Genomic DNA, 144,179 nt, shown 5'->3' with positions numbered 1-144,179 from the left:
TTCCAGATTTCTTAGTATCGTTCACACCTTCTGGGAAGATCACAAATTTCTTTCAACTCCTGTTAACTTATTAGAATGAAAATTGAATTTGTGACAGTGATTTTTGGGCGAGTTCGCGATGCCCGATAGTCCTCAAAAGAGCGCAAAAAACGCACGCGCTTGGCAATCAAGTGACGGATCCTTGACTATTACCTGTGTGTGCTGCTGAGAACAGAGTATAAAACAATATCTGTGCGTCTGACAATAACGATAGCTGTACCTAACGTCATACCTGGCCGTCACCTGTATGGGCCGTGTGCAAAGAACAAAAACAATGTTAAATGGCAGCGCACACCGAGTTGGGACACGTACACGAAACACCAAAAAAGGACGACACAAGCGCTGAACTTCAATTGATCTTTATTGATGACCACATTTGCTTAAATAGCATCTTTTTGCGCACGCGTGTTGCATATGGCTAGAGCATATTCCCAAGACACTCTCAAGAGCGACAAAAACCCAGGAGCCGCAATCAAAACACAATTCATGTGGGGGTACCCGATGGCCCTTCTGGCGTCGGTGGCGGAAGCACGGCTAAAAAGCTCCAGGGGCGATTCTGCTGCAGCCTCTGGCGGCAACAACGCTCGCATCCGCTCAGGAAAGGTTCTTGTAATTCCCAACGTCCACAACGTGTCGCACAACCTTAGGAAACTTGACCGAAAGGTCGGCTTGGATGTGGTGTTCTCTGCGCCTGCGCGGCTGTCCGCCCTTTGCAATAAAGCCAGTTCGCAGAGGAAACAGAGGGACGCTTGCTCGATAAAGCACAGGAAGCCTAACGTCACCTGCACCGAATGTGCTGTATATTCGATACCGCTGACGTGTAATAAGGTGTATGTTGGTCAAACGGGTAGATGCCTCAACACGAGGGTCACAGAGCACAATTATCACTGCTCCAAGAAGGATGCAGGCCACCTCGCCATACACTGCAGGGACTGCGGCTGCGCACCCATGTTGGGCAAAACGAAGGAGGTGTGTAAGGAAAAAGGAAAAATCGCACGTGAAATTGTAGAAGCGGCAGAAATTTTCGAGAGGAGGAAAGACTGCATTAGCTGCCCATAGGTCGCTCTATCTTCAAAAGATAGGAGGTTTTTAGGTATTACCACGTTATGTGGTTTTGGTTTTTTTTGCTATCTTGAATCCTTTTGCTCTTGCATTGTGTTTGGATTGCGGCTCTTGGCTTTTTGTTGCTCTTGAGATTGTCTTGGGAATATGCTCTAGCCATATGCAACACGCATGCGCAAAAATATGCTGTTTAAGCAAATGTGGTCATCAATAAAGATCAGTTGAAGTTCAGCGCTTCTGTCGTCCTTTTTTCGTGTTTCGTGTACGTTTCCCAACTCGGTGTGCGCTGCCATTTATTGTAAATATGACCAACCAACTAGCTCACAAGTACATTTTAAGAAAAAAAAAAAGAATGACAATGCAAAAGACGACCCGCTCACGCAATTTATAGCTATTCGTGCAATCTGTGTGGCCCCAATTATTTATCGCGTAATCAGGATCTGCATTGCAATGGTAGTATTTTTTGTACAGAACGAACAATGGAGCGGACGCGCGCACACAGACACACACCTACACCCCCACAGAGGTATTCGGAGCTTTGACGTTCAAGCGAAAATTCTGTGCGAAGATATGGTTTTGTAAGCAGAAATGTTTACGCCTGGTGCTAATATACTGGGTATTCCGTTTACGCTTTAACGCCGAGACGAATGTTTAGTGTCCGGTTTCAGATGTGTATTCGCGTGCTAAAGCTCACGTCAGACACATGAACAGTTCATTGCTGCGAAGCTGTGTAGATACCGCTAGTAACAAGCGTTCGTAGACGTGTTGATGTTGACAAAAGAGTCATCAGCAGCATGCCTGTAGTGCTGCATCGTCCAGACCTCGAAGCTGGACCAATGACATGGGTGACCTACCGTTGGCGTAGTTAAAACATGGTGTTTTTTATGAGAGAAATCTTTTAGGAAACCATCTGCCTGGCGGAAAACGCGCCAAGCATCTCGCTCTGTGCCCGGTCAAGCACTTTGTACAGGTGATTAACAAGAGAAGCTGAAACCTGTGGCCCCTAATCGATGTTTTCCGCCCGTGTATCTCTTTCATTTATAGCGGATAGTGCGGTGAGTAGTAGGATTTCGCCAATTTCTGGGGCACAAGCGTGCTCTAGAAGAGAGCAAGCTATGAATGTACAGCATAGTATAGCGAGGGGTGGGAAAGAGACAGGTGAGAGGGTAAAATATTAGCCGACCTAGGACCAGATAGATGGCCGCCAGCTCTTTTCTGACCCAGCCTTGCATGAATTAGTTCAAGCTACGCTAACTATTTCTCTCTCGCCTTTTCTTCCTTTTAAACAGCGAAGCTGTTTAAGCTACCGTACTTTGTGCGGCCTATCCAAAGACTATCATCATCACGAACGGATATGTTTCACAGAAATTGGGGAAATCTCACAAGTCACACCTGGTCCATAAAAATTAAGACAACCATTAGCCCGAGAAATGGCTATCATCACGGCTACCGGGCTATGTACCACAGTAATTGTTCCAATCCCAGTGTTCGCCGCTGGTTCACTAAGAAAGAAAGCGAGAGAAATCTATAGAAAGAACGAGAAAGAGAGAGAGACAAAAATCCTGAGAAACAATGGGAACAAATATATAAAAAATAGAAAGGCACTGAAAGATATAGAAAGCGAGAGAAAAAGAAAGGAAGAGAAACACCGAAAGGGAGAGAAATAATCAAAAATAGAAAGAGATGGAAAACAATGAAAAGATTGTATGACATCTGAATTCGCGAAAAGTCATCACTTTTCTGGAAGAGATGCCTAACACAAATAAATTCTTTTCGCTGGATGCATTCTGCTCTAACTGCCGCCCATGCAATATCTCTGCTCATAAGAGTACTCTACGTGGAAAATTTTATTGTACGGCATATGTCGCGTGCTGGTACTACGCTGACGCTTTGTAAAGCGTTTATGTTGAATCTGAAAGACTGTTTACGAAATATGTCTCTCCCGAGAAAATGTAACACCTGACTTAATTGGGTTCAGCGCTTCAGTTCGGGAATTCTAAAATGAAAGTCATCAACACTCCACCTGCGATTCACACTCTACATATAAATCAAAATACGAAGTACCTAGCAAAGATAGACCGGCGAGGACCCGTCCTGACAGTTGTACAACAAATGCGGACAGAACTATTAGGACCAATGCGCTTTTTGGCTAGCATCTGCTCCAATACAAAAAGTACATTTTGGGTGAGACGCAGGTCTCTTAAAAGATCTACAGTTTAGTGAATGCAAGTAAAACAAACAATGATATACTTCACGCAATAGCATAAATAAATTAACCAGCATACTTGATTACAAAGATAGTACTTAGATTTAGGTGCACGTTAAAGAACCCCAGGTGGTCGAAATTTCTGGAGCCCTCCACTACGGCGTCCCTCATTATCATCTCATGGTTTTGGGACGTTAAGCCCCAGATAATAATTGATTACAAAGATAAAAGTGGTTGCATGCGAGATCAAGGTAAGTCATTTCGGTGAACTTCAGGAAACCAATGCCATATGCACAGCGGCAGCAGGCATTTTTAATATTGATACTCCAGGTTCATTTCTTCCAAGGTGAGATCAGCGTAGTTGTGCTACGGAAGGTTTGTTAAAAAGCCAATTGAAGCTATTACAATAGTAAATTCAAGTCGTCTAAGAAACCGCATGTACCCTCCCCCTCCAAACAAAAGTCACAGTTTCACCGCAACTGCGAAGGAATGAATGCGATAGAAACAAATTGGAATATAACTCGAAGAACGGAAAGCAGCTCGAAATTTTCAACGCGTCGCTCAAGTGCAAAGGACGCACGAAAAGAACACACACAGGGCGAGCGCCAACTATGAAGTGTCACAGTTGTTACTTATTTCTGTTTGAACAGCGTGCTCGCTTCGCAAACGTGGCCGCTGCAACGCGCGAAATTGCCTTTGTACGCTATGTAACATCAGCGCGAACATCGCGGTGAAAGCACAAGACATACAAGCCCCCCGCTCCCCCCACGAGGCGCACGCAGGCGACCACGTCCCGTAGGGCAAAGTGCACCGAGGCGCGCTCGCGCAACGCTACTTGCAGGGCGATGACCTTTAGAGCGCGCCCTTCACGCACTTCGCACCATCTCGTTGGTGACTAAGAAAGCACGATGAAGTAAATGGTGTACATAAATAGCTCGCCGTTAGCATGCTGGAAGACGGTACTCTTCGTGGCCTAGCCGTCTAACGCCGCGCGCTGCGGAGCGAGAGGTCGGCCGTTCGATTCCGCGCGTCGGAAAGTATTTCTGAATTATTTGTCTTTGTGGCTTATATATATATATATATATATATATATATATATATATATATATATATATATATATACCGTGCATGGCGGCGGATACGGCGACGGTAACAACCAGCCGAGACTGTCCATATAGCTGCTCTCGCAATAAAAACGAAAAAAACATATACATCAGGTAGCATCATACAAATAAATCGTTACTTAAAGGGACACTAAAGTCAAATAACAATTTATGTCAGAGTGAAAGCTCCATGTATGAAAACGTTTAAAACGGCAATATTGTCAACAACAGTGCCCTACTTACCGAGAAATTACGCTAAATGTATCACACGTTGAGCGCCATGAGCAGCACATTTGGGAAATGATCCCGATGACGTGAGAGAGTTCACCTACAATTAATCACTCGTAATCAAACTAGCTGCAGTAAAAAAGGACATTCCGTGCATCAACAGACGTAATAAAATGTTGCTTGTTCGTTTCTGTTTGATTCATGGAACAAAGAACCTCTTTGGCGTTGCCAAGGAGAACGGCGCGCGTGGTTCAAAGGTTCCGTTTTCGCCGCACATCGCTTCGCCCGGCACCCTACTTCGCTCACGCGGTCGCGTCTCAGTGGTAGTTTGGGTATCGCGGCGTGCAATGGCGCACGCCGCCATTGCACGCCGCTGCGCAGTAAATGCGGGCAACGTTGGGCATGGCAGCAGTGACGCGAGAAACACCGCTTTCAGGCGGGTAATTTGAAGTGCGCTAACACGATGCGAACCACTAAAACCTAATTTTATTTCAAAATGAGCACTTCCTTCGCAGAAAAGTAGCACTACGAGGTTTCTGGACCGTTATTTCAACAATCAACGTCGACTTATTATTTGCCTTTAGTGTACCATTAAGAACGCTCTGTAAGGCAGCCCTATTTATTATTTTTGTACAAATGGTTGTGATTCTGAATCACCTACTGTAGTACTACTTCTTATATATTTCCTTAGAAATCACACTGATGTGTGCACTTGTATTTTTGAAGAAAGTATTGCTGAAAGTTTTTTGAGCATCTTTTCACATACAGGTAAACTAGGAGGAAGCGTTCAATCAAGGTGGTGGCTATAATCGAGGTCAGCAATGTCTTTAAAGCTCTAGTTCATGCCACAGTGCGCCGTATCGCCAATACTATTGTCAATTCTCGAGTGTGCTCCCTCGTTTGCCATCGTTTGGGACCATGGTTTATTGAAAGACCGTCCTTGATGTATTCCAGTGCAGAATGCGATTTGCGGAGGTGTTTTTCATGCTACTTCGTCTGACTGTCGTCATCTTCATTCCTATCACAAGAACGTTTATCAGCAATATTCGACCCATTGGTTCGTCCGCGAGAATGGTATATTACACTCTAGGCTGGCTTCTGTCGTTCCCATTAATGCATATTTTGTTTTTTAGCACACTTTCTTAATCACACTTTGTTTTACTGCTACTAGCTTGAATACAAGAAGATGCAAAGAAAACGTGGCGCCATTGCATTTCACGTGCATTGGAATAGACATGTTGATATTTTAGAGGCCCTTCTTTCCCAGGAGTCTTTTTATGAGAAATGTTTTATTACGACCTAAAGCGGAAGCACTCGTTTGATTAAGATGAAAATTACAGTAAAGATCGACTTCTTCGTAGCTATATTAGAATGCAGCAGTGACTCATATCATCAATACTGTTGTCATCTTATGGCTGCGTCACGTCCGTCACTTTCATTTGCGAGCTCGAGTGATCAGAAATCTGCGTAAAAACTATCTGTAGAGCAGCCATGTTTATTAACTTGTTAACGACTTTGCATTTCATAACCTAATATTTTCTGACATATCGTTTAACAATCGAATGGACGAATGTCCTGTAACGGTTCTGAAGACAGGCTTTTCGAGAAGGGTATATGGCAAGTTCGTTTCATAACGTGCTAAGACGGAAGCACACGTTCTATCAAGGCACAAAATGCAATATAAATCAACTTCTGCTTTCTAGCTATGTTACAATTCAGTATTGACTCGCATCATCAATACTCTTGTCATTTCTTGGCTATGCTCCGTCCTGCGCTATCCCATGTGAAGAACTCTATGATTTATCAAAATTAGGCACATGAAATACCCTGGCAAAGAATGCTGCCTTGGTAGCTAGATTTCAAGCTACAAAATACGTGTAACTGCCGTTGAGTCATGAATACCATAACAGCTTTTCTCATCAATTACGGTTATACTTTCTTGCCAGTGACGGTGGTTGGTGCCGCAGTAGTGTAACTTTGTGGCACTTGACATTTGCACTGGTGGTGGCTGCTTTTTAAATGCGAAGCATTTCTTAGCGAACCTTTGCCACGTTAAGCGTTTCTATCTATCTATCTATCTATCTATCTATCTATCTATCTATCTATCTATCTATCTATCTATCTATCTATCTATCTATCTATCTATCTATCTATCTATCTATCTATCTATCTATCTATCTATCTATCTATCTATCTATCTATCTATCTATCTATCTATCTATCTATCTATCTATCTATCTATCTATCTATCTATCTATCTATCTATCTATCTATCTATCTATCTGTCTGTCTGTCTGTCTGTCTGTCTGTCTATCTATTTATCTATTTATCTATCTATCTATCTATCTATCTATCTATCTATCTATCTATCTATCTATCTATCTATCTATCTATCTATCTATCTATCTGTCTGTCTGTCTGTCTGTCTGTCTGTCTGTCTGTCTGTCTGTCTGTCTGTCTGTCTGTCTGTCTGTCTGTCTGTCTGTCTGTCTGTCTGGCCGCCTACGCCTGGGTGCTCTCATGATCGCCTCCTTAGCTTGGTGTACACCAAAATTGGCATGAGAGCGTAACAGGATTTGACATATTTGACTGTCTGGTCATGACATGAATAACGTTAAATTCTTGTCGCGTACGTCGTCACATTCTTTCCTCTAGACACATGTAGCACATAACCGATCACCACGGGCCACGGTGTATGGGTGTGCGCCACAGATGATGACAGTTTATATATATCCAAGAACGGCGAGAACAGATATTGGTAACTTAAATTCGAGGGCGTTAAGGATAAGCGATATCGACAGCGTTGACCCGACGAATGAAAAGAATGATAATTAGGATCCCAGCAGGAATCGAACACAAGCATTCTGCGTGGCAATCAGGTGTTCTAACACAGAGCTACGCCAGGTCTATAAACTATAAACTGCTTTCGAAAAACAGCCTATGCAGGCGTAATATTGGTGCAACGTCAGTTGTGGTTTGGTGGAGGCTATCTAATTTTACAAGAAAGGAATAAACGCTACATATGTACTCCTACTATACAGACGTCATATCAGATCAACATCTGTGGTTCCAGTGTTGGCTCCGCGTTTATAGTAGTCTGATTAATATTACATTTGTATTCCTATGATTCAGCGCGCTATATTGAAGCATTGCGCGACCCCGGTGGAATACACTGACAAAAGTTACGTATGATATTCATGTGATTGCACCATAAAGTGCACTTAGTCCGCCAGAACGATGCAGTGTCCTCTCAATTTCTTACAAGGCTGGGTGATATCCTCAAGCTCACTGATGATGATGCCAGATTTATGGACAGCCGCTTTGTAGACTACGCTACGTAGGCCACATACGCCCAGGTAGTCCACGAATACGACAAGTGCCATCCACTGATGTTGGTCTACGTAGCCCTATCCAGGCTTACCAGCCTCGACGGCCTATAACTCACCAACGCGAAGGCTAACTTCAGGTTCCGACATGTCGCCGGCTCTATCGACAGACAATTTGTCGACGAAATGACCGAGGCATCCACGATTTCCAACAGCTGTACTATACCTCATAATTCACTACACATGAATCGCTCGTCACCGCGATCACGACGGAATCCGACAACAAGTCATGACCACCAACTGCTGGTGCTGACCTATCACGGCGATAATGACATTGTTCAAGAACTGCCAAGAACCTCTTCCACACATGCACACGGGTTCGTGAAACGTGCGTGCGTTCTTCATCATGAGGGACAAGTATAAGGACTACATGTCAGCTTACAGCTTCTGGTGTTGGTAATACCCACATTGCCGTTGGCAGCGCTACCCAAATGTAAACAACTGCTTATACAACATATATGCGGCTCTTCAACATATACGTGTGCGTATCAAATTTATACAAATTTTTCGCGTCACTTTGTTTCACTCAGTAAATAAATTACCCCACAGCCACCTTCCTGCCGCATGCTTCGCATAACATCATCTCCCACGTACGTGGAATCTGCCGAATTTTTTAAATTCCCTGCCTCAAAACATTATGAAGTAAGATTTAATAGATTACGGGGAAACAGCGCCGTAATCTAAGAATGCACAAAGCGGGGCGTTCTTCTCTTTCTTCTTTCAGCCCCGTCCTCCGTGTGGCTTCGCCATAATGTACGTAAACCAAGTAGCCTACCTAGAAACTCTCGAATTTCAACTTAGGACGTTGTAGTGTGACCTCGACGTCGTTACATATGATTTTAGACGTTAATAAACTGCGCAAATAGACTTGCACACGAGTAAGGAGCACAGAGAACACCACGAGCGCAGGCCGCCAACTGTTTATTTCTGTTGACCCAATAATGCCCAGTGTCCTACATATAGGACGCTTCTTTGATGCACTCTAACATCGCTATTTCTTTAGCTGATGACTAGCGCCGCCTACCACACATTGATGTGCTGTAAGTGGCGCTACTCATCAGCTAAAGAAATAGCGATGTACTGGGGAGTGCATCAAAGAAGCGTCCTAAATGTAGGACACTGGGCACATACGGGTTAAGCAAGGAACAGATACTTCACTCGGGAACCTGGACCCGCATTCCATGGGCTGTGACATACGGGTATGTATCACACGTGATTGAAAGAAAGGGTTTCATGACGTACGCGACAAGTATCTCACGCTATTCATCTAATGACCTGTTCTTCGTCTCGGCATAGACCAATGCCCTCCATTATCAACTTTGCTATGCGCCAAGTTATGGAGACTGGGCGAGGGCGCCCAGACGTAGGCGGTTAGATTGCCCCTGCAGTCACTATATATGATTCACTTTCTGCAAATGCGCCAAATTCGCATGGCATAATTCGAAGGCACTCAGTATACATTCCAAGAAAGAAAATGAATGAATGTGGTGTTTTGTGTGAGCTTCAGTATTAATGTTAATTAGCGTGCAGCTAATTATATAATTATTCTTCCATCATTCTTGCCTCTTCGCCGCCTCGCGGGCTCGACGTCCCCACGTGGGAGGCCTAGGCCAAGGAACTTAAATTGCTGGTTGTTAAAAAAGTTTATTCCTCCTCCTCCATCGCTCTGCTTTAATACTTGCATGAAAAAGAATCAACTATTAGGCCCGAATTGCATGCACAGTTTGTTTTTTGGTTGTATTCGTTTCAAGTGCAGAAAAACAATACTTTTGACGTTGGTCCTGGAACGTGGCACGTCGAACGATCGTCTAACATGGTAGTGTCTCCAGCAAAGTGATCCTCTGCAGAAATACCAGCAGAGTGAAGTTAAATGATCGCTATTTGTCCCCTCATGAAGCCTGTACGAATATGCACGCTGTGTTTCAGGCCGTCTGAAAGAACACGCGGCGTGTGACGCGCCTCTGAATTTCGCGTACACAAATGTGTACACCGTGACTGAAGGGAGAGAGATAATAATCTTTAATGAAATTCCCGGAGAGATTGGCCTGGTTAGTCGCCTGGCTTGCTACTCCAGGCGCCGTGTGATGAATATAGTATAACAACGATCACATATACACACAAATGGTACGTACAGTCACAAACGCACATATATACACAAAATAGTCATTGACAAACTTCGGTTAAGTCGAGTGTTCCTCAAGAACATCAACATCACTTTTGTCTTAGGTAGGTACACAGACAGAAACGGTCAAAGTGCCTTTGGTTCGCTAGGAAATGATTCGAATATACAACGTCGGGACCCAGCGCTGTCTATCAAATGGAATATTTATGTAAAAACGTGTTCTTGTAAGAAAGGCCAAACTTCCGCACATGCGCATGGTAATCCAATATACCTGCTGCAAAAAGTACGTATATTCCTTCCCGAAGTTCGCGGCGACATCATGTGGACAGAATACCACACTTACCCGACAGATTCTGATAACGATGAAAAAGTTGGCAAATGCGGGAGCCATAAAAACAACATGTTTATTCATTGCAGCCACGGCGATCGTTTAGTCGTGGATGAAATGGGGAATTTTTATTTCGTACTTCTCACCCACGGAGTTCACCGATACAGCAAGCATTTTTCACACTGTTCAGCAGGACAAGCCAAGGTCTCCTCAATAGTAATCATAAACAGGTTGTCTCACACCACTAGTAGCCATGGCTATCATCGCAGAACTCGTTGCTATATCTGTGAAAGACATCATTTAATCAGCCTTTATTTTGTCCCTTTTTGAATGAGTTTGTACGCAAATAATAAGCATTAAAATAATGGGGGTCTTGCATTCCTTATTGCTCTCCTAAAGGTACAGGTACGAACCGGCGCATGAAAAGAGAATGTGCTATAAAGATTTTCTGAAAAGGCATAAGGCCCTAGGGCAGCCGGAGGACCGTTGTTCTTCCTCAGACAACCTTATTGCTGTCTTGTAATAGGCTGGCGCAGCGATAGTCGAAGCTAACATCTTTTCATTCGAAAGCCTGCCCTTAGGCATGTTAATTCGCGGTATCGAAAACACACATGCAAATTTGCTTCGTGCGTAAGGTCTAACAGCTAACTGTGTTAAACTCCAACACTATAACCACAGACGTTAACCTGATATGACGCCTGTATCGTAGGGGTACATATATAGTTTTTATTGCTTTCTTGTAAAATTAGATAGCCAGCATCACAAACACAATTCACGTTGCACCTACATTACGCCTCCATAGGCTGTTTTTCCAAACCAGTTTATAGACCTGACGTGGCCCTGTCGTAGAGCACCTCATTGCCACGTAGAATGCTTGTGTTCGATTCCTGCTGGGACGCAATTTTTTTTTCTTTCTATTCTTCGGGTCAACGCTGCCGATGTCAGTTTTTTTAACGCTCTCACATTTAAATTTTCAATGTCTGTTTTCGCCGTTCCTGGGTAGATATAAACTGTCAGTTACCTGTGGCGCATAGCCGTACACCGCGGCCCATGGTAAAACGGTACGTGCCACACCTGTCTGCAGGAATGTTTTCACGACGTACGCGACATGATTTTCACGTTATTCATGTTATGACCCGACAGTCATATTCTTCAAATTTTTTACCCTGTCTTGCCAATTTTGCTCTACACCAAGTTAACGAGGTGATTATGACAGCAGCCAGACGTAGGCGGCTAGATAGATGGATAGAGCAGCAACTTTGAACTTTGAATCTAAGGGCCGGTCGCGATCGCTGACGCACGCGCTATCTCGACAGCCATCGCAGCTGGCGGCTCGTACACCCTGCTACGTGCTGCGCTCTCAGCGGTGTTATGATCGACCTTCCTGACATGGCGCCGCTTAGACGTGAGACGGTTGCTGGACAGCGCTCCCAGAGGTGAACCCAAAAGCGACAACAAAGCAAGCCGTACTTGGAATTTTGCGGCGCAGCCACCTCTACTCGTAGAACGCTTGGAACTCGCCCGACCGACTGGCGACCTATGAAAGGCTGTTTACAGTCAAAACGGCTTAAAAAGGGTGGTTATCTCAGTACGTCTTTGTTCGTCGAAATGCCGCGGACAATGAGCCAAGCGACTGAGAACAGTCTGGGGAGGCATTTCCCACGTTCTCCGTGGTGCCTAATACCGCTGTTTCCACAAGCCGTGGTTTTCCTGGCGCCGTTGACTCCTCATTGAAACGGATTACGGAATTGATTTCTACGTAGAACCCAACATCTTCGCGCTGCGCTGTGTCATGCGCCTGGTGCAGTGTTTGTGCAGTGTTTTCTCCCTCGCCATGGTACGAACTGGGCGTGCCTCTTCCGCCTTCCCTGGGTTTGGAAGAAGGCGGTGTTTCCGCCTCCCATATCGAGGGCGGAGGTGAAGAGCACATTTTGATTGGACAATCCTGGGTTCCATTGTTTCCCCAGCAAGGGATCCTGGGAAGACGTGGACTTTAAAACACGAGCGCAGAGACGCTCGAGGGATGCTACCAGAAACATTGAAGTAGCACGCTACCTTGAACCTGTATAAAATGTAAATAAACACTCCTGTCAACCGCACCGGCTCCTCTCCTCGACATCTCCCCGGGACTTTGGCTGGCTCCGGTCTTATGGGCAGACCCCCGACTACATCAACTGGTGGCAGCGGTGGGATATCTTGACTCGGGCTTCAGCGATGGTGAGTGCTTGACTTTCATTGAGATTTGCCAGGTTTTAGCTTTTGTGTTTTCTAAACCTGCAGTCATGTTCCCGTGCGTCTAGGCTTCGCTTGTTCGCTTCCTAACGTCACGGCTTGTAAGAAAGTCCTCGCTCGTGAAAACCATGGATTTGGTGGCCAAACTAAAGAAACTAGACCTCTTGTTACTTTGTGAAGAGCTGGGAATTGAGGTGGGGGAAAGTCAGAGAGAGCCGCAGCTGATTAGGGCAATTCAGGAATGCGGTGCGGATGAGGACGAAATTGAGGAGTGCTGGGAAGAAGTAGAAAAAAGGCAAAAAGAGGCCGAGAGAACCAAAAAGTGGGCCGAGGAAAACGAAAAAAGGGCCGCGGAAGTACGTAGGAGGGTGTCGGTAAAGGCGGTAGACCTTTTGCAGCCGTTCGAAGTCGGCTTGGACATCGCACTTTTTCTTATTAATTTTGAGTGGGCATGCGAGTATGCCGGAATCCCCCTCGAAAGTTGGCCACGAGAACTGCTAGCACTTCTCCCGCGCGAGGCCGCCGCTGTAATAGCTAGACTCAGCAGAAAGGACGCTGAAGCGTATGAGAAGGTCAAAGAGGCGCTGTGTGGCAATCGTCACTTGTCACCAAAAGCATTCCGACAGCGTTTAAGGCATACGCGCAAAGCTAGGGAATCAGACGAGACCACAGCCGTAGCGAGTAGCTCAAAAGAAAAAGAGAAGCAGAAGGCGCTTGAGGCTAGAAAGCAGGGGCGTAGCCAAGGGGGGGTTGAGGGGGTTCAAACCCTCCCCCCCCCCCTCCGAAATTTTTCAGTTTTGCTTGCGTATATAGGCACGCACACATACAAACGCACGCACGACATACCAAAGTATGGTTGAACCCCCCCCCCCCCCCCCCGAAAAAAATTTCTGGCTACGCCCCTGCTAGAAAGCCAGTCGTCTGCCGCCGTTGCCAGGAGCCTGGTCACCTTTCGTTCGCTTGCCGAAAGCCCAGGAACGTTCTCTCTTTGGTGGACAGCAGCGAAATTAAAGGAGCAGAGAGCGCTAAAGATCCACAGGTCGATAGCCAGATAGAGATTGTGGGATCGTTCGGACTACCCGTTACTGAGGCTGCCGGGTCACAAAACCTGCCCAAGCATTATCCCTCTTCGAATGACTCGGATATGCTTCTGAGAAAGGGCCTTTGTTTTGGTGACCATACGGCTGACTCTCCAACGAGTCCCACAGCTTGTAAGTCTGCTCCGGAGATGAAGAGCAGCGAGGTTCAGGAAGCCGTAAATGCTGCTGATCCACGGGTTGAAAGCCACAAACAACGCGCGAGTGGCGAGAAAGAAACGATAGTTGAAGAGCAAAGTGTGCGTTTTCCGGTAGCCCGCGTGGAGGTTGAGGGAGCGTTCGGACTGCTCGAAACGAAAGCTTCCGCGTCACAAAACCTGCCTAAGCATTGTCCGTATTTGACTTCGAGTCACTCGGAGATGCTTTTGAGTAAGGGCCTTTGTTTTGGTGACCAGTCGGTAGAAGCTCTGACGCGTCCGACAGTATATAGGTTCGCTCCTGAGATGTCACGTGGCGCGACTCCGGAAGTGTTAAACGCTGCTAATCCACAGGTTGATAGCCGCGTGGAGATTGCGGGACCATTCGAGCTACCCGTGACTGAAGCTGCCGGGTCACAAAACCTGCCCAAGTGTTATCTCTATTTGACCTCGAGTCACTCGGAGAGGCTTTTGAGTAAGGGCCTTTGTTTTGTTGACCACACGGTGACAGCTTTGACGCGTCCGACAGCTCGTAAGTCCGCTCCTGAAATGAAGCACAGCGCGATTCAGGAAGGGTTAAACGCTGCTAATCCTGAAGTTGATAGCCGCGTCGAGAGTGAGGGACCCTTCGGACAGCTCGAAACGGAGGTTGCCGTGTCACTAAACCTACCCAAGCATTGTCTATATTTGACTTCGGGTCACTCAGAGAGACTTCTGAGTAAGGGTCTTTGTTTTGTTGACCACAGGGTTGCAGCTTTGATGCGTCCGAGAGGCCAGAAGGAAAGGAAAAGCGCAGCACATTGTACGCGGAATCGGTCGGGGGATGGATTGATGCGCAATCATCGAGACAGTAAGCGCGATACAGCTAATACAGCTGACGTGCGGGTTGATGCTGATGAGCATCGCAGGCGGACGAAGGGCTCCAGAGTTTGCACCAAGAAGCGGGCAAAAAGGAGAAAGCGTCCGAAAGGCAGAAATGCAGCGAAGATGCAGCGTTTGAGAAAGTGCTTCAAACGTCGGCGCAAAAAGGCGAGAAAGGTGCGATTGTCACCATTGACAGGTTTCTACGGCATGCGTCCGAGCCGTCGAAAGAAAAAGAAAAGAGAAGCGCATGGTTCGCAGAGGGGGTCGGAGGGCAAAGGAGCTTCCCATTGTCCCTTTCGCGGAACGTTGAAACAGGTGCGACACCGCGATAACCGCGAGGTCGGCGACCTTCGCGACGTGGCAGGAGGCGACAAAGACAAGTTCGCTTCAGGGAAAGTAGTGAGGCTCGACGAGGGGGTGATTAACGTTCATGCGTATCGTACACCCCGCTTGACGAGAAAAGCCTTTTGTGCGCGACCACCGCGAGTGCGCCTGAAAAGTTGTTGAGGACAACTGTTAACTTTTCATGGAATGTCGGCTCAGGATTTGCGGAAAGATTTTTTTATTTGTTGATTTTAGTTAGGAATTAATTTTCCTTGTAGCGCTCGCGACTCTTGACGGTTTAGTTCAGCTAGTATTGAACATTGTTTTCTTTAGCGCTCTGTGGTTTTTTTTTTTTTGTTAGCCGATATGCATTCTGCAGTTAGCTATCCAAAGGTTAGTGACACGCATCCGAGCGAGTTAAGGGCGAGACAGACGGTACGATTTTTCATGCGATTCGACGTCCGACACGGCAAAGGGGAAACCGGAATGGTGACCTTTCATAGCATCGTACAGCCACCATTCCCTCTCCCCCACCGCCGCGTTGGCCGTCGGATCGCATGGAAAATCGGACCGTCTGTCCCCCGCTTTAAGGGCTTAAGAGATGGGTGCCCTGAATAGGATTATGACAGCTGACTTAAAAAGTGCTGGTGGCATTTCCGTTGCGTGTCATGTGTGGACGCAGTGTGTCCCACGTGTTGGATGGCGGAACCTTAGGTAAGCTCGAAGCTTGCGAGAAGGATAGGCGAGGATAGGCTTTGTGCGAGTTTTAAGTGCGAATGCACTTTATAAGCGACCCTGAATCCGCCGTCCCATAGCAACGGCGCGAGGAGCGGAGAGTAGCGTCTGTAGCAACGGAGCAGCGACGTCACGCCCCACGTGACTGCGCGCGCTCCGCCCTCCGCTCCGTGGCTGCGCGCGCCCCGCGCATTGCCTGTGGTGATGAAGGCCGGCGGCGAGACGCCGAACGAAAGCGTGCGATGCGAGCCGAGCACTCCGAAGCCGATCTGGCGCGGGGACGCGCGATGCGTGAGCGAGCGCGGGCCCTCGAATTCGATCGGCCGGACGCGCGCTTCAAGCGAGACTTCCTGGACCGCAGCTTCGGATATAGCTGCGCGGTGTGCGATCGACTGTGGTTCGACAACAACCTGAGCCCCATCTCGGGCGTGCGCAACGCCGCCAACAAGTTGAACGCGTTGCGGGTTCTTTGGAACGAGTTCGGAAGACAGATCATCATCATCAGTAAAAGTTCTTTGCACTTAAAAACGGCCAGACCTCCGTGGGTCGGCTGGCGCGTGCTCTCTCGCTGCCGTCTCCTTCGCTCGGCTCTGCAGTTTAGTCGCGCGCGCCCCCTCATAACATCACCCCGTGCTTTTTGCAGAGCCGCGCGAAAATTAGTTTTGTTTGTTTATTGTTCTTTCCGCGCGCGTTCTGTGTAGGAGCGAATAGGGAAAAATTATCGCGAGAGCTGCTTTATTTGTAAGAATTGCCGCAAAAGCTGAGGTTTGTTGTTTGGACCACGATGTTGGGCAAGTGTCAGTAACGCTGTTGACCCAGCCGTGCCTTTCCAGTTTAACACCAAAGCTTTAGACACTCTTTTATTTGTGTTTTGAGTTCAGGACATGTAACTAGTGTATTGTGTAAATCACTCCCTTTCGTTATTGTATCGCCCGTAGCACCTGCGTGCCTTAGAGGATGTGGCTTTCTCTGGAAACGATACAAAACGTTAGGCTATTGATTTTGTTCATGTTTAGCATGTCTGTGTTTCTTATGGTTTTGTTAATTGATCTGTGACTTTCACGAGCGAGTAAATTTTGAGGGAATTTTTATATGAGAATATAACCTGGCATTTCTCGAGGTCAGTCGAGTGCTCTCCGTTTGTTGTACCTCGGGTTTTGCTTGGTTCATTTCCGGCGCTTGCAAGCCTTTGTCCAGGTCCAAAGATGGGGTTCCGCCTACGTCAACGAATTCAAAGGAGGAAGCCTACGGTCTCTGCGGAGTGCTTTGGTGCTGCATCCCCTTCGAGACCTCCAGGGGCGGTGGACGGGCTTCCTGACATGGCGCCGCTTAGACGTGAGACGGTTGCTGGACAGCGCTCCCAGAGGTGAACCCAAAAGCGACAACAAAGCAAGCCGTACTTGGAATTTTGCGGCGCAGCCACCTCTACTCGTAGAACGCTTGGAACTCGCCCGACCGACTGGCGACCTATGAAAGGCTGTTTACAGTCAAAACGGCTTAAAAAGGGTGGTTATCTCAGTACGTCTTTGTTCGTCGAAATGCCGCGGACAATGAGCCAAGCGACTGAGAACAGTCTGGGGAGGCATTTCCCACGTTCTCCATGGTGCCTAACTAATACCGCTGTTTCCACAAGCCGTGGTTTTCCTGGCGCCGTTGACTCCTCATTGAAACGGATTACGGAATTTATTTCTACGTAGAACCCAACATCTTCGCGCTGCGCTGTGTCATGCGCCTGGTGCAGTGTTTGTGCAGTGTTTTTCCTTCGCCATGGTACGAACTGGGCGTGCCTCTTCCGCCTTCCCTGGGTTTGGAAGAAGGCGGTGTTTCCGCCTCCCATATCGAGGGCGGAGGTGAAGAGCACATTTTGATTGGACAATCCTGGGTTCCATTGTTTCCCCAGCAAGGGATCCTGGGAAGACGTGGACTTTAAAACACGAGCACAGAGACGCTCGAGGGATGCTACCAGAAACATTGAAGTAGCACGCTACCTTGAACCTGTATAAAATGTAAATAAACACTCCTGTCAACCGCACCGGCTCCTCTCCTCGACATCTCCCCGGGACTTTGGCTGGCTCCGGTCTTCTGGGCAGAACCCCGATTACATCAGTAGTCACTAGAAAAACTTGGTTTTCTATGAACGAAAGAGGAATGGGTCGATGGGCCCGGTTCTTTCTTTGTTAGACATGACCTAGTGAAGTGAACAGGTAATGAAGCCAAGAAAAACACATGGGGCGTTATTTGTGGTTTTTAATTGAGGGGCAGTAATTATTTGACGCACAAAGGAAATGAATTAATGTGGGTGAAGAAGCAGCATGCCGCCGGTGGGAACCGAACCCTCATACTTCGAGGCGTTTCCTTCCTTCCGCCAACCTTCGCGGCACAAAATTTGGTGGTAGCCAGTGATTTCTGACGCTTTCTTTTTAGCTTAGCGTTTGTGGGATCCGAGGCGCGTCCGAAACCTCTGCGCGGGCATTTCGCCGTTCTACTAATCCCTTCCCTCTCACGTTCTCCCGCGACGGCAAGTTGCGACATCTTTCGCAATGCGCCGGTAGAGTCACTCTAGCGCCGGTTCTCGTGGTTAGGGCTAGCCACCCTGTCGTGGTGGCGCTGCGCGCGGTCTCGGAGCCGCGAGATTCGGCGTGAACCGAGAAGCGCGCGCGCTCTAGTTGTAGGGGTTTTTGCTGTCTTTAAGGGATTATTTGCCGTCTTTTTTGTAAAATCTAGGGATTTTTGTGGGGCTTCGTAAATGTTGCGTTATGTGGCCTAGCAATAGACTCTACTGCATTACCACGTCTATTCAACAAAGAAGACTAAAACAATAGTTATTGCAACTTTCTGTTTTTTATTTGAAAGCGTGTCGTTGTTCTGCTTGGCAGAGACGTGGCGACAGCTGCTGCAGTTCCGTAACGTGATATTCTAGTATGCTGCACTCTTGGAGTAAAAACGAAACTTTGCCTTTGCGAGTTTTTAGCGGGACGCGTCTGTTATCTTGGGCGCCGAGAGTCATTCCTGCTTTTGAAACAGTGCAATTTTGCCGTATAATGCATTAAAAACGTGCCAAGCTCACCGTGCAACGTTTCTCCATATCAAATGGCAACTTCTGAACCAGAAGACTGAGCAAGGTCAACCAAGCATAAAGAAAGCAAAAGTATGTGTCTAAAACACTTGGTCAACTGTGAGGCTGATCCAAAGTACAAAGGATGATTATCATATTTACCGGCAGCGCAACCACACACACGGACAGAGAAAAGAAGCGAAGCGAAAAAACAGCGCCGACACTCACAACTAAACTTTTTATTGCAGAAACAACATTTATATGATCAACCCCCCTAAGTTCCCCGCATGCGCAAACTGAGAGAACACGTAGAGCTTGCCAGGGGCGTAGGCAGAAATTTTTTTAGGGGGGGGGAGAGGTTCAACCATACTTTATGATGTTCGTGCGTGCGTTTGTATGTGTGCTTGTATATATACGCAAGCAACATTGAAAATTTTCGGGGGGGGGGGGTCCCCCTTTGGCTACGCCCCTGAAGCTTGCGTACGGATAGAGGCAAGAAGCGAGCCGAGCCCAACAACAATATACATGAAAGTTACACGCGCTGGTCTAAAAATTCAAACTCACATTCATATAACGTCACCGATGGTTTGCTGATACAAGAACCCCTCCTCCCCCCCCCCCTCGTTGTTTCCTAATGTTTCCTAATGACTATCAGCCAGTAAAAGAGGGTCCCTGTGTTTGTGATGCAAATCATGCAACGCTGAATCCCTCGGCCACCGCAAAAGGCCGCCACATGCACGCGCGCTCGCTCGTGATCTGAAAGTAAGCCGCGCGTTCTAAGAAAAAAAAAGTGCTCAAGGTCAAGACGCGCGCGTAACGTAACTTCTTTCCCGCCTGCCATCCCTCCCTGATTTGTCTGTAGGACGCTCGTCGGGACGAGAGGAAAGATGCTGGAATTGCAGCGTGCGCCAAATCTCTTCAATCCCACTCGCACTTCACGGATTCTAAAAATTTTTGCGGCGGTCGATTCGTGAGATAGTAAACTCCATGAATGAAGTCCTTCGATGGTTACTTGGAAAAGTGTTGCAGGGCCCCTTTAAGTAGTGCAGAGTTTCCGTGCGAAACGCATTTGATAGGTTTCGCGGTCATCGAATACTCGCCATTGACCACAGAGTAATATTGCAATAATTTTATGTCATTGACCTTACATCTCTGGCGCCATCTATTGACTATTTATGTGCAGTTACTCCACAATGATTATGAGAGACGCCGTAGTTAAGCCACCCTACCGTAGTCCAGGGCTCGGGAAATTTCGACCACCTGGTGTTCTGTACCTAAATCGAAGCACGCCGTGGCCGGGATTCGATCCCGCTACATTCAGATCAGCAGGGTGTGTCCAGATAAGATCGAACACGAGGTCCCGGTCACCATTCCCGATTTTGATGAAATTTACTGTAGGTCTAGGCATTACACCCAGAACAATGGTATCGCAGTTAGTTTTGCGGGGAAAAAAATGTGTTCGCCTGAAAAAAATATACAAATTTTGGCCGCAAAATTTCTATATACAAATTTTGGCCGCAAAATTTGTATAAAACACCCAGCAGTCAAGCGCCATGACCATTAGACCACCGCGCCGGCAAATGTAAAAAAAAATGAGTTGCAATAGTTGCTAATAAGCAGTTTTTACCTTGTTTATTTTACAAGATTGAGAACAAACGGACGAAAGAACGAACTGCGTGGAGGCTTTGTTAAAGCTGTAATGCCCAATCAGTGACAAATAAAATTATCTAGGGAAATTTTATTGCCAAGTTAATGACAAGAAAATAATCTATATTTAGGTGCGAGAAAACCAACGAAACTCAAAACCAAGGACGAGAGAATAAGGCACATTCAAGCACACACACCATGTGCCCTCTTCCTTCGCCCTTGTTTTTGAGTTTTGCTGGTTTTTCTCGCACCTAAACATGAACCAACTGGCCCAGCTCCTCACGCTTCTGAAAATAATCTAGGGATTTTTTATGTAATCTAGGGTTTTTTCGTGACCAATCTAGGGATAAAACGTTGACTGACGTTGGCATCACTGCCGGGATCTCTCTCTCTCTCCTCGGGCGGCGCTAGGCAGGAACTTTTTCAAGAGGGGAGGGGGGGGCACCTCCTTGATCTGAAGAGGGGGCCGGGCAGGCAGATGTCGTCGAGTGTCATTTTGGGCTCTGTATGCCATGGCAAAAAAAAAAAAAAAAAAAAAAAATCGGGGGGGAGGGGGGGGGGGACACGGTCCCAGTGTGCCACCCCCCTGGCTACGCCATTGGTAAGCACGCGTTTCTTCTTGTCCGACATCCCCTTTGGGAATCGCCGGGCTGTAGCCTGCCTGGGTGCCTTGGCCCCATCGGCGGGCGCGTTTACCTCGTTGCTAGATCCAGTTCCGTACGCTAAGCCGAAGAGCGGCGCCTAGTGCTCGTGCGTGGTCGTACTACTAGTAAGGGACCATAGTACTACTCTGAGCCGCCCTTGCCGGATGCCCACGCGTACGGAAATTTGCCCTAGCTCTCGTGACCAGGTCGAGTGGTCATCGCGAGAGTGAGCAGCATAGCCTCGAGGGACCTTTTCCCGAGCGGGGTGTCGCCATTGCCAGCAGCGACGTTGTCGCGGGTGTATACCGTCCGCGTGCGGAAGCCCTTTGTTTCCCCGCGTCCCAGCAATGGACGTCAGGGGCGTAGCCACGTTAGGGCACACCTGGGCCCGTGCCCCCCCCCCCCGAATTTTTTTTTTTGCCATAGCATACAGAGCAGAAAATGACACTCGACCACATCTGCCTGCTCGTCCCCACTACAGATCAAGGAGGTGCCCCCCCCCCCCCCGAAAAAAATTTCTGCCTACGCCCCTGATGGACGTTGTGCTGTGTGTTGCAAATAAAGGCAAATAAAGTGTTTGTTGTGTTAGATCGAACACTTTTGCCGAGCGGCGCTCAATTAGATGAGCGCGCGCGGAGCGGTGCGCTGCACGTGAGCAGCGACAGGGGACGCGTCCCTTTGGCTCGCTAATCCTGAACCCGCGGTGGTCTCAACACCGGTCGACGCTACCACAAGTTGTGTCTCTTTTCTTTCAGTTCGTTTTCCGTACTTCAAAAGCCTTTAGGATGCCTCGATCTCGTCTCGCCCTCCCTTTTCCTTTTTCTTGCTTTTACACAAACCCGTGAAAATCCACAAGCGGCGCGCTGAAAAACAGTAGGCAGTTTAGAATAGGGTACGCAAAGCTTTGCGTTTGTCACCACTGCGCATGCGTTAAACGTTATCTGAGTACCCACGTTACGAAAATAGCGTATCGTACCCAAATAATGCTAACGCTGTGAAGCCTATCATAAAGCTATGTATAGTGATATGAGGTTAATAATAATAATATCTGGGGTTTAACGTCCCAAAACCAAGATATGATTATGAGAGACGCCGTAGTGGAGGGCTCCGGAAATTTTGACCACCTGGGGTTCTTTAACGTGCACCTAAATCTAAGTACACGGGCCTCAGACATTTTCGCCTCCACCGAAAATGCAGCCGCCGCGGTCGGGATTCGATCCCGCGACCTTCGGGTCAGCAGTCGAGCGCCATAACCACTAGACCACCGTGGCGGGGCCAGTGATATGAGGTTAGGAAAGACGCTTATACACCTGGTCTGGCTTGCTATTCTGGACATTGTAAAATCCCGCCATTGGTCAAGTCTCATTGGCCCGGAGGTCTGCTACGGCTTTTCCGATTGGCTTAAAATGCCACCATTACGAAGTTTGACAAGATGGCGGAATTTGAGTGTTCAGGTTAGCACCGATAGCACTCCTGCCGACCCCTGCAGACTATCGCACATGCAAGCGTATACGTCTGCGCGCCGCGGCGATCGGGTGGCACCGCGACGCGCGAACTAGGCTTCGTTTCGCACGCACCGCTCTCTGACGTCCACCGCTGGGACGCGCAGTGTTTGCAGGATACACGCCTCGACACCACCCCTTTAACAGTTTCCCGGCTGCGTGTTTCCGTACCCTAAACCGTGCAACAGCCGAACTACCGGTTGATTATATATATATATATATATATATATATATATATATATATATATATATATATATATATATATATATATATAACAGCAATGCTGTGAACACATCAAGTACTGTTAACACTGACTTGCAAAAAAAAAGAAGACATCGGTGAAGACAAGTCTCACTAAAGTTCAACTTGTCTTCACAGAAGTGGTCGCTTGTTTATTAACATCTGGGGTTTAACGTCCCAAAACCACTATATGATTATGAGAGACGCCGTAGTGGAGGGCTCCGGAAATTTCGACCACCTGGGGTTCCTTAACGTGCACCTAAATATAAGTACACGGGCCTCAAAGATTTTCGCCTCTATCGAAATGCAGCCGCCGCGGCCGGGATTCGATCCCGCGACCTTCGGGTCAGCAGTCGAGCGCTATAACCACTAGACCACCGTGGCGGGGCGTTGCTTGTTTATTGCATATTGATATACGAGAGCCGCACAATGAGTATCAATCAGTCAATCAATCAATCAATCAATGCAAAAACGAAAACATTTGCGGTGAAAAAACGTGGCTGGGAAAAAGCTGTCCAATGACAGCTTGACAAAGCCCCAGCAACCCACGGGCGGTGACACGACATGATTGATGTGTTAGCTGTAGCACCGTTTAACGTGGACGCACCGACGTTGACGCCCGGTGGCGCATCTTCATATCGACGACTAACATCCACGATCATGATTAAACCTTTGTGGTAGCTGAAGTAGTTAACATACACCTGGACACAGTATATGGTGAATCCCGCGCGCACTTATTCAAAGCGTCGTCGTTTGACGAGGAAAACGCCAAGGGGAGCCCCACAGCACTTCAGGAACGCGAGAGGCAGAACTCGTAGCTTGAGCCGTGAACGCGCGAATGCGTTCCACATTATAGCGTCTGTCTCGCAGAGGTGTGAGATATATCAGGTTTTAAAGCCTCGTGCATATGTGTCGGTAGCGCATTGGCCTCCCAACACGGCGCTCGACACACGTGCGCGAGACTTTACAAAAAAAAGAAAGAAAAAACGCCAGGCCTGCGCTGAAACCGCAGCACAGTCACAGCGAAAGCTGGAAGAGCGGCGTTTTTAGAGCCCGTTGTAAGCTCTCTTGGGGCTACAATACAAGTAGACTAGAAAGGTACCCACTACGCCATACATCACAATTTTTGTGAAGTTGGGAAGCACCTGCTAAGCCATTATTCGTCATTCTGCGGAGAAGCGAGGCACCAGCTACACGTCTGTAAGCCATTATGCGCACTTTGTTGATGATGATGACGGTAGGTTTTAGTGGCGCAAGGGCAACTCAAGCCAAAGAGCGCCAAACACAGGGTTACTGGTCGACTCAAGTAAAAAGTGTGGTACTCAAGGTGACGAATAAAATAAAACTGTGGTGTATAGGGCCTAAAATAATTGAAGGAAATGATTGTGCACTTTGTTGACGCGACGACTGATGACGATGAAGAGTTATGGCTCAGTCCTTTGTAATGGGTTGGAAGTTTTTTAACGGACCACCAGTTATGTAATTTGCATTGGGTGACGCCCGGTCGCTATTTCCCTCTCCCGCTATGCTGTATAACATACGTTGACGTGGGAGAGAGGGGGGGTGGGCGAAGAACTTTACTGAGACCCCGAGGAAATGGATCATGCGCTTGTGGGCTTCCTTGGCAACCAATACAAGTGCACTTGCGAGGAAGCCACTACGCTATAAATCATTGTAATTTTACTGATACCCCGAGTAAATGGATCATGCGCTTATGGGCTTCCTTGGCAACCAATACAAGTGCACTTGCGAGGAACCCACTACGCTATAAATAATTGTAATTTTACTGAGACCCCAAGGAAATGGATCATGCGCTTATGGGCTTCCTTGGCAACCAATACAAGTGCACTTGCGAGGAACCCACTACGCTATAAATCATTGTAATTTTTGAGAAGTAGGGTAGCAGGCACTGTGCCATTTTTCGTCATTCTACGGAGAGCCGTGGTACCTGCTAAACGCATGTAAGGCATTATGCGCACTTTGTTGATGCTGTGTCTGATGACGATGAAGAATTATGGCGGAGCCCTTTGTAATGGGTTGGAAGCATTCAACAACCTACTCGTTGCGCGATTCGCATTGTGTGACGCCTGGTTACAGAATTCGCGCTGTGCGACGCTTGGTGCTTATTTTACTCTTCTACCACGTACGCTATATTGCATATGTTAATGTGGTTCCTTCCCGACATGAAGCCTGTATAGGGTCTTTTTGCAAAGCAGTTTCAAGCACCGGCATGGCTGTGTCCGTTTGTCGGTTAATGTTTAAAAAAGCACTCGGCCAAGACGTTCTAAAACGAGTTAAAAACATGTGGATACCGCCTAACGTAAAGACCTTCTTCTTCAAGCTTCATACAGGAACCTTGCCAGTGAAAACGTGGCTGGAGGATAGAGTGATTTATGTACCATGGGGAAGCATGTGTTTCCTGTGTAATAGGCCTGAAACTATTGAACATGTATTCATTGATTGTAATAATGCCATATTCTTTTGGGATATATTACAGAGGACCTTAAAGATAGAACTACCTCTTAATCCACACGGAATTCGCTTTTTGCCCTTTGAATGTTCTGTACTGCATTTGGATGTTATCTTTTTACTGGGTCTCCATTCGGTTTGGCGCAGCTTGTTAGCGTATAGACACTGTGATGTTAAAGTTCCATCTGTACATGAGTGTTTCGTGGAAATTGTTGTCAAAGTTCGTGAGGTGTATAAGACGACTGACTGTGATGAAGATGTGATAGCTTTGTTTGATGCATTAACGCGCATGAAACGGATATGATGTGTGATTGTTAGACGATCTTGACCTGTAGTCAAGAAGGCAATAAAGAAAAAAAAAACCGGCATGGCTCAGAGGTTGAATATGGGCTCCCACGCAGAGGGCCCAGGTTCGAACCTCGTTCCATCCTGGAATTTTTTTCTTATTCCGTTTTTTTTTTTCTTATTTCGAGCGATAGTGGTTACGGACACCGGCGGCGGTGCCAAAACGGCCGCTGAAATGATCTCATAACAGCTTTCGCTGTAAAAGAAAGAAAAAAGTCGGTAGCGCAGTGGAGTGTCCGGCACCTATCTCCGCTGGCCGAGAGGTCGCGGGTTCGACTCCCAGGTTATCCGCGCCAATGTAACTTTTTCTTCTTTTTTTTTGCCATCTGTTCATGTGCTTTTTACCAAAAGTCTTTTTCGTGACGGAAATGACACCAGTGAAGTCTTGGTGGACCCCGGCCTAAAACACTTTGTGTTAAAAAGAAAGCATCCCTGTTTTATAACAAAGGATGCGACAAACAAAGCCTTACGATTTGTCAATGTTGCGGCGCTCAAGAAACGCAGCGACATGAACGGGAGAGATGGAATCAGTGTCAAAGATAGAATAAGGTCCCTGCGAGGAGCTGCCTGTGCCGCATAGTTTAGCTTTGAACAAAGTGTTACGAGGCGGATCCGCGTCTTTGTGCAAGTATAGTTGTTTGCACGACGCGGACTTGCCAGGCGCGTACATACGTCGACTACATTGTGTTATCCATAGGGTAGCTTATAGTCCGACGTTACGCCGGCACTCACGCTGGAGCATAGGCGTCAGTTTTATCGATAATAGATGCACGGTATACGGTCCACAGATGTGCAATCGCAGGCCGCTTTTATTAGCGTATTCCTGCGAGGTCGAGCTTGACTATTTGAACTCCAGAAAGCGCTGTATGTGCTGGCAACACTGCTCAACTAAACAAAGATTGCTACGACAGAGGCCCGATACATGCTATCATGCTATATATAATGGTATGCATACGTCTTCACTGCAGACAACATAAAACGGAGCAGGTCAGCGCAGTGTAATGGTAAGGAAAGATAGACAATCGACAAGGTTTCTGCTGATTTCTGATTCAGGCATCTCATGAATGCGGTATTTTTTCGAGCAGTCAAACCGATCAAATATCAGCGATGTATGTTGGAAATTTCTGCGCTGGACAATTGATTTTCTTAAAACAAGCACACAGGAAGTGGTAGGCAGATGTTTTATAGGCTCATTTTATCTGATTGGAAGAAAAAGTAATTTGCGAGCGCCGATTTACACTTGAACAAACAAAACAAATTGGTCCGTTCACTGGGACTGAGGGACCTCTGAAGGGCTGCTTGCCACACGGAGATACATGTTAATTTATTTTTTCAGACTGAAAAGTTCATTGTTTCATGCATTATTGCCTACAATACATATAGTATATTGTCATTGTGTGGGAAATGTCTGCTGTTTGCGTTAAGTCTTTTTTCCTTATGCAGACCAGTCGACTGATTGGGAGAGCAGGGAGGCGCCGTCTCCTACCGCGAAGTTCCCGAGTGAATTCCCGAAAAGTATCGGCGCACACGCGTATACAGATGCGTCGTCGTTAGAGCGGGGCAGACAACGGGTCACGCGCGATGTGATCGATCCCCGAAAAACGATCGACTCCCACTGCGCCACCGCTGCTCCGACGTGACTGCTGAACTCTGATGGAGTGGAAATGCAAATGCTGCCGCCTCTATAAAGAAATGAAAAAAAAAAAGCACTTCATCCTGATGATTTTTAATGAGACTACTCAGCTAAATAGCTGCGCGTTTCCCAAGTTTCGTATAGAGCTTAGAGCTACGAGGTGACCTATTATGTACACGCTAACAATAAATAAATAAATATATATAATTGTCACTCTTCTTGGTGAGTCATATATATATATATATATATATATATATATATATATATATATATATATGCTGAATACAGAGATTTTCTCAAAAAAAGTGATATTCGTAATTTTTTTTCAGACAATTTGCTACACCTTCAGCGACTAAATTATTTTTCTTTTGTAGTATGTCGAACAAGCTTCCAGTATATCATTAATTTCTACCCTTTGAGTTTGCCTTGTTTCTGTAAAAAAATATCAAACTTTGCAACTTTATTCAATTTCGCTCGTGCGAAAAGCCCTCGAAGAATCGATATACATAAATAAGTCATTATTTTTACAGTTACATCACTTCATTAGCTTGCCGGAAATACCATTTTATTGAGTGCATCCTATAAACGCCCTTTGAAAAAAATTGTTTGATGCCCTTTAGCTCAGTCGGCGCAAAACTACAGACTCTCACAAACAGGCGGGAAAATTATTGGCAACAGAAATAAACGAGCAGAACGAGTTTTGAACTTCAAGAAAAGCGTGGAAATTTTTTCAGCCATATTTGTGATGGTCGGAAAAACGCTGGGTGATTTGGCATGGAATGACCCATATTATATATATATATATATATATATATATATATATATATATATATATATATATATATGTATATATATATATATATGTATATATATATATATATATATATATATATATATATATATATATATATATATATATACATATATATATATATATATACATATATATATATATATATATATATATATATACATATATATATATATATATATATATATATATATATATATATATATATATATATATATATATATATATATATATATATATATATATATATATATATATATATATATATATATATATATATATATATATATATAGTTCTCTTTAAAGATACGCGTTATCTATCTTTTTGAGATCATTAACCTCTCTTCGGAGAGTCGTCGTGTGAGGCGTGACTCTCCTGAGGAGGATTAACGTGTATCTTTAAAGAGAGTCATATGTGTGGCAAATCCGGACTCGCCAAGAAGAGTTACGAGTAATCTTTTTTTTTTTTTTTCTTTCTTAGCGTGTTGCAGAGTAAGCACAGGGAAGCAGTTTGGATATAATTGAATAAGTGTCATTATAAGATGAAATATATTGAAAGTGGACACACGTGGCTAACACTGTCGTCGTTACACAAACATTAATAACCAAGAAACTGATAGGGGGACAGGCCGTATACCAAAACTAGTACAGTGCACCGCACTCGTGAGCTGCGGGTTCATATCCCACCGGCGGATAGTTGTTTTCTTTTTTTTGTCCATTGTCAGGTCCCTTTAACTTATAATTACTACAGTGCAACTAAAAACTACTAATTACTTATCTTATGTCCTCCTTGTAATCATTGTGCGTTGGCTTCATAAGTTAATGTGGTTGTGTATATCAAGAACTGGCCCCCAGATTGATTCTCTTCTCGTTCCTGTAAGGCTTAATAATAATAATAATATCTTGCGTTTAACGTCCCAAAACCACCATATGAATATGAGAGACGCCGTAGTGGAGGGCTCCGGAAATTTCGACCACCTGGGGATCTTTAACGTGCACCTAAATCTAAGTACACGGGCCTGTTCCTGTAAGGCGTAAGACCCGGTCACGTGGGACACCAAGTCGACATGACTTCGGCGAGCATCGTTACAGGCGGCGGGGCTTCTATTTGCGAAACTTCTCACATGTATGGGTTTGCTCATTAGTTGGTGCTCGGGCGCTGCGCGACTCAAGGTAACGATCGGCGTCGTAACGAGACGAAGGCTCTACCGAAGGGCGATCGCGAACTGTCTGTAAGTATATAAGGAGCTTTGGGAAGGCGTATCTCGGCTTATTATTGAGAGCAGTGCTTTTTGGAACTTTGTTCGACAAGGACGTTTTAACCGCTTAAGATTTACTAAGGAACCCCATCCGGTGTACACCGCATACCATTTTAACGTTATTATAGCGCCTCACCCATTTGGAAGCCGTATCAAGAGTTCCTAGAAATGTACCTCGAACAACTCCAGAACCGCGAAACAAGGTTCATTCATTCTGACTACTCCTTCAATCATCCTTGAAAACCGAAAGCAAATAAATCATTTCTTTCTTGTCGTCGGTGTGTTGCTCACCCATGCCTTTTCCATCAGTCTTTCTACGACTCACTGCATTAGGCACCTTACATTATTTGTCGAACAGGCACCCCTTCAAGTTTCATTCTTACATTCGCGCATTACTATTGTTTTAGCTTCATTTTTCTTTCCTGCAGCGTCAGACCGGAACGGCCTTTCCTGCTAAGTCGCATATTTAAGTTCTCTATCGAGATTTCTACTAATCTGACAGAACATGTATTTGATTAATACAGAAACGTACAGCGTCGCCCCTCATGCAACAAGAAAATGAACTGAACTAATTTTTTACCTAAAATAACGAAAGACCCATAGCAGCAGCGTTATGACAGCTAAAGTATTTCTAGCAGCCGCGACTACTTCTATGGTTATATGCAGATGGCAAGCGCATGCACACAGGGGCGTAGCCAGGTTGTCGCGCACAGGGTGCGAGCCCGCTCCCCAAAATTTCTGTCCACCACAGGATACCTTATCGCATAAAACGACGCAAGACAACACTCGCTTGTCCGTAACCCACAGCCCAGTCGAGCCGTTCCTCTTCCCCATTCCCGAAAAAAAAAATTCCTGGCTACGGAACTGCGTTCAGCTGGCGATTCGTGTGCAGCACGACGGAAATAAGTGTTCCAGTATTCTGTTCAATCAATACCAACTTCGATAGTACGGTTTGTCATGATGCCTTGCTCGTTTTCCGTCACATCAGTCTGCGCGGACAACGTAGTTTGCCGCATGTATCTTGTCGACTGTGGCTTCTTACAATTCTTGTATATACATTTGACCTTCGTAAATGGCGTCAAAAAACAGCGTACCTCGTACGTATTTTCGAACTCTATAAAAAACGCGTCATAACAAAGTGGTTCTATGCTTTCTAGTAAAATAAATCGCTGTGCGGAGTTGATTGCAGAAGGTCTGACAGGTTTCGTGTACGGTCACACCAGAAAGCGTGACATCAGTCAGTGGCGTAAGCAGAAATTTGGTTCGGAGGGGGGGGGGGACGCCCATGATCCGACGTGGGGTTGAGGTAAGTGTGGTCGAGTGTCATTTTGTGCTCTGTATACCATAGCAGAAAAAAATTTCGGGAGAAAGGGGGGGGGGGGGCATAGGCCCGGTGTGCCATCCCCTGGCTACGCCACTGCATCAGGTTGGGGGCGCTTAAATAAATGCTTCCCTTAAAGAAACGCCCTCTAAGAAATTCAGCGTTTCATAAAGGGCGTTTCGCCTGCAGCATCGCTAACCGGCTGTGAAGACGATGACTGGCTAGTTTACTGCCACCACTGGTGTAGCCAGGGGGGAGGGGGGTTCAACCCCCCCCCCCCCCCACCGAAAATTTTTAATTTTGCATGTTTGTATATATACGCACACATACAAACGCTCGCACGCACACGCATACAGTATAGTATAACCCCCCCCCCCCCTCGAAAAAAATTTCTGGCTGCGCTACTGACTACCACATATGAGTCCCTAATGAAATTGTTTAAATCTCGCACCTCGAGAGCATGCCGAATAATAAAAGAGCGAACCCGCTACCCCGAGTAGAGCGCTTATCCGCCGGCCATGTGACATTCCCCGGTCTATCCGCACCAGTCTCTCGAGTCACGGGGATAAACCCCCAGCGAGTTTCCCTCCTGCACGGGCACATCACGAGCCCGCAAGGCCGGTGGGTCACCACCGTCCGCAGAACATAAGCCCATTCCCCACCGGCACTTTCCATCCGCGGAGGACATCCCTCCCGGAATTCATTGCTGCCACCGCCTGGACACCTAATGGATAGTTCATCCTCCCTCCCCTATCAGATCCCACTTAGATCGACAACCCAACCCTGGTGGCTGAGTGGGCCTACCAAACTCCAGGAACGCTCCGCCACGCTGGTCTAGTCGTTATGGCGCTCGACTGCTGACACGAAGGTCGCGGGATCGAATACCGGCCGCGGTGGCTGCATTTTCGGTGGAGGCGAAAATGCTTGAGGCCCGTGTACTTAGATTTAGGTGCACATTAAAGAACCCCAGGTGGTAGAAATTTCCGGAGCCCTCCACTACGGCGTCTCTCATAATCGTATCGTGGTTTGTGGACGTTAAAACCCAGATATTATTATTATTATTATTATTATTATTATTATTATTATTATTATTATTATTATTATTATTATTATTATTATTATTATTATTACACTACAGGAACAACTTCTGTGCTATGGAAAGGTGGAACAAGAATGCGGGCACGCACAAGCACTACTAATTATGCATCCACGTGTTCAGTCGTCAAGTTTATGGCAAAGAATTTTCAGAGCGTTTCAGCTAACTTGCGCCACTTTTTAATTTCGCGCACTCTAAGAAAAGCTGAAAAAAAATTAAACAGGGCAGCTATCTTAACATAGATGAAATGATCCGACGTTGCTAAACAAGCGTTACAGCTTTTCTATTGAATATTTTTCGTTAGAGTTACTATTTTAAAGGTTAATAAAGTAATCATAGGCCTGCGCACAGGGTGGGGGGGGGGGGCGCAAAATCTGCCCCGTACATTGACCCTTCTAGTCACCTAAGAGGGAGGGGGCGCGAAATGTGCCCCACACATTGACTTAGTAGGGTGGGGAGGGGGGGCGCTGCGATGAACCTTTGCCCCCCCCCCTCCTGATGAGGAACCCTGCGCACGCCTGTGAAAGTAATCTCTTTGAATTACTCAGCTTACCAAATTGGCAGTTATCCTAGCATAGATGAAACATTCCGACGTTTCAAAACAAGTGGTACAACTTCTGCATCGAAGATTTTTCGCTAAGTTACTAAGATCTTAATTAAGCCATCTTTGTTAATTACTCAGCTTGGCGGCTTGGAAAAAATATCCTGACGTGCTGCTTACGGCTCAGGACAATACTGGGCGTTTCTTTTTGTAATACTAGGCGCAAGTTAGCTGAAAGACCCTGTAGTCGTACGCTGTAAGATCAGACCTAAACTGAGGCTTCATCAGCTATCACTGACCATTTCCTACCTGAGAGAAGTCTGAGTAAGCAATATGGGGCGCCACTACCTCTGTCGTCGTGGCGCCTCTGATATGGCTGAGCCACAGCCATGCAACCATAGCTAGAAAAGTTTTCTGTTGGCACTCTTGTATACTGACGATCACAGGTTGGAAGCATTCTCAATCCTATAAATACCTATCTGAAATTCAGCGAGTCAAATGTTACACAACACAGCATGCAGCATGTGTCGGTTGGCGGTCCGCTTTACGGGGCTGGTACTCGCTTTATTTGTGTTCGAAGAACGTATCCGAATTTCTTGGCTCACACGTAAACAGTAGCCACAAAATTAACACGACGGACACAATAATGTTGGCACTATATAAACCGTACTATATAAGAATGTTGTAACGTTTGTGGTTTCCTCGCTTGTGTCGGTCGTGTTAACAATGAACCGCACTTGGCTTTACCATTATTATTATTATTATTTGGTTTGAATACATAGAAAACACGAAGACACAGAGGAAATAGGGAGGGAACAGGCTGACAACTGCCACCTAAAGGGGCACAACGCCTGCCTGCTCATTTGGGAAAGGGGAAACATTGGGGAAAGGAAGATAGGGGGGAAAGAAAAAGGAAAGAAAATAGGTAAGAAAAAAAAACAAATAACACAGACGTAAACACGAATAAGTGGTCACAAGGAAAAATGTCTATACGAGCGAGGCCAAATCGGTATTTTTTAAGAAAGTAAGTAGGGCTCGATGGGCCTGGTCACGCCGAGCAGCACAACCCCTCGGGAACAGGCAATCATCAAGGTTCGTACACTTGAGATTCGAACATCCGACAAAGCCGTTCATCAGAACAGTGGCGCCAAGTGCGCTTCTACAAAGACTGCCTTTGCGCTGCGCGAAATACAACCACGTGCATATCTAAAGAGCCCTCAGCGGACGTCACGAGAACTCACGAGCACATGCATTACGCAAGTGATCACACGTGCACTCCCGCCACACGCGCAATATTGGTTTTCCGGCACAGCGTTATAAGCATCAACAACGTCAATAAATCCACGGCGAAACTTGCAGCGCACAAGAAAGACACGGTCGAAGAAAGTGACGACAGGGCGATGCGCTTACCTCCAACAGAATGTTTATTGAGCAGAGCTGAAACAAACATGTATATGTTGACCAGTTGCGCGCAGGCGCGGAGAGTCCTGGCTGGGCTCTCGGCGCCTCCGCGCAACTGGTCCTTCAAAACAGCGACGGGTTTCACAGTCACTATTCAATTACCTATAAGCAATCGGCCTAGTCAGAAAGCTTTAATGATTGACTATTTCATATTTTCACGTGGTCGTGACGTCGACGAAGGCAGCAGTCCGCGTGTCGAAGATGAGACTTTATTTGGCCGAACTTGTGGCCAGGAAACGGAAAGTCAAACTGCAGCAATACACACTGTACACTGATAGCATCGAACTGACAAGCGGTAAAGCGCGTCGGCATATATACATGTGCCGTCGAATATTCCAGCGCTATCGCTGGTTGTCGCGCAAGCTCTAGAATAAGCTCGAGTGTTCGCGTCTTGCGCGCATTGCGAATCTTCTCGAACAATGAGGCGTGGTTTGCGCTGAGCGTTGATGACAGTCTTTCTGGGCGAAAACCGAATACAGCAAAAGTGATAATAAGAAACGCACGTGGCAATATAGAAAAGTCTCAAATTACCTGATATCCTTGTTGTAAATATTTTTAGCGAAATCACTTGCACAGTTAGTATTTGTTTATATTCTTTCTTTTTTATTATTATTTTCTTCCCTCTCTTTTAGAATCTTTCATTCCAATTCCCCATCCCTATACAGAGTAGCTTGCCAGCGGTCATACAGACGCCGGCAAAAAGCTCTCTTTTTCCAATAAAGAGTATCTCTCTATATTGGAAGTAAGCGCATCGTCCTCTCGTCACTTTGTTCGCCCGTGCCTCTTTCTGTGCGCTACAAGTTGCGCGATGTATCAATATACCAACAGGGCCATTCTCACATCCTTACAAGTTAATAAATCGCTGGGATGCCAAAGAAATGACGAGTGGTAGCACCATGCTAAAACTGACTAATCAAGTCACACAATATGTAGAGCGTTCGAACACATCGGTGCCGCTGCGGCGGTACAGTGTTTACTGTTCTTGGCTGCTGACCCGAAAGTCGCGGGTTGGATCCCGGTCGCGGTGGTCGCATTTCGATGGAGGCGAAATGTTGGAGGCCCGCGTACTTATAAATTTAGGTACACGTTAAAGAACCCCAGGTGGCTTAAATTTCCGGAGCCCTCCACTATAGTATGCCTCATAATAAAATGTTGTTTTGGCACGTATAACCCCAGAAATGATTAAACAGAGCGTTGCTGTTTAGCACTTATATTTCGATATAACATAACCATCGGATGTCACTTGCGTATGCGTGTCCAGGATTGGCTAGCGCTCTGTGAAGACAGCGCAAAGGGTCGTGAGCAACAACAGAATGACTGTGACGCTAAGCTAATCGTTATCTTATTCGCCCACGCCAGTGGTAGCTTTCGCCGCACTGCACAGTTCTAGAGAAACAGGGATCAATTCCAGCACATGACATCCGCGTGGAGCCGGCTTGAAGCGCTCCGTTGACTCTCGAGACCATCTCGGCCCATTAGGATGTGTGCAGAGGGCGTCAGCTAATGGACCGCACAATCCGAAAGGACCATGTGAAATGACCCGACTAGCTCGCTGTTTGCTCTTGGCCACTTGTGTGCACCGCCCCCCTTCCAGTTCCCACAGGAGGGAGGAATTCACAGTGAGAGGAGCGCCCTCCGAAGCACTGCTGAAACAACGAGTTGCAAATGCTGAAGGCGACTCGTAAGCCTTAGACGTTGCATTCAAGTGGGGCGAAGCATAAAGATTAATTAAAAAGACACCGAAGAGAACAAATCATCCGCGTTTAAGTGATTAGCACACGTTGTGGCACAACAGCGGCGTAACAAGAAATTTTTTTTCGGTGGAGGGTGTGGGGGGGGGGGGGGGGGGGGGGTTCAGCCATAAATTATTCATGTTCGTGCGTGCGTTTGTATGTGTGCGTGTATGTGTACACAAGCAAAATTGGAAATTACGGGGGGGGGGGGGGTTGGACCTCCCAGGCTTCGAGGCTACGCCAGTGTGGCATAGGATAGCTATGGCGTTTTCTTCATGATTACGGGGTCGCAGGTTCGATTCCCGTCCATGGCGGTCAAGTGCCAATGGAGGCTGATTGCAAAAACATTCGTTACACCGTGCACTTGAACAAATCGTTAAGGAATCTCACTTTGTCAAAATCAATGCGGAGATCTTTATATCATAACCCACTGTGCAGTTTCGATAGCTCAAGTCGCACAATTTAGTACACAATCTAAACTATGTTCATTAGGTCGTCGCAGCTTTGGTTCGTGGAAAACATAACTTATTACAGCAGAGCTGTTATGGTTGAGGTTTGCCATGTGTCTAAGATAGAAAATTATCATCATCATGAACCGACACGCGCTGAGTCACAGCCCAAGCACTCTGTACGGATGGTTAACAAGAGAAGCTGAAACGTACGGCCATCCAAGCACGCTTGCAGAGCAGAGCATAGCCTTGAATATATTATAGTATTGCAAGGGAGTGGGAAAGGGATGTGTGTATAGGAGGAGGAGGGGAGAACGAGTACAAAGAGGGAGAGAGAAAGTGAGAAATAGATAGAAAGAAAAGGAAAACAGAGTGATAAGATAGAAGGCGTGAGAACGACTACAGAGAGAGAGGGAGAAAGAAGGACATAGAAAGAAAGAGGAAAAAAGTGAGAAAGAAAGGGAAAGACGACACAGAAATAAATGACATAGAGAGAAAGAGATAGAAAGACACAAACTAAAAAAAGGATAAAAAGAGCTAGCACAGCCATGTATATAGCATAGAATATCAAGTGGTGCGAAAGAGACAGGCGGGAGTGTAAAAGCCTAGCCAAGCCAGGACCAGTTAGGTACCCACCATGCAGCTCTGCTGTGATCCAGCCTTGCACGACTTAGTGCAAGCTGCGCTAATTTCTTTAAAAAAAATAACTGCAGCTGAAGGTCAGCGTTAATAATCCCTATGGAGTAAAATTCCTGATTAACAACCAGTGTTGTAAATGACGCGGAGAGTAGCAGCAAGCGAAATAGCTGAGAAACAAAAAATAACTAGCTAAAATAAAGTACGTCATATCTGCCAGCTCCGCACTTTGTTACTGTTAATTCAGGGCAGATACACATGAGATCAGAAAAGGAGCGGAGTCTGCCACCCTGGACAGCGACGAACAAGCGATCACCGATAGACACGGAGATGACACGTGACACACAGGCACCAAGTGATAGCGAGGGAGCCGTTAAAGAAATGCGTTCCGTTATCTTCTAGCTTCCTCTGTCTGAGATATTGGGCATCCGCATTTGCACTACAGTAATATGTCATCTTAGAATGACTTCACCCTTTTTCTTTAACCTTCCTGATTGGGTGATTCTGTCCGATGGCTGTTGCATACACGCACGCGGTTACATCTTGACAACGCGGTCTGCTTCGAAGCAGCCAGTGCAATCAGCAAATGGCCCAGTACCAGGAAAGGGGGCTGGATCGAAGCAGGAAGGACGTCGCTTCGTATGTACGCCGAAAGAAACGCAAGATGGAGCAGTCGGGAGTGACGATGGACGGATGTGGCAGGTGATGCGCCGTCTGATACAGCGCCGAAGGACGTCCCTTCCACATGACGGCACCGGCCGATTAAATGTGGTCATTCCTATATATACTCAAACGCGCCTCGGTGGCTTCTACAGCCATTGCGTTGCGCATCTGTGGAAGAAGTAGGGGGTTCGATTCTCAGCCGCAACGGCCGCATATCGATGGACGCGGAACGCAGAAAACCTTTGTACCGTGCTACATTGGGAGACACCGTTAAAACCAATCCGCGGCCCCCTAGTGCGTTATAATCATATTGCGTTTCTTGCATGTGAAACTCCAGAATTTAATAAAATTTAACGATTAATCACGAACTGCAATGCTTGACTGCGACATTTAAAGCACATTGCAGCACATATTACGTGACCCATAGCAGCTCTCATGCACTTTCGACGTCAGCGCTCACGGACAGAGTGATTATCGGCATTCTGAAGGCACAATTTAGCCTAAAGTCATCTTTAGTGTCTCTTAAAGTATACCCGAACTTCATCCAAAGGTCTAATGGTAGGAAGACGAGCTGACCATCTAGCTTGCGCTATTTCCTTTTGTTGAAACCAATTTGCCGTTGCGCTACTAAGCAGAAAGTTGCAAGAATAAATCCCGGCTGTGGCGGCTCAATGAAAAAAAAGAAAGAAAGAGAGGAAAAGAAAAGACCCGTACACCGTGAATTGGGACTCCATCCAATTTGTCCAATGTCCTCCCCTAAAGGCTTGCTTTTTAATCAGTCATAGACATCCCTTGTTGGCCGATATTTCATTTACCGGTAGAAATATTTTTAATGCGTTTTACCTAGCGAACTTCGTACGCGTATTGCTTGGTGGGCTACTGCGTCAGATAACACTGCGCTTATTAAAGCAAAGCTGAAGTGTATACTTCGTGTGTTAACAAGGACCGACATTATTGTCGACGATGTAGTAATTTTTTCCGCGGTTGTAGAAGTAGGCGCTTCAGAATACACGACACAAAAGTTTGTCTTGCTCCGCCCACGCGAGTGCGCCGAAAGTTGGGGCGAGGAAACGAACAAACCAGAACCACGTCATCTTCAGTTCCTTTGGCGGAGCCGCGCTGCACTCCGACGGAAAGTTCCCGCCACTCATCGATATGAACTGACCTTGGGAGCGCTGTTTATGTATACCGGAGGCTCAAGTAAGTATAGAGACACTGAAAGTTCTGCAGCTGGATTACAATATCTGCAAGAACGACAAGCAGCCCAGCGCAATGTGAACAAGCGTCTCTCGCATCTTCAACCGTGGCCTCTGTGATTTACTACGGAGCAAATCGCGGAGGACACGCTTCATCAATAATGCTGCTGCATACGAAACGGCATACCGATGACATCATCGCGTTCGCTCAGATTCTTAAGACGCCCGGCTGCCGCAGCCGCTGTTTTTTGCCAAAAAATGCCATTTGCTGAGACACCGAACTGAGCAGTTAAGGAACTGTGTTTACACATTCCAAAGTATTTTTTTTTTCAAAAAGTGCTTCAGTTTCCCTTTAAGGCGAAAACCTTATATAAGCCATTTTATTGGTATTCTTAATGTGATCATATTATGTCAATATATTGATATATTTACATTGGCTGTAATACTTCCACACCTATAGGCGCGCCCTTGCTGTATGGTAAAATAATTACAAGAAACCAAAAAACTAAATTATCAATCAAACAATTATATACGTCATGTTCCTCGTCGCAAAGCTACACTCTCGATGAAGGGTGAAGCCACCCGAGCAAAGCTGTTGACTATAGTGTATCTGAACTTCCACGTTTCTCTAAATGTGTGCTTTCGCGAATGAATGTAAACAGACGCTTATTAAGTCCACACTTGTTCTGCCGCACTATGTCTCCGTTGTTGTCAACTTCTGAAGGCGCTCCTGTTTATGGACATCATATCCAAAGCGAAAAAAATGCATTTCGAGAGGCTGTTTTATTTTTGTTCTTCATCAAAGCCCGTGAATGAATAAAGCTTCACTGACATTTGTGTGTGTAGGTGGGTGGAAAGGGAACAGGAGATGGCAAGCGTGATATTGAAATGCAAAGGTTGGCGACAGAGGGAGGCTGACATATTTCCCGAATGTTCTCAACAAAAAAAAAAAAAAGAAGAAGAAAAGGAACACCCAGCGGAAGAGTGCGTCCGACTGCGTCTTCTTTTTCTCTCATATTGCGTGTTTCGCTTGCTGCGCGCGAGAGGCGCCCACAATATTTTATTTTATTTTATTTTATGACATTTTATTTTATTTTTATGATCGTCTAGTTCGGAAATGATGCCATAACAGAAGACGCAGCTCTTCGCGAATGCGGTTTTATGCGGCACGCCGTTCCTAGCAGCTGCCGTATCTCTGAAGCGGTACTCTGGACTGACAGGAAATATATATGCGAAGACACACAGATGCTTCAAGCTCGCACTGGTGCTTGACTTTCGAAGGTTCCTAGGAGTGTTTAAATAATGCTTGCTTTGTGCATGTGAGTGCAATTCTAATGTGATGAATTGTGTTGTGAATAACTGACAAGAATTATAATTCCGCGCATTAAAGAAAAAAAAAATGGGTGCGTGGCTCCCAGTACTTGAGACACTAACCTTCGGAGCGTGAGGCCTGAATTCAAACCCCAGCACCGGCAAGAAAGTTTATTTTGTTTTATACATTTATTCCTTTATAGCAACGGTCGTCTTACGTGACGTACCGACGTGCATACAGCTTCTTCGTTGAGTCGGCTTAGAAATGCGTACGTGTTTAAAACCATTTGCGACATTTACAGTCGTACAAGCGCGCAAAAGTATCGCTTCACGGGCTGCATCCGATTCTTGTCGTCGCCATCTCGTCCGTTTCTAACTCTTCAAGACCTGACACTCGTTGGATAATGATGGTATGATGATGACCTCAAGAACTGTGGCGTATACTCACTGTGGAGGATCGGCCGAACATCGCTAGACGTGAGGAGAGAGACGAATATTTCAAAGAAAGCTTTAAAGAAAGAAAGAAAAAATGAATTGAAAGTAGCCGGACTGGTATGATTGGACGAAATACAATAAATCGAGTAAGCAGACGAAGGGCAGAAAAAAGCTTCAGCCGATGGCCAACTTTTGTATTGGAGTGTAAGTATTTTTGTGACTGTAACCAAGAACAAAGACACCAAATAAAAACCGCGGAAACTCTGAAATCCGTCGTCTTAGACATAAAAACCTTTGGCATGATAACTTACAAAAGCATTTATTGCTTCGGGTTCATCACAGAATGAGTACGAAGAGTTCCCCTCTGACAAGATCAGTCCAGATTGGTGCTTATAAAAATCTAGATTGGTAGCGTGGCTACAAAGATTGTTACTTCAACATGTCGTGCCCAAGGAATTCAAGGCTCCGAAGGAATAATGCGCATTGACAGTCGGCCACAGGGGTAAGCCCTGATTTTGGTTACTCTTTGATAACTGTGCCACTCAGTGGCTGCTGATTACCACCACTCAATTAATCTCATTCTTAGATAGATAGATAGATAGATAGATAGATAGATAGATAGATAGATAGATAGATAGATAGATAGATAGATAGATAGATAGATAGATAGATAGATAGATAGATAGATAGATAGATAGATAGATAGATAGATAGATAGATAGATAGATAGATAGATAGATAGATAGATAGATAGATAGATAGATAGATAGATAGATAGATAGATAGATAGATAGATAGATAGATAGATAGATAGATAGTCTACTGTACAAGAGCAGGAGATGGTAGAGAAAGAGCCTAGAAAAGTAGGGCAGAAGAATTGGAATATACACCCATGGCACATGGGAAGAAGTAACACTGCACGTTTTACAACCGGCCGTAGCGAGTCTAAAAATATTGTGGCACTGATAGCCTCGCAGTCTTTACGCTGTTCCGCAACAATGCTGTCTTGGAATGGGAGCTACGAAGCGTGCCATAGATTGCGCTCGAGATTGCGCTTGAGAGTGAGGAAAACTATCTTTATTTAGGATAACGTTTTGGTGGCCTAAGCAGGGGACATCGTTACAGTGACGGGGATCGTAAAAGAAAAGGAACAAACAAGCAATAAATTACTAACGCGTCTTACAGCGCGAATCAACTAGGAACTGGTTAAACAAGGGAAGCACAACACGTGCTTCGACTGTTGTTGGCTGTGTTCGAAGCAAGTCTTCACAAGCTCGCGCACGACGAAATCTTGCTTCCAGTTACGCCAAAGCTAGCCTCTCCGCGAATTCTCGTAAAACGTTCGTATAGATCACAGGGAATTATTATAATGGTAGTACTCGTTCTAGGGATCAAGTAACGTGACGCCACGTTAGTTTGCTTTCTACTTATAGTGTAAACAACTTAGACTGTTACGTTAAGCTGAATTAGCAAACCATATGCTTCTCAAATAGTAATGTGGTCACTTTTAAGATGAGAGGAACCTCGATAACAGAAAATAGACATAAATTAATTAAGCAGGCGGGTTGCAGTGCTGCCCTGTCGTTACCTCACTATGTCGCCGTGACGTCATCGTGGAGTTTATCAGCGTCTGTTGACTCCTGTTGTCATTTATCGGCCAAGAAACACTGCAAAAAGCCCTAACCTAGCAAGCCTCAGTAACTCATCTTGCACCCTGGTTATCAGAGTAGGAAAATATACTTCACACGAAACAAATAATTATTATCCACATGAAAGCAGCTCGAACTTGCAACTACAAGAATTATTACAGCAAGGAAAAGCTAAAAAGAAAACCTGCTAGAGTTTTACAGTCAAGTACCATATTTAAAAAATAAGTTAACCCTGGCACGGCAGTGAAAACATGGGACACTACCAGGTTGCTTTGCCAGCTGAGGCTAGCAGAGTGAAGCGCGAGTTAGAATAATCGGTAACATCAAATACAGCATTGCACTCATACAGTGGGGTCCGATGATCTCGTTTGGATCAAATGCTTGCTGTGGCGTCTCTCGTAGCCCATGAGTAGCTCTGTTAGGTTACGCAACGTAAGTCAACCAATTACAGGGCACTCCTGCACTCTGCAACATGCCAGCACTCTGGAACAAGAGCGACTTGACTACCAACTTGAATTGTGTGTAGGAAATTAGCGAAATTAATACGAGCGTTTAGTGATGTTGCAAAAGGTGTATGGTTAACGTGGATTTCCTGGACGGCTCCATCGAACGCGGCAGTGCGCATACACGAAAATGCCAGTCACCATTGCACTCCTGAGCTGAAACTGAAATGGTCTGCTCCTCGTATGAAGTTTTGAGGGTGGACCCGCTGCGCCATACATTCCTATCTACACGAGGGGGCCGCACTCGCTCGTCAAACGGAAGGAAGAAGTGTTATCCAATAAGGAAAGGGGGGGGGGGGGGCAAGTTTGACCCCAGCGCCTTCCCGCTGTTGGTCGGTCCCGAGCGAAAACAAATGCTCCGCAATGGAGGCAAAAATGGAAATGAAGTGATGACGTGCTTCTCACAAAGTCCTGCCATTGGTTCCCGGCTTTTCGGGGTAAAGGTGGGAAGTAAACTGGTCATTGAATGCAACACCAGGGGTCCTTGGTCACTATTATCATCAAATAGCACGCGCAGCCATAACCCTGCGCATTAAAAAATGACGGGAAAGGGCCGACTGAGTAAAGGTATGTTGCAGAGTTGCCCAACCACCCCCTTTCCCTAGTTGCTGACTCGCCGCTCTCCACAGCCATCCCCGAGTATGCTCGACCGTATAAATTACGTCGATCGTCTTTTGCGGGAACACACATGCAGTGCTCTTGGCGTCGGCTCCTTGGGGCTCATCTGGCGACGCGCGAACACGCCTCCGAGGCAGAATTATCGCGCTGACCCCGACATTAGCGCACGATTACGAGCCCATTTCATGCTTGACGCTATGGCACGAACGCTGAGTCATTCTTTTTTTGTTTCCTCCCGATCACCTAATCGATGCCGCCACGTGCACTTGCCGGCAACATCTTGCTTCGAACGAGGCTTCTTCGGTCGGGGCGCACTCTTGCAATCAACTCTGAACACTGCTCGTCTGGCGCGATCCCTCGGAAGTACGGGTCGTCGCTAAACGAGCTTCCCGCCCTTCGCACATTCCGTCGTTTCCTAACCTCGCTTCTTTGAAGTCTTCGTGTGCCTCCTGCTCAGGTGCTTAACAACGGCGGCGCGAACTTGATATGAACGAGAGTGTGTATAAATCCTTTCGAACTAATTAGGTAGGTGACCTTCTGTTCTATCGCAATTAGACTCTGAATTTCAAAGTAGAACAACATCATTAGCCGCAGCTGAGAACAGCCCCTTAAGTCCGTATTTTGCTTTGTGCCATTTTCGTTCTATTGCCGACAGAAAGTTATATCCAGCACTGCCTAATGAAGTCCGCTCACTCGTGATAGGCATTTAAACGTATGAAAAATCCAAATGCTCGCGCCCTTACTGACTTTAAATTGCGGTGAAAAAAGTCTTTGTGTAACGCAGGTTTCCTCACAGACGCTATCTAAAAGCGCACATGAATCAAGAACCGACTCGGTAGCTCTTATTACTGCAAGGAAGACGATGCGAGAAATGCGAAAGCACGCGTATCTTGCTTCAGGTCGTAAAAATTTAAATTGAGAAGAAGTAGTAATAAGGGTATACGATCTTTTCGAAACCTTTGAAACAAAGATAACAACTTGTAAGGTATAACAGCTCAACACGGTGCGCCGTGTATGAGAGTACATGGTTTATTGAAGCGGATGCTTTAGCCTTCTGTTCTTCCCTTTATATATCTTACATTTTTGAACTTTCCTTATGTGGGGCTATTGATTAGTGTGCAAAGTTTTCGATGAGGAAGGCGGTTCGGGAAAAACGCCTTATCAGTAACTCCCTAAAAGTATCAACATAATATATATGTTTCTCTTTCAAAGGAGCTGTGAAAACAACTTTATTAAGGTGAATGGTTGATCTACTATATAATCGGCAGTGACAGTTCTGTTGTCGCAGATAATGACAGAGTTGTTTAGTACCTCGGTAGGAATACATTCTCATGAACAAACAATATGAGACACGCCATCGGAGTTACTTCTGACACGTTATCATTTCCTGCGGGAAGGTGAAAGGTGTTATTTCTGTGTGTCTTGAGTACTTAATTGATTGACTACAAATTGCGTTCGTCCAGTCAGGAGTCTATTCGTGTGCCAGGACAGGGGCAATTGACGCCCTTGTGCGACTTATACACGCGGGACGTAAGTGCTCCTCTCAATGCAAAGATCCATACCGACCTGTGGCGGCGGGAGGCGCAGGAGGAGGATGCTGGGCGCGCAACCTCCGGCCGCGCCGCGGCGTCTCTGGCGTCGCGGTACGCGCGCAGGCGCTGCGCCCTGCGCCAGTCGGGGCAGCGCGCATGGCGCGGGTCGTGCTGCTTGCGCCGGTGCTGCTGCTGCTGCTGGTGCGGCCGCCGCCTCCCGCTGAGTGCGCGGTGGCGGCGGTGGCTTCGGCGGCTTCGGCGGCGGGCGTCCCCGTGTGGCCCGTGAAACGCGCCGTCGTCGTCGAGGGCGACGTGATGCTCGGCGGCCTCATGATGGTGCACGAGCGCGAAGACCGGCTCACGTGCGGACCCATCATGCCGCAGGGCGGCATCCAGGCGCTCGAGTGCATGCTCTTCACTCTGGATTGGGTGAATCGGCAAGGGTACCCGTTCTCTCTGGGCGCCTACGTGCTCGACGACTGTGACAAGGACACCTACGGGCTCGAGCAGGCCGTCGACTTCATCAAGGGTGAGCCGCCGCCGGGGGGTGGGTGGGCTTCGACAGCCACCTCCTCCTCCTCTTCGAGTGCAGACCGCGCTCTCTCTTGGGCTAGGTTTGCCTTCGTGGCATCTGCGCCGCGGCCGCACGAAGGCGCACCTCGTCCGGGCGAGTGCCGGCCGCCGCCATCGATCGATACAGCGCGGGCTGCTGCTGCCCGCCTCCTCGGCGTGCACGCCGGACAGCGCGTGCGACCGGCCGCCGGAAGAGTCTTCGGGGCCCGCCTCTGCGCAAAGCCCGCATTGCTGCCCGCAACACTCATCACGCCGATGGCGCTATCACGACAATTACGCCGCCAATGTTGCCGACTCCCGAACAAAGAGACAAACTGTCACCCGCGAATGGCGCGCCAATCGGAGAATGTAGCGTCGTCTCGTGAATACAATTGAGCTTTTAGAGCCGACACGCACGCACAGAGTCGAAAGCATTGACGCATCCACACCTACCGGCTCAGAGTGCGCGTGGGCGAAACTAAGTTGGCCGCTTTGCAACAGGTGCGCGTTGCGTGCGCTACAGGTCCGCGCGCACGTTGAATGGATCCCGTCGATTTCAGGATGGTATACAAACAGGAAAAAAATCGAGGGAGGGAAGGATCGAAAAGAAAGAGCGGCCACTCGGTGGGCTTCGCATGGCGACTGCAACGCTGCACAGTATGGCTGCACAGACACTACTACCTGCACAAATAGCGATGTAGCAATGGTTCTGAGAAATTATTGCCTTCCAAGATATTGCTAACTGCGTACAAAGCCATCGTGATAAATGCCGGGCAATATTACGTACTCGGTCAAAGGGAACATGGACAGGTTCTGGGGACGCGCGAAGGAGATACACAGACCAAATATCGGTGCTTAATTTTTCTTTTCCCTGAATCAAAATTACTGAAGGCTGATTGTAGTGAAGGTCCATATTAATGAGCCGGTAAGGAAGGAACAAAAATTTCACACAGCGAAACCCCAAGCTTCACAACAGCACCGAGACAAGAAGCCTGCTTTTGTTGAAGGAGGCACATGGGTGAATTCACAGCGATCAGGCACTCATGACAATAACGGTTACAGCCAACTGTGTAGTGCTTATGATTGCATTGCATCGCCCCATGCTACCTTCAAATTCGAAGGATTTACCACAGCTAGCTTTGCGTGTACGGTCGTACTGATAGCCCGAGTGTGCTCACTTTGAAACGAGTGATTCTGTGTACCTTACCGCGGCCGCTCTTGCTTCTCCTTACAAATTTACAAAAAGAATCATCTCATTCGTGCGTAAGGATGACCTGGTAGGGTCTCCCCGATGCTGACGTAGTGATGCGGCGGCGTCCGCGTCGTCGGCTGGAATGCATGCACTATATAGCCAGCCACCGACGTCAGAGATTGTATTGTTCTGGTGCGTGTTCTGGTGTGCGGTGCAGGGTCGATAGGCAACATCGACGACGGCACCTACCGCTGCCCGGACGGCTCGAGCCCCGATCGGATCAAACAGACCGTCATCTCGGGCGTGCTCGGCGCCGCCTCCTCGGTCACCTCCATACAGGTGGCCAACCTGCTCCGGCTTTTCAAGATACCACAGGTGCGTGCATCGGACGCCGCTGTAGTGTTCAGAGGCCATGCACGATGTATCTGCAAGATGGCGAGACCTAATTTTCAATTAGTCGAGGCGAGGTGATGAATCACTTGTGTGCTAGACATCGCGCTTTGCTGCGTTGACTGGAGAAAAACGAGCGTCTCTTGTGCTGTCATTGATAAGGACCGCCATGGACCCCGTCGTCTGAAGTAGCTTAAACACAAGCAGAGTGGGCACTCCACAAGTACTCTTGAAGGTAAACAGCGTGATGATCCTTATTATGCTAGAAAAAGCGAAGGTAACGGTACTGTCATTCAAAAGATAAAAAGTAGAAAGTATATTATTTTGGCTTCGGAGAGAGGAATTATAACTGATGGGAAAGAAGTCTGGCAAGTTGAAAAGAGGTTAATGCTTGTCTTTGTGAAGTTTACTGACGGATTTTACGACCAAATCTATTTAAAGAGATACCAAAGCTTTAAACTTCAAAGAAAAAAAAATAAGAAGAGTCCAGAAAGATGAGAGAGAGAGAGAGAGAGAGCAAAATAATATAGCTAGCTCCAGATACTGCGAAGCAGTGCTTGCTCAGCACAAAGCGCATGACGTGATGACAGCTCACACGTGATCGGCACATCTTTTCAGTTTTAAAGAAATCACGTTGAGCAGCGTTGTCATGATTGCCTGCATCGACGACGGTTGGTGTGCTGGCGACCGAACTCCCTACACATTGTCCACGGTGAGGCTTTGCGACTGCTCGTACGAGTCATTTAATGACCTGAGCAGCAGTAAATGATGTGTCCTCTTGCTAAGGCGGTTTTGTCGACCATGTTCTATCTGTACTTCTCAGTTAACTGTTGGACAGCGCCCAGTTTATCCAGTCGAAACGCCTATAGTCGGATACAGCTTTAGAAGGCAGGAGAGGCCCCGCCCAGACGACCGAAGCGCGGCAGCCGATCGCCTCCGCGACTAAAGAAATAGTCCCGCTCATGCACGCGCCGATGTTCTCCGAAGGCGGAGCCACCGGCCGTCCCGCTCATGACGTCAGTCCCGAGTGCGCGCCCATTGGTGCAGGCTTGTGTTCATCCGCCTTTGAGGAGGAAATGCCGCTGCCTTCTAAAGTTGTATCCGACTACAGAATTATTTGCCAATGTTTAAGCTGGAAAGGTATCACCCGTTGTGTTGAATATCAGTGTCCTGTTATGCATCCAACGCGCCATCTTTTTACTCTCCCAGCTCACTTTGCTCTGGTAGTTGTGGAACGTGGTTGTACATGCTGCGACTGGAAGTGGGGACCTGCCCGATTTTCATCAAGTCATTCCCGGGATTATCCCAGTTTAGTCATTATTGCACCGTCTCCGGGATCGACCCATCTTGATCGGCAGTCAGAAGCAGACCGAGAAGACTTGCCGAGCTCCGGGAAGGAACGCTAGAAAGCATCGCTTCAGTAAACGGACATTACACTTAGGGGCGTTAATTGTTGCACTTGGGATATTCATGTGCCGCTTGTCATTTTACTGTAGAATTTTGCGGAGAACAAAGCCGGCCACCAACCCAACTGTAGGTTTTTTCACGAATAATCCTGAATATGAGCTAATTCGTTGTCTGAGTTCTGCCACATGAGTGCATGATTCTTCAAGTAAGCAGCAACAGCAGCAGTCACGGTTGTAAAAGTTCGCGAATGTTCACCTAAAAAGTTTAGCTTGAAAACAACAGTCAATTATTTGCACGCCTGTCGAACGCAGAAACGGCAGTTCTAACACCGCTTCGTGTATCCGTCCGTGATGAGCACAATCCACCGGGCGACAAAGCCGCACATTAAAACGCTTATTTGCGCAGGTGAGCTTCTTCTCGACAAGCCCCGAGCTGAGCAACAAGAAACGCTTCGAGTATTTCCTGCGCACGGTGCCTTCGGACGAGAGCCAAGTGCAAGCGATGGTCGGTATCGTCAAGCTGCTCAAATGGACGTACGTGTCCATCCTCTACGAAGAATCCACCTACGGGAATTCGGTGCGTGCTTCCGTAAGTAGCGCTAGCGACATTTCCTAACTAGTGTCTTTGCTCCGCAGGCATTCGACGTGCTAGAACGAGAGCTGCACAAATACAACATCTGCATCGCCGTCAAGGAAAAATTGACCAAGGACTCGGGCGTGGCTTCGGAAATCACGTACGACGCAATCATCAAGAAGTTAAACAACAAGCCGCGGGCTCGAGGTAAGAAGCGAACCAGTGCTGCTTGGGAAAAGGTCTGTGCACCACAAGGGAAGACAATGTTGCACTAAGCAGCGCCCACTATGTCCAGGATCAATGACAATGATTGTTGTCTGATATGCAAGCGGAAAGAAAGAAGAAATGTGGGGAGGGAGCAGACTGACAGCTTTCAGGAGGACGAACAAACAAATAAGATGTAAGAAATAAATAAACAAACACAAACAACAACACAAAAGCTAAGTATGAATCAGGCTTGTGCAGGAAAGTTATCAGGGCACGAGTCGAGCAGCACAGCTTCCCCTAAAGTGGAAATTTGCTTCAATCAGTCGATATTCCTTAACCAGCGATATACGCTGCCTAAGAAATTTGGGACAGTCTAGAGAGCCACAAGACGCGCACGACGAACGTGTTAGGTGCCAGGCACCTGCCCTCAGCTTGCCTTTCCCCTTCCCAAGTACAGGTTAGCAAACTCCGGCTAACAACCCTGTATTTCCTTTATCTCTCTCTTCTTTAGTTCTTTTCTGTTACTGCAATTCACAGTAACAGAAAAGTAACAGTAACACAAAGTCCACAGTTCCTTAGTCACTGCGTATATGAGTCAAAAATGAAAAAAAAAGAAAAGGAAAGGAAACACAGGCCGAATTCGCAGAACTTTTCGTTGGTAAAAGTATTTTGCAATTGACCGGCCACCTTCGCTAATGATATGTCCTTCATCAGGATTGACTGAAACTTTCCCTTACAAACAATACTGGCTTACACGATATGTTTTTTGTGAATATGGGCCACAGAGATGGGCTCAGGTCCATTCACTCCACCAAACTTTCCGGCATTCCTTACAGATTAGGCGTGATCCTCGGCCGCGAAGCAACGCTTCTTTAGGGAAATAAAGTGTGTCTGCAGGCAATATATTAAATGACGCAGGCGCGGGGGTAATGTAAAGCGGTAGAAGGTCTTTGTGGCAACCCTGTTTCAGGCTCCATCCTTCGCAAAACCTGTGAACAAGCCCGGAAACGCTTCTCGCAGGTGTGATCATCTTCGGCTCGGACCAGGAAGTGGCGGGCGTGATGAGAGCCGTGAGTCGCAACAATGCCACCGGTCACTTCGCCTGGATCGGCAGCGATGGCTGGAGCGCCAGGGAGCTCGTCTCCCACGGCAACGAGCCACAGGTCGAAGGCACGCTATCGGTGCAGCCCACGGCGGGAAAGGTCGAGGGATTCGACGACTACTTCCGCGCGCTCACGCCTTACACCAACCACAGAAACCCGTGGTTCATCGAGTTCTGGGAGCACTTCTTCCGGTACGTATGGCCTCCTGCATCCTTGCTGTATATGTAGAGCCTACAGCCAGTAGAGCAGACCCTTTATGGGGGACGTTGTGCCGGTCGCAGTAAAGAAGCAAAGAAAATAGGAGTTTTTGCTGCATTTTAATGCGACAATTCAGGGGAATGAATTCAGCATAACATTGTAGTGCAAGAGTAAAAAAAGCCACGATCTAAATCGTTCTCACGAGCGGGGGAAGGAAACACGGTAATAACATTGAAATAGGCAAACAAATTGAAAGAAGAAATACACTTTATAGCGTGGTCGTGCAGGTTAACCTACACCCTAAGGAAAGATGTAACCAGCCAACGCCCAGGCTATCCATTTCTTTCGTTCTGTTTGCATTCTGCTATGATGTTGACCTATACCAGGCAGGCCACCCGTGTTTTTAAGGTCGTGGCAGAATCGACTACAATAGATGAGCTCAATCAAAGACAGGTGAAGCACGGTCTTTCGGCCACGCTGCTTTCAACATCGCACGGAATCTTGGTGTCTTTCTCGCGAAGCTTGTTTGTGTCTCAGTCAAAGAAGGGACGTTGTCATGCCGTGGTCATCGCCGTCGTTGCTGCTGCTTTGTCATGCCATAGTTGTCGACTGAGCGTCGCCACTTTCGCGCAGCCTTCGCCATTTCATCGTTGCATAAGCTTTGCGCCACCGTACTGTTAACCACCTTGAACAGCAAATGTCTTAGTGTTGTTAAAAGTCTACAAGCCTCATCTTTAATGTGTGTTTAAATAGGGCCTCATTTTGTTTCTTATCTCAGCTCAGTGGGTTTTTACTTGCGCACCGTACAACTTGGTCACAAGGTGCGTACGATTGGGCGTATGCCAATGGATATGTGAATATTCTTGGCAATGTCTCAGGATTGGTATATGTACGAGCAGCAGGCAAGCAGAGTGCTATGCAATAGCTAAATAATTCGGAAACAGAAAATTGAAGAAGTGATGAAGTCGGCATCAGAATGCCGCCAAGAGTGCAGAAAGAAGTAAACAGAATGGGACATTAAGTACACAGAGCGCCGAGATGCAGATATGTGAATGAAAAGTCGGAAACGGAAAAATTATGAGGTAGCATTACAGAAGTGATGTTTTTGATAAAAGAAGCAGGCGAGAGAGAATCAAACTTTTTATTGGGAAGAGAACTAGCTTCTCCTTTTAAAATACAAAAGATATATTTAACTAATGTACTACACAGCGCAAATGTATCTTGTCCCACGACCTCAGCAACAGCCCACGTGTCACGACCGCGTGCATTAGCTTCGAACGTCCTTTAGCGCAAACACGCTAAGTGGCGATCTGAGAAGCAGCAACCTATTTCGTAGAGGCCTAAGTTTTTACTCTTTGCTTGTCAAAGGTAATTTAATTATTTGCTATTATTTTTTAAACGTTTTCAACATTAAAAACAACAAGTTCGCGTGCTGGTGCTGGGGTGTGCTAGAAACGCTCCTTAATTGTTTACTTTTCTTCCTGAGCCCAGCACTTAGCGAGAACGACGCTCTTGTTTTCCCAAGGCTTTTCCCCAGACTTCAGTGATCCGCAGGCGCCGTGTTCCAAGTTTTACTTTTTCAAATCTCGTTTGCAGCCTAAACCACAGAAGCTCTGTTGAAGCTATCCGCTATTATCGAGTTAGCAGAAGTGTTTGCCCTCATGATGGGGTATTGTCACTTTTGTAGCAGATTACCCTACTACTTGCGACAAGTCTTTTACATTTATTTTATGTTGTAGATTATTTTTTTCGTTCTTTTCTTATCAAAATGTATTAGCTTGTAATGGAGATCAGATCAACCTCCTCCTTTTCATCAGAAGCCTCGCCAATGATATTCCATTGATCGAAAGTGGAGCGCGGTTTTACAGTCCTTTCTGGGGTCGCCCACTTGGTGTTTAGCGCTAAATGTGCGGATGGATAGAGTTTGCTATCATGGTGATATAAAAATACGGTAGTGTGCCGACACAGAAAAATGCTCGCGGGAATCTCGGTAATAACAGCCTCCATTTGTCGCTGATTTAGTCTTCAACAGCACCCGGCAAAAGCAGAAATGTTTAAAGGATAAATAACTTCACAAATCTATTGGGTTCATGTGGTTCAACTAATCTTTATTGGAAGATGGGATAGACAAAATGTTTTCTGCTGCAGCATTATTGAACTTACATATAAAATGTTAAAAACTGCGAAAGTTTTTTTTTCCTTTTTTTTTTTTGGATCACTCAGGGTGTCCTGTCAAGAATGTGTTTACAGGAAGTACACTTCGCTCACCTTTTTTTATTACTTAACCAATACTTTCGCGTAAATGATATTTTCGTTTTTTTTTTACCCTTACTGCCTTGCCGTCTTTGGGGAACCATTACCTCGCTAAGACGATGCATTAGCAAAATAAAATAAAGAGATTTTTTTTTGTAAAAGAGCCAACTCCAGAAACTGAAACAGGGCTAAACTTGACGGAAACGTAGAGCACGCCTACGTGACTTTCACTTTTAAAACATTTGTAATCAAAATTGTAACGATGTAACTAATTACAACGTGAACTAAAAAAGACTGCTTCGAATAAAAAAAACTGAGCCGATTGTCACACCTGTTTGAATCAAAGCGAGCCAGCTCCACTGAACCAGTGCTGAGTCAATGCCTCGTGACCAAAATAACCAACATGGCCGCATCCAATCTGTCTTATGTGTAGTTGTTTCGCTATCGTGTTTTCTCTCCAAGACGGCATACTTCAAGTGGAAGACGACGGAAATGAAGATATTAAGGCGAGTGCCTTAGATGCCTCATCAAACGCGAAAATTGACCGTCGGCGTTCCGTGGCGCCGGCGCCAACACGGGTGATGCGAAAATCATCATCACGTAATGGTGACACAGATCACCAAATTTGTGACGTCAGTGTGACATCATCTAACGTCGCTATAACGTGGCATGATGACGTCATCGCATGACATCCTCGCTTGGTCGAAGGTGGGCCGATCACGCAGGCAGTGCAAAACCAGGTGAGGCGCAGAAAACTTTAGGATGGGGGCGTGGGAGGATCAATACATCGACTGCGAAGAAAAAGAAGAAGATGGCTTTCGCCTTCGAGTCTTCTTAAGTGAATGCATGAGGGACCCTGTGAGTTTTCGGGGACCAATCTATTCCTACAAAAAGAAGTGAGTCCAAAAAGCGCCGCATGATGAATAAGCAAAGAAGAAAAAGAAGAAGCCTGTTTCGAGGTATTCAATAGATGCCAAGACCAAAAAAAAATAAAAACGCTGCCGAACATGGGCGTAACCAGAATGTTTTCGGGGCGGGATTGTGGGGGGGGGGGGGTGTCAACCACCCTTGGTTTATGTGCGTGCGTGTGCTTGTAATTGTAGCTGTATATATATATATATATATATATATATATATATATATATATATTTGAGAACTAACCTATTTGATTGGGCTGTAGATTTTTTTTACAAAGTATCTCATGTTAGTGCGGTTTGCGGTAAAACATTTAGGAAGGATGAAAATTTGATGGTCTATCCCGTTTTTTGATGTGCAACACGGAAAAAAGAATAAATAAGGAACTGTTCTGACTTCAAAAGTATGCGGACCCTCTGGTATGAAATTTCGAGGAATGTCGCGGTTTTTCATTATTTCCCCTTGTAGATTTTTTTTTCGGAGTTGCACATCAAAATACTTCCAAGGGTCATTAGATTTCCACCCTTCCTGAATCTTTTGCGGCAAACCGCATTTAAATCGAATAATTTCTAACAAAATTACAGCTCAGTGAACTAGGTCAGTTCTAAAGGGATCACCCTGTACATGCAAACTTTTCTGGGGCAAAAGTACGACATCCCCCCCCCCCTCCACCTGGCTACGCCAATGCTTCCAATGTCCAGAAGATTACGCCTGTTGCAAGGAAGAAGACCCTTTCTATACGTCTAGTCATCGCCATTACGCTCGTGCAACAAAGGACGGTGCCGACGAAATCACGTTGATGATGTTAAAGAGCTCGTTTCGCAGAAATTCCGGTGTTGGCGTCGTTGATTGAGAGCGAAGAATCGACGCTGTCCGTGAGCGAAAGTTCCATATCGATTCAAATTAACACTAAAACTCTTGCGTTCGAGTGAGAAGCGAACCAAAGCCCTCTGCTTGGAAAGCAGGTGTTCTACCACAGAGCCACGCCAGTCCTTGAACTTGCTTCGTAAAAAGAAAAAAAGAAAGCCGCCATAAGAATGCCATATGGTGGGAGGAGTCTCCTTAACGCATTTCATATTGCGTGGCAGAAGCGTAGAATCGCACCCGGCGTCACAGCAAGTGAATTGCGCAACGAGTGCGTGGTCTAAAGCTGCCCACCCATTACAAAGTGTGCAGCTGCGCAGGTGCGCGTTGCACCTTACGGACGCGTAGTGGGTACTTCGCAAGTTTGCAGAAGGAAGCATTGTGGCGTAGTGGGCACTTAGCAAAAAAAAAAAACGCCACCAGTATTGAGAGAAAAGCGTCCTTTTTTTTTTTGCATGATAAGAACGTGTGTAACAGCAGGGCATGTGTTGTAGCAGTCTTCATAATACAATGAAGGCTGCTGTAAAAGCAGTGCCTTGATTATATTATGGAATAGCTAAACTTAGATAATTCCCGCTGTTAAAAAACGCTAAGTTTCTCCATTCCATAATACAATGAAGACTGCTGTTGCACGAATGTTCTTATCATGCAAGAAAAAAAAAAGAACTTTTCTGTCTATATGCGTGGCTTTTTCTTTTTGCTATGTTCATTTATATATTTGTTTTGTGCGTAGGGCGCACTTTTTTCCACTTGACTCAACCCACTTTTTTGAGAGCTATAATATTACTTCCATAATAGCAACTTCATAAGTTATAGGATTTGAATTCCTTTCACGGCGACATTTTTTTTTTTTTCTCGTGTCTGCGGTAACTTTGGGTATACAACGCGCATTCAAAGAAAGATACGGTGAACTCCCCTTTCTTTCTTTCTTTCTTTCTTTCTTTCTTTCTTTCTTTCTTTCTTTCTTTCTTTCTTTCTTTCTTTCTTTCTTTCTTTCTTTCTTTCTTTCTTTCTTTCTTTCTTTCTTTCTTTCTTTCTTTCTTTCTTTCTTTCTTTCTTTCGTGAGCCTTCTTGCTAATACACAAGCACGACCGCATTTTGAGTACCAAAGTGCTCTTTTTATTAGAATCCGAAGACTTGAGCAACTTTCCCCTGAGGCCCTTGCAAGCCGCCGTAAGATGTAAGGCTACGCATACGTGTAGTATGTACATGAGTACCGTGGAAAGTATGGCTTTGGTTCGATATGGCCTAGGCGGTTTGCACGAGATTGCAAAAGTTTCTCGCAGATTCTCCACGTCGACTCAATAAGTGGAAGAAGGGTGGAGAAAGAAAGAGAAAGGGCAAGGAGATTGCTTCGCAAGAAAACCAGCCGGAAAATAGCTCGTTATTTCTCGTTGCCAAATCGCCAGTACTTCTTGTGGCGTACGCCTGTAAAGGGTGCACCGCCACAAAGTTAGACATACTGAGGCAAAGCCGCCTTACTGCACACTTCTGTAAAATGTAGCGAGTTCGTTAGGACTAAGCAGAGCTCGCACGAGGAAATAGAATCTGCAGAGCCGCTACGCTGGTTCTCAAGCAGAGAGCGCTGATCGCTTGCCGAGAATACCGAGAATAACAGGAATTATAAACGTAGGTGGAATCGGATATGCTCATGCCACCTTCGGTCTAATTTACCTCTGGTCGTCCGTGTGGCCGGACAGCGGGTGAAAAGGGCTAGATGTCGTGGTACTGGGACCTGAGCCGCGTCATATGATATCCCGGATGAAGTTTCTCTCTTTTTTTCTCCGCGGCGGTTTCCCCGTTGCGCCATTATCGCTTAGACGACCACCATTTCTCGCTGTGTCGCGTCGACACCCAAGTATGCAGTTGCCGAGATTATTATCTCTCTCTTTTTTTTTGGAGGGGGGGGGAGGGGGGATTCTACGCTCTTCAGCTCGCGCAAGGGGTTGAGTTGAGTAGAGTTGAATAAATTTTATTTGCCCAACGGTTGTTATTGTGCCCGGGGCTAGGCTTCCAGGGATCCACCATTCGAGGAACATCTTTCGAGGTCCTCGGCGACGGCCCCTCCAGCGCAAGGGGTTAATAGCGCGTATCAAGTAGATGTGACAGCAGCCGCGCGGGCATTTTCACTTTATGAATACAGTGAAACCTCGGTGATACGATCACAGCTCATACGAATTTCGGGGTGATACGAATTTTTCGTTGGTCCCGACCAAGGCCCATTGGCCTGCAATGTAATGGAGTATGGTTGTTGCGAATCGATTTTCACCGAGCGACGTTTGATACGAACGTACGCTAGCGCCCAGGTACGAAGAGGTGCTGTCCGCGCTGTCGCGAAGACGCGCCAAGCACGTGCGAGCGCGGGAACGCAAGCGTGGGCATGCGCGCCACACCGCCAAATCGCCATAATCGCGGTGTAAGAAAAACACTCTTCTAAAGGTGGACAATGACCGAAAGAAGGCGAGGGTGGTCTTGGCGAAGGAGCCAGGCCTCACAACGTCAACATGCGCGACCTTTGAGGTCGCACTTGTGCGGGCACGGTCGTAAATCTCCCCAAAAACATCCACAACACCTACGCGATAACAAAATCATAACACAGGACCGTGGTTCCAAAGACTCCGGTGTCATGCAAAAAGACATACTAAAAATTTGGAAGGGGCTACTGCTGTCGCGGGTCACAACGCACCTGGTTCATAAATTAAATACGCGCCTACGTGCCGTATATTTCCGAATGTAGTATGATTACGCACATCTAAAAACTTAACTGAAAATCATTCAGGATTCTTCCTGACGTTTGCTGCTGCCCTGAAAAACAATAAATGAAAATTTACGCCAGCTTTCTTTTGTCGCGTGCTAATTTTCCATGCTTTCTGGTGATACGAATTTCGGATGATACGAATATTTTTTGTGGTCCCGTGAGATTCGTATCACCGAGGTTTCACTTATTTCTGCCTCGGCTGAAGTCAAGGTCATTTTTTACAGAAAAAGTTTGAAAATATGAGTTTGTTAAGTGAGGACTCGTAACATTTGCAGTGATGCTACCGCTGCGCCAATTGCGCCAGACTGCGCCAAAGTGCCCTGGCTGCTACAACCTGCTACATTTCCTCAAAATTTGGCGATTCTGCGCCAAGCCTGCGCCAAAGGGGTGTACTCTGACTTTCAGAAATGAAACTAACTACATGAGGTTCCCCCATTGAAAGCGACATCGCGCTGTACGCGGACGTACGCGGACGTTCTCCATGAGAGTGATGAAAATGGAGACAAAATAGTATCAATATGGTGTTGTCAAGCGGACGAAGGAACTGCGTTTTGTGTTTTTTTTTTTTTTTTTGTAATCAGAGCATCAACTGTAGGCAACATGGCGTAGCAGCAGAAAAGCGACATGCAGCCATGAAACGGCACATTGATGCTACCAGTCGTCATTAAGACGCTTCAGGTGGGCTGCAGCGGCCGAAAACGATCCAGCCGACTTTGGAATTCGGCAGTCCATGGAACGTTTTGCAGTGTGACCGCGTGACAAACGCAGAAACTCTGTTTGTGCTTGGCATGACTCTCAAGGGCATCCCATACTCGTGGGCCGGCACAGCAACTGCCTTGTTTCCCAAGTTATTTGGAGATTCCGAAACAGTGAAGCAGTTTAGTTGTAAGAGGTTCAAGGCATCCTACATAGTTAGTGATGGCCTCGGGCCGTATTTCACGAAACTTGTGCTTGACGAGCTGAACAAGCCGGATGTGGTTTTTTCTGTTAGCATTGACGAGACCCCTCTTCCTGAACAGAGGTGCCAACAACTTGATGTTGTAGTTAGGCATTTCTCCAACAAAATGCGGCGAGTTGTGGAACACCTACAGTCTTTCCGGCTGGGCTCTGCGACTTCGGAAATTTTGGCTAGTGAAGTGCGGAGAGCAGTGATGGACCTGCCGCAGAAAAATGTCATTCGCTTTTCTATGGATGGCCCTAATGCAGTGAAAAGCTTCAGAAAAAAGGTGCAGGAAGCATACCCTGACATCATAGATGTAGGAGAGTGCTGCTTGCACAAAGTGCACAACTCATTTGCCAGCGGCTTGAGTGCTGTTGGCTCGGATGTCGACGCTGCTGTGGTTGATGTTTATTACTTTTTTAAGAATTCTTCGGCTCAGAATGAATTGTTGAAGGCAGAGCACCTGCTCCAAAAGCTAGTTTTGCTGCTCCAAAACGCAATTTTGCCTGCTCCAAAAGCTGCTCCAAAGTGGCCTAAGCCAGTAGCATCACTGCATTTGACATTTTATCATGACAATTGAGACTATATTTGTGACGAAATACACATTTCATTTATAGCCTAATTATAGTAGTCATTAGTTACAGCTGGTAGGCTGAAATATCGACAGCTCAAATGAGCGCAAATACGTCACATAGACGATACGTTAACATTATCGCGTTTCAACGAGAGTTGCGAAGTATCAAACTCAGCTTAACATGTATGTCACGTTGGACACTAAGGGTTTATCGGAATGACAAATATTGACTGGCAGAAATAAGAGTTTTGGCCATTACAGTAAGGACGTCGTCACATATAAAAATTGCTCAATGTCTGCGATATACAGTTTGTATTACAATCATGTAATCACCCATGACAGCCATATTGATTTGCGATTAATGTGAGCGAGTTGGGAGTAATGAGGTCAGTGCCAGCCAACTAGCTTAGAAATGGCGCCAGCAAGAAGATCGAAAGAGACGTCCTTTCAGTTATTAGGTTTTTCTCTTCTTCCCCACTGTAATACTTTCCTCGCACTGGCGCATATTGTTTTTCTTTAGTCGTTCGGTCGCTAGGTTCTTCCTTTTCATCCCATCACGTTGAGCTTGGACGCATGATTAAAGTACAGCTTGATTTTTTTTTCTTATTTCTTGACCGTGTTTTTTTAGCGCTGGTTGCATGCCGTCGGTTTACTGCATTCAGCTTTAGTTTAGGTTATGGTTTAGTTCTGAGATTAGCAAAACACACACACACACGCACGCACACGCATGCGCGCAAGCACACACGCACGCACAAACAAACAAACGAACGAACGAACAAACGTAGCCGCGTTCGAAATAGAAGCTCCGGAAATTGCGACTATGGCGCCTGATTGGGCGCTATGAGAACTACTTTTGGTAATGATGACAGCGATCGGCGTAATGTCACCTGTGTTGAGGTACGTGTCGTTGGTACTGCTGCTGCGAAGTCGCAGTAAGGGATATTTTTGCGTGCGCGTGCCACCGTTGCCGTACTGCTGTGCTTCCGTCAGACTATACGACAGACGTATTGATCGACGTCGTCATTACGATCACTGTGTTGCTCGACTTTGCGACATTAATGTTGCACGAATGGATGCTTTCGCGGGACATGAAGCCTTGATACAACATTATGCACGGTGTTATCGATTGGTGGCGGTAAAAATGTTTCATTATACAAAGATACATCTCTCATCTGCAGGAAGAAACTGAAAGGTGAACGGGTTCGACTGCTTGAATTAACTTGCGTGATCGTGTTTTATACTTGCATCTGAAAAGAATAAGACCACCATAAGATTTTTTTAGTGCTTACTCAACATGAACCGAGGTACCACTAGAGCTTTCGTATAGGTAGATGCGTAAGAATATTGTGCTGGATAAGTCACGAAGACAAACATATGCGAGAAAGCAAACAGTGTTGGTTTTAGGTCTTCTTTTAACGTTTCATTGTTTCATTTTTATTTCGTTTTTAGGAATAATGAGCAACAACTTATTTTATTATTTTTTTATATATTCTTGGGTGCTGCAATGCTTAGATGTAATCTCTGAGGACCTTCGGGTGGTATTGCGCCAAAACCTGCCTTATCTTTCAATTTGGCATATTTTTTTTTGAAAATCCAATAGAACATCTTCGCAGAGAACTATACTTCAAACAACTGCGTTGCTTTTGTCCGCATCCAAAACCTTTTCCAAGCGATTTCTTCGTTTCTTCTTTTTCTCTCACTTCCTGCTGGCACCACTCCTGTAAATACTTTTAGTGTGTATAATTATTGCAGCCGTCATTTAGGCAAATGCTCCTTGCGCTCCTATCGCTCCACTTTGATATATGATACTTAACTCGCCCAATCACCCATTTGAAACTTGATATATGAGCATGAATTAGAGGTTAAGAAGAGCTTTTATAGTGTTTTTAAATGCCAATAAAATGCGTATTCTTTAGCGTTCGTGCCTAAATGCTTACAAATACCTATAAATGCCTGTTTCAAAATTGGCGCTTATATTAACACTGTTAAGCCTCAAGTTTCGATCCCGGGAGCAGTTTGAGATCGTTATTCATGTTACCGCGCAACATCGCCTAATCGGAACTATGGGGTTCAACCAGTGGCGTAGGCAGAAATTTTTTTTCAGGGGGTGGGATGCACGCGCTTGATCCGACATGGGGTGCGGCAGGTAAGTGTGGTCGAATGTCATGTACTTTGTATCAATCGTAGAAAAAAGATTCGAAGGGGGGGGGGGGGGTGCACGGGCTTGGTGTGCCACCCCCTGTCTACGCCACTGGGTTAAAGCTAGTCCTCCAGTTCAACCAACTCCCGGAAAGAACCGCTAGCCACCGTGAAGTGGGACACGCCGGCGAGCATTCGCCGCCGCTGACCTGGCGCGAGCGGTTGGAGAATGCGAGACCGCGGAGAGCCGTTAGCGGAAAGGAGTGAAGAGAAAAAAAATTAAAATGTGATGTGTACGCGTCTTTTGTTTTTGTAATTTGCTTTGTAAGGTGTTCACTGCGTTAGCGTAGTCAGAGATTTTTTTCGGAGGGGGGGGGGAGGGGGGGGGGGGGAGTGGGTTCAACCATACTTGATGTATGTTCGTGCGTGCTTTTGCATGTGTGCGTGTAATATACACGTGCAAAGCTGAAAAGTTTCGGGGGCGGGGTTGGGTTGAACTCCCCGAGCGCCCCCCCCCCCCCCCCCCCCCCCCCCCTCCCTCCCGGCTACGCCACTGGTTCACTGCCAGGGGAGAAATTGGCGATTCGACCCGGCCAATAGGAGGAATCCCTCCCTTCTGGTCGGTCTGGCTATCTGCTCCTGCTCTGCCCTTCTCAGTCATGCCAAGAAGACACCCAGAAGTGCATTGAATCGACAGTGGACACTTCACTCACCGTGCAGAACATGGGAGAGACCGTGTTCTGTGAACCGTGACAAAGCACGGCTATGCTCACCTGTTGGCGCCTTTGTGCCATCCTAAGCAATAACATCTTCGCTTTTCTGTCGTAGACAGAGGTCGCGCACGTCTTCGTTTGAAATTATTTGCATTTATGTGGAAATTTATTGTACCTACATTTGCGATTTTGGAAGCCTTAAAAACGTTGTTTTGCTTGCCTATTTCTGGCGCCTAAGACGAGCTTTTTTAGTGCCTAAAAAGCCGACCTCTAATAATTGTACCCCATTAGCTCATCAAGCTTCATCGTCTCGCTCGTGTGCAACGTTTGAACGTTGCATAGGCAACCGCTGCCAAAGAAATGTAATTCGATGCATCACATTGAAGCGCATGCGGTGCGTTTTTCTATTATCACCAGTAACATAGAGCTACTGAAAGAGAATGAAGTTAATAAAAAATAATTATTCAATGAATTGAACGACGTAGTGGGCAGCCACAACGTCAACTATGGCTTCCACAACGTCAACGTCTATGGCTTCAAGTTCCTCGTACAGATCAACTATTGGACGAATTAATCGTTTATACTACAATGCAAAATGCAGCTTAGTGGCTGAAAACTGGCGGTGCCATTAACATTTCTCGCTCACGTACAGGTGTTGTCAGCGATGACACCACCATCACCATGTACATCGCAGTTAGACGGCCTTTTTCCGGTGCAATAGCCAATCACTCGCGTCGTATACGCTAGCTGACACTATATATGCGTACAACTTTCCTCAATTTATTACCCCGCATTGTTCTCTCTGTCTACTATCTACTGATTTTCCAATCCCATTCTGTAATTGTAATATGCCGTTGGTTATCTGTACGTACGCATTACATAACCTGACCAGTTTCATCTCTTCCTCTAGATGTCACGTTGAATATGGTTGACACCTACTGGTTTCTACCGACATCGATGTAGCGATCCTGTTAACATTCTTATGGCAAACCGCCGGTTCCTCGGCCAAAAAATAAAAAAAGAAGGGTAAATACCTGTAAACAATAATTTCTGATTATGAAGATTACATATGTAAATACATTACGTCAGTAGTAACTAACCGTCAGTAGTCTATAGCTAGCTATTTAGTGGTAAATTAGCTTGAAGAACTAAGTGAACATTTTTCGGTGTGTACAACAAGCGGTACAGTATACTGCAAGCTATTTTCGGACGCTTAAATCAGATTTCGGAGGTATCAAAACAATGCAGCATATAAGGGGAGGGGCGACCCCCCCCCCCCCCCTTTCGCTCTATTCGTGCGCATGCCCACGGCGGCAACGCGCTGATGGTGCTACGGTGGTACACTGTGGCGGTACGGGTGGTACGGTGGTACAGCGCGGTACGGTGATTCGACGCACTGACGTTAGGGCCAAAAGTCGCCAAGGAAAGTTACACGCAGTTAGGCGAGGAATCACCGTATGGGCGATGTCCACACGGCGCCTATATATATACATACACATACCAGTGAAGCAGAAATCAATGTTGCGTGAGTTTCGCTTCGCAGCAGGTGTTCCTTTCGGCAAAAGTCCCAAACAAGACCCGCGCGGACTGTTACTGCGACCTGCGATATGTCATTAATAATTAAACGCTCCCAGCGAGCGCTGCTTCATTACCTCAGCCATTAGCAAATCGAGTTCTTTTCTGGACGCTGGACGCTGGCGCCTCGAAAAATGTGGCCTAGCATAAAGTAGCGTCAGCAAATTTTTGTCCAGTATTTATGCGCTTCGCTTATAGTGTGCGAAAAACGGTAAGCGACTTCCAAATTATTCCGACTGACCAGAATTAAGCGCGCTTATTAAAAACCCCAGTTCGAATACGTAGCATGTCTCTGTTCACTTTATTCAAAAATTTTTCATTAGTTTTTCTTATTTTTCTGATCGTTCTTTTTTAGTTGCCTTATATAAAGAATGATTATTCACGTCTGGGGAAACGAATATAGATAGTGCCGTGCCGCTACGTCTAATAGAAGGATTTCAGACTATATAAATTTAGTTTCGCGGGATCTGTCTATGCAAGGCATACAAAACAGTGCTGCGATGTCGAAATAGCGCGTGTTCGGTTATCTACGTTCCATTTCATAGCCAGCCAGAAAGAGAGAGGTAGTAAAAGATCAAAAGAAGGCAATGAAAGGATGCAGATACTCTCTGCTAAGTGGCTTGCTTTATGCGGTATCAAATTCGGCGGTCGACGACGGAAAAGTTAGCGTTATGTGCCTTCCAAAGTTTTCCGTTTTTTTTTTCTTTTTTTGTACCGAAGCTGTTAGCGCGACTAGACACGTTTGGAAACGTTATACGCGTTTTTTTACGGTGCTTTAGAAGAATTAGGTTATACGCGAAGTCCATATACCGAAAAAACAAAAAATTGGAACACGATAGTGGCGATGGGCAGGCAAGTATTGAAGTACGTCAGTTTTTTGGAGGCTACGTGAATATAAAGCCGAAGCCTCATTTTGTACTTGTTTATAGACGACATATGATACGCTTGTGCTATTCATCGCTTCTATGAAGAGCGAGTGGGTAGCGACAATATTATAAATAGAAAATGCCGCGACCGCACCATAGGCGAACTCAACACTAAGTTTGGAGCTTGCAGCTTAATTACGTCCTTTCAAAATTATTTCTGGATATGCGTGTTTTCAATCACAGAAAGTTGAGCTAGTTGGCGATGGTTCACCATAAAAGAAGCTCGGCGCGCAAACGCGGACAAAAAAAAGACAAAAGAAGTCAAGACAACACAAACGCCGGTGTCTGTGTTGTCTTGATCTGTTTTGTGTGATGAATAAGTGTACTCCCCATACTTTTGCTCTATAAACGACGCACCATATTTAGTTTCCTTGGCCTCTATTGTCGGTGACAACCTAAGAACATATATAAGCTCCGTCCACAGCCATCGCTGCCCCACCCAGACAGAAGTTGCGTACATGCCCCACCCAATCGCATTTGCTCATTTACGTGACGTCAACCACCCCTCATGTATTTCAGGTATGTGACTTGGTAGCTGGAGTGTATGTGTGTGTGTGTGTGTGTGTGTGTGCGTGTGTGTGTGTGCGTGCGTGCGTGCGGTGAGTTACATTTGTTTACATCAGGTTACATGCGAACGACGTAGAATTTAGCGCACTGTCTTGGAGAGTTTCGCAATCGCTGCAGCAAAGTTGATAAAATGAAAGAAATACTGTGACTAACGCGCGTGGTAAGGGAAAAAAAATGATATTTTACAGCCTATAGCGAAATATTTGTTTAGAAAGTGCACGAAAAATTATCCGCAATGTTTCCCAACGTCTTAATAAAACTGCATACGCGACACCGAGTTTACATTCGGCAGAACTGGGGACCATATTAGGGGTGAGACGTGGGAAAAACAAACAACTCCTGGAATAATTACGAGCTTTGCAAATAATTACTTAACACTCGCTTGCTTCTTTTTGCACGGGTAATACGATGTGCCCACTGACACCTCGGCGAACTAAACGAGTCGACATTTTCACTATTTGTGTTTATTTTTCAAGAAAATGGGTCAAGCGTTATGTGAGACGCGTTCGAAAAGTCCATAACGTGGAGATTATAATTACGGCCTTAGCGGATATTCACTTACGCAAGGGCTCGAGAGCAACGCAAATTTGCAGCTCCTGCAAGGACAGCTGGGTCAAACTTCGTGAAAATTAGGGCAACATTATGGCAGTTGTGCTTATGAGGAGCACGTGCTGGTGAACAGACGGGAGACCTTTAGCTTAAAGTAAATAGCGAAATTCGTGCAACCTTTTGAAGACTGATTCAGTTATATGCAACAGAAATTTTTAATGGAAGTGCTCGCAAACGACAGCTTCGCCGGAAATTTATATACGCTTCTGCAAGGTTAGGACATTTACTCAAGACGACTTTTGCTGTATTCCTTGCGCGGCATGATGCACTGTGCAGAAATGAAATCACATTTTCTTCACTCTAGTAGTCACCTGCAAGAAGGCGATGCGCATCTGCTCAGTTCATGTTAGCAATACGAATCTGCAGGCATATGCGAAGTCAAGCGCCGTTCATTGCATTACGAAAGTGACGTTTATTGCTTTTTTTAAATAAATGTCCTGAAGGAGACGTTGGTGTCTGTGTGTGGCTCTGGCTACTCCACGTCTCTCACGAGACAGTCAACAATCGCAAAACGAGATGAAAACATGAATGGACATTCACGTGCCTAATCTAGGTACTACAATATAAGCGTTCACGCAAGACGAGAGTTCACACGTTATAAATGTTCACACACACGAAATGTGCACACGTCACAGAACAGTTCATAAAGATGTTCACACAGCAGACACTGTCTCCGAATTGCCACACTATAAATAAAACTTTCATGTTGTAAAGGGATCGATAATTAAGTTGGTACATATTCATTCAGTGAACCGGGAGCGCGGAAAAAGTTTAGTGTTGCGTAGTCCTTCGTCGTCCTTCGTTTTCGTGCTCCCAGTTCACTGAATGAAACTTTCGTGTTCCCAGAAACAAATGCCGCATAGGTAATAAAACATAATAAAACGCTAGCTGAATACTTTTGCAACAGTGACACATTTATACATTCATTCTTCCCTACTGCGGTTAGGGTGTGGAACCGTCTTGACTCAATAATAGCAAAAGTTGAATCGCCATCAACCTTTTGTTATGCTATAGAATAAGCACTAACGACTAAAAAAAGTTTCCCGTTTATTAAAATTGTTCTTACTGTTGTTTATATGAATTTGTTATGTTTTATTAGACGTTATTAGGTTGGATTGTTAGGTTGCAAATACTTATGTTGTATTAGAGTTAACTACGATTTAAACATTCGATACATTGTTCTACTAGACTTCACTGCGTAGGCACATGTATGGTGTCATTTCTACACATGGTATACAACTGCACTCGGAAATGCGATGTGCCCTGTTGCACGCTCACCTGCTATGGTCCAAATGTAGAAACTGGCAGTATTATAAATATTAATAAATAATAAAACACGAGAAAACTGTGGCTAGGAGTACCTGTTCGTTGCTATGGTACTAGTAGCGTTAGCCAGCTAGGCAACTTCATCGTCCACGTGTGTGCGAGTGTGTGTGTTTGTTACGGCCTGTGCTCGGTGCAGGTGCAAATGGAACGGAAGCCTGGTGACGCCGTTCAACCAGCACCACCCGAGGAGCTGCACGGGCGAGGAGCGCATCAGCGACAACAAGGCGTACAAGCTCGAGGCGCAGCTGCAGTTCGTCAGCAACGCGGTGCTCGCCTTCGCGTACGCGCTTCGCAGGATGCACGAGGAGATATGCGGCAACATCAGCGGCCTCTGCGACAGCATGCGGCCCGTCAACGGCACAGACCTGCTCTCCTACCTGAAGAACGTCACGTTCCAAGGTGCGCCTCCTGACGATTGCCGTTCTCAATTACTCAACGCGGTAAAGTTTTACGTCGTCCACATTCACCTTCGTGGATACGAGCGGCGCTGATTATCACTACCACGTTTACACGCACAGAAATACCCGATAAAGTGGACGGGAGGACGACCGCCGCTGTAGCTCAGTTCTATTGGCGGAGAACCGGACGCGTTATCCGAAGGTTGCAGGTTCGGTCACTGCCGGCGGCAAGTTGTCTTCTCGTCCACTTCAATTTCTTCATATTTATTTATTTATTTATTTATTTATTTATTTATTTATTTATCAGTACCTTACAGGGCCCTCGTGGGGCATTGAGTAAGGGGGCACTACAGCAAATACATAATAGAGATAACTATACGTCGGTAAAACATCGATCAGTACAGAAGCTGCAACTGAACTTACGAACATAAAAATGTAAAATATACAAAAAAGCAAGACATAGTGCGCGAAGGTATTGTACAAAAGGTAATATAAAAGAGAATATATTTAAACAGTAACAGTGCAACCGACAATGGAAGCTAACAAAACAGTGTTTTCCGCAAATAAATGCACACCTCTTCATTGGCTTCACTGTCTGTTGGTATTCATTAAAGTTGTGTCGAACAAAAAAAAAACGAGCCCTCAAATTCCCTTTCTTACCTGCCGAAGGTGTATTTCAGAGCACAGTATTTCCAACGCAAAGGTGGGGGTCCTCCATGAAAAAAAAAAGTTGTCATGGCCAACTTAAGGGCACCTGGGGTGCTATGCAGGATGGCCCGAGCTTCTCGGGCACACGAGTTTGCTCCGAGCTTGCATTACGGCGGTCATGACAGGAAGACAGTGCGGAGCACGCGATAGCAGCGTTGATAAAAACGGCTACAAGAACGAGCACGGCGTCACGTACGCACGTGCGGCATTTGCGGTGGTTTTCAAAGGAACACCGCGTGCGAACGCGTCAGCGCCGCCACTCAGTCAACATTTTGACAGTGCAGCGACGTCAGCGTGATTGTCGCGCTATCTTTTTGCCAACTGATCATCGCGCCTCCCACGGGCGTGTTCGTGGGCGTTTGTCCTTTTTCGAAAAATTCTTTCGTTCCACCTGCAGCATGGAAATTTCCACTCTCGAAGGCAACAAGGGCGCACGCGCAGCACTCTGGTGCAGCTCGTTTCGCTTCTCTGGAATATTACAGATAAATAAACGGACAGGTTACTGCTATACTTACATAACACGTCTGAAGATTTTTCTGCAGAAGCAAATCGGCAGAAACAATGCCTTCACAAACAAGTAAATAGTAAACAAGTAAACAGTTCTCGCCGAAAATCCCACCAGGGGCGCTTGCTTCATAACTGTGAGTGGTACGTCATGAGAGCGGTGAAAGTAAATGCGAGGCATCGTACCCACGTGATGATATAACCTTTAGTTCTTCGTGCCTGTGTGCATAGTCTGTGCGATTAGGCTCATAGATGAATCGTGCCGCTCGCTGGCGTTGCGTCGTGAGCACTGTTTCTCTGCAAGAGGAAACGCGGTGGGCGGACCCGCTCTTCGCCGCGGGCGTCTGTCAATCAAATTGATTGACGCGCGAACTCGGGCACAAACTCGTTGATTCCGAAAAGGCCCCAGTTCAACTCGTAACTGTCATAGTGCCGGTGTGCTTGTCAAGTGTTTTATGCGGTGGACGCTACTCAGCAGCTTCTTTGCATATAAAATAATTTGGTCAGCTTGCTCTACTTGTGCGAAGGCTGGAGCAACCGGAGGAGCTTGTGGTCACCTAGCTTCTTCCAGCTTTTTACGTGGCTCGTCTACTCACTATGCTTGTTTTGCTTCGGAGTAATGACCGTATCAGTTCGGTTTCAATATTCGTGCTATTGATTAGGAAGGTGTTAACTAACATGATATTGAATGTCCTTTCTTAATTGTTAATGTTTAATTACCACGACATTAATTACCCAGGTTTAATTCGCAAGGTCCTGAATAGCACAGAAGTAATTAGCATAATTCTAATTAGCACGATCCTAATTAACACGACCTCGGTGAGTAAGGTCTTCATTATATCGGTTTTAAGTACACGCTCCTAATTAGCGTCGTGTTAATTAGCACTAATTGTTGATGTTCTAATTACAGCGGCATTAATGACTCAGGTTGATTTCGCAAGGTCCTGAATAGTGCAGAGGTAATTAGCATAATACCAATCAGCACGATCCTAATTAACACGCTCCTAATTAGCGCCATGTTAGTTAACATTAATTTATATTGTCTTAATTACCACGGCATTAATTATTCAGGTTTAATTCGCAAGTTCCTGAATAGTACAGATGTAATTAGCATAATCCTAATTAGAACGATCCTAATTAACACGATCTCGATGAGTAAGGTCTTGATTATCTTGGTTTTAATTACATTCTCCAAATTTGCGGCGTGTTAATTAGCATGATCTTAATTACCTTGTTCCTAGCTTTACACGACTTCATTAGCATGGTCTTAGTAAGACGTGGCTTAGTTAGCTCGGCCTTCGCATGATTTGGCCTAATCAGCTTCGTCATAGCACGTCCTGACTTAGTTAGGTATACCGCCCAGCCAATTAGCTAGTCAGCCGGGCGCACGTGCTCTGGGAGCGAGCAGACGATGAAGAAGAGAACGACGAGGGCGCGCGCCGGCCGAGCAACGCGCTAGAATGTAGTACAGGCAGACCATGGTGATTATACACGTGGCCTCGGCGCTTAGCGCTAGCAGCCGTGTTATAAGGCGCTCGGTCGGAACTTATATCAGAGGACACGGTGCTGATTATCCTAAAGGATACTTAGTGCAGACGTTAAACGCTTTAAAATGAATTCAAACGGCCCGCGCACACATAAAAATATAGTTAGTAGAGCTTTCTGACACTTTCCTTGCATGGGTGCACTTCTGCACTCAGTGGAACGACAAACAAATGAAAGAAGTTTCACGACACCACCCAATCTTCTCGACCGCCCTTGACGTGACGCCGCGTTCCATCGTAACCAATGGAACGGAGCGCGCGCTGAGGGATGGATTTCACCTTCTCGTACTATTAGCTCGTTCAAAAGGGGTGTCGTCAGAGCTCGGAAATATCCCGAGTTTCGCCGAACCCGGGCCATCCTGCATAGCACCCCTGAGGACCGTATACAAACTGCAGCAATAGTGATAAATTTAGCGACGATAAAATAGTGATATTGAATCCCTTTACGTCACTGGGTACTTTGAAACAGTGCAAATAATATACAATTCAAGATTTTAAAGAATACCATCATTGTAATTAAGAACACCTTTTCATGTACATTTAAAACACAGCAAAATATAGAAAAAATATTGCACAGCCATAAAAAATGCAATTGCGTTGTAAGGTTTCTTTACCCATTCAACGAATGAATCAAGCTTTATTTTAAGTCCAGCGAAGTTGATTCGGGGCGGGCTTTCCCTTCCCTCCGACCAGGGCGTAGCCAGGGGGGGGGGGGTTCAACCCCCCCCCCCCCGAAATTTTTCAATTTTGCTTGCGTATATATACGCGCACACATACAAACGCACGCACAAACATACATAAAATATGGTTGAACCCCCCTCCCCCCTCGAAAAAAATTTCTGGCTACGCCCCTGCCTCCGACCTCCCTTTTATGCACGTTTGTGCGCGTTTTTGTACGTGTGCGCGTGCATATACACGTAAAATGTAAAGAAGAAATTGGGGGGGGGGGGGTTGAGCACCCCGAACTATCCGTCTAGCTATGCCACTGCCACCTTACGATGCCACATCAGTGGCACCTTCTCCCCCTCTTTCAGAGAAAGGAAAGTAGAGAAGATGGTCCACATACACTGATATGATGCTGTTGGTACATACATGTGATATTTTAAAAAAATATTGCTTTTTAATCGCATACTAGACGTTATAATGACTGAACAAGAAAAGGGGCGCCATTAATTGCCATCACATTGGCTGTTTCTAAGTGTGGCAGCTGATATTCTGCAAATGTGCCATTTATAAGAGCAAAAAATAAAAAAGAACTAGTCCACGATTCTGGAAACCCAGAGGGAGTCACTAAAACTTTCCACCCTTTAACTGAAACAACTGGTTTTGTTCGAATCTCATCAATGGCGTCCGAACGAGCCCATCTATCGCTTTCACTCAAGTTTGCCTAAGAAAGGCTGGACCTAAAGCTCTCACATTTTTGGCCCTTAGACAAGCATGCTATGCGTGTACGTCAGAAATTTAGAGCAAACACTTCATGTAGAAGCTTCAAAGTGAAAAGAGGACATTACCACAATCTCGAAGAGAACTGTACCACAGTTTCTTTTCTTTTTCTTTTTTTTTAATCGTAAGGACAAGAACATATACCCGATTGAATCTATTTAAATTCGGCAAATAGTGAACTGCGCGTACCTCTGTAAGGGCACCGTGTCCCTTATATCCACGGCGGTTTCGAAAGGCAGAAGCAACGGGTACGCTGAAAAAGCAAGAAAGATGGGTTTGCTGATTGGGAAATGAGCAAACACTCTATACTCCATCTCACCACTACCGTTCAGCACTACCAAGGCTACGGGGTGTAAGCAAGCCACACGCTTGCGCAGCAAAACATAGTTCCAGGTATTATTACCTTACAGACATTTGCGCTTGTTTGGCACGTGTTGGTTGTTGGTTGATCCTCAGCCACTTGGCTCAACCCATCGCGGGGGATCGGCCATGAAACGGGCGGTACCTTATTTTAGAAATAAAATTGTTTTACTGGCACGTGTTACGTCACATCAGTGCGTAGCATGCTTATTCTTCTTCGCATATATGTCGCGCGCCTTTAATTGCTGTATCAGTAACCGCCGGCAACTGTGGTTACAAATCAACATGGCAGCGCCCATGCAGACGCGACCGCCCGCTTCGATTCGAACTTGCGCTTGCTAATTGCCCACTACGCTGGCAGCAACAAAGAAATGGTGAAATCAGCTATCGCTTTGCGCCATCTCACGCGGAGGGCGAAGCATCAGGTATATTTTGTCGTTACTTGCGAGATCAGCTGTTTGCTTAGCCACGCCTCATAAGCCTAATGCGCCGATAATTTCATAATGGTTCTTGGAATTAGCGCAATATAGTCACGATTACATTGCTGTCTAAGCATCAGCACATTAACCTAAAGCAAATACAAGTGTCAGTTTGTAACTTACGGGTCACACAGCGTACGATGGCGACTTGATAAATGCGAAGTTGAGGGCACCAGCTGCGATGGGTGCAGCCATTCTTTTTTTCAGCGATGCCGTCTGTTCGTTTTACTCGCCCTACGCATGCGAGAAGACGCCAGGTACGTCAGCATAGGACACGGCGCGGATGAATACATGTGGAGGGGCTAATCGCCCTTCCTATTGGCTAAGGGGCCCTGTAGCCTTCACAGTGCTGAAGGGAACTTCTGAGATGGAGCATAGTATAACGCGCAGATAGGTGTACACTCTACATATACACAGCTGCACACATCGGCGAATCTATATTGCAACAGACACAAGAAAGAAGATAGGACTGTCTTTCTGGTATCGAATGCGTGTGTAAAATCTTGATTATAAAGCAAGTATTTCAAAAATATTTGAGCGCAAACACATGGTACATTCACACATGCACAAACCCACACATTCAGGCACCGAACACGTTCAGCGCTGTACGTGTTTTGTGCCTGAATGTGTGGGTGTGTGCGTGTGTGAATTTGCCGCGTGTTCACGCTCAAATAATTTTTGAAATGGTTTACCAACTAGCCCAGCAACAAGTTATTTTACAGCAACTATGTCCATTAGCATATAGACTCTGAGAACGAGCGCCTATTATCTAACGTGTCCCGATTGGGACGAATCCTCCGAACGAGCCCAGTGGAGGAGGAAGACCTTTTTATTTAGTTTTGGGACTTATCTAGACGTATGGCCAGTTTAGACATCTCTTATTCTACCACTGTTGATTAGCTTCGTATATAAAATTTGTCTCAGTAGAACATTATGTTTCTGAAATAAGGCAGTCATCCTTACATGTGGTCCTCGTGGCGCAGGTCTGAGCAAGGACCACTTCCGCTTCTCCAGTAGCGGAGACGGCCCGGCGCGCTACAACATACTGCACTTCAAGCAAGTCGAGCCCGGCAAGTACCGCTGGGTGCGCGTTGGAACGTACGTGGATGGCACGCTGCACTTGCAGCTAGCCGAGCTACAGTTTCGGCTGGGCTCGAGCGAGCTGCCGCGTTCGGTGTGCAGCGACCCATGCCCACGCGGCTCAGCGCAGAAGATGGTGGATAACGAGCAGTGCTGCTGGCACTGCGTGCGCTGCTCAGGCTACACGTTCGCAGCCGAGAACGGCGTGTGCGCCGACTGCGCGCCCGGCACGCTGCCGGACGTGCACCACGAGCGCTGTGTGCCGGTGCCGGAGTCGCACATGAGCCCATCGTCGCCGCTGGCCGTGGCCACGCTGGTGCTCGCTGCGCTCGGCACCGTCTTCACGGCGGCCACGCTGTTCGTGTTCCTCAAGCACATCGACACGCCGGTGGTTCGCGCCTCCGGCCGCGAGCTCTGCTTCGTGCTGCTCGGCGGTATCTGCATGTGCCAGGGCACGGCGCTACTGCTCGTGCAACGGCCCAGCCCGGTGGTGTGTGGAGCGCAGCGCGCCGCGCTGGGCCTGTGCTTCGCCGTCGTGTACTCGGCGGTGCTTGCCAAGGCGGTGCGCATCCACCGGATCTTCCACGCGGGCCGCCGGTCGGCTCAGCGGCCCGGCTGCATATCGCCGCGTTCGCAGCTGGCGCTGTGCGGCGCCCTGGTGTCGGTGCAGGGCCTGGTGGCGACCGTGTGGCTAGCGTTGAACCCGCCGCGCGCCGTCCACCACCATCCGACGCGCGAGGACAACTTGCTCGTGTGCCTGGCGTCGGTGAACCTTATCGGGTACACGCTGTCGCTCATCTACCCCTTCATGCTCGTCATTGTGTGCACCGTCTACGCGGTGCTGACGCGCAAGATCCCGGAGGCGTTCAACGAGTCCAAGTACATCGGCTTCGCCATGTACACCACGTGCGTCATCTGGCTGGCCTTCCTGCCCATATACCTGACCACCTGGCGCCATGTAAACCTGAACCTTACCAGCATGGCGATGGCCGTCTCGCTGAGCGGCACCGTCACCCTCATCTGCTTCTTCTTCCCCAAGCTGTACATCATCGTGCTTCATCCGGAGAAGAACGTGCGCCAGTCCATGATGGCCAAGTACGGCACGCTCAAGAACCGCGTCGAGTCGGCCACGCAGTCTGACGGTGAGCGCGTTTACGCGTCGCACTTAACGCGCCCACTAGAGCAGGCGCGGTAATTTCTATAACCACCGTTCTCGTTGGCAGCAGACATTTGACGTTACCGCGTTTTTATTTGGGGCTTTGTCAAATAACTTGAGTTTAATGTCGCGTCTCCGCTCGCTATAGGTGTATACTACGATGAAACTGCGGGGTGACCCGGTCCCAATAGCGCGATAGACGCGAATAAACCATCATCTAGCCACGGTGCGACCTCAGAGCTCATTGAGTACACTCTAGTTGAGCACTTGCTTAATCTCGTTAGGAAGAAGGAAGGAAAAAAGAAAAGGCAGGATAGAGAGTCCTTAAAACATTGAGCACACAAGCAGCTCCCTGGAACTGCATCATGAGCAGCTCATAATGCAGTGCCAACCCATCCGTCGCGTTGTGACGGATAGGTTGACTGACGTGTTAAACGCCGTCAACTACGCCGTTTGTTGTTGAAAAGATTGAATATATACATGAGTGTTATTATAATCACGACATTTATATTTTTGTATTTTCTCTAGTATAACCCGCACAATTGTTTTTAAAGATTGAGCTAAAGTCAAAACAAAAAACACAAATTCCGGTTTGCAAAGATGGCTTCACGGTAGTGCTTCACAGCTGTACAACGAAGCTAGCTTCACAGCAATACGCAGGGATCATTTTTAGAAAATTTTCCGCGAATCGCTGTTGAGGGTGCGGGTTTTTTGCTAGAAAATATATGTTTATACTTATGTAATGGCCGTATACCTGCTATTTCGGATGGTGCACGAACATCGCTTAGTTTGCTGCTGGCTGCAGCTATCGCCATGCTGTTTGAACCATAGAAACTCTATGGTTTGAACATTAGACGAACAGCGTGGCCTCAGGCTGGGCAATTTCGCTTTCAACCCTACTTTGCCAGCGCGTACAACTAAACTGGAATTAAGCCAGAAGTGCTGAACGCGACGTTCTTTTTGCCGTCCATTGCAGTTGACTACGAGATGAGCGACAAGCAGCGGTCTGCCTGTTCGTTGGTCTCGACAAGTAGCCGAGCCAGCATTGCCACGCAGACCGACGCCGACGAGAACAACTTCTACGATATGGACGTCCAGCTTTGACCTATCTACGACGGTGAGATACACTGCGCGTCGTGCTGCGGCGCACGGTATATAATGTTAAACGAGTATTTACATAGCGAACGCCACAAAAGGTTATTATATTAGTAGGGGTGTGCGAATATGAAATTTTTCGAATACGAATCGAATACGAATATCCACCTTCGGATATCGAATCGAATATCAAATATCAAAGAAAAAATGCCTCCACAGTAACAATATTTCATTTAACACGTAGCTATTTGAAAAAAAAAAAAAACATTAACAGTCTGACTGGCAACACAACATGCACTGCTATCTCCAGAAACACGATACTTCTAACACCGTGCTCCAGAACACAATGTCCAGGCTAGCACAATGCACATCACAACACAAGCAAATATCACGGCACAATGAAAGTAATGAATACATGTTATCATGAAGAAATATGAGTTGCTCCACATGATCAGGCAGCAGGCGCTCCCTTGTAACAGAGACAACGCCCCCCCCCCCCCCCCCCTGCCACTGTAAAGGCACGCTCGCTTGGAACAGAAGTGGCTGGTATAGGGAGTTACATGGGGCAAAGCTTTGCCAGACTGGGGTATCTCAAGGTGCCTACAGTCCGCCACCAGTCACGTGGGTCACTGTCTTTCTTCAGAAGTGGTCCCGCATAGTGAACGAGTGGTAGTGCGGCACATTACGGCCGCATAATATTGAAAATGTACGGTTACATGATCGCCAACAGCGCTGCACGTCGGAGATGCACCAGCAATAAATCATACGTATTGGGGCACTCGTCGCAGGCAGATATCGTGCCTCCGTGTATTTACGATGTTTATCGCTCCTCTCGGCAACGTTTTTAGCGATACGAACGCAGCAGAAATGTGGAAGACGAGTTATTTTATGCATGATAATCGAATCGCATATTCGAATTTTTCGAATATTCTAAGTTATCGAATATTCGAAACTTCTCGAATACACGATTTTCGAATCGAATACGAACATATCGAATGTAATATTCGACGAATATGCGAAACTTTCGAATATTCGCACACCCCTAGTTATTAGGCAAGAAATTGCGGCGGAGAAGAAAATGGAAGGACGATATCGGCACCAAATCAGCCATAATGAACGAGCTGTCGACGACGCAACCTCAATGGCTGCTCGTTCTTATGCGCAGGGTTCTCCATTTGGGGGGGGGGGGGGGGGCGAAGTTTTGTCGCAGCCACCCCCCCCCCCCCCCATTGGGTCGTGTTCAAAAGACAACATGCTTCACAATGGATGAAAAAATTAAAGTGAAGCGATGACGTGCCTCACACAATCTGCCTTTGGTCCCTGGATTTCCGGGAGTAAAAATGGGAAGTAAATAGTTATTTGAATGCAACATCAGGGGGTCTTGGGCCGCCATTATCGTCAAAAAACTTGCGGGTCATAACCCTGCTCATTAAACAATGATGGGACAGGTCCGACTGACTAAATGTATGGGGCAGACGTTGCGCCCCCCCCCCCCTCCTTTAGGTAACTGAGGGAGCCGTCGCCCCTCCCCCCCGTTTAGGTGACAAGGGGAGCCGTCGCCCCCCCCCCCCCCTTCTCTTCGTGCGCACGCCTATGTGCGCATTCCTATGTGAAACATCAGAGGCAGCACCACAGGAGTTGTAACTGTACCAAAGTAGACTTCTCCTGCAGTAAGTATCGTGGCTAGGAGAAACCACCTTTAAAGGGTCCCTCAGCAGGTCGATGCAGGTTTTGGCTAGATATCGCAGGTTGTAGATCGCCGTCTCGGGAGCGTTTTACCGGCAGACTATTTCAAATCAGTTCATTTTACTTGACGATGTATAAGAATTTGAGCTATTTGGTTACCATGCCACCAGGAGCGACTGTAAGCAGAAACAGTCTCCTCTTTGCCTAGGCTAGCGTCAGCAAGCTGCGCACGTACTTCTGCGTTCTTCCATGTGCCAGAGCCTAGAGAACGCTTTCACATGACAAGCGCCGCCACTAATATTTTATTGCAACAGCAACAGGACCGCCAACATGTAAACATGAAGCCAGCGCTGGCCGGCGGCCCGCACGCCGCTGCGCTTGGGGGCCCGTCGGAAAGGGCGGCGGCGAAGTGGCGCGTGTGAGGAAGCTCTGTGTCTCCAGTACTGAAGCGCAATGCTCTTCTAACCACGACGCCACTGTCTCATCGAGCAGAACAGTACATCATGAAGAATGTCCCACGTGCAAGCAATCACATGGGACTGCAAGTAAACACTGGTCGTTTATTGCAGGAACAACAGTGTGCGAACAACAACAGTGCAACAGTGCTGCGGCGAACACGCGCATGCGCCACTCCTTCACATCCCCCTCTCCTGCTCTCTTTGCTTACTACGCTTTGCTTAATAACTCTGGTCAGCACATGGCGTAGAAAATATTGCGTGGCCTTTAAAATTTTCTTGGTCCGAGTACTCGTAAGTAATCCCCTCAAAGCGCTCTATAAGGGTATGCCCCAAGATGAGCATTAAATTCTACAAAGCTTCCATGTGATAGCTGAAAAAAAAACTGCTAAATATGCGATCCTAGTAGAAGAGGATAAAACTTTATTAAAAAGAAATTTCATGGGTTTAGAGCTGGCCGCTTGTCTGCGGTGACCGCTTCTGCCCATGCAATGATCCTATAGTAGAAAAGCGGCTGCTATTATTCAGAAAAAAGAAATGTATATGCATACAGAATCACTTCTTAAATCATTGCTCAGTTTTGCTTACGCACATGTGCACCGAGTGGCGAAATTTATTATATATATTTTTTGTCATCATCCGGCAGCCCGCACCTACTTTTTCACCGTTTAGAAACGAATACAGTCTTAATAAAATTTACACAGTATCTTCGTCTATACTACAGCCGTTCAAGTATCCCCGAAATGCCAGACAAAAAGAAAAAAAATGTGTACGTACGACGATCCCAGCAAGCCAAAGGCAGCAAAGCTGTGTACCTTTCGGAAATCCTCACGGGATCTGTTATTGCAAGCCAGTGCTTGCGCCCACGAAATGCCAGTGTGTCCGCGCAGTGCGCTATACAGATATAGGCTCGCTTTCCTCCGCAGAAGAAAAAAAAAAAAGAGATTGAAAAACGAAACCACTACAGGAAAGCGGCTTAGTGCCGGACAAAGCTGTCAGTCACTCACTATCACGCTCCGGCATCGATGCGCGTCCAGCGGCTGCCTCTTGTTTGCGCTGTGCTCGCTTCGGGAGAGCAACCTCGGCTGTCCGCGAGGCGTCACGCGATGTCCGTGGGAACCGACACCCATGGCGTGCACGCCACGCTGGAAGACCACCTCGCGTGCCCGCATGAGCGATGTTTGCTCGAGCGGCCGTTCTGGCGGGGCTTGCGCGTATTGCGTTTATCTCGCAAATTGTTGTAGGTAGGGGCGTGCGAATATTAGAAAATGTCGAATAACAAATCGCATAGCGCACATTCGAATTACCGAATATTTTTCGAACACTTTTCCAATGATCAGCACCGACAGGAACACCGCAAACCAACAGCGAGTTGCACGGACGAAGGATCATTTTTCTTTTTTTAATGAGTGAATTACCTAGGTGCATGCAGTTCAAGCTTTTATGGGACTGTCGAAGCTTTACCCGTCACCGATTGAAGGAATTTTCGCTTTAAACTCCAGTGCCGCCGAAGCAAGTGTGTACCATCATCATTAGTTCCATGATGTTGATTCATGAAACATTATTTAACTTTTAGGTCTCAGTATACCACCTCGAATACTGAAGTAACTGCTGTGTTCATTCTACAGTTAAAAATACCTCGAAGGCTCGAGCCGCTATACTGTATACGAGCTTATCCTTAGTTTGCACAAATGCTGTATCTTTTGTCAGTTAAATGCAACGGTAATATCATTTTGTTAAGGTATGCCAGTATTTGTTCGAAATGAAAAGTTGTAGAATTCTAGGTCTGTCTTCAAAATGCTTCGCAAACTATTCGAATATTATTCGATTCGGCTCTAAATATCATCACCCCTAGTTGTAAGCCCTCGTGCACCGACAGCTTGGTCGGGACCCTCTTCGCAGCGAATCAACTTGAAATTAATAACTGTTGGGGTTTTACATCCCAAAACAACGATACGATTATGACAGACGCCGTAGTGGAGGGCTCCGGAAAGTTCGACCACCTAGGGTTCTTTAAACGTGCACTTAAATCTGAGTACATGGGCCGACAGCATTTTGCCTCCATCGCAAATGTGGCCGCCGCAACCCGGATTCGATCCCGCGACCTCCGGGTCGGCAGTCGAGCACCATAACCACTAGAGCGTGGTGGCTGGTCAATCAACTTGAAAGCGACCCTTAATCATCTAGTTGAGTCATAGCATTTGTGGACTGCGCGTTTGCAATTGCAAGTAACTTGACCCGGTTTATTGATGGTGGAGGCTTGGGCATCCCCGGAAGGATGCAAGAATGAAGCCAGGCTGGCGACGCAGCCTTGGTATTTCCACAGCAGTTTCCCATAACGTAATAGTGTTTTGCGGTAATAATAACTGTTGGGGTTTAACGTCCCAAAACCACAATGCGATTATGAGGGACGCCGGAAATTTTGACCACCTAGGTTCTTTAACGTGCATCTAAATCTAAGCACAGGAGCCTCTACATAGGCTTGCGCACGGGGGCTGGTGTGGCGCAAAATCTGTCCCATACATTCACCCCCCTAGTCACCAAAGAGGGGGGGGGGGCGCAAGATCTACCTCGTACATCGACTTAGTAGGGGGGAGGGCGCTGCGATGAACGTTTGCCCCCCCCCCCCCCCCTTCCCGAGGGGGACTCTGCGCACGCCTATGAGCCTCTAGCATTTTGCCTCTATCGAAATGCAGCCGCCACGGCCGGGATTCGATCCGGCGACCTTCGGGTCAGCAGTCGAACTTCACAGCCTCTAGACCTCTGTGGCAGGTGGTTTTTTGCGGTGCCTTCCGCAGATGTCTGCTGGTGACAAGGTAGATGTATACCAATAAATAATTCACTAAAATGCATTACGAAATAAAGAAGAACACGACCTAACAACCTGTATAGCTTATTTCTGAAAAAAAGATATTAAAACCTGTATGTGCTTGAATATTATATCGCGATAGATTTCTGACGTCACGTTGTCGTGACTCAGTGCGCGCTTGGAGCGCGAGAGAGACTATAGTTTGATATAACCATTTGATCCGCTGATAAGTTCACTTGTTTGAACGAAAATTCAATTTTGAAAGAATTGTAATAATTGTTGGGGTTTTACGTCCCGAAACCACGATATGATTATGCAATATGGACCAGTTGGTCTTGTGTTGTTTAATGTCGCGTGTTCTTATCGACCTCCGACTAAAAGTACAAAGTTCTCATTTTGTGTCGCGCTTGATATCTTCACGATTGTGCATTGTTGTCTTGCTCCTACTCCTGCCCGACAGTTCTGGCCACAGCCGTCCAGCAGTAGCAGCATTTGGCGGCCGGCCACCATAAAGTGGGACACGTGCCAACCACAGTGCGCGCGGTGCAAACTCAGCACGCGCGGAATGCCTCGGCGCAGATATCGCTGTTGCCGCCGTCAGCGAAAGCCGGGACCAGCGGACGGCAGACCGCGACAACACACACCACACCACACACACAGACACATACACACACATACAGGAAGCAGAACGCAAAGCCCAGTGCGGATCGCAATAACCCTGCTCCTGCTGGGACCACCAAAGAAAAGAGGGGCGCCCTTCAGCCACCAACACGAGGAAAACATTGCCGGTGACGATGCTCTGTGATCACACTGCCGCGCAGATTATGTAGTATGTCTCTATTTCTACACGATCAATCTCCTTCGCTCTCTCTCTGTCTTCTACATGCATAATATAAATATTCATATACTGCAAATTATATAAATATATATATATATATACATATATATGTGTATTATACATATACACGAAAGCAGGATTATACAAGTGGCACTCATCATATCGTCTCTTCTGTTGTTGGTGCATTTATACATGCGAAAATAAAAGCCTACTGTTTATGTTTTCACAATGATGGGCTTTGCACCTGGCACGCCAGAGATGCGTGACCCCAACGCGTGGCCTCCACTTGGTCTATGCATGTGTTGTCCCTGTCACTTTGCCATTGCACAGCAGTACCACCACACGCACCTACAGATTGAACGGACACCCATACTCCTTTTTATCACAGATGCAGAAAATTTAGGAACAATAACATATCCAATTCTGCACTTTCAAATAGTCTGTCTTGCGATACATGACTGATGCAGTCCTACAACAATGCAAATCAGAAACAAAACTGCCTTCAAGTCAAATCTGTCTTGCAAAACAGCTACCATGTACATACACTGTACGTAGCCTCGCAAAGCAATTATCGCAACAAAAAACGTCTACAAGATATCAACAGACCTGACATACGTTTCTATGTACCATTGCATATCTCCGTATCTCTAACATGCACCAAAATTTAAAGAAATGCAAATAAAAACAGAAGGCATGCATTGTACCCAAATTAATTGCTGCTCTGTGTGATCCGCAGTGGCAATGGAAAGCAAATTGCTCTTAAAGGGACCGACAACCAACTTTTGTGGTACCCGTTTTCTTGAGTGCAACGGGAAGCTTACCGGTCAGAGCTTCTAATCACGGAGTGGTAACGCGGAGAACGCCGTAAAACATTTGTAATCAGAGTTTTTTCGATCTGCAGCGATTATGCAGTCTTAATATCACATGCTGCAAACAGTGATAGGTGAGCGCGATAGCGATTATGCGCCAGCAGTGGTGACAAGTTATGCCCTAAGTATAAAAAGGCAATGTTACGTTTGCAAAGCCTGCGGTGCCGCGACTACTGCTTTCTAGCCTATTAAATTATTTTACAATAGTTATAGCGTTTTCTGGGGCCGTACACAGCTCGCTTCATCACATTTTAGTCAAGCCAAGCCAAGCTAAGCCTTCGAAAACGAAACAAGTGGTAGGATACACCAGCAGTGTTGTTCATGAAGTGGTAGTAATCCTCCACAGAACAGTAAGTCGATGGCATTTTGCGAGCAACAGCGCAAACTCGCGTGCTACTCTTCAAAAGTCCGATACGAAGAGAGCAGACGGAGAGTCGAGTACGCGAGAAACGCCGCCGGACGCCGCGCGCATGCGCCGCAGCCTCTGTTTCACTGGAAGCCACGAAAGCAGCGCCGCATCTCATGCTTTACTACTTTTACCTTAGAAACAAACGGGATTTGACAATAACATACATATTCAAAATTTCAGCCCTCGTTCTGGTGCGTGTAAAAGCATTGGACTACGTACAACAAAGCGTTTAAGACTGCATATACGTCTAGTTCATGGCGCTCGCGCTAGGCTGCGCGACATACTGGTTTTTGTTACTTTTAAACGCGATTTAAAAATATAAATTCTACTCAGATCGCGAAAAGTATTCTGGAATCTGTCACTATAATTCACGGCCTTTTCATTTCCACCAGGATCTAATCACCCGTTCTGGCCAGTTGTCGGTCCCTTTAAAGGGACACTAAAGGCAGGCACGTAGGCAAGGGGGGGGGGGGGGGCCGGGGGGCCCGGGCCCCCCCCGAAATTCGTCCGGCCTTCTATACTCCCGGGAAACTTTTGTTTTATTTTTGCCATGGAAATACTTTTTTAGGACAGTTAGGCCTTGGGCCCCCCCCGAAAAAAAATCCTGGCTACGTGCCTGACTAAAGGCAAATATTAGGTCGACGTTGATGGTTGAAATAACGGTCCAGAAACCTCGTGGTGCTACTTTTGTGCCAAGGAAGTGCTTATTTTGAAATAAAATCACGTTTTAGTGGTCCGCACAGCGTTAGCGCACATCAAATCACCCGCCTGAAAGCGGTGTTTCTCACGTCACTGCTGCCGTGCCCAACGTTGCCCGCCTTTACTGCGCGGCGGCGTGCGCCATTCGGGCATCCGGCAACATCACATGCATGCGGCATTTCGTCGAACTTTCTGTCAGAGCGACTTTCACGAGCGCGCAAAACACACGCGGCAGAACGCGATACCGAAACTACCACTGATATGCGACCGCGTGAGCGAAGCAGGGTGCCGGGCGAAGCGCAGTTCGGCGAAAACGAAACCTTTGAACTACGCGCGCCCATAGAGTTAATATACTGACTCTAGAGGAAAAGCTGGGCCGTGAGACCTATAACCACAAGAACGCTGACATCTTGGAACGTTGTCATTCTTGCCATCACATATCAATCCTAAAGAAGCATTTGCACAATTAAAAACTTGCGGATATTGTTTTGTGTTTATTTTGAATACTTCTACGAAAGAATACGACGGCTATTTATGCAATTTACTGCGCGCGGAAAGGAGCGTTTACAGGCTGGTTAACTAGATGGCATCACCATATCAACACTCGCGAGTACGCGAGTGTGTGCTTGCGGCAGATTGCGCCGGTTTGCGCGTCGTGTTAAAGCCCCTGAAACTTCGTTCGCGACGTGTATCTCGTAGTTGTCATAGTGTGTGCGTTTTCTGTCGCCGCATACCATTCAACTTCATGTGACAACCCTTTTTTTTCTTTCGAGCTGGAAACTTCAGTGCATCGGTGCAAACCAGGACGGACGGCAAAGAAGAGATGAGACAAGCCCTGAAAGTTATGTACGAACTAGTCGCAACCGATTTTTTTTATACTTTTTAACGGCGATAAAGCTTCGTGGGCCGTGTAACTTTAGTTTCGATTGAAGCTTTCGGGAGCTGTCTCACTCACATTCGCCGCTGCATGCTGCAATCGACATTTTTCTGCTTTACGGCTCTCTGCGCTGAAGTACGGCAGCAATGAGCTGAAAAAGAACGTGGATACAGGTGTCTCGCCATTGCAAGTCGAATCAGCGCGCGACCACGGCCTACGGACTTTGCTTCGAGCGTCGAATCTGTCGAGTGAGTGACCTTTGTGCCAGCGAACGGAGAAACTTTGGTAGGGAGCGCCTAGTAAAAACCATGCACAAACAGGTGGAAATTTTAACTGTTATCAACCGGACCAGCTGCACAGACAACCGTACACTAACACACGGCTTCACGCATCAAAACACAGCTGATGTTCTCTGAACAGCGCGTAGCTGGCTTAGGTTGGTAGATTAAATCTGATTACTACCGTCAAATATAGCGAGCGTCTCAGGGTCTGGCAACGCTGGCAACGATCGTTTTGTTCCATCATGGCGGAAACCATGTGGTTATAGGTTTCAATGCATGGGCCATATGGGGAGCTTTTCCTCTAGAGTCAGTATATTTAGTATATTAACTCTATGCGCGCGCCGCTCCCTATGGCAACGCCAAAGAGGTTATTTTTTCCATGAATCTAACAGAAACGAACTAGCAGCATTTTATTACGTCTCTTGATGCACGGAAGGATCTTTTTTTATTGCAGCTAGTTTGATTACGAATGATTAAATTAGTCAAACTCTCTCACGTCATCGGGATTATTTCCAAAATGTGCCGCTCGTGGCGCTCATCGTGTGATACATTTAGCTTAATTTCTCGGCAAGTAGGACACTGCTGTTGATAATATTGCCGTTTTAGACGTTGTCACATTGAGCTTTCACTCTGACATAAATTGCTATTAGCCTTTAGTGTCCCTTTAAGCAGCATGCTAAGATAAGACTCATAAATGTGTCTCACTGCTGATGAGGTGCACAGAACAAGATTATTCGTGCATGTTCACTTTGACCTGAATGATGCCAGTGCTGAAATACGTAACATGCAGATGCAACTTATAGAACATGCAAACATACTGTACTTGTTGCTAAAAGGATTCAGTAGCACCTCACTGATATGCACTTGCACAAAATGTGCAGGCAGTTCAAATCAAATTTCTAACAAATTCCAAATAATAATTGTTAGGGTTTTCTTCCAAAACCCACAATACGATTATGAGGGACGCTGTAGTGGAGGGCTCCAGAAGTTTCCACCACCTGGGGTTCTTTAATGTGCACCTAAGTCTAAGCACACGAGCCTCTAGCGTTGTAATGAATTCCAAACAGTCTCCTAGAGCCTAATGGCCGACTGCAACCACAGTAGCTCGTCCAATGCATACCAACAGTGTGTACATACCATTATCGCTTTTTGTCAACTGAAGATAAATGTGCTGTCACGACTACTAGTGCGGTTGATGCCATGTTATGTCATGTTATGCCATCAATGATTGCAGTTTAAGCGTGGGCCTTTATGGATAAGCATCGGGCATACGCAAACATGCAGGGGCAGCAGCTTCAGTTAGGAACACAACCACCAATGGGCACACCTATAAGACCTGCTGCCACCAAATTATTGCAATTAGCTCCTTCACTTATCTGCATATTGGCACTGAAGGCTTCCTGCATGCTTTTGATAAAACAAATGTGCTACCTGCCTATGTCCTCTGCATACTGAAATTGTGCATCATGTTGAAATACAAAAGTGGTACAAATGTGCAGGTGCAGACACTCATGAATTTGCATAATGTGCATCTCAGCAAAAGGATGGAGATTGCAAGGAGAGATCAACCTGATGCTGCAGCGAGTACAATTCACTCAGCAGATTGTTCTGCAAGCATGTACACACATGCATCTGGAAAGGCTAAGAGAGTTTATTCTTTGTCTTTGCTACTGATGTACTCCAGGAACTAAGCTTCGATATGCTGTTTTGCATTGCCTGTGTTTTATCACATGCTCAGGTTGGGGAGCTGGGACTGTGACATTTTCAAGGAAAAAGAAACTGAGAAAGAGACGCACTCTCAGTGTGAATTATTTAAGTAACAATCACAGCAGCATCTCATTTCTTTATTGGTTGCAGCGCAGAGAAAGACAGAAATTTGTAGTTGCCGGTTAGTGCACACTACAGTCAAACATGTAGTTAAGCCACACTCTTGGCAAGTACAAATTAATGTTGCTCAACTGTAATTCCACAGTGTGTCATTAACCACAGATGAAATTAGCCAATGAAATGCACTTTTCAACCTTCATAAACACCTTGGAGCCTGCAAACTTCTGACTTCACACACTTTGCAGCTGAGAATAAAACAGTGCATAGGATGACAATGGAATACGAAAAGTGAATACACATCATGAAGCACTGCCACCACAGACAGCACTTCCTAGTATGTGCTCTCTATTAGCATTTCATTGTTGCCCTATGTGCTGTTTTTTAATCGAAGTTAGAAAGTTAAACTAGCCCAGTAATTCACACCTCTGCTATTCACAGACTTCGGTTTTATAGAAAAGAGAATACGAGCATTCCAAGTAGCCCGAACAAAGCATTCATACTGCTTCAGGTTTACCAAGACACTGTTCCTGCGATGACTTCATGCCTCTAGGTACAGCAAACATTCAAATGAAGATCTGCTTGCAACAAGCTCAAGTGAAAGTCAATTACTGATCGACAAAAAATGAAGAGGAAGAATGAACACAAGAATAAGCTCTTCGTAACTTTATACTTTTCAGCTATACAGAAATTTGCGGTCTTATCAGCAACCACAGCAGACAGACAAACCTCAAAAGGAACTATACGTGTAGAGTGCAAATAAAACAATAGCCAATACCCAAAGACATTGTTCTGTTATGCTAAATGATTGTAGCTTCTCATTACACAAAGTAAATGAGTAATAGTAAATTTTACTCGCATACGCACATTGTAACATGTGTTAATGCGTACATTCAGTTACCACAATTACGCTCATTAAAACGATCTTGCCAGTCAAATTTTTACAGTACAGAGCAACAAAGCACAAAAGCCAAGATAGCAATATCTAGCAATAATTACTATTACATGTCTGCTTAATGACTCCAGCAAACTGCAAATAGTAATAAAACAAAAAATCCAGCAATTTCCAGTAACTGAACGCACTGGAATTAGCGACTTGTGTCTTGCCAGGTAGGTAGCAATACAACAGCCACAAAATAAAACGAGGAAGCCATACCGTAAATAAACATTTCATCTGTCCTTACTCATTTTCCTTTATCTAACAATTCTTTTTCATATTGTGCGAAATCACAATCAAACCAAGGAAAGCCGTAGTGTAGCATAAAGAACATGCACAGGGGGGTAAAGCTGTTTACGATCAACATTCCAGTGTTCCGCTTCACCACCACACTCACTGGCTGGCCAAGTGGAACCGGCAACCAATGAAAGTGAAAACACCTAAAAGTTGTATAATTAGATGGGAGCATCAGATGGATATGGCTCCACAACAGCTACCCCTGCCTGCATAGACAGTGATGGTGTGCCTGCCCTCCTTGTTGCCAAGAAATTCATTTAGAGCACTTGTACAGTGCTGCTGCTTGCCTAAGCAAAAACTGACATTAATCATGGGCACAATTATAACTGCCATCAGGAGGTCAACATCCTGTGCAGTAACAACACGTGCAGTTCTAACGCCAACTCGAGATTGAAATTTTGCTCTACTGGAGAGTTTGTCCCTTTTGGAGATTATTACTTGGCAGCGAGTGTCCTTGTGAGTGCTTGCAATTCGGCACATAGCGTTCACTGCAGAACCACAGCGTACTGTCAGGTGCTATACGTTGTTTCCCTCTGCCCTGGGGTCACGCACGGAACACATGCACAACACGCACGACGTACTGGCGGCAGATGGGGCACTCGCTCAGCTGTTTTCCACATCCCGTGCAGGTGCACATGTGGCCACAGTCCAGGATCACACAGTCCACACATCCCTCCATACAGATTTTGCACATATCCTCTTCACACAGTGCATCTCCTGCATGAAACAGTGCAAATGCTCTCGATTACAATGACTTGTAGCTGGCACAAATGTATGGCTGGAACTAAACCCATTATATTGCACCTAAATAAGCACTGCTCAGAAAGGAATCACACAGAGACACGATCCGAAACATTTGAACTTTATTAAAGTTGCTAAATAGTACTGTACTACCATTCAAGTAACACTCGCCCACAATGTGTGCATAACGGGATATGCGCACAACACACTGTAGGACATATCAAATCATTCGTCTCAGTTTGGGGCTTCATATATTTTTAAAGCAACAAATTTCACTTTCAACCAAAAGAGCTATATGGGACCATTGGATACAAGTGACATAATGAATTCTGTGCAGATAGCATAAATACAATGCACTTTGCTGTGGCGATGCATGCATGTGGAATGCAGCTCATGCAACTGTTTCTGGTAACATTTGGAATGTGCAAAAATGCTTAAAGCAGATTGCTGGGCTAGTTGGAATACTCAACTTTGATGCATTTTCAGTGCTTAAACGAAAGAGAGGGAAAAAAGACATGCAGACATGAAAAGAACTGTCCCTTTTTCCTTTTTTGTCTGTATGTATTTTTCTATTTCATTTAAGCACTAAAAATGCGTCAAATGTGCAAAAATGTTTTTAAAAAAATTAACGCATTAGGTACCAGGAAGCTTTCTGCAATGGTGTGCCCTGGTGCAACACACCAACGACTAAGGAAGAATTTACTAAGGCGAAAACTTTGTATGCCTCATCGCAGGGGAAGAGAGCATCATAGTAGTTGTTGGCATCTGCACAAATGGTACCAAAAATCCTACGATGTCATATCAAATTCCGAGAGGAGTCATACGAGATGTGAAGAGAGTGACGATGTTTGTGATGTCATGACATACGAGGGCGGTCCGATAAGTACTTAGCCTCACCGCGTGAGCGCGACGCTATCGCATGAGACATATACTGACGTTGAGTACGCTCTCTTAGAGGGACACATGCAAAGGTCCAGTCGAATCAGGCTCCCGGTTTTGTTTTGGCCGCTTGAGGAAGCAGATGATTTTCGTGTGTCCGTTAAAAATGGAAAACGAGCAATATCGGTCGGTGATTCGATTCTCGTTTTGGAAGGGAAATTGCGCAGCGAAATCAAAGAGCGACAAGATGCCGTCTACGGTGAGTCTTCTCATTCGATGGCAACCATCAAAAATGGTTCAACGAGTTTAAACGTGGTCGCAAGTCGGTTTTTGATGACCCTCACCCAGGGGCCCCGTAAACGGCTACCTCGGCCGATAACGTGGCAAAAATCCAAGACCTTGCATTAGCAGACCGCCGACTGAATGTGCGCGAGATAGCTGAGACAGCAGGCATCTCAAAGGACCGCGTGGGTCATATCCTGAATGAAATTTTAGGCATGAGAAAGCTGTCGGCGCGATGGGTGCCGCGTTTGCTCACTCCGGACAACACGCGCGTCCGTGAGACCACTTCAGAGCAGTGTTTGAAGCTGTTTAAGCGTAATCCGAAGGAGTTCCTGCATCGTTTTGTGACCGTCCACGAAACATGGATCCACTGGTACACACCAGAGACCAAAGAACAGTTGAAACAGTGGACTGCACCCGGAGAACCTGCTCCGAACAACGCGAAGACTGTCGCATTGGCCGGAAAGGTGATGGCCACCATTTTCTGGGATTCTCAAGATGTGATCTTCGTCGACTACCTTGAGAAGGGCAAAACGGTGACAGGACCCTACTACGCCGAATTACTGGGCCGATTCGACGACGAATCACACCTGCGCCCTCGCCACGGCCAAGCTGGTCGAACTGGGCTACCAAGTGACGCCCCATCCAGCGTATTCTCCAGACTTGGCCCCGAGTGATTTCTTCTTCTTTCCCAACTTGAAAAAAATCACTTGCCGGAACAAAAATTTGAGTCGAATGAAGTTATCGCCACGACAGAAGCCTACTTTGCAGCTCAGGAGAAAACGTATTTTTCTGACGTGATCAAGAAGTTGCAGGATCGCTGGGTCAAGTGTATAGAGTTGAAAGGGGACTATGTTGAGAAATGAATCGACAACATTCCAAAATTTTTGTTTTTCCTTTGAAGGCTAAGTACTTATCGGACCACCCTCGTATGACGTAGTCACATGACATCATCGCTTGGTCAAAGGATGGCCAATTCTGGAGGCAGTGAAACACCACTTGAGGTGCAGAGAAGCTTCTGAGGAGGAGGGAGGGGGGGGGTGGCATCAGTACAATCGACTAAAGAGGAAGAGAAGGTGACGAAGAAGATGGCTTTTACCTTCCGAGTTACAGGCATGAGAGACCCACTCTTTTATGGGGCTGTGGCAAGTCACCATGCAAGGGACTCATCTTGCACTGTTTTGTAGATGCTTTATTTCCCACCACATCAATCCACAGAAAAAAATAAGATGGGCTGCTTTTTGCGCATCCCAACAATCCAAACTGATGCGAAGAGCACTTAATGCAGTACAGCCATCTCGCATGCAATGCAGTGGAGGCCAGCAGCAGGAACAGAGTTGAATTTGCTTATTACAGCTCTTAATTGCAGGGATTTTGCATCTAAAATCCATGATATAATTACGAGAGACGCCGTAATGGAGGGCTCTGGAAGTTTTGGCCACCTGGGGTTCTTTAATGTGCACCTAAATCAAAGCACATGGGCCTCTAGCACTTCGCCTCCTTCCAAATGTGGTCACTGCAGTCGGGATTCGATCCCGCGACCGTTGGGCCAGCAATCAAGCACCATAATTACCAGACCACTGTGGCGGGTTATTATTACAGCTCTCGTTTGTGATACAGGTTTGATGGTGGAGACTGCTTGTTGCAAAAGACAAATTTAGGACATAAGTTTATCCTACCGGCCGGCCGCAGTCACGAAATTTAGTGTTGTTAGGGCCAGGACAGTAAAGAAGGCTGCAGCGGGGGGAAGAAGATGTCAGCTAGTGTTGCCATTTGAAAGAAGGCCTTTCCCCTATCTAAGTCATTTTTGAAAGGGATTGGGCCTCAGAATGAACCTATCTCCAGAATGAGTAAAATCGGGACGTCGATTCTGAAATATACAGATTTTGTTGCATGGTTATGTTCCAGCACCTTGTGACCACATGGGGTGCTTCATGAATATGAGACGAAGGCAGTCATGTGCAGGCTAGGCCACTAGTGAAAGGTGCATGAGCTGCATGCGGCCCGCAGGCCACATGTTTGAGACCCCTCTTTAGGATATGGAAACATACCTCTCGCACTGGTGGTCACCTTCCCCATTAAGTGACAGGTTGCAGAACTTGCTAGCCACCGTCGCTGTCCTCCATTACTACCAGCATTGAACAACACATCAGCGACAGTGCCCTCAAATCTCAAAGGCTACGCATTGAGGTCAAAGAGATGTCACGGCTGCATTGTACATGTATGTTAATTTTTTTAAATGACTAGTTGTTTTGGCATCTCATTTTTACATGTGAAGCAGCGCACAAAGACAAGGAACAAAAGGAAGAAATTAATCGACAGGACAATCGCTGCACTCGACAGGAAGCAACCGCTACGCAAGTGCAGCAGTTGTCCTGTTGATTCATTTGTTCCTTTTGTGCCTTGTCTCCATGCGCTGCTTCACGTGTAAAAATGAACTATCACCAACTCGCCCAACTATCAACTTTACTCAATGTTTTGGCATCGACAGTCGAATGCTGTCCACATGGAAGCACGCATGGTTGCCAATGCGCTTAAATCTTCTGTTTAGCAACCCTCAAACATTTCTCTCTTGTCATTTCTCTTGTCTCTTGTGTGAGAAAAAATGTAGTGATTGCTGAAACCTGCAAAACTGCATAATTTGCTCGTCTGCACTGAGACATTGTTTGGGCAGTCTTTTTGGAGAAAGAAAAGATCTCAAGTACTTGAAATGTGTAGCAGCAACATGATGCTCACAAAAAGCTGCAGTTGTCACCGATTAAAGGATGCAGCTTATAAGATACCACTGCACGTCGCAATCACAATAGCTCTGGCTGGATGGCTAATGCACCTGGCCTAGAAATGTGTAGCAGCAACATGATGCTCACAAAAAGCTGCAGTTGTCACCGATTAAAGGATGCAGCTTATAAGATACCACTGCACGTCGCAATCACAATAGCTCTGGCTGGATGGCTAATGCACCTGGCCTATAGAAATTTACTTAACAAGTGCATAACCAAATAGCTCAAGCAATGGCCACTTTTTGAGAAACAAAAAACAGAAAAACTATTATGAATATCTTTTGTAAATGAAAGGTGATGGTTCCACAGGTGCTCATACTCCTTTCATCCTCATATTATAGCCTCCTGCTTCTTACTTTTGTTGATCTGAATATCGTTTAATACAAACAAACAATAACTGTACATGCAATCCACATTCGTAGTCCGGTGATGATGAGTGCAGTATGCTTTGGGGGAAAGAACTTCTGAGTAGGTGATATCTGTATAATTAGTAAAGTGGCCTCAAGATGGCAAGCATGCACCAGTGGATTTCTGTGGCCATAATTTTATGCCACCTCTGAAATCAAAGAAATGCTTGCACCGTACTACAGGAAACCCTGCGAGTGCCAGAAGTTGGCCATCATTGGACACCATTTGTGGCAGATGTCGTTGTCACACCTCCAGCTGCATCAAAGGTTTCAGCTTTCATTTTCCAAGAGCGAACACATCACCATTGCCCTCTCAGACTAATAATAATAATAATACTAATAATAAAAAAAATTTCCCCTGTTTTAGTTGATAACTGAAATCACCACTTCTGCAAAAAGAGGTATGGCAAACTAAAAAATGGACAAAGACAGGTGCCACCTCAAAGTTCCCAAACCAGTTCACTGTGACAATGATTTTCATGGTGTCTGCTAATGTCTAGTTCAACCCTTAGCTTTATAAATCAACTCTATTGTGTTATGAAGAAAAAAATATATCAGAGGGCTAGTTTTGGGAACATACCCATATTCAACATTAGCTCGAGAATGACAAAATTATTTATAATCTGTAACGTCACATTGATGGAGGCACTGGAATTAAGTGCATAAGATGAAAAAATGCAATTTTCACATTTATTTTCTCTTGTGCTAATCAACCCATTATTATAAATTCAACGAAATTTAATAGAATACTTCAAACAAGGCTGGTTTGGTGCTTCTTTAACATAATCTGGCAAGGGAATAACCAAGGATATAAACATTTCATTCAAGTATGAAAGTCTGATTGGAAGGGGGATTTGTTTCACAATTGAGTAAGCTACGAAACACTCACTGAACCTTGAGAAAGTAATATACTTGTTGCAAAGTTTCCCGACAATGGACTGTCACCACATAGTTCAGAACAGGCAAGCAACAGTCAGCCAATGTGATTACCGATTAAGATACAGTCAAACCCACTTATAACAATACCGGTTTTAACAATATATCGGTTAGAACAATGAAAAGCTGCTGCACCATCAACTTTTGTATGTCTTCTATGGTAAAATAACCCACTTACTACAATGTCCCCAAGCCGTATTATCGGTTATAGCAATGAAAGGTAATGAAACATGAAATCCTTGAAAAAGAAGAAAACGAAAAGTTCGAGCCACTACCCCCCCACTCCCCCCCCAACCGCACACTCATACAATAGCAGTGGTCCTGCAGTCTTCTCAGAATCGACAGCCTTGCATGCCTCTCCTGTCGTCCTTCCACCCCTCCCATCATGAATATGCTACTCCACGCCACCCTTCAAAACACTAATCGACCGACCCAAGTGTGCTGCCTGCAATCAGTCAGCTTGCTCGCCCCTCATTCTGCGCAGTTCTGCAAACTTTGCGTAAAACAAGCAGCAAGGCTGATGGACATGGGGGTTTTCTTGTGCCAGCCAGTGAGAAGCATGTGGCGAGACACATGTGGTGGTCTCAACCTGGCATTTCTCAAGCTGATAGGCTGCCGCAGCAACCTGTGTGCAGCACGTCGCCTACAAAGGTCACGCTGTCACTGCCAGGGTGCTTGCTGTATTGTACGCACGCGTTTGACGTGAAAACGTTTGTTAGGGCTGTATTGTATGTATGGTTCTTGATAAAGACAAGCGCCGGTTCTGTTAACATGCTTACAAGTTTTGCGCATGCCCACTAACAACAAACACGCTTCAGAAGATTATCGTGAATGTGTTCCCTATCTTACCGAACGTATAAATAGCTGGGAAAATAAATCAACCTTGTTCTTTGTTGACTGACACTTGGCTCGATCGTATTCTTGGCACGAACCCAACGAAACATGGTGTCAGAAGTGCGGCTCACCCATATGAAACCGTGATGGAATTCTTAAAGCCCCCTGAGCCATTACGTCTAAGTGGCGACATTGCCAAACAATGGAAGCTTCTTAAGCAAAAATTTGAGCTTTTCCTCACAGCCTCGGTATCAACGGAAAAGCCTCGGGATGAGAGCACAAAGACGGCCCTGCTGCTCAGTTTGGGAGGCGACGATGTACTGGAAATCTACAGCAACTTTACTTTCACTGAAGGCGCTGAAAGACGGGACTATGCGACCGTTATCAAGAAGTTTGAAGAGTATTGCGCGGCGCAGGTGAATGAAGTACATGAGCGGTACTTATTTCGACGACGAGTGCAAGCAGAAGGTGAGCCCTTTGAACCATTCGCAAGGGACCTTAGGCACCTGGCCAAATCATGCAACTTCGGCGTAATGGAAAGTTCGATGATCCGCGACCAAATTGTATTTGGAACGAGCGACGACAAACTGCGCCAGAAGCTACTATGGGACAAGGACTTGACACTTGTGAAAGCTGAGCAGGTATGCAAAGCCGCCGAGTTGTCAGAGGCACAAAATCAAGTTTGGGCACGCGAGCAGCGCCAAATTGACCGAGTCCAGACCCGGCCAAAGGAAACTGGTGCGTCCGCAGTACTTGAATGCAGTAGGTGTGGCCGGCAGCACGGTTCGAGAAATTGCCCCGCGTTTGGACGCAACTGTAGGCGGTGCGGAGGCAAGAACCACTTTGCTGTGCGATGCAAGAGCAAGAGACACGTGGACGAGGTCAGGCGTGATGAAGACTTCATGATTCTGGACGTATCCGTGGATGCCGTTGCAAGCCATCGTGACTGGGTAGTGGAAGCACAAGTGGGCGGGAAGCGCATGAAGCTCAAAGTGGATACCGGTGCCCAAGCCAACCTTTTGCCGCATAGTGTGTACCGCACACTACAGCCGGCAGCGCAAATAAGAGAAAGCAGCTCAGTGCTACGCTCATATGGGGGAGGAATCAAGCATTTTGGAGTAGCCAGCCTGAAGGTCACCGTTGGCAAGACAGCGATTGAAGTCGACTTCTTCCTGGTAAAGAAAGGACGCGCCATTATCGGTCTTGAAGCAAGCGAACGCCTGGGCCTCTTCGTCAGGTCAGTCAATACAATAACAACGGGACCTCCAGAGTTTGTCTTCACAAGGACGTCTTCACCGGCACCGGATGCCTTCAGCAGCATGTTGATGTTGCGACAAGACGCCGCAATGGCATGCCCACTTTGGCATGCCCACTTCATTCCTGACCGCACACGAGCGTGGCAATGGCAAGCTGCTTTTGTTTGTGAAGGCAACTCATCTATGTGGCGCACTTAGCGGCAGCATGAACAACGGCTCAGTGCGTTTTGGTTATTTCCTATGAAATGCGTGCATATGCATACAACTGCGCTATGCTCGGTTACAAGTCAAGAGCAGTGCGGCTTTTCACCCTCAAAGGACCCCCCTCCAGCCAATGGCATTGCTGTGTTATCGTGATGTCACGGCCAACCGCCTTCGTGCCACATTCACGAGAGGAATCAAAAAGCGTGTTCTTCCGCGCTTACGAACCTCAACCAAAATGGCCGCCTCCACTGTTCACAACAATCAATTGGCGTCGCCAGTGAGATGGACGCTCTCGCAAGCTGGCTTTAGTGTAGTTCATTCGTATCCAAATTTAAATTCCACGAAAAGCCTTGTTTGTGTGTTGTGTGCAGTGTTTGGCAATGACGATCGCTGTGATGTTTCGTTTGCAGTTGAAGCGCACGGCATTACATGGAAACGGCAACCGATGCCTGTACTGGAATATTCGCGCCGTTCATCGGCGCTTCAATACCTTGTGTGATACAAAGCGGTCGTCATCATTCTCTGTGGGTGTTTTGTCTTGTGCATGAAGTGTAGCGCGTTCTGCCGTTTTGCCTCTCCTGCGTCTGTGGTGTGCGTTGCTTCACACGACTGTTGTCACACTGGTGACTGTGACAGGTGGCAATAACTGCTTGTTTATTTCTCATCGGTTACACCAGTAAGTTGTTAATATTACGGTCGTGCATAGCGCACAACGTTAACGTGTGGTTCCCGCTTATTGCGCCCACAAAACTGATGACTGTCTGATATAGAATATCTCAAACAGTGACCGCTGTGTGTACAAAACCAGAATCAAGCGGTTGAGGAAAAACATGGAAGAGCAGAAATTCACAGTCGGTAATAAAGCTACAATTCAAGGCTCCAGCTGACCAATAAACTAGGGGTGTGCGAATATTCGAAATTTCGAATATTTTTCGAATAGTGTTTGCTATTCGATTCGATTCGCACTGGAATTTTACTATTCGAACTATTCGAACTTCCCAAAAACAAATACAGTCAACGTCTGATTAAAAGCGACCCCTTCAGATTTTTTATTATGCTTCACCTCATTACATTCTCGTATTGCGGCAAAGCTGCCTTTCAAGCACCGTTACGGTCGAACTTAGCCAAGACACAGTCGACATCCGATTGGAAGTGGTCCCTAAATTTTCAATATACTTCACCTCTCACACCCCCGTATTGCGGCAAAGCTACCTTTCAAACTCCGTTACGGTCGAACTTGGCCAAAAGAGTCAACGTCCGATTGGAAGTGGTCCCTAAATTTTCAATATGCTTCACCTCATCACACCCCCGTATTGCGGCAAAGCTGCCTGTCAAGCTCCGTTACGGTCGAACTTGGCCAAAAGAGTCAACGTCCGATTGGAAGTGGTCCCTAAATTTTCAATATGCTTCACCTCATCACACCCCAGTATTGCGGCAAAGCTGCCTTTCAAGCTCCGTTACGGTCGAACTTTGCCAACACACAACGTCCGATTGGAAGTGATCTCTAGAGTAGAGCACTGCACGGGCCCGGCCCGGGCCCGGACCTCGTTTAAATTTACCCGCCCGAACCCGGCCCGGTGACTCAAAATGAGACCCGGGCCCGGCCCGAACCCGAGAAAAAATTTCGCCTACCCGGCCCGGCCCGGCCCGACCACAGATCAGGCCCGACTGAGGCCCGACCCAGTAATTTAGGTGGTGATGCCCGAACATGGAATCGACAGCAGGGTGTTTTAAGTGGCAAATATCTACGCTTTGTGGGCGCATGTTTTGCTAAAAATTATACTTTAACATAGTTACGGTAATTTCTTGTAAAAAGGGGCTCACGGTGCAAACAGTTGAGCGGACATACTGAATACAATGAATGTTTGTTCGGCAGTGGTATACTGTACCTATTTTTTCTGCATATACACTGGGGATCATGAAGGGTGATTTGTAGCAGACATTGTATCAAGAAAAGTGATTTGCAGCACGAGTTCAGTTTCGATAGGGAGCGCAATAACAACAAAGGATGGATTGACGGGTGGATAAACTTTATTATGGTCCATCGGAACGCGCTCTAGCACGTTGCAGGCCGCTCCGACATCGTAACAGAAAGACCAAGTCTCTCTGCTGCGTCGCGGGCCCGTTGGCCTGTCCATATAGCTGTTCTCCCAGCGCGGAGCTGGTATATAATAGCAGCCTCCCATTTGGACAGCGTGATCGCTTCGCCGCCGCGTAACACGGAGCACCGCCAGAGCATGTGTTCTAGATTGGCTTGGCAGAGAACAAAACGCTCACTTCACTTTGTTTTTATTGCACTTTATAACCTATTGAAATTTATAGCATGCTCTAACCACAAAGCCAATCATGCACCCTTCTCGATATGTAGTACCCGTCTTCACCATTGTAGCACCTTGCCAGAGCAAGAGAGAGAGAGAGAATTAAACTTTATTGAAGGACCAGGCGCGCGTGCTCTTCGCCCAGAGGTGGGTGACTTCCTCATTAAGCAGTGACTTGGAGAAGGCTACAGGCGGGTACTCCAGAGCAAGAGAAACAGGGGAAAAAAACAAATTTGTGACCTTTGTTGTAAACACACTAATCTAGATAAAGGTATGGAACCGCGTGCACCACGTGTATGCGTATAATCAGCCGAAAGAAAGAAAAAAACTATTTGTCATAGCACTATTTTCATACACCATACCACTGCTTGTATATACAGACTGTAAGTTTCATCTTCACATGTTACAGTCCGTCTTCACAGACTGTAAGTTTACTTATTCACATGTTATTGAGCGAAATATCACAGTATCAAGAGATTCCCGATTTAAGCACGCCATGCGCTGTTGCATCACATATCCTGCCGCGCTAAAGCTTCTTCCACTGCTCGCGCTGGCCGGACGGGCGCACCACATCTGCCTTGCCAATTGCGAAAGCAAATCTAGGATGTCTTTGTGGGCCTCTGCAGAATGACCATAGCTGTCCAGCTCATCCCTTCACTTCTCTCGTTCACGAACGTCGTGCCACTCTTCAATGTCGTCTATAAAACTCCTCTTTGAGGGCTTCTCCTTGTAGTTCTCAGCAGTATGTTATGCACGGTTTCCACCGTGCTCGTTTTATCCATATTATAATGGTTTATGCCTTCCCAGCGATGTAGTATCGGTAGAAGGTGGCCATTGGACTACGCGGTTAGGACTGGCAGGAGTAGGACGAAGCAACTTCGATATATTTTCGGGGTTCGTTCGAGTTTGGTAATAAATGCGCGACTAAGCTTCTCGAAGCTTACTCATTGGATGCATACGGTTCGAGGTAAGGGGATATCACCCGGCACGGAATCTGTCATTATCCTTTTTCAAGCCAGATATTTCGTCAAGCGAATATACTTCACCCCACGCCTTGTTTATTGGACCTGTTCTATTCCTGCACATTCCAACGCTGCTGTGGCAGTATCATGTAGCTCTCGCACTATATAGCGCACTATATAGGGCCTCAAACACGCGGCTCGCGGACCTCTCGCTAGCGGCTCCCCGCCCGCACATGACTGTCTTCATCCCATTTTTTTATAGGTATGTTCCTGAGATACACAGGCATGACAGATCGAAAGCATATTTTTCTTGAGGCACCCCCTGCGGTCACCGTGTGTTGATACATAACCGTGAAACAAAAGCTATATTTCAGAATCGGCGTCCAGATTTCAGTCACTATGGGTGATACGAAATGACTGGTTACCCAGACGTGAAAGAGAGACGTCTGTGGATGTCAATACTAAAGGCGAACTGCTGCGCCGGCCACGTGCATGTGCACGTGCCCTCGATGACCATCGGTTTCCTGTTCTTCGATAGAGTCTGGCGCGCTCCAAGTTGCTCCGTTTCGCACTATTTTGCAACGATATGTTGTTGGAATCCTGCCGCCAAATCCCCTTCAGAAATGATCCCGTATATGAGATATGGGGAAGGTCTGCTGTGAAATAACGGTAGTTTTAAAACCTGTTCCCCCGTCCCACGCTCCTACCTTCGTCATTGCCCTAGCCCTTGCGGGAGTAAATTTTTGTGAATGCGGCCCGTTAGCTGAGGTGAGTTTGAGACCCCTGATATGGCGGAGCAAGACGAAAGCTCAGACGTTAACAATGCGGGCATACAAAGCAGGCTGTGCATGTCCATCTCGCGCCACATGACCACTGGAAGCCGTCACAGAGTCACAGAAAAAGAATGTGCCTTTATAGGGATTCTATGTATCAAGACTCCGTGCAGTCCTTTCGTTTTAGAGGGGGGGCTCTAAATTTCAACAACGTTTGCCCGCTTTGGGTTATCACTGTGATCGCAACAGCGATCACAGTGCATTACACATTACATTTATTACTGCGATTACAGAGTAACATTTGGGATACAAAATAATAACGAAAAGAAATAAAGCACGGAATAGCGAGATGTTACATATAAGTGCTTGGTCTATTTACTTTTAGCTCGCCCGTTTCAGGTAAATCTAGTAGCTCTACTTTTAGCTCGCCCGTTTCAGGTAAATCTAGTAGCTCATATGCAAGAAGCAAATGAGTTCAGTACTTATCCCTCATAAAACTTCTCCAAATAGCTTACCCCACATAAAAAAAGCGTTTTTTTTTTTCGAGATAAAATGTGGGACATATATGCATGCACAGCGTATGCGGAACAATGCACATTAAAGAGAAAAACGATTTTTCTATTATCAGTAAATTACTCTTTTACCATTCCAAAAAGCACCACGCTCGCCGCGACAAGACTCTTGGTAAGAGAGAAAACTCGCATGAAAATGCAGGTAACGACGCCAACTTAAAATTCACGCAAACTCCGTGACGTCATAGATTCTGACGGCATTTACTGGGCCCTACGTAGTTTATAGTGGGTAAAAATGAAGTACATTGACCTCTGGGGGGGTCACAGACTTAACATACCAAGTTTCTGAAGATTTCGTTGAGCCAGTGTCCCCAAAATACGACGAATACAGTTTGAAATCCGTGACGTCACGTGCGGAGATTTCAGCGCGAAATTTCAAAATGGAACTTTGACCTTGATTTTCTCCTTTATTAATAAACTCATTGATGGTGAAATGAATGACGTTCGGGTTCTCAGAGTACACTTTACCGGTCTAAACCAATTCAGTGTTTCACTTTAGTGACCCTTTAAGAACGGAGCAAAGTCCAAGCCCGGCCCGACACGAGCCCGCCACCTCAAACCCGGGCCCGGCCCTAAGCCCGGAGCTTCAGGCCCGAGCCCGGCCCGGGCCCGCCGTGAAAGCTACTTTACCCGGCCCGGCCCGGCCCACGGGCCGGGCCGGGCTCGGGTTTTCGGGTAGGCCCGAGCCCGTGCAGTGCTCTACTCTAGAGTTTCAATATGCTTTACCTCATCACACCCCGGTATTGCGGCAAAGCTGCCTTTCAAGCTCTGCCACGGTCGCAAATGTATTCTCAAGAAAACGCTGGTTCGAACATGGAGATGAAAGATGTGGCAGAGGTGGGGGCTCAATTAATGCTGTTTTGGACTTGAAATTTGGGTAGGAAGTCCAAAAAATCGGAAGCCGAAGCTTTTTAGCATCCAAAACTTCAGATGTTGTTATATATCGACGTCTATGAGGCAGATTTGGAACCCCGGCCTTGAAGGGAGCACACCCTTGTTCGCCACATCAGTTGGGCTTCCACAGAAGTTGAAAGAGGAGGGGAGGCTGAGAAAATAGCATCTTTGCCCATCATGTGTAAAGTGTTGTCGGCAACACTTTGGTTGCACCAAATCATGTACATAAATACAATTCAGCCTCTACATTGCCTCATTCTTGATAAGACAACTATGAAACAACACCCCGCCACAGTGCTTCATCAACCTAGCAAAAAGAAATACTTTCATGTTGCTATCTCATGAGAACATACTTAGGGATTCTCTGCAACTTTTTTCTGTAATTTCACTTCGAAGTATTCGAAAAATGTTTGAGAAATATTCGAAAATTATTCAAAAATTATTTGAATTTGCTTCGCACCCAAAATTTTGCTATTCGCACAGCTCTACAATACTCTTTCATGTGTTGTATTCTAACGGGGAAATAAAAAATTGAACTAAAATTTTATCTTCGCTTAAAATGAAGGCTTCCAGATGAACTAGGTACTTTACGGCGCGGAAGCACTCGTAGAATCTTGGGTACAAGTGCTGCCGTCACGTTGAGGCAGCAACACCATTGGCTACAGGGGGGTCCTTTGTTGGCAAAAAGCTGCTGTAAGGTCGCACTCGGCGTGCCCCCCCCCCCTCCTCTCCCCTCCCTGCACACATACATTTCCGAGCTGAAGTGTGTTGAAAAATGCCTGAGCTCCGCAGGTGCATCGGGCCGGACTCGCTCCCCCGCCCCTTCCACAGAAGTGCCTACCCCGTTTGGGTAGGTGTCAATGACCGCAGGCAACGCGGAGTCTTTCGTGGAGAGGGGATACAAGGAGCCTCCGAGAAAGCCGGGATGTTTTTTGCCTACTGTATGAAAGCTGGCCAGCTGGACACTGGCACTGCTGCTTTAGGACCCACTGCGGGCTATTCTTTTTTTTGCTGCAATTTGCTTTGTAAATAATTCTGTATATAAAGTTGTGTCATAAAACGTCCAGCGGTGAAGGCGTCTTCCTCTGGAGCAACATTTCAAAGACGGCAGCGATCCTTCTTTTTTTACGCAACCAGTTTATAACAATGACTGATTATAACAATGGAATTCTCATGGCATATGAATATTGCTATAAGTGTGTTCGACTGTACTTAGCTGTTTTTATCAAGGTTAAAAGTAATGACATAATAACTTATGGACTTTTACATGCCAATAACATGATATAACAGCCACTCGATAGTGGGAATTCTGGGTTCATTTTGACCACCTGGGATTCCATTAATATGCACCCAAATTACCGTATTTACTCGAATGTAAGCCAATGTTTTTTTTTTTTAAAAACGATGTGCGAAAGTGGGGGGGGGGGGGGGGCTTAGATTCGAGTACAATGATTAACTTTTTTTTTTTCTGACCTTGCGAATATCGGGGGTCGACCTACAATCGAGGGCGGCCTGAATTCGAGTAAATATGGTAAGTACGTGGATGTTCTTGCATTCCATCTCCACTGAAGTGCAGCCACCATGGGCGGGAATCATATCCACGACCTTGAGCTTATAGCAGTGTGATAGCAAGGTTAAAGGTAACGGTATGTTTGTCAAGAGGAAAGGTCAATGGTAGCATACCTTGATGCTTGCGTTTCTGTTGCCACAGCCAGCTCAACTTTTCCAGCAGCTCAGCCTTCTCGCAGCAGCCACGATAGTCGACAAAGTTGCGTGTCAGCATGAGCTTCATCTGCATCACCGTGAGCTGACCCAGCTCATCGACGCTTTCAAAATGCTCAAGAGCCATCTCGCACTGTGGAGCCGATGGTGGCGGTGGTCCTTCCGCATCATTTCTAGAGCTGCTGCTGCTGCTCTCGGCGGGTTCTGAGACGGGCTCCTGCAAAGGGCAGCACCTTTTAAAGTAGCAGTTCTCTCACTCAGTACCCTTTGTGCATACTATAAAAATACCTTTATAGTCCAAGTGTGGGAAATCTGGTGGTACAACTAAGGGAAATGCAACACACTGTAGCAGTGGTGGAGTCATGTCAACAGACATTAAGAGATTTCGAGGCTTGGCTCAAAAGGAACCCAGAAACAGTTTGGATGAGTTCTTACAAGCCCGCCGAGCCGATAACATAGGTCTTTCGAATTGTGAACGGACTGGCTTAAGTGCTCTGCGTAAGGTGTGTAATTTAATTATAAGCGTTTAAATATGTGCATCACTACAGATCGTAGCAGTGCCGCAACACCAGTTTTCAGCCACCCGTATGGGGATGCGACATTGTTTTGCAAACATTACTCACACCACTGACCTGATTGGCTTCTTAGCATTTGTACTGCAGGAGAGAATGTGAGTGGCAAGGTTTTTGGCATCACCTGGTGGCACAGAGATCAAGCACACAAAACGAAGCAAGGCCTCCACGATCTACAACATGCCGGAGGAAGCTCTATAACATGCCAGAAAAGATGGTGGAGTTGAATTCAGACTGCTCAACGAAGGCGCAAAAAAATACGGCTTGAGAGAAAGTTTACCTTCCACCACCCATGGCTGCCTTGATGCAAGCTGCTTCACTGAAGTTATGGTGAAAATTGTTTACTCTAATTGTAGCCACCACTTAATGTTAAAAAAGACATTTCAGGGACCCTGATAGTCATGATGAGATGAAGGGCAGCCATCTGAATTCTGGTGAAATGTGAGGCCGCTCGGAAGGGCTCTTTTTGGGCCTGTGTAGCCTAAACAAAATGGTCATGCGGTTTTTGAGAAGTCAAACTTCAACAAGCGTGGTGGCATGGAAGGAGACTTTTTTCTTGGGTGATAGCTTTTGTATACAGTTTCTTATTTGCTACACTCAACCAGTCTTGATTCTGAACAAACTCCTCGAAGCGTACAGCCTGGCACTGTGCAAAGGTAGTATTTGGCTTGGCCCACGGCCAGAAACACCGCTATGGACGAGTTCAGTGGCACGTCACATGAAACTACAGTGGAACCTCGATTATACAGTTTTGAGGGGACCACACAAAGCCATCGTATAATTCGGGCGTCACATAATAAAAAAAAACAAAGAATTTAGGCAGTGACGCTCAGTCTTGCACAAGAAATGGGCAATGTTTTGGATGCGTTCACAGCTACACCAATGCATAATGATGTCTAAAGTAGTGCATGCTGAAGCTCTTTGCCATCAGATTTTGCCGACTTATGATTGTAGGTCTGAAGTGACATTAATTGACGCAGGTATTGATGTCATTAGGGTACAGGTTGTTGTTTCTCGCTGTTCACAGGGGACAACGACATGCGGGGCATACTTGTTTGTTTCTATTGCAGCCAGCAGGAGAATGGTCAGAGAGGGAAGGGGCTTGGATGAAGTGCATCTCTCAAAGCCACCTCCGCAGTAGGGTGGCTGCCCTCTCTATACACAAGAGTTACACACAGCTGATAAAGGCTTCCGTGCATCCGTTTCTTTGTAGCTCAACAATGACATTCCTTTCCTCTCATCTTTCGACGTGCAGACTGCTCTTGCACGCGAAAGGAGGGCTGATAGCACGGAGGCTTTGTGGGCAGCCAGGTGATTGGAATTGAACTGCAAATACCTGCCGCTGTGCCTTTCTGTATATACTGAGAAGGTCATGTGCTCACCTTGCTGTCGGACTGAAACCACCACTTCGATTCCAATCAAAATTGGGACGCACTGTCCCATGCCAGTGAGTGTGAAACTTCAAGCAATGTTGTAAACGATGACAATGTTTACTAGGCTTGGTTGTTGCCACAACTAATAAACAGTGCATAGCACAGAGACAGAGAAATGAGGGAGCGAGCGGACGATCTGCCCACTCTCAAATGGAATTCTAATGAAAGAACATACAATTATAAAGCTTTTATACAGCACCATCTGGCGGACAAAATACTAATGAAATGAAAGCAATATCAAAGATGCTGCTGTATAAAATATTTCGTGTTCTTTGAAAAAAAAAAAAAAATTCCACTTTAGAGTCAGCGTTCTGCTGCTCCCTTATTTCTCTCACCATCTTTTGTACATTCATTAATTATGTATCACACCAACTAGCCCAGTTGTCGCTACTCTTGATTAACCTCCTTTTCAGACTTGTGCCAGTGTTCTAGATAATTATTTCAATACATTGCTTAACCAATTCACAGCGTTCAGGGTGTCTAGCAAATTGCGTAAATCAAACCCTCCCCCAACTCTTCCAGGTTTTCACTGACCATTTCAGTTAATATTCCCTGACCGATGCAATAGACGTCATTTTGTAGAAGTAGGACATTAAGCAGATAAAAAAAATAGAACCCAGAAGATGTTTACTACGACTGCCTTTATTCTCCAAATATACTTGTATTATGCTTTGATAGTGTTTATTTCTTCCTGAAACACATTGCGCTTGAATGAACACCCTTTGCTTTTTTCCTGTAGCTCTTAATCAGCTACTGTTCTCTTTTTTCCCCTATAGTTTTGACGTTTCCTGTCTCTCCCTCTTCTCTGTATATGCTGTAAGCACTGTCTTCACCATGCTGTCGGTAATTTCTAATTTCGTTATGCCACCTGCTGCCAAACAGCATCTTGCCCTGCTCTATGTGCATAAGCAAATTTTCCTTCAAATTCTTAAAATGACACTCCCTGTTGACAAAAAAGGCTCTCTCTTTACCGCAGTGTTGCCAAGAGAAAAGCACGAGAAAAGTTTCACAAAGAATTGCAGCTCCTTGTGATCCTGAAAGCTCTGTCCACAGAGTATCAAAACCTCTGTTGCTTCCTGTCAAAATGTGTGGGGTTTCATGCCTGTGCAGTGCTTTCTGAGCAGACTTTCATGTAGGAACTCTGCTTGGCAAGCTAGTCAACCAGTGTGCTCAGTGAGAACTCCGAAGTGCTAGCTGGGGCAGGTAGCTTGGGGCCATCTACCAAAGGCAATACGTGAACAGGGTCCAAACAACATGCCCCCACAATAAATTTGTACTTAAGGTGGCGATGTCTCCCCCACTTTGTGCCCATAAGCTTTGACAAAAGACGTGCAGCCTTTCTTGAAGTTGAAAACTGCAAGCTGCGACAAATTCTTGTTCTTTTAGAGCTCAATTTTTGCAAAAAATCAAAGGCCTGATGAGCCTCCATTTATTACAATGTCTGGTATGTCCAGGTCTACCATCATCAACTTAGAGTGTGTGTCAGCACCAATGAAAACTTCCTTTTCAACAACTGTTGACAGCAGCGAATGCAGAATGCCCTCTAGTGCTGCTGATGTAGCAATGAAATCACTGGCTGCTCTGTCTGAAATTCACGCAGAAAGGGTTTCAATTCTTCAGCAATAGAAAGAGAAAATGCCAGCTTTGCTGACAGTGTAGCATGATTTGCAACACTGAAAGCACGGCGTGCATGTGCATGACCGCGAAAAAAGCAAGAAAGAAAAGATAGAGGAAGCCACCTTTTCCTACATCTCTAATGTCTATATTTGCCTTTAACTACAATGTATCAAAGCGATTCAGCAGAAGATGCACTGTGCCTGAAAAAGTAATTTACTAATTTAAATGGCAAAGTTCAGGGAGGTGGCTCTCGTCTTTCCCGCCACCCAGTGCCGCCACCTTGGCATAGTTCGAAAGCTCATACTTTCGCCTTTCTATTCCCACCCTCATCACATGCAATGGCTGCACATAGCAAAATGGGGCAAAAAAAAAAGAAGTACAACAACCAAGGCAGGTCTGACAAAATTCACAACTTATGTGGATCTCCGATTGGCTGTGGCTTTGGTGAATTATGCACCGGGCGCCCTTCCAGCAGACGTGCTTGCCCGTAGGCCTGGTTTGAAAACTTTGCCGATGCACTGCTTCATTGTCGAATAACTTTGCGACTGTAAGCAGTGGCGAACCGACACTCCGTTCCGAAAACTTCAAAACGAGAATCACGTAGCGGCACTATGACAGCCGAGCGCACCTTTAATCTGATCATACACAGTGTTAAGCGGTTTATTGGACGGGACTCGGCGACAATTCGCTATGGCGACAGTCCAGGCCAGAGCACGGGCTCCGAGAGCGAGCGGCGTTTACAAGAGGACGACCCACTAGGAGCCGCTGGAGAACGCAACCGTTAAACAGTACCAATTGCTTCGCCACAACAGTGATAAGAGGAGGCGCTTACTGACAGGCTCAGACTAGCCAATTATTGTGCCGGCCCGAAAAAGTCTGGGCGCATTGTGCGATTCCATATCACATCAGCAACTTCGTGATAGCAAAGCCCACAGGTCATCGAATCATGCACTACATGGGGCGATGTAAAGGTTGCGCAGGTGAGAGCACCGACAACATGCCTGCGCTCGTTCCTGCAACTTGCCAACATCACCACCGTGGGATCTCACCATACACAGAATCATGGCCTTTGAGTATGGCATTCACCATACACAGAATCACAGCCTTTGAGGTTGGTAGCTGTTATTCAGAGGAAGCTGTCGCTGGAATGAGTTTGTACACCACCTAGATAGGGGCACAGTCTTTCAATACCGATATGGGCAATCCCCAGGAAAGCCATTCTTCCCGACTCGCACGATTAAAGGGGTCGTTTTCAGAAAATTTTCAACTACTTGTGTATTCGAAATCCTGGCCGTCCATTCAATACTATACCTCGACTCGTTTCATCGTCAGTGTCACTTGTCCCGTTAATGGGGATGGCAATCGCCGGGCAGATTCCAAGGGCAGACGTATCGGCACCCCGAAACGCACCACAAAAGCGCAGACAATTTAGAGTTGGTCCTTTTAGTGCGCCAGCGAATGCCGGTTGTGGTCTAAAGACGGAGTCAGAGCCAAGAGTTGATAACACAAACAAAATATATTCTCTGTTAAGGCAGTACAAGCATCACACAAACATGCACACTTGGCTGGTACCAATTGCAACTTCACAATATAACTCAGATGATGTTAACACAACGGGAACTAAACAAACAGATCACGCGCTACAAATGCAACCTCATGCATTATAACCTATTCAAGAACAGTTAAAGTCCTGAATATTCAACAATGTATTCAGTCCACAATTCTTGGATGTAACTTGAATGCTTCTCTTCCAGGAAACACTCACACAAACTCCAGCGCTGATCATCGTAGTTCCCTTCGGTCGTCGGTCCTGAATGTCTCTCTTCCAGGAAACACCTACCGTAAAAACCGGAATATAGGTCGACCCCCCAAACTTTGAATCCCCAAAAAAGAAATTTTAAAAAATTGCAAAGTATCGCGGTGCACCCTTACCTTGATAAATACGCGACACAACCAGCTGCACTGTGGTGACATTTCTTTTTATTTGGACACTGATATGTAGTTAAACGCCAGAAGGCCACAAAGTGCTGTCACTCAGCCTCGTCCGAACTTGAGTCGGACGATGCCTGCTTGTCACTAGTAACGCCCCAGAGTGCATCGTCCTCCGTTCCATCCAATGCGTCGCTGATGCAGCATTTGTGAAAAGACTTGCGCAGGGAGAGATTTCCATGCTGACGACACCCAGCCACAAACGGTCGCAAGAGGTGGATGTCGTAGGCGGCCAGCGGGGGTCTTGGGATTGTCGCCCAGCATCCACTCTTTGTAGAGCTCGCGCACGCGATCTTTAAAGGGTTTGTTGAGCACTACGTCCAGTGGTTGGAGGATTGATGTTAGTCCCCCAGGGATCACGACAAGATCTGTCTTGCCATCGGACAGGGCTCCCTTTACATCGGCCGTGAGGTGGCCTCGAAATGAGTCGAGGACCAACATGCTCGGTCGCTGAAAATTCCACACGAGCCGGATCCATTCGAGCATGAGGGACTCATTCATGAACCCTTTTCCGTTCGCTCTCACGATCACATCCCGAAAAAAGTCTTCTTTCGGTAGCCCTTTTCTCTTGAAAATGATATAAGGGGGTAGCTTCTTTCCATCGGCTGTGCACGCAAGCATCACCGTAAATCGCGAATGCTCGTTGCCCATTGTCAAGAGCTTCACTTGCTTTGATCCTTTAGCGGTCACAGTCGTCTTCGAGGGCATATCAAACCAGATCGAAGTTTCGTCAGCGTTGCCCATGGGTCCCATCATGTAGCAACGCTGTCGACAAAGCTGTATGACGAAGCGCTGATACTCGACCAGCTTGTGATCGAAATCTTCGGGCAGTTTTTGGCACACGGAAGTACGCTGCCGCAGCGCAAAGCCCTTCCGCTTCATAAATCGGCGCACCCATGATGGCGAGCCCTTGAATTGCGCCCTCGTGAGCCCAGAGTCGCGCGCTATCTCGAGAGGTTTCACGCGGATGCACTCCGCTGTCACGGGTAGCGACCTTGCACGCAGCTCCCGGACGAACTCGGCGAGTAGCGTTTCCAGTTCGGGGTGCACTGCAGTCCGTCCATGAAACGAAGTTTTTCTTTGGTTGCTGCAGGATGTGATGCGCTGCTTTTGGCTCCTCCAGTATCGGATGCTTTTCTCCGATGCACCGAATTCCGGTTGTGCTGTCAGGTTGCCGTGCACTTCGGCATACTCGATAACTTTTTTCTTAAAGCCTATCGTAAACTCTCATTTCTGAAGCCACTCATTTCTGAAGGAAACAGAAAAATAAAAGCGGATAACCAAAGCAGCCACACTTGACAGAAGAAAAAGCAAAATGGCGCTGCCCAACGGTGCCGCCAGCTCACCGCTGCTGATGCTCACGATGGCAATGGAGGCTTCCGACTTCAGCTGCCGATCGTTGCGAGACTTCCACATTCTTTTCTGCCAATGACCGGTATATAAGACAAGGGTCGACTCTTCATCGCGTTTTTCTGAAAAAAAAAATTCGACCTATATTCCGGTTTTTACGGTAACTTGGCACTGCTCACACGGCGTCATCATCCGATTCTTCCAGATCGACGACTGACTGACCGCACTACATCATAAACATGTCTTCTTTGGCCGACGGAAGCACACTCAACATAACTTCCTCTCCGGACGGACTGACTCCTCGCTGGTCGATGGTACACGCTTATATTCAGTCTCCCTCGGGTTCCAAAAGCGTCGGGAGTGTTCTTCGGCGTGCAGCAAGCCAAAGCTAGGGAAGGGGCAAGATACTTCTCGACGGTTCTGCTCGCAGTGGCCTCACTTGGGGTCGCGTCATGCTTTCCTTCTAGATGTTTCTAGACTTTGCTGGGCATTCGCCCCGAGGCTGCTGGTTACCGGCGGTGGCTGTTTCGAGGGGGGGGGGGGCGGAGAGGATGCGGCGTGCCGGCAGGCATTAGCGCACCTTTTAATACTTGTTTTTTTCGTAGTGCGCGCTTGTTGAGCGAACGGCTGGCACCGTGGTTTCCTGCTGTCATCCGAAAGCGGTGGCGCGCGTGCCTTATTAACGCGTTCGTTTGAGACAGTCCGGGTTCATTTAATAACTAATAAAATCACAACTACAATTTCCCAGCTCATGTTTCCCTCAACTGTACAGCTGACATCACTTTAAGTCAGCCAATGAAAAGTCTGTCGTCGACAAAACATGGCGACGCAGCGATATTTGCCGAGCCATAGTTGGCCGAGATTCGTAGCATCATACCGTTTCGATTGTGATGCCGGCAGCTTGTGAAAGCGAACGTTGTTTCCACTTTGATAAGTTGTACGGCACTGTTTGACGACACATACGGTTGGCATAGCGAGGTCTAAGCCACCCAAAACACGCCGTAAAACACAACCTAACGCAACCAGAAAGAAAAAACTGGGATGTACACCGTGCGAGTGAAGGCAAGAATACACACATGACGGAGCCTGGATGTACTTGAAAGCGGAAGCAAGCAGACCAAATGCTGTACTTGCACAGTATACAACTCGGAGCACAAAAGTTGCCGTGGTATTTGTTTCTTTTCTAGGTTCCTATAAATCTATTATTTTAGAGCAAAAGAAAGCTATGACTGTGTTTATAACTTCCCTTAGTGTGACATTGCACGTTAGTGCCTGTGGTGGCCGGTAGTGCCGCATAGTCGTTTAGGAGCCCAAGAAAACTGCGATTTCAAACAGGCATCATTAATTATAGACTGAATATAGCGCTAAAACATTTTGGAATCGGCATATCTAATCCTCGTTGAAGCAGGGAAAATTGCAACAGGGCAGCTTCATTTTCTTTTCACGACTCCTTTAAAGGGGTACTGACACTTTTTTTTGAAGGCGAGTTTACTCTGCCATACCAACGTCCTGCATGCAGAGACGGCTCTGAGCAAGTGCGAAGCTCAGCAAATGCTGATAAGATATTTTAATTTGATATTAAAGTCAATTTTTCCATGGCGCACCTACTGACATCGACACTAGCTTGACGTCAGGCTACAGTACTAATTCCGGTGACTTCATGCAGCAGTCTGGCTAGTTGTGGTGACGTCAGGTACCAAAACTTCCAAGATGGCTGCTTGTGCGTCATCAAAACTTCCAAAATGGCCGCTTGTACGTCACCAACGGAGCCACAGCGCGGAGCAGCCGTGGAAACGTCACTATATATTGTGCGAGCACGTGACGAGAAGCTCATATCGTGTTGTGACGTCAGGGTACAGTAGGAACTGAAACTAGCTTTTAAAAACATACTGTAATTACTTTTCCAGGGCGCAGTCGCGGTTACCACTACCTTTTCTAGGCTCTTGGGGGCTTGACCGTTCATTTGACGCAAAAAAACGACAACTGAAAATATTCGTGTCAGTACCCCTTTAAGGGGGGACACGGGTCTTGGCGACGAAAAAACGCCAAAAAAATCGATTTTTCAGTTTGGTGATTTTCGTTTTCTTCATATCATCCCGCACCTGCCAGCAAAAAATGAACTCGAAATGACGCGTCGTTGAGCCAAAAAATGTCGTGTTTATTCATCCCAGCACTTGGTTTCGCTTACGAAAACGCCGAAAACAGCCCCCTTTTACGTTGCTCGGATCGCGCTAACCACTCATCGGACCACGGCCATCTTAGTCTCGTTTGAAAGAGCTTCTGTTGAGCTCGCTTTCCCGCCAGGAATGAACCTTCAATGCTGCAGCCAGTCTGCGCTACCAGGCAAAAACAAGCGACAAAACCGTGCCGTATCATTGGTCCATAGCAGTCACGTGAGTGAACAGCGGCTTGTGATTGGAGCGCGGGGACTGACAACACTGGTAGATCACGCGCGCGGCCGCAAACACGTGCGTTGTCACCGCCATTTCGGAAGTTTTGTAGTTTTGCGATCGAAATCGAGATGCCGAACCGTGCTCGAAAGTTCCGCACACTGCACAAATTCGGCAAGCGACGGAAAAAATGTGCTGTGCATCCCAAGGAGTCATCGCAGCCAGCGGCGGCTACGTCGGCAGAGCCGAGCGGGACAGGAGACCGGCAGACGCCGCGATGCAGCAGCCCGACACAAAGGCAGCCTTCGATCGCTACAACTTCTACCAGAGGCGACACGCGCTCAGAGTGCCATAAATCATCGCGACTGCCGACGAAGATATCTGCAGATCTCGGCGGAAGAGCGCAACGGATTCCGCGACGAAGCGGCGCTGCAACACAAGCGATCGCGACGGCGACCACGGTGCCGTCGGAATCAGCTGATTGCGGTGATACTTCAACAAGGCGCCAGGAAACAACGCCGCTGCTTGTGATTACGACAGCAGAGAATGCTGCTGCAGCAGATCTCGCAGCCGGAGAAAGCGTGGCGGCGACTGCGACCGCTGCCTGCAGTACTTCAAGTATGCGCGATCGAGCTGCGAGGATAGACGCGACATTTTTGACATCGGCTGACCGGGAACTCATCGAGCGTCGCGCACAGCAAAAAGCAGCGGAACTTTCCTCGGTCTCGGCAACCGATCGCAAAATGAGTGTTCTCGCAAATCAGCGCGGCACCGAAAGTTCGTCGGCCCCGACGTATACCATGGTTGACCTCGACATGGTGAACAGTTTACTAAACGAACGTTCTGCTTGCCGAGTGTGCCGTGGTCAGTTGACCATCGAACGCGACGCGCGTGAGTACGGCGTAGCCGTTAAGCTGAAGCTTCACTGCAGCAACTGCGGAGAAGTTGGTTCAAAATGGAGCTCGCGACGGGTTGGTGGCAGTAGTAACTGCAACCCGTTCGAAATCAACGTTCGCACGGCGCGTGCGGTTCAGGGCACTGGGAATGGTCAGGCAGCTCTGAATGACATCTTTACCGCTATCGGTGTTTCACATCGGGGCCTTCACACGAAAACGTACCAAGAGTACTTGAAAACGAAGCTTCAGCCAGCAGCAACGAGAGCTTGTGCCGAACATTTGACTAAGTGTGCCACAGTGGTAAAGAGCCTCTACAAGGACCTCAATTTCGGCAACCCCGGAAATATTGCCGTCTCTTTTGATGGAAGCTGGCACACAAGAGGACACACCTCTCACATTGGAATAGCCACTGTGATAGAAGTTTTTTTAGGTTATGTGCTAGACTATGTTGTGCTTTCCAATTTTTGCCTCGGCTGTGAATGTGGTCCAAAACCCGAGAGCCCAGAATACTCTGAATGGAAAGCCAAACATTCATGCCAGAAAAATACCTCATGCAAGGCTGGCCAAATGGAAGTAGAGGCAGCAATGATTTTATTTCAGCGCTCCCTTTCGCTTCATGGCCTCAGGTACACCACCATGCTTTGTGATGGTGACAGCCGGTCGTACAGTGCTGTCAAAGAAGCTAAGGTGTACGGCTTCATAAATGTTGAAAAAGAAGACTGCTCGAACCATGTGCAGAAGCGCATGGGGACTGCGCTTCGGAACCTCGTGCAGAAGCACAAAGGGGACAGCAGCGAGCGCATCAGTGGCAAGGGCCGCCTCACGGGTGACCTCATCACAATATTGACGGGTTATTACAGCTGGGCTCTCAAATCCCTTTCTGGGAATGTGGATGAGATGCACAAGGCTGTGTGGGCTACGTATTATCATGTGACATCCACTGACGAGAAATCTAACCACAGCTTCTGTCCACACGGCCCCGAGTCTTGGTGCAAGCATAATGCAGCCATGGCAAGGAATGAGCCCATCCCAAAAAGCAAGTACAATTTGTCAGAGGCTGTGAGCAATGCACTGCGTCCTGTTTATGAACGCTTGTCCGACAAGGAGCTCCTGCAGAGATGCACCAGAGGGAAGACGCAGAATGCGAATGAGGCCTTGCATTCGGTCATTTGGAGCCTCTCACCGAAGGACAAGAACGCGTCATTGTTTGCCGTTGAGACTGCCGTGGCAGATGCTGTTATGCGTTTCAACTTAGGGAACAAGGAATCTAGTTCGCTTATTTTGCGTGAACTGCAGCTAGATCAAACATGCACAGGTAACCAGCGGGCGGTTGAGAAAGACTATCGCCGTGCCGTCGGCTCAGAGAGGAAACGTGCATCTTCAGCGGCGTTCCAGGCAGCCGCAAAGAAGAAGCACAAGCAAAAGCCTGCTTCAGACTACTCCGCAGGGGCTTTCTGAGTGATTGTGAACACAAGTGCTGTGGCTTTCATGCATGAAATTTTCATTTTCACAACTTTTTCAGTTTTTTGCGTTTTTCTCAAATACAGATTTTTGCATGTTTTGAATTTTGGGATGAGCACTGTGTCGCTAATACTGATTCGATTTTCTTGATTTTTTTTTGTTTGAATGCTAGGGAATTGGAGTCTGCAAGAAAACCTTGATAAAATGTTTAAGGACATTGTAAAATTTTGAAATTTTCCAGAAATCACCAGTGAAAATTCAGAGCTAAGAGACTGCGACATAAAAGCTTGATAACTTTGGGTAAAATTTAGATACTAGCATTAAATTGCGTATTTGCACTATTTGAATATTCAGCAACATACAGGTTCAATTTTAGCTCTTTTGATGCATTACTTTTTATGCAAGTCACATCCCAAATTCATAAAATAAGAATAGTTGTAACTTTTTTTTGGATTGATGTAAAGAAAATGTAATTACATATTTTTAATCAGTGTACAAAGCTGAATATTCCCTGAAAAAATCATGTCTCTAGGCCTAATACTAATATATTTCACTATCGGGTCCCATGTCCCCCCTTAAGGGGGGACGTGGCTTTCGGTACCAACTTTCTTATTTCTTCATGGATCTTGATGAAAATTGGCACACTTATTTGAAATGTTTTTTTAATGCTACTGTAGAAATTTTATGAATATATCTTTACAACTTTCTGATGTACAATATATTTCACCTTCTGCTCTTGTTCCGAGTCTGACTCGCTTAAAAAATGCGATAGGAAACTCGTTCGAAGTGCTATGCATTCTAAGATGTCTGATTGCGGGCATGACATTCTTAGATTTTTTTATTTGCAACAAAATTTTTTTTAGTTTTCATTTTTCATGAGGTGACTGTGCAACAAGCATCAAGGCTTTGTGCAACTCGTCAAATAGCTAATTATCAAAAGGCCATACTGAAAAAGCAAGAATGTCACGCCCTGAACTGTGCTTCAAGGAATATAGAACAAAAAACGGAACTGAAATAGACACAGCGGTCAGTGAGAAATCAGCGGAACAAGCGAAGCAGGAAGCAAGAAAAGTCGTTTTGAGAAAACGGCTTTTAAAGTTGTACCAACGATATTACTTCATCAAAAGGCACTGGGGTCGTAATCTTTTTAGTCCTTCGTAATGTGCAGTTTCTTGAGTGCCCTGTCTTTAGTTTGAGGTGCCTTGCTTCTCTAAAACACAAGAAGATTGTGATCTTTAATGTGTTTTATAAGGTTGGACCGCCTGCACATGTGGCCTTTTATCTGTTGTGCCTTTGTTTTCTTTCTTTTTTCTTAAAATCCTTATGTAGCATGAATTTTAAACGAAGTTATGAAGTGGTGTAATAGACATGACAAAAAGCAAGATATTGTAATGCAAGTAGGTCATGTACTATGATGATTTGCCAGCTTTCTTGTATTCATGCTCTCATTAACATAATTAACAGTTTTGATTGCAATTGATCATTGAATCATTTTTATAGGATACTAAGAGCGGCTCTCATCATGACAACCTATCCCTTCCTCCTAAATAACAGGCAGTTATGGCCAAGACATTGGTGGAATAGGAATTCCTTAGTAGTTTATTCAAGACGCTAACTGGGCAGATAAGAATTCATCTCCCTGTTTCACTCGTCAAGCTGATTTGTAAACCTCGCCTGCGATGCGCTTCATCATTCACCCGGTCGCGGACACGGTTTTCTGCGAGGCTTTTATTTTTTCAGATGATTCATGAGCGCTTACGGCGATACCAAGCACGGCCCCAAGCGCGCCTAAATTGCATCACCAGTGCTTTATTTCACCTCTAAGTGCTCGGCCGCATAGTCCGGGAAGTCGGCACGCGATGTGCTGGGTGGCGGCATTCGGTGACGATGCGCAATATGCCTAGGTGCGGCGACGAAAAATATGCGCGCAACGTGTTTGGCCTCGCATTTCGGAACGCCGACGCGCGCCCGCTGCGCGACGAGCTTGGCCGTGGGGTCCACTGCCGATGAGTAAAATGACCATCCGCTGTACCGAGGAGCCGGCGGGGGAAGCGCTTCGTTCCTTGCGAAGAAGCACACTGCCGCGAGTCCGCTAACGCGTTGTTCTTGCCCGCAAAGTTCGAGGTTCGTCTCGCGTGCCGACGCCGTGAGCGGAGTTAGGTCTAGTGACGACTCCGAGCAGTAGACGCGCCGGCCGCGGTGCCCGATGTTTCAAAGTACGTAATGCGTGGTCGCGAGTACAAAGAGTCGTCCTGCGATCATCTTCGTCACGACGTCCGAAGTGCGCATAAGTAGAACCTCCAACCACGGATCCGACGAGTCAACGCTGGAGAGTCGGTCCGAGACGTGCGTTTGCGATGTTCGCTACGAGTGCGGCGCGCCATCGTAATCCCACCGAGCTTCCGCTAGTAGCTCCAAACTAAAACGTAGTTCTTGTTCAAAGTTATCGTCGAGCCGTGAACACAGAGCGATTGCGAATACGCCACGAAGTAGCGCGACTTTCGACAGCCGTGAGCTCGAGACGCACGAGCTGCAGACGACGATCTCCCGGAGCGAGCATCGGACCAATGGCGAGGCGCGCTGGGGCAACATGGCGGACGCGGCCAATCGGAGGGCTCGAAACGACCTTCGAACATTTGCTTTTTGTGCGCTTGTTTTCGAAGGGAGGAGCCAGCTGCGGCGGGGAATTTGAAGACGGAGAAATGCGCTTTCCGATGAGCCCAAGATATCGGCGCCCGGTGGCGTCATTGCGGAGCTATGATTTTTTGAAAATCAGTGTTTTTTTGCGATTTCCCCAATAATTTGCGCCACCTCGGCAGGCGTAACAATTTTTTTATAGCACTTCTACTCGGTTTTCGGTGAAGATATTTTGGAATCGGATGTAAAAAGGGCTACAGAAACTGAAAATGTGATTTTAAAAAAAACGATTTTTTTGCCATTTTTCGCGATACGAAAGCCGCGTCCCCCCTTAATGCATTCGTTCACAATTCCCAGACTTCTCCTGGCGGCTCGAAATTCCCTGACTTTTCCCTGTTTTCCTGGTTTTTTCCAGTCGCTAGGCACCCTGGCAGCATACAGTGGAAGCCCGACTATACAACTTTGAAGGGACCATGCCAAACCGTCATATGATTCTGACATTGCATAATCGAAAACCTAAGGATATGGCAGTGACGCTCTGTCTTGCGCGAAAAACGGGTACAGACTACCTGAATAAGCCCAAAAAGAATCGAATCTAAAGTGCGTTTTCTTTCCTTTAAAACGAGCCCGAAAATTGCCGCTGTATAAAAACGAAATTGAAACTGCGTCGGCAATAGCCTCCCATCAGAAGAGTCACATACAGTGTCATTGCCATCACATAATGGCGACAGAGCACATTCTGTTGCAAGTTCGAGTAGGATAATTTCGTGTGGGACTGAGATGCGCATGTCGCATTTGTTCCCTTGTAAAGTGCAATTCGTGATATGCCACTGTTATTATGCAACTCATGTCTGCGGGTGTGAGTGCCGCAAACAGAGGGAGGAGATCTTCAGCTGCATGTTGACCAGGAAAAGTTTCCAAAGGCCGAAAACGTGAAAATATCCGGATCCTGAGGATGAGCCTGTCGACAGCTGAAGCTACTCTGTGTAGATCGAGCTTGTCTAGGTAACGGCGCTGGGATGAGTCCGTGATCGAGGCGTATGTAGAAGAGATCTTAAAGCCAGGAAAACTGGATCACAGAAGAAAATGAACTGCCAGGGGAATAAATTTTTCAATCTAGGAAGGCGTACTGTACCCGTCTCACTCTTTTTTTGTAGCGTTAGCTACACTGGCCTAGCCGAGCCAGTTTCGCGTGGCTCCTCAAGAGCCGTGCGACGCATGCGCGAGGATTGGTGATGTCATACAGCTGGCGCGACTCGCTGCCGCCGGTCTGCGCTTTCCAGAGGAGTGACGTCGTAGCCGAGGTAGATGTACTGGCGTTGGCGGGCGCGCAGCTGTTCGCCTTCGCTGTGCAGTCGCCGTCTGACACTGCGCTGGAGCTGCTTGATAGCGCCTCTGACTGGCGTTTGCCAGTATGGTTTAGCCATGGAGAAGGAGCGCGCAAATGCTGCTCAACAGCGCAGAAGAGCCGAGAAGCTTAACTCATCGGATCCCGAAGTAGTTGCCTGGCAAAATAAATATACATGTGCCACATAATACGTATACCATCTGTGTGTCATTGGAGCAGCAGTAATCATGATAATCAAGCTAATCCTAGACGATCAGGAAAGCTAAGAACAATCAGCTGAACCTTTGCTAACGCTACGTTATCCTGGCATAGCTGAGCTAAGCCACTGCAACATTTTTTTTTCTAATTGTAAACCTAAGGGCACGTAAGTCTTTCTTTTGCAACCGAGAATATTTGATGGACGTTAGATTAGAAAAAAGGCAATTTTTTTCTCGGGCTGTATCAGAGTCATCGTATGGTGCGAGGTGTGCGTAAAAATTCAGCGTATAATCGAGGCTTTTATTACGTTATTTCTATAGGGGTTTTGCCTGGATTAAAGCGATTCGTTGTAAAATGTGGGTCGTCACAAAACTGGGGGATGTACGATCGAGGTTACAGTGCATTAGGTCTCTTTGACATTATTACGACTTTGTAGTCTATGCCGCTGATTTGCTTCTGCACATACTGATGCTTCTTAAAGAATGTTATTTTCCATTCCGGCAATAGCTTTAACCCTTTGCGGTCCAAAACTTCGAACTGCGTGCGAGTAGGTACGTTCTGGGCTCCATGCTGAACATATTGCTGCACCCTAGTGTAAAAAAAAGTGAACCTCAACAAACAAAGCTCACTTAATCCTCAAGAGATGGCACTTCATATACACAAAAAATGCGCGCGACTCGCAGTGAGAAAACAGCGAAATTTAAACCACGAACACCCTGGTCGGGGGGTGCCCGACAGCGGACCGCTACGGCCATGTTCCCGACAACGGACCGCGAAGGGTTAAGAAAGACTGACATCATAAGCAAATAAATGAAAAAAAAAACATGGGCACTGGTGAGCGTAATAGGCAATCACAACGCATGCAGGAGTTTGAAATGGGAGCTTACCTCGGAGGACATGCCAGGAAATGGCCCACCCCATGGGGGTGGTGGAACATAAGCCGTAGGCTCTGGCTGTACTGGTATTTCCACGCGTTCTCCTCGCCTTTCAGCTTGCTCTGGAGAGTCTCGCTGCTCGGGCCGTTCTGGACACCGTGGCCTTTCTGCATGCTCTGTCCAAGCTGGCCGCTCTGGCCATTCTGGTTGACTCGCCCTTGATCCCGTGGAAGCACCCTGCAGATTGAATCAGTGGTAGCTGAACTTTGCACACTTTTGTACAGCCACCAACAAGTGAACGAGAGATTGAAAGAAGAAATTTGAACCAAGGACAATCTAAAATGAACACAAGCTTGTCATTCTGGCCTGGCTGTCGGATATTGTATAGCTATTCCAAATGGCATGCGAGGTAGTGCCTCTACAAGCCACTGATCCGTGTAGCATTGCACTCGGCAGGACTTTTGAGAGTCAGCTGTACATAATCCCACACAGCCCAACATAATCAGGCAAAGAGCTCTGGCATCACTGAAATTCAATGCTGACACAAGTTGAAGTCACTGAAATTAAAAATATAAATTCTGGGTTTTACAAGGTAAAGCTTTAACCTGATTATGAGGCATGCTGTGGTGGGAGACTTGACGTAAATTGTGACCAACCAATATTTTTCGAAGTGCACCGGAACTAATGCACAAAGCATTGTTACAATTCACCTCCATTGGAATATAGCCAACACAGCCAGGATCAAACCAACAACTTTGAGCTTAGCAGCATGATGCCATAGCCACTGGGCTACTGTGGCAGATGAACAATTTTTGTTTGCTATCATAATACTCCAGTAATGCTGGGATGGCCTAGTTGGTGGATCATTGTAGCTAGATGCACTGTTTCATGGCATAACAAAGGACAGGGGTGAGATCCTGCAGACCTCTCACCTTCCAGAATTCACTTGCCCTCTCACCCGGCGCAGATTCACCCGGCGCAACAAACCTGTTACTCCATGTGAGCGTGGCATGAAGAAAGCTTGTCAACTGACTAATCGCAATAATAATAATAATAATAATAATAATAATAATAATAATAATAATAATAATAATAATAATAATAATAATAAGCGAAAATTTTTCAAGGCAGATGCTTGCACTATCTCAACAGTGGAGTATTCATTGTCAGGCTTTGAAGTCACATGCCCTAAAATAAAATAAACCAGTTTGTACATCACCTTGCTTGTGTTACTTTGTTGTTACCTGTACTCAGCCTGTACTTACCTGTGCAGGCTGTCGGAGATCAACAATGAAAATGAACTTTACTCTGAAAGTACTGCAAGGCACAGTTAAAGAGACACTAAAGGCAAATAACAATTTGTGTCAGAGTGAAAGCTCAATGTATCACAACTTCTAAAACGGCAATATTATCAACAGCAGTGCCATACTTACCGAGAAATTAAGCTAAATGTATCACATGATGAGCGCCACGAGTTGGACATTTTCGAAGTGATCCCGATGAGGTATGAGAGTCTGCCTACAATAAATCACTAGTAATCAAACTAGCAGCAACAAAAAAGAACCTTCCGTGCATCAAAAGACGTAATAAAATGCTGTTTGTTCGTTTCCATTTGATTCAAAGGTTCCGTTTTCGCCGAACTGCGCCTCGCCCGGCGCCCTGCTTCGCTCACGCGGTCGCGTCTCAGTGGTAGTTTCGGGATCGCGTACTGCCGCGTGTGTTCTGCACGCTCATGAAAGTCGCTCTGACAGAAAGTTCGACAAAATGCCGCATGCAACGACGCCGGCACTACGAGCCCTAGCAGCATACCGCGTTCATCGAGGCTCAAGTCGCTGAATTGGAGCCCAGCGTCGCGAGCCAATGTCTCGTTGTCGAGTTCTCCGTCCACATCCACTGCAGCGATTGCGGCAAGCTTCGATGGCTTCGATGGCCGTTGTTGCTGCTGTGGGTCCCGCTACTTTCGCTCTGCTGCTACTAGTGTCAGCGGCCACGCAGTAAAGGCGGGCAACGTTGGGCACGGCAGCAGTGACATATGAAAGTCTGATTTCAGGTGGGTGATTTGAAGTGCGCTAACGCGATGCGGATCACTAAAACGTGATTTTATTTCAAAATAAGCACTTCCTTGGCATAAAAGTAGCACTACGAGGTTTCTGGACCGCTATTTCAACAATCAACGTCGACTTAATATTTGCCTTTCGTGTCCCTCTAAAAGGGAACACAACACTTTGCTTACGCTTTGGAGGCACTCTGAAAGCAGCTGCCAATGGGGGCAGTGCCCCACACTGCATTCAGACAGGAAACATCTTCACATAGAGGTCCGCAACAGATGCGAACTACCCACGGTGAATTATTTCACGTCAAAGCGTTCACTTTAAGGCTGGACTTGGCCCTTCGTATCGACGTCAGCCGTAACACTCTAATTGGCTAGCAACCTACCGGACGGGCGGTGGACTCGAGCAGCAGCAAATCGACGAGCTCGGCCTTCTCGCGTGCCCCAAGCGGCGGTGCTAAGCCACGGGCACGCAGCAGCGCTCGCAGGTCCCGAGGTCGCAGCGCGAGCAGTGCGGGCCGGCCGCCTGCCAGGGCCCGGCAGCGCGGACAGCGCCGGCCACGCACGCACGCCGCGCAGAAGTCGGTGCCGCACTGGTCACACGCGTGGCGCCGCTTCAGCAGCCCGAACTTGGTCAGGCAGCTATCACAACTGCCGAGCCGGGACTGGGTGCTGCCGCCAAACAAGCTTCCGTCACTGTTGAAGTTCATGAACTCGCGGAATTCCTTCATGAAGGCTGGCGCACCCATAGCCTGCAAGAAGTAAAGGAGACAGTTCGCACTAAACTGCGCGCAGCTGCGCAGCAAATGACAAGAAGCCCAAACGGGCACAGTCAATCAAACCTGTAGAAGGCTTTCGGAGATGCACCACGAAATGACTGCGCACCCGTGCCACGCCGATGACAACCTGCCTAATTGGATATTGCATTACATCGGGCAGCGGAGTGCCGATATACCACCCGTGCGAGCTCGACGGTGCGTCGAAAATTTCTTTTTTTCTGGAGTCTTTCCCGGGTCACACTTGCCAAGATAGTCGTCAGAGAACAGAGCGCTAGCTTGGCGAACAACCAAGCCTGCAGAGTATTGTATCAGTATGAAAATACACTAAGGATGCTGCTTTAGGAAGTCAAGCTGGTGATTATATTAAAAAGCAGCACTCGAGAAGGAATCAACCACAAGTACTTCGACGATACGCCCCGTTGACAGTCGCTGCGATAAATGCGAATTTCGAAACTACGTACACTACATACAAAAGCAAACGCAGTCAACGGAACGGACTACTCACCTTTTCCTTTGGATCCGTTGGCACAACTGACCACGTTTCTCAATTAGTGCATGATGACACGTATATTTAGCCTTATGTTCCGATGCAACAGCTGACGAAATGTACGGACAGCACCCGAAACAACGCCATTATCGGCTACTAAATACTCTGGATAGAGTGTACTAGAATATTTTGAGTGGCGCAACCAAAGCCGGCGCACCATGCAAACCGGTGTCCCCTCTTTTGAAGAAAGTAGCGGCGGCGCTGGCGTCGCATAATCTTGAAGACCGCCGGGGACGCGACACGCGTAAATGAAGGAACGCGCGCGTCTACCCTCTTGCCCGGCCGCGCCGAGGAAAGTTGGCATGTGCCGGCTCGCTTGCCTTCGCGTCTGCGAGTTGCGCCGCGCATCAGTGACCAAAATAAAAAAAAAAAGGAACAGCGTTTAAATCACTGCTACGTGCTCGGGTGCAAGACTGTGTACGCCCGCATGAACCAAGGCCGCAAGATATCGCTTTTTAAAGCTCCAAATTAGTGTGTGTCGATGCGCGGAGAAAGCGTCCGTCAAGGCACCATACTCCCGATGATAAAGAGCAACAAATTGTGTGTGGGAAAGAAATTTCTGCCGACTTGACAAGCTCCTCGGTGCCGATTGCGCTGTGTGTGAATTTGAGCCTCACTTCATCAAGACAGATTATACGTGCATGTAACTAACGGAGCGGAAGTTCGAGTGCCGAGAGGAAAGCCGTCTATTCGACCTGACGCGGTGCCGACAATTTTACCGAATGAACAGTCATATCTCTCCAAGACAACACCGGCACCGCGGCCTCGGACAAAACGGAGCCAGCTTGCGTCTGACGATCACAGTGAAAGGAAACGACGGCACCCGACGAATGTTCAACAGTCGCTACTGCGAACGAAGGCGGTGAAAGGGGGGTGTGGTCGTCGGCTTTGCTTCTGAGCAAGCCGCCACCTAGTTATTTTAAAACAGCGCACAAACGGGACATGAAAGGTACCACACTACCGCACAAACGGGACACACATGTCCCGTTTGTGCGCTGTTTTAGAATAACTATGTGTACGTACCAACAAGCCCGCCTAGCGACCGTATTGAAGTTCAAGCCGCCTCCGTTGACGACCTGCACAAATTCGCCGTTCCATTGACGTCGTGGGCAGTGCGTGAATTCCCTGAGCTTAACGGTGTATACGTTGCGTGCAAGTTCAAGCTATGCTTAGAGCAATTTTCAAGAAACGGCAGGCTAACAACAGCGTTGTCTAGAACTGCATTATTGTCGCGCTTCACCACAGCACGACAATGTACAATCATCTTGCGCGCCGTAAAAAAAAAGAAAAATTAAAAAAAAAATCAGCAGTTCTGTGTACGAATACAACCGATGAGCGAAGCTCCGTAGACATGGAACGCGACCGACCATGTACGTTTTGAAACTGTTTATTTGCGCTGCGCGACGCGCGCCGTGTTTTTCTTTTTTCTTGCGCCGCGCGCGGCGTTTCACTTGGCTTTTCGCGCCGGCGCCGCATCTAGAGCTTTGATGGCGGGGTGCGGGCCTAGGAAGCGTCGCTCCAAAAAAAAAAAATCCAGTCTGCCAGGGGCTCGCACGGCGCATATTTGTTATAGCCGGCACGTTAATGTAGTTCAGTTGCGATGGAGCGTCCATTTCTACGTTCTTTTTGTTCTATCTCACCGGCTCTGAAACGCACCGGCAAGCAGCCGCCTGCAATGCCGGGGGACCCTTTCAAGAGTAGTCGACTGCCGCGCCGCCGCTATTTTCTACACAAAATGGGCCGCTCTACGGCAGCCGGTTGCGCCACTCAAAATATTCTAGTACACTCTACTCTGGATGCCCTGGATGCGGCTGACTTGAGAGCGGCTAGAGGCGGCTAATGTTGGTTTTATGCGTCATCGGTGACGCATCCACAGCGCATCCACCCCCGTGAACATGACTTGCACCTTGACTTTCATTTCCTGCACAACTGCAGTTTTAGCGAGGTTTGTTTTTCGGGCTAAAAGGAAAAAGAAAACTGATGTGGCCAGGGTGATAGGTTTCGCTTAGCCTTCTGAATAAGTGAGAAAAAAAAAAGGGGGGGGGGATGCAACAGAGTTTTCTACCACTGTTCTACACGAAGGGCTACAAAAGCGTAGCATATATAAAGTTGCCATTGTCTTATTTTATGCAGTAAAGGCAGTAAAGGTGTAGTACTTCCCTCAGTACTCGATTCTGCGATGCGCTGCACCGCGGTTCTCGATTACAGCGCGGTGCGGATGTGGTGCTGTGCGCCCCGTTGCAGTGGACTTCTGCGCTTCCGGCGCTTCTGCACCTTCTCGAGCAGGTTCTCGAGTGTAGAGTGGGGCGGTGCTGTGGTGTACAGCATAGAGTTTCAACAGCGACGCTGATTAGCAAGTCGTTCCTTGTCCGGCGAACCACAAAACTATCATCATCATAAACGGGTATGTGCCACAGAAATTAGGTAAATCCCACTATTCACCTCTCGTCCACTAAAAATGAAGAGGGCAACAATTAAGCCAACCAAGCCAAGTGGTGCTCCGCCATCAGAAGCCCCAACAACGGGGATTAGCTTAATTTGGGCCGTTCAGAGAGATGAGGCTGTCAGGATTAGCTTGCCCGTCCCAATGTGAGAGGAGCCCACTGCGCGCTGGTCGCGTCTTTCAGGACTACTAATAAAGTTTCGCCGAACTAACAGTTAGCCCAACAAATGGCTGCGAAGCGACGGCAGAGAGCCGAAGACCCCCGAGTACGTACAACGAGAGAATACCAGGGAACGGGAAATGCAACGGTGGCTGCGAGAAGACCCCGAAGCGATGGAAGGCCTACGCCAACGACGACGTGCCCATCTATGAGAGGTGCGAACGCTTCAGCGCGAGGACGTCTCTGCAGTTTGGACATCCGTGTCGTACCTGTGGCTGTCTGTGGTTTAACCCGAACCTCTCTGCGCTGAGAATCAACGTAGAAACAACCTAACGCTACCTAGCTAAAGCCTAGCAACGACCTAGAAGCAACCTGGAAACAACCTGCATCACCTAGCGGCTCCAAGAAGACGCCGAAACTATGGAAGGCCTGCGCCAACGACGACGATCCGTAGGTGTATGAAAGGTGCGAACGCGTGGTTTCAGCGCGAGGTTCTGTCTCTGCAGTTTGGACAATATGTGCCGTGTCTGTGACTCTCTGTGGTTTAACCAGGTTTAACTCGAACCTCTCTGCGCTGAGAATCAACGTAGGAATAACCCAGCATCACCTTATCACCTAGCAAAGACCTAGAAACAACCTAGACGCAACCAGATAAGTGTTCAGAATCGTCCAGTTTCGCTGTTTCAAGCCTTTGGCGGCTTAGTGCAAGCTTCGTCATTTTTTTTTTTATATAGATGTACTGTGAATGGGGCAAGCCACGATAGCAATGTTTCGTTATGGTGGCTAGATCATAGTTTCGTCTTCGCACGAAACCACACGAAACCAATCGGAGAACCATGGTGCATAGAGTTAGCACTAGCACAGTCTGTAGTAACTCTATGTCGTGGTCACCCTTGCGATGACGCCACCACAGAGGCGCCACGATCGACCGGTGTGCTTTGCGCGCAAAATTTAACTGTGCAGTTCGAAATTTTCTGCATTTATTGGATGAAATGGTCACATAAGACGATTGAAACAAAATTTATTTGCAAAAATAAAGACTACAAAAGATTTGGACGCATTATTGCAATAAATAAAGCTCTTTTGTCCTGGATCGTCCGCAAACTTACCGTTTAGATTGCGGAAGCTGAAGGCGTAAAAAAGTACTCCTCTTTTCATTCACTGCATATGTATGTCTGTCTATCTATCACAGTAATTTGAAGTTACGCGACGAAATACACGATGAGGTCCCGAATTATCACATTAACAGCGTCAGGTGAGTTCCACGAGCACCCACCTGCATCAGCCAGAAGAGCGCTGGCCAGGTTTCACGATAGGAAAAAAAAAAATAAGAAAAGGTCAATGACGAACGCTGGTACATTTTAACAACGAAGCTGTTTAATCGCGGTAACTTGTGCTCCGTCGTAAAAAAGTTTTAAAAAATCATCATTAACCGGCACGCGCATATCTCTTCATTCTCTTTATCGGTAACTTGTGCTCTGTCGTAAAAAAGTTTTAAAAAATCATCATTAACCGGCACGCGCATATCTCTTCATTCTCTTTATCGGTAACTTCTCGCATATCTCTTTATCGGTAACTTGTGCTCCGCCACTGCCGTGTACAGCAGGTGCGAGAGTCAAACGAAAACGAACACGTGAAAAAGAGAGAGAAAAAGAAAGAGATAGAAAATAGAGAGGCAGAAAGAAAGTGATAAAAAGGAAGAAGAGAAAAATAGAGAGAAATAAAAAGAATAAAGACATAAAAAGACAGGAAAAGGTAGACAGGGGGAGAAAGAGATAGCAAGAAACAGCTAGACACGAAAAAGAAATAGAGAAAACAGAGAGCAAGACAGAAAAAGAAAGAAAGAGTGAATTAAAGAAAAACGAACAAAGAAAGAAACAGACACCAAAAATGGCCGTCAAAGTGCACAGTTCGAGCTAAATGATTCGCTATGTATTCGGGGTGTTTGATGTATCCAATATGAACAAGCCCGGAATTGTAAATCGTTCTGCAAGAACTAGGTACAATGCATCAGGCTTCCGCAAACGCCGAGTCTGTTATGCACACACAAAAATTCGCTGACGCAGCATGAGAAACAGAAGGCAACAATCGACAGTTTCCCATAGAGTCAGTGGGAAAATTTTGACTCTAGTTTCCCACGGACATGCACGACTAGCGCGGCAACTACAATCACCAATCTCGGAGGCTTTGTGTATCCGCTTACCAAAAATTACTTCAGGGTGCAGCAACAGACGGCGACACAGTAGTCCGGTGTGCTGTGCCACCGCGGTTGTCATTGCAAAAAGTCACGTTTTCGGTACATAGCGTTGATCGCTTTCCGTACGTTTCCGTGGTCGCTTTGCGTACGTTGTCATAGCAGTTACGAATCCTGTTTGGTCGCTGCGAACATGATGAACGCCGACATATGGCACAGTGTATCACGCGGTATCGTACGCTGTCGGAATCGATGAGACTCCAAAGCGGTGTTCAGACGCGCGTCTGTGAAGCACAAGATCACTCAATCTCCGGGCAAACCTCCTCCGAGACGATCTTTTTTTTTTTTTTTTCAATGCAAAGCGTACGACAAGCGTACACCACGTGAACCGTGTACCATCGAGCCGGCACCGTTCGTGTCGGTAGTGTCGGTAGCAGACGTACGTACGAAGGACAAACTGGCGGGCGTTTCAATTAAACCACAGTTGAAACGCTCGGCGCTATTTTATGTGCGACTGATGGCGATGACTGATGGTAGGTACGCATATGTAGTGACGAGAGTGTAGAATTAGGACGACAGCTAAGCCCTGGCGCGACCGTGGGTGGCAAAGGAGGGCTGTCGTATCTTCCAGGAAGACAAAAACTCTTACACCTGGATGGTACGTAAAGGGTTATTTATTTATTTATTTATTTATTTATTTATTTATTTATTTATTTATTTATTTATTTATTTATTTATTTATTGTCAAAAATCAAATTCCCCTTTATATCGAACTAATGATTTAGCGAAGATGATTTAACGTCAATGTATAGAAAACTGTACAGCTGCATAGAGCGAAAATAGCCGGAACAATTGATATAGCGAATACCAGACAGTGCGAAACGCCCCAAGAAGTTGGCTTTACCTCACATGAAGTTAGCTCGTTCTCTCGGAAGGGGACTTTCCCGCATGCATTTGCGAGAGTGAGTGGTGTGATCAGGGGGATCGTGTCGATACCGCATTTTCTCGCCTACAACCAGCCCCTGCATATAACCCTCAACGCCAACAACAAACCCCGTGAAAATAAGACCTATAAAAAAATTACAGTGAGTTGCCCTAAGCCGCCTTTTCTGCATTTTTGTGAAGCAGTTCCGTGAAGCCAACTTGCACATCAAAATTCGCATCGAAAATGCGGAAAATTCTCCAAAAGTTTTGTATCGAATTATACGAAATATCGAACTAATTTCCGTGTGTTAGCGAGTTCGATGTATTCGGGTTCGTATTAATTAATTAATTAATTAATTAATTAATTAATTTACTTAATGATACTGCAATCCCGTTCTGGGATTTTCGCAGGATGGGAATACAACCTCATGGCATGACTAGTTAGGCAAATAAAAATAAAAAATAACTCGCAGGTACTGGCACAAATACGATACAGATCATCATGAAATGAAAAGGCGCATCAAGTGCAACAGTAACATGTCGATATTTGCGGCCGAAAATATTTGCCGTTTTTCAAGCCTTAGATATCTACGTTTCAGGGTCGCTTTGTGAGGTGCAGAAGATAGGCAGTTGTCGTTAACCCGTCGAGATTCGCAAGATAAAGCGAACTGCACCGTGCTGCTAGTTTCCGAGGCTACAGCTGTGGCTGATGCTTCGCGTACGATGATGATCGTGACTCTGGAGTAACGACAGAAAGGGAGTTTATTTCACTCCTGTTTTTGCTGGGGCAATACGACGCCCCATATCTCTGAGGCATTGACGGCGCGAAACACGTTCGCATCGCATTTCAATTGATGGCGCCACCACTCTGCAGCACTGTTCATACTTTTTCGATTTTCTGTAGTTCTCTCGACTAGCCTCTGCATAGTGCGAAGCGAAACTTCAATCAGTAAATTAAAATAAATTCCGAGGATCTAAGTGCCGAAACCACAATCTGATTATGAGGAGCGCCGTAGTGGGTATCTGGTTTATTTTTGCGCGTAGGGGTGTGCGAATGCGAAATTTTCATGTTCGAATCGAATTCGAATAACGCAATCCCAGTTCAAATTGAATCGCATATTTTTCTAGTATTTTCGAGTACTAGCAGCACCACCATTGACTTTTGCAAAATATTTTTTTGCACCAACCAGAGATTAAAACATCCGGCAGATCCCACCTGTGGGAATCGATGTAATTCGAAGAAGCCAGCAAAAAGCTGCATACGTTGCCTTGTTTGTCCTTGAGGCAAATGAAGTCATTCATGTAGTGATATCTAGTCCACTATATATCGCATGTTTGTCCTGCATGCATGCGTGCATGTACAATATTGCACACACCATGCTATTGAAACGTATATTCTGGTACATAAAATGCTTAACCTGTCATTTATGTTCGTCGTGCACTCATGTCATGCCATACCAATTTTGGTATATATTCACTTAACAAAAGAGCCGGAAGCGCACCAGGACAGTGTCATGTAAATCATGTCATGCATATATCATAATTTTCATGTTACCACCTGTCATTTATGTTCGTCGTATACAGTCACGTCGCGCAGCACCAGTTTTGGTGTATGTCAATCTAGCGAACCGGCAGCGAGCGCACCATGAGCGTAGCACGCAAATCATGTACATGCTGTACATGCTGTACAATACATGTCATGATTTTAATGTTATGACCTGTCATTTATGTTCGTCATACAGTCATGTTTAGCCGTGCTAATTTTGGTATACATTCCGTTTAATGAAACGGCCAGGAGAGCGTAAAGTCGTAGGCGGATAGATAGATAGATAGATAGATAGATAGATAGATAGATAGATAGATAGATAGATAGATAGATAGATAGATAGATAGATAGATAGATAGATAGATAGATAGATAGATAGATAGATAGATGGATGGATGGATGGATGGATGGATGGATGGATGGATGGATGGATGATAGATAGATAGATAGATAGATAGATAGATAGATAGATAGATAGATAGATAGATAGATAGATAGATAGATAGATAGATAGATAGATAGATAGATAGATAGATAGATAGATAGATAGATAGATAGATAGATAGATAGATATGCTCAAATTCGCAAAAGTTCGCCAAGAAATTCTTCACATTAAAAAGCAAGTTTGCTGCGCAGCAAATATAGTTATGAAAAATATGCATTAAACGACACTATTGCTTGACAGTACCACACCAGGACTGATATGATGTCATGAAGGAAGGATAGCTGCTCGGTATGTTTGGACAGCAGCGGCACCGTTGTGCATGTCACAATTCCTTCAGGCAATGAAAAGAGCTGCTAACTAGACACACTAGCGTTGATCTGTTTTATGTTGTCGTAGTTTAATCCTCTCAGCATTCTTTCTCAACTGGGGAGCGCAATGATAACTGATGGGCATGATGTTCAGTGCAGTGGCTTCATTGTAGGTTAACCCAGCATACTGCAGGGTATCCTTCATTTTTATAGATTTCTTTTTCGTTTCACAGTACCTGCCTATTTGTTTCGGTGATTTCCTTCCGTATACGTTCGGCAATCGACGTGCCACGCCTTGTCAACTGGACTAGAACAGTGATGCAGCGTTTGCAAATGTGCACAAAAAAGGGGGATGTGGCAAATGAACCTATTTTGTCTATTTCTACATCAACCTTTTCGAAAGTCAGCACAAGTGTGTAATTGCTTCTGCTGATTTCAAATTGCTTGCTGTATTTCTGAGCCACTGCATTTAGCAGTCATATTTCACAACATTTTTGTGTTGCTATGTTACAAAGACCTCTCCTATGCTGTGCAAAAAAGAAAGAACAAAAATGTGGAAAGTTTCGCATTACATGAACATGCCAGCCATTAAAAAAATTAATTACAAAGCTATTTAAATAGGAAAACAAAAATAATAGTTTTAAAGCACTCCCGGGTGTCCTCGACTGACCTAACGAACAGGATCGTTTCACCAAGATTTCTTGTGCGATGATCGGGATGAATGAAGGAAAGCACACAAAAATACAACCTCATAAAAATGGCTCTGTAAAATTCGTTTGAAAATTGCTCGTTATGCTCGAAATCTACATGACCCGTAGTCTTTCATCACTATGGAGTTGTTTTCTTTTTACTTTGATGTAATTTTAGCCGGTTTGGCTGCACTTTCATATTTCTGCGTTACCAAGCACGGCTCCGTGTGAGTTTGAATTGCACCAACAGTGGTTATTGACGGCACCTCAGCTGCCCGCGAAGTGCTTGGTCGCGAGGTCCGAAATGCCGACGTACGAATGTCCAAGGAGTGGACGTGCGACATTCTTTGTGGCACAGTTGGGGGTGCCGACGATGCCCAATGTTCCTAGCTGCAGTTTCGAACAGTCGGTGCACTGTGTGCTTCGTGATGCAGTCCGCGCCGATCTGCGAAATGTTTAGCCGCAGGTATATATCAGTGGCGTAGCCAGGCGGGGAGGGTGGGGGTGTTTAAACTCTTCCCTGAAATTCTCAATTTTGCATGTGCATATATACACGCACACATACAAACGCACGCACAAACATACATAATGGATGGTTGACACCCCCCCCCCCCCGAAAAAATTTCTGGTTACGTTACTGGTATATATGTACTAGAAAAAAAATCAAAACCCCCTTTCTTAAGGAAAGATGGAACACGAAGCTTTCTTCCATGCAAACTGAATCAAAGTCCAAAGCACCACGACCACGCAACAAACCCAAGTAATGCTGAGGGACCCGATGCGATGTGATATTATGCTTGTTTAGGATGTTATTTTTTGAACGTTGAGGTTGAATGAGGACACATTTCACTAAGTTGTATAGCTTTTATTTTAGATCATGTAGCCGTTGATTACACGCGCACGCCCACACTTCCATGGACGACTCTGCACTTGCACAGCATTGCCTTGTGATCGCTGTGGTAGACGGTCAGAGGCTCTGCAATCGTAACGTGACACAGTCTGTTTGCTAGAGCACTGCACGGGCGCGGGCCTACCCGAAAACCCGGGCCCGGACCACGGGCCGGGCCGGGTAAAGTAGTTTTCACGGCGGGCCCGGGCCAGGCCCAGGCCTGAAGCTCCTGGCTTAGGGTCGGACCCGGGTTTGAGGTGGCGGGCTCGGGTCGGGCTTGGCTTGGACTTTGCCCAGTTCTTACGATTGTTCCACATAAGTTGTGCATACATATACGTTCCATATATTTTATCTAAAAAATGCTGTTTTTATGTGGGCAAGTTCTATTTGGAGAAGTTTTATAAGAGCTGAACTTGTGCTGTGTTTTATAAGAGCTCATGCTGAACTTCTTTTGGTTCTTGCTTATGGGGCTACTTGAGTTATCTGAAGCAGGCGGGCTAAAAGTAAATAGACCATGCGCTTATATAGTTAACATCTTACTATACTGCGCTTTTTAATTGCATTCGTTAATATTTTATGTCCCAAATGCTATTTTCTAGTCGCAGTAATAATTGTAATATGATAAACTTATATCTAACTTAGAAGAGTCTGGTGTTGGGCCTGTTGGCTACATATTCTTGTGTAAGTGTCTTTAAAGGCTGGGTTCGTCGATTTTTTTCTAGCTATAGCTAGAAAAAAATCGACGAACCCAGCCTTTAAAGACACGTATACACAGGAAGATGTTTTGACGACACACACGCTGGGACTAGCAACAGTTCAATGAATTAAAAGCTATTCGAAAGAAAATTAAGACGCACATGCGCCATACATGATAACGTAGAGGTGAGAGCGGTGGGCATGTGACAACCAAACCACAACGGAAATGCCCATGCGCCTTAAAAAAAACCGTGCAGATAAAAACGCAGCGCATGGTACCTTCTAATTACGTTTCTCTAAAAACGTCACCTCCTTTCGTGATAACGATAAAGAAGGTAGACTTACACACCGAGCATGTCCATGTTTTTGCATTTAGTACGCTTCTATTATTTCTCGTTCACATTTCGTGGCTCCCCTGCCAATAATCTCGGTATCATGAAAAATGGGTGAGCAACCGCACGCTCTGCAATGAGCCGGCAAGTTTGCGCCTCCTCCTGAAGTGACAGATGTATCACCTTCTTTCAAGCGAGTACTGGCACAGCGCCCCGTCTGCCCTATGTACACTCTGGTATGTGATACACGATATTTGTTGTGCAGTCGATGAATTTAGTGGAATGGCGAGTGGTGAAAACGCCCTTTGATTTTCGGTCTTCAATGTTTGCACAAAGGCGTGACAGCTTACATGGCGCCGAGAACACGACTCGTACGCTATACCTCCATGCAACTTTTTTGACATTGTGGGAAATCTTGTGGATATAAGGAAGTACTTCCACTCGCCTATGGTCCACATTTTCCCGGGCGTGCGACATGCCATCTGTTTCTTTCTTTAACTTCATTTTGGTTCAGCTACCGCTTTTAGGAGGGTATCTGTGAAGCCAGCCGCTTTTAGACGCTTAACTTGCTCATTGAAGCTTTGTTCCATTGAATGGTGGCAGCTCTTGAGGGCACTGTTAAGGCACAGGTTCGCTATGCCACGCTTGACTAGTTTTGAGTATGACGAGTCATACGGCAGAAGCTGTTTCTTAGTGCGCGGCGCATACATCCAACATACGTCGCCGGTGTTCGAAAATATTAGCTCCAAATCTGAAAACCTAGAACTTATCTATAACTTATCATGGGAAGAGCGATTACAGAGCTCCAAAGCGGGGAAACGTTCTTGAAAGTTCCAGCCGTACTCTAAATCGAAAGGTCTACTGGGAATCTCTTTACATATAGAATCACTGTAAGCAAAGGCGTGCGCGCGAGGGGGTGGGGGCGACTGCCCCCACTAAATCACCTTAGGAGGAGGGGGGAGGGGGCAAGGTCTGCCCCATACTTTTACTCAATCGTACATGTACCGTCATTTTTTAAAGTGCAGGACTGTGGCTACGCAGGTTTTTCACGATAATGGCGACCACGGGGCCCTGATGTTGCATTCCAAGAGCTGTTTACTTCCCGTCTTTACTCCCGGAAAGGCAAGTACCAAAGGAAGGCCATTGTGAGAAGCACGTCAACACTGAATTTTCATTTTCTGGTTCATTGTTAATGGTTCATTGCATGTTGTCTTTTGGACACGACAGCGGGGGAGGGGGCCCTGAGATGAAACTTTGTCCCTCCTGATGGGGAACCCTGCGCACGCCTATAACTATATGGGCACATTCTTTTTCTTGGCTCCGTCGCGGCTCCCAGTGGTCATGTGGCGCTATAGATATACAGGAGTGTCCAAAGTTCCCAGGCCGCGCTGCCATAGGGTTACATGGGATAGCGGCCTGAGAACTTTTGAACACCCCTGTACATGCACCATCTGCTTTGTGAGCCTACATTGTTAACTTCTCAGCTTTCGTCCTGTTCCGCTATATGGTGCGAGAGCTAGGTATAGTCGCAACAGCATTGGAATGTGCAGGAATAGCATAGGTCCATTAAACAAGGTGTGGAGCAACGCATATTCACTCGAGGAAATATCCGGCTTGAAAATATGTTCATCATACAGTCATGTTACGCCATACCAGTTTTGGCATACACCCCATGAACGAAACGGCCAGGAGAGCACAAAGTCGTAGGCGGCTAGATAGATAGATAGATAGATAGATAGATAGATAGATAGATAGATAGATAGATAGATAGATAGATAGATAGATAGATAGATAGATAGATAGATAGATAGATAGATAGATAGATAGATAGATAGATAGATAGATAGATAGATAGATAGATAGATAGATAGATAGTCGTAGAAGTTCGCTAAGAAATACTTCGCATTTAAAAATACAATTACGAGTTTCGTGCCGGGTGATATGTCCCCTTACCTTGAACCATATACATCTAATGAGTAAGCCTCGAGAAGCTTATTCGCGCCTTTATTACCAAACTGGATGGAACCCCGAAAATAGAATGAAATCTATTCGTCGCCCTCCTGCCAGTCCTACCCGCGTAGTCCAATGGCCATCTTCTACCGGTACAACACCGTTAGGAAGGCATACACCATTATAGTAATATAATGGTGTATAGCAGCGGGCGTCCGAATGTCTGGCTCGCTCGATGTACACACTTTTCTCGTAGTGCTTCAAGCTCCTGCTGGGCGTTCTGGGATTGCTTGAAAAAGGTTTATTAGCAAGAATCTCCCAATGCATTCACCCTCTCTTTAGGCTATCATCTGATGCTTTGCACTCATATTCCTCAATTAATTTTTACTGTATATCTGCACTTAATTATTATTTGCCTGTGACCATCAATTCAATTAATTACTCCTTTAAATTGCAGAAGGGTCTCTTGAAGGGCAAGTTGATATACCTGTTACTGCGTTGAAAACAGCGGACGAAGGGTAACAAACAAAACAAACGCTGTTCTTATGTTTTCTTAGCATTCGAGCCGTTTTCGCGCTGTTTCTATCTATCTATCTATCTATCTATCTATCTATCTATCTATCTATCTATCTATCTATCTATCTATCTATCTATCTATCTATCTATCTATCTATCTATCTATCTATCCGCCTACGTCTGGGTGCTCTCTTGATCGCCTCCTTAGCTTGGTGTAGACCAAAATAGGCAGGAGTGGTTAAGAGGGTTTGACGAATATGACTGTCGGGTCTTGACGTGAATAACGTGAAAATCCTGTCGCGTACGTCGTCAAACACTTTCCTCCAGACACGTGTGGCACATACCCGCGTACCATGGGCCACAGTGTACGGGTATGCGCCACAGGTGATGGACATTTTATATCTACCCAGGAACGGCGAGAACAGACATAGGTAATTTATATGCGAGAGCGTTAAGAGAAACCGACATCGGCAGCGTTGACCTGACCCCCCCCAAATGGAAAAAATAAAGATTAGGATCTCAGCTGGGATCGAACCCAAGCACAATTCTGCGTGGCAATCAGGCATTCTACCACAGAGCCACGCCAGCGCTACAGACTGGTTTGGAAAAACGGACTATGCAGGCATAATGTCGGTGCAACATCCATTGTCGTTGTGGCGCTGGCTATCTGATTTTACAAGAAAGCAATAAACGCTACATATATATCCCTACGATACAGGCGTCATATCAGATTAATGTATGTGGCTCCAGTGTTGGCTCCGCTTTTATAGCAGCCTAATAAACCTTACATTTGTGTTGCTATGATTCAGCAAGCTATATTGAAGCATTTCTCCGACCCCGGAGAAACACATTAACGAAAGTTACGTATGATATTCACATGATTGCAGCATAAAGTGCACTTGGTTGCGATAATACTGACGTATGTGCTCTAACGTGAGGGCTGACGTTACGTCGCACCATAAGTTACCCTTTAAACGCCAGTATTGTCGACGTGCCTGGTAAGCCCACGATGTGCACACAGCTACTACAATTGCAAAAGCACGTCGATCCACCTCGTAACGCTTGGCTCAAAGCCATAAAATACAGCATTAAAGTGCTCAATGAGTGCTTCGCATGAAACCGCTTCCCACAACCCGTGAGATTTGCCGATTTTTTTTCCTTAGCCTTCGTCCAGTTTTCGCGCTGTTTTCAAGGCAGTACTTCTTTAACTCGTGATCTCTCGTAAGTGTTTCTTGTGGCACATGCCAGTGATAAATGGCATCTATAGTAAACGAATAATTATAATTGATTACAAATGATGATAGTTATCGCTGCTAATAATTAACAATATTCTATTATTTCCCGCCATCGCCACTATAACTGCATGGATTGATATACTAGCTATCTATCTTAATTATGTTCTACACTGACAACTTTCACCCCTACATTTAAAATATGTGAATCCATTGTCGCTGTTCATTAGTAATGCACTTCATGCCAAGGTGCGAATGCAGATCAACATTATAGTAAGTCATTCTCAATGTGAATTCTGGGCTAACCTAATTTTAAAAATTCGCGCACCTTGCACTGAGTCGCGCAAAGCTGGGCTAGAGGGGATTCGAGGCTCGGCCTCGACTAGCTTCCATTCGAAGTCAATCTAAGCCTAATGAACTAATTAGCACAATTAACGCTAATTGGCTCACTAATATTTAGTCTTAATTAGCATTTGCTCGCCACATCTTGCCGAGTACGGCATGACTATGCAACAAGAATCTCAACTCGGCTTAATTATGGCTAATTAGTATTTGAGTTAATTATGCTTGACTAATTAGGCTTTGCCCTGCTCAACTAGGCTTAATTAGGATTGGCTATGATTCACTTGGCTTAACTAGGCACAGTTATGCTGAACACGCCGACATGATGATGATAGTTTGTCTACATCGCGAGTCAGACAAAGGGTGGGCATAGCAGCTCTGCTGTAAAAATAAATATTTCAATTGTGCTGCATAGCCCTTAATTGCCAATTAGCAAACCATTCTAAATTTATTCAGCCTCTCCCTCTATGCTTTCATTTGATGCATTACAATGATATCGTCCTGTTAATTTATTGACCATCTACCCACACTTGATAATTGCCTACAACGATCACTAATCAAGTATAAAATATGTTTCTCTTACACAAAATTTCATTTGTCACCTTTAATCACTCGGTTCCATAGATTTTCCCCCAAGATAATCTCTGACTACAAACCATCAACCACTACCACTAAAGATAATTGCGTGTTATTATCTATCTCTGATCGTAATTTCATACATTGAATACCGTATACATTTCATGTACGTATGCTTCTGTAGTGAAAGCCTTCTATTGTGAGCTTAAAATTGGTGATTTCATCGTTACAAGTGATGACTTATATCGTCAGGGTGCAAATGTGCATAATCTTGCAAAGTAAACCTCAGTCAGTGTGAATACTTGCGGGTACGTCATTGTCAATTTCGTTAATTATTCATAATAATTAAGCTAAATGATCCCTAGTCACGAATGAGTAACTTGAGATTCTTACATCTGATTAAGCTAAAATACTCGTAATCACTAACTAGCTACTTAAGATTCTTATATCTTTCATCCTCTTCGCCTCCACTCCATGTGATACATTACAACGCCATCATCCGATTAGTTGATTCTTAATTACCCCTTTCCTATTTAACACTAAGTGTAAATATTATTAAATCCAGAGTACGATTACCATGTCTTTTATACCTTTGATTCGAAATTAGCTATAACGGTAGCTATTGCTAGTTACATGCGATGGCCGTCTAGTATCAATGGTGTACATTGCAGTACTATTGTAAATATGTAGGGTGATTCCACGTAAGATCGAACAAATGATGGCTGGTCGACCTCTCAAATTTATTTGAAAATTTTATATATTATTGCCTGATGAGTGGAAAGAAGAGATCCGCAATTTGTTTTGCCGCCAAAAATTTTTTCGAACCACAGGAAATCAATAATGACGAAGAGGTGGAGTGGAGCGCTCATCCGCTCTGCTGTTTTGGCCAACTTTCGTTATGAATTGCACAAAATATATTAAAGTTAGGTAGCTGAAATTTATTTACCTAAATATATGCATGTTTTTGCTTCTGCTCAGGTATTTTCAGTTTTTATGTGTAGTGTAGATGTTTTTATAAAAAACCTCAAAAATGGCCCAATCGGCAAAATTTTCTTTACTTTGAAGGTCTTTATCTCAAAAAAGCCTTATAGCAGAGCGACAAAAATTCTGCATTACGTTCTTCGCATGCTTATCTACCAAAATGCCAAATCTTGTATTTATATAACTTTTCAGTAAAGAGATATGATCGGGCTAACTTCAAGAAAACACCGAACAATGAAAACTTCTGACGACAATTAAAAAAAAAAAAACCCATTTTTTAAATTTCTTAAAATTTGTCCACTTATTCTCCTCCACATCAGCTTTCACAATCATTAAAAACATGTTGCATTATGTCGTTGCACTGATAGTTACGGCCCCTCCAATGAGACCCTTTGGCAAGGATGGGCAATTCCGACTGTCGGAATTGTCGTGCGCCACTGTTCTATTGTGTGCGCAGCTGCGCAGATAGCTGCATATTGTGTGCGCAGATGTGCAAGATAACTCCAATGCGTAAGTTGGCTTTTCTGCAGTGCGTTTTCGGTACTCACGGACGAATCAGTGAGACATAGCTTTGGTTTAATAATCATTCTAGTACACTATAGCCGCAGGTGCGAGGAGTCTGCGCGTGATATTCTTGATCGCGCCGGTCAAGGTGGTGCTGTGGGTCACCGCTCATTGCACGTCACTCTAATGTGGTGTGACGTCACTTAAACTTTCGTTACGCTTCCCACACAGTGTCGTCGGTGTCGCTAGCGATGGGTCTCGATCGCGAGAACGAGAATTCAGGCGCGCTTTAGAAGCGAAACAAAATATATTCTAAACGTTTGCCGAGTCTAGCACATCGTGCTGAGTGATTTGTATACAGACAAAGCCCACAGAAGGCTTTTAGCCTCGAAATTTGGTGTCTGAGCGGCCGCGGCTCTAGGCATGGGCGTCACAGCGCGTCGGAATTTTTGGCAGCGGCACACAGCAAGGAAGCGCCGTCGTCCCTGATAGGCGGTAGGTTGACGGTCTACGCCAGTGATGCCAACCTAAGTCAACGTTTTAGGGGCGAAGCTCCTTATAGCGGCACCCGTTCGTCCCTCGTAGCGTAGTATGTAACCAGTCTTACGCTTTGACCTGCAAGGTGGTGCCGGTGGGAGATTTTTCCTGTGCGTTGATGAACAATAAAAAATTCGCAGCGTTAGCTAAAAGCCGACTTCTTCTGTCTCTCATTCCCATTAGCAGCCATTCTTTACCTCCAAGGTAGTGCCTGGTGAGATTTCTCCTGTGCGTGATTAAACAATAAAAATTTTGTTCAAAACGCCGTTGATTGATGAAATAAACCAACAAAAGACGCCAGATGTTTTGTAAAAGCAAAACGAAAGAACGCCAGATGTTTCTAAAGCAAAACGAAAAGACGCCAGCTGCTTAACGAAAGACGCCAGATGTTTTCTAAGCAATGGATTTCTAAACAATGAAAATTCACAGCGTACATGTAAAATTAAAGAGCGCTGCAAGTCGTCATAACTCATCGAACCTTTAGTATAAACGCGCCCGATCTCACGTCGGTGATGATGTACTGGGCAGAATTCACGGAAGATTCACGGTTTACCGATGAACCTCCGCAGCTTCGCCCACTCATCATCATTCACTCCGTGGATATGCTGTGATTTTTTATCCCTAGATTGACCCCTGGAAATAATCCAAATTGCATGAAAAATCCCTAGAATCACTTTTTAATGTCGTCATTCAGGTTAATTCACATTTAACAAAGTATGAAGATAGCTCGCTCTGTGACCCAGTACACCTGAATCTTATTAGAAGTAAGAAACATAATATTAACAGCCACTGAAAGGCTTTTTTTTTCTGCCTTTTCTGTGCAGTGATTCCATATAAATGGCTTGCAGATGGCGCCAGTTTCTCCAAAGACAGACAAACCTGTCAAGTTCACTTTGCCCACTCATTGAAGGCATAGTTGTGATCGGTCGGGCTATTTGCAAGTCGGTAGCCCTTATCTAGTACTTGCAGCTTGCGATGTGGCGGTCAGTTTCTAATTTTCCACATTTGCAATCAGCTTTGCATAATTTGCAGTAGATATATAGGGGCGCTCTCTTTACTGGCTGATAGCCACCCTATGTACTATGGTTCAGCTTCCTATACCACCAAGTATTTTTGTCACTATTTTCGTTCTTATGAAAACGGCGCCACGCAAAGACTGAAAACACACCAACAGTTCTTTCGTCTCTTTCCGTCGCGCTGTTTTCTTAATATTGAATCCGTACCAACTTGCGCAACTGTCAGTCCTACTTTCGCTCTTTTTTTTTTTTGTCTCAAAGTCCCCTGGTCCAGAATTCATTAGACATGGATACTTTGCACGGTGGAGGCACGTGGCGAGCGTGAACTCGCTAGAGAACTCGCTATGTGCACCACTAGAGAAAATTTCTCTTTGTTCCACAAAGCAGCAATCACTCGATCAGGACGCTCATGATGATACGTGTGTGCATGCTAAACACTTACGACGACAAAGTTTCATTTCACCCCAGTATTCAGCATATAATAATCACGCGTTACAGAACCGCGATCGTCTTCACTCTGGCCAGCAGAACACCAAAGCTCTGTTACATGAAAAGCAGCAAGTGGCGAAAATTATTGGTTTTTATAGCCTTTCTAGTTGTAAAAGCGTGATTATAGTAGCGCCTTTCATTAGGCCCTGTTATGTAACGTTTCCAGAGCCTTACTAAAATCCCTAGATTCAATAAAAGGATGCCAAATCCCTGACAGAGATAGAAAATATCTAGATCTAGGGAGAAATTCCTGGGGTTGGCATCACTGGTCTGCGCGCATGGTTGAGAGTACTGCAATATACGGTAGCGCATGAGCGCAGTCACGTAGTTTTAGTTCGTATTTCGCGGGCTCTCTTTAAACGACGGAAGCATGCACCCCACAGCATGTACAGTCACGCTCAGTATGACTTGCAACATGGGAACGCGTGGCCTCACGAGCTCAAATATTGCGCATGGCTTCGAATAGCCATTATTTCAAGAACTAAGCGCTGTTTTCTCACGTGAAGATGATGCCAAATAAGAAGATAACATTTAGTTACTGAAATGAGGGCGATTTTATGCCACACAATCTTTGAACTCGGGAGGCCACGCGCTCCCATGTTGCAAGTCATAATGAGCGCGACTGTACGCTGCCACAAAAAATTGGATCGGTCGTTTCGGAATGCTTTCTGCAACGTAATGAAACGCACCTGACCCTAAAGTGAATATTGGAAATTGTGCATTTTAGTTAATTAACTAATTAAGCGCGATATGCATAATGCACCAACGAGCACCACATTACGGCAAACCATATGTCTTTTGTCGGATTCAGTTGCGGTTGACCGCTTCTGTCTTTTTTTTAAATCCTTAGTTCTCGTGAAAAAGAGGACATCAATTAAACCTAAATTCTGGAGATTTACGTGCAAAAGCCATGATGTGATTCCGAGGCGCGCCGTGTATGTTGAAGGGCTCTGGATTAACGAAGTGTGCACGTTTGGATTTTGCCTCCATCATAATGCTGCCGGCGTATGCGGAAATCGAGCCCACGACCTTGTGCTTAGGAAGGCGACGCCGTATATAGCCCACGGGGGGTTAACACGAAAGCCTTTTTTTTTTTTTTGCATCTCATGCACTGCTTCCACACCGTCTTTCACCGGCTTCGAAAATCTGGAATTTGTTATTTAACACTTGTACGCGCACAGGTACAAGAAATCCTGTCTATAATCGGAGCGATCAATATCCGTTATTGAAACGCGAGGTGTAAAGGTGCGGTGTAATGACTCGAAACTGGGCAGCTCAATTCATTATAGGTGCAGTCGACGTGAGCAATGTCACGTCAGTCAAGAGCAAAGCGACGGCGTGAGAACAGTGACGTGCTTGTAGGGACGCTCTCGATTCATGCAGCCGTGATCTCCTCGCAATACTCGCATTCAACCGCACGCACACGCACAAGCGTGCGCGCAGTATGAAATTTAGTTTGCCTTGGCATGCATGAATTCGCAATGTTTCCCTTAAACACTCACTCCCTCGTTGCGTCACTTGTGCTACATTGTATTCCTCTAGTAACTGTTTAGACAAAGCATTCCCAGCGAAAGGACCGGTAATGAGCAGTCGTGAGGGTAACTGCTACAATTTCTATGGTTCCGTGTGGTTCCCTTACGTTATCGTAGGTGGTGAGAGTGAAGTGACGTTCTCGTTCCTTCAGAAGTAAAGACTAATTTCCCGACTTATGCACCGCAACGCACAATGGCAGCAAGCTGCACGTGCGGGGCGTGCAGTCTGAAGCTCGGGTGTGAGGCGCCAACGCATCGGCAGCAGCACGCACACAACACATCTCTGCCGGGTGGAGCTGGCGAAATGAGCCGAGCAGGAAGAAGAATGCTCTGGTCAGCGCCAGCAGGGCGTGCCTTCTCGGCGCCGCTTCTGCTGCTGCTGCTGCTCCATTTCGCGCTGCTGCTGCTGACCGGTAGCCGCCGGCGCGCAAATGAGGCACGTGCGCACCGCTCTGCCGAGACACCGCCTGTGGCGGTGCCGAGGAGGAACATCGCCCGCTCTTACTCGCGCCCGTATAAGCACTGGCGTAAGAACATTCATTACGGCGATCACGAATAATTCTTTTGGGTACTTCAGGCACATTTCGATACGTTCGTCGGCATCAAACCACTTTTGCGCGCACTTGGGCAATTCGGTATGCGCAAAGATAGATGACTTGGGCCACTGTATACATGCGAAACTGGGCACACTACATGACATTGGGTGTGTAATCGAATAAACAGCATGCAGCATGTGATCATTATTGGCCAGCCCTACAGAACAGGTGTGTGCCGCTGCATGCTCGGGTAGGTAACGTATGTTTGAGAGAGAGAGATGAAGTGGAAGGCCGGGGGGTTAGCCAGATATCAGCTTTGCTGGGGAAAAAAGGGTCGGAAAGAGGTCTGTCCAGCTACGTGCTACTCGTGTACTTTTTGCACAACTTACGTGGAACTCCAAAAACGGGGTAATTTCGCACATACGTGCATACCGAATATTATTTTGGGGAAACGGTGGCGGTAGCCACGATCGTGTCTTTTATAGCTTCAGTGATTGA

At 46.3% G+C, this 144,179-nt stretch overlaps 2 protein-coding genes across 3 annotated transcripts; one reads left to right on the top strand and one right to left on the bottom strand.

Annotated features, from left to right (window-relative positions):
* The first annotated feature begins 44,817 nt into the window (after positions 1–44,817).
* Positions 44,818–81,178, top strand: LOC119389432 (metabotropic glutamate receptor 3). 2 transcript variants are annotated; one of them, XM_037656677.2, is made up of 9 exons: positions 44,818–45,142; positions 46,575–46,732; positions 48,560–48,730; positions 48,790–48,934; positions 49,955–50,228; positions 66,531–66,793; positions 72,814–74,052; positions 75,043–75,183; positions 80,572–81,178. In XM_037656677.2, the coding sequence occupies exons 1-8, from the start codon at positions 44,929–44,931 to the stop codon at positions 75,168–75,170; spliced, it is 2,592 nt and encodes an 863-aa protein (XP_037512605.1). In that variant the 5' UTR covers positions 44,818–44,928; the 3' UTR covers positions 75,171–75,183; positions 80,572–81,178. The 2 variants fall into 2 exon arrangements, with proteins under 2 accessions (XP_037512605.1, XP_049270382.1); XM_049414425.1 differs by lacking the exon at positions 44,818–45,142 and having other exon boundaries at positions 45,513–46,732; positions 75,043–75,193; positions 80,570–81,178.
* Positions 81,179–85,910: 4,732 nt separating this feature from the next.
* Positions 85,911–122,963, bottom strand: LOC119389431 (E3 ubiquitin-protein ligase RNF34). Its single transcript, XM_037656675.2, has 5 exons — positions 122,803–122,963; positions 121,905–122,270; positions 119,481–119,705; positions 102,664–102,919; positions 85,911–87,859 (listed from the first exon to the last, which is right to left on the bottom strand). The coding sequence occupies exons 2-5, from the start codon at positions 122,265–122,267 to the stop codon at positions 87,687–87,689; spliced, it is 1,017 nt and encodes a 338-aa protein (XP_037512603.1). The 5' UTR covers positions 122,268–122,270; positions 122,803–122,963; the 3' UTR covers positions 85,911–87,686.
* Positions 122,964–144,179: the final 21,216 nt, after the last annotated feature.

Source organism: Rhipicephalus sanguineus, chromosome 4 (genome assembly GCF_013339695.2).
Source record: "Rhipicephalus sanguineus isolate Rsan-2018 chromosome 4, BIME_Rsan_1.4, whole genome shotgun sequence".
Classification (NCBI taxonomy): Eukaryota; Metazoa; Arthropoda; class Arachnida; order Ixodida; family Ixodidae; genus Rhipicephalus; species Rhipicephalus sanguineus.
Note: the sequence above shows the minus strand (reverse complement) of the source record. Positions and strands in the feature narration are given on the sequence as shown.

Excerpts from the sequence above, each read along its gene's own strand:
- LOC119389432 (XM_037656677.2), top strand. The coding sequence starts at position 44,929 with ATGCTCGGCGGCCTCATGATGGTGCACGAGCGCGAAGACCGGCTCACG. Across the intron at positions 45,143-46,574 it reads GGCCGTCGACTTCATCAAGG|GGTCGATAGGCAACATCGAC; the intron begins GTGAGCCGCCGC and ends TGTGCGGTGCAG. Across the intron at positions 50,229-66,530 it reads TTCTGGGAGCACTTCTTCCG|GTGCAAATGGAACGGAAGCC; the intron begins GTACGTATGGCC and ends TGCTCGGTGCAG.
- LOC119389431 (XM_037656675.2), bottom strand. The coding sequence starts at position 122,267 with ATGGGTGCGCCAGCCTTCATGAAGGAATTCCGCGAGTTCATGAACTTC. Across the intron at positions 102,920-119,480 it reads TTCCTGGCATGTCCTCCGAG|GAGCCCGTCTCAGAACCCGC; the intron begins GTAAGCTCCCAT and ends TGCCCTTTGCAG. Across the intron at positions 87,860-102,663 it reads ACAGAAACGCAAGCATCAAG|GAGATGCACTGTGTGAAGAG; the intron begins GTATGCTACCAT and ends TGTTTCATGCAG.